Raw genomic sequence first — 144,179 nt, 5'->3', positions numbered from 1 at the left:
GCTGAGAATCAAACATCTCATCCCTCCATTAGCAAATGGGAGCAAGAGGTCTGAGCATCTCTTGGGACACTGACCTTATAGCAAATATGGGGGATTTCCTTCCACCATCTCTTTGAAGGCAAATATTGTTATCACTGTTTTTCTTTGTTCTGATTAATTGTATTGCTGTATTCAAAGCTCTGTTCTGGTAGATTTTATGATGTTCTGTATTTGGTTTGATTTTGCTATGCCTGATTGAAGGGACAACTATTGTGAAGATAATGAGATATACTATGGTACCTATTACTGTTATCCTGGTAACCTGCTGTGAAGTTCTGTACCAATTTCACAACGTGGTCTCGATTGGCTTTGTTCTGTCTTGTTCTGTTGTATTTTACTACCTTCAAAATAAATAAATAAATAGCATTCTGTACACAAACAACAAACTCACAAAGAGAGAAATCAGGGAAACCACACCTTTTAATAGCATCAAAAAAATGAAACATTTAGGAGTCAATCTAACAAACGAAGTAAAAGATCTGTATATTGAAAAGTGTAGAACTGTGAAAAAGGAGGTTGAATAAGATAACAGAAAATGGAATAACATCCCTTGCTCATGAACAAGAAGAACCAGCATGGTGAAAATGGCTCTACTCCTAAAAGTGTTACACAGGTTTAAAGTGATCAAAATACCATTATCATACCTCACAGAACTAGAGAAAACATTGCTAAAATTCATGTGGAACCAGAGAGACCCAGAATAGCAAAGACATTTCTGGGCAACAGAGGCAAGGAAGGAAGCATCACAATCCCTGACTTGTAACTATACTATAAAACTACTGTGGCAAAACCAGCATAGTACTGGCAAAAAACAAACCTAAGGATCAGTGAAACAGATTAGAATATCCAGACAAAACTACAAACACACTCAGCCACCTTATCTTTGACAAAGAGATTTAACATGTCCCTAGAAGAAAGATAACTTTTTAATAAATTGTGCCGCAAAAAATTAGCTCTCTACATCCCAAAGACTAAAATAGACCCATGTCTATTGCCATGCATTAAAGTCAAAATAGATCAAAAATCTAAATATTAAAACAGAAAGAGAAAGTACATAGAAATCTTGAAGACATAAGTATAGGCAGAGACTTCATGAAAAAACCAACAATGCATAGGAAGTACTTCAAAGAATCAACAACCAGCTTCCGGGAGAACATGGCGGACAGATAGCAGCAGCTATGGAGGCTCTCTGAAAGAACCAGCTTGGAATTCAGGAATGGTGCAGAGTAAGGAGTCGTGAGCAGGTGGAGATATGCCCTGCTGACCCAAGAACGAACTGGGCTGAGAGAAACCAACTTGGAGTGCAATCCTGGTGCTATAACAGGAACAGAAAAGCCTCAGTGTGGAAGCTGGAGCCCGCACCATTGGAAGCCGCGATTTGGGTTTCCTGCCGCACGGCGGCTGTGTCTATTTTGGCTCGGCAGGGAGAGAGACTCGCTCTGAGAACGGGAATCGGCGAACAGAGTTGCGGTGAGGTGAGTGAGAGAAACTGACACTCTTCCCACGGTTTGGGAGACTCCAACAGAGGACATTCTGGGACTGGGCAGACTTGCGGGAGCAGGGTGCTGCGGCGACTTCAGCCACGTACCCCCCTCTCAAGCGGGATTGGTGAGAAGTGCCTAGCCTACGTGACGCTGCTGGCTGAGACCCACTGGGCTAGCACAACCCAGATCCCAGAGCCTGAGAGTGGCCTGGAGGGGCAGACCCCGCATAGGTTGCCTGATCTGCAACTTCCTGGTGTGCTGCGGTGGGCGGGAACACCTAGCCAGTGCAATTCAATCAGACTGTGGCTGACAGGAAGGGAAGCTGGGCCTCCTATATACGCTTGCATATATAAGGAACAAAGAATATGGGAAGAGGGAGTAACAACAAGAAAGGCCCTTCGGCCCCCAATCCTGAGAAACAGGCAATAGTGGACACCACACCAATAGACATAAAGCACCATCTAGAGAGCTTCATAGATCAGTTCAGGAATGAAGTTATTAATGACCTGAAGCTAGAAATAAGCAGAATAGTTAGAGAAATGCTAAGCACCACCCAAGAAAAAACAGATGGTGGAATGGAAGATCAGAAAAAGAGGGGAGAATTGTTTGATGGAGAAAATAGAGAAAGCATAGAATACGTGAAGCAGGTTCAAAGAGACTACCAGGAAACTAAAAAGTCTATCAAAAACTGGCATAACAGCTTGAAAGAAACTAAGGACAGACTATCTGAACTAGAGGGCAGATTAGTAATATGGGAGAATGAAATGAAAAACTTCTTAAAAGTAACAAAGAAACAAACAGCAATAATACAAAGACTAGAAGATGACAAGAGGATCCATAACTTAAGAATTAGGAACATAAAAGAAGAAGTAGGGACACAAACAAATGAACTACAAAAGCTACTCACAGAAATAATCCAGGAGAATTTTCCTAATTTAGCAAAAGGTAAAGATACTCAGTTGTATGAAGCATACAGGACCCCAGCCACCTACAACCCAAACAGAGCAACACCCAGGCATATAATAATAAAAATTCCAGAAATTCAATACAAGAACAGAATATTAAAAGCTGTCAGAAACAAGAAACAGATCACTTACAAGGGAACACCCATCAGAATTACAGCAGATTTCTCTGCACAAACCATCAAATCACGAAGAGCGTGGGGGGAAATAATTCAAGCTTTGAAAGATAATAATCTCCAGCCAAGATTGATATATCCTGCACAACTATCCCTGGAAATTGATGGAAAAACAAGGTGCTTCCAGGATAAAGAGGAACAAGGGGAATTTGCAACCACCAATTCAACTCTACAGAGAATACTGCAGGATATTCTAAAAAAGAAAAATACAAAGAATCCAGAAATAGTGGCAGAGAGGCCACAATGAATGGAGCAGAAAACAAAATGAAGAAGACAAACTGACAACTAATGACAGAAAAAGAGCTCAACAGAAATGAGGCAGAGAAGACTGGATGATAGGAACAGCTATTTTGGAGAAAATTACATCTTAATAGGTAATACTGATTTAGTATCATCTTGTTTTAAAGTCTCATCAAGCTTTTGTTCTTCTGTCTCCATTGGTCTAAACAGGTTGTATCTTATTGGATTTTATTATGTATGATAGTATAAGCAAAAACTTTTAAATACAAGGAGATTATACAGAAACCATTGTTCATTTTCTGTTGGTTGATTCTAAATACCCTGTAATGCTGTCATTCTCTTAAATGGTTTTACATTGTTTTGATATATTTGATGCTACAGTATACGAAGTTATACTCAAAGATTTCAAGGAAAGAGACAATATGGTAACTACTTTTATGTCAGGATTATCTTGTGGTGAAACACTATTCTGCTTAAATGGTTATGTTTTGATCTGCGCTGTTTTGCTGTTATGCCCTCTTTTATCTCAATCTCTACTTCATTATTTACTTTTTTATTTTTATCCTTTTAATTAAGGAAAAATAAATAAAAAATAGCAAGATATATTATAGTAACCCACTTTGACTTTCCATTATCTTGATTTAAAACCCTATATTACTCTCACCATCTTGTTTTTGACTGATGTCCCCCTATTCTGTTTTGCTTGATGGTACCAGGTTCAAAAGTTTAAGCAACAGCTGTGAAGATAGTGAGATTCATTATAATGCCCATTCTCGTTGACTATTATCTACTTTTGAAGACCTATAATGTCTCCAATGTTTTGGTTTTGTCAGTTTTGTTCTTTACTGTTTTGTTGAATTTTATTATAACTGATGATATAGGCAATTCTATTAGAGATAGTGGGAGGCATTATGGTAACCATTGTTGATCACCTTGTATTATGCTTTTACATTATCTATTGTGTCCACCCTTTTGATTTGATTACTCTGTTCTATTATGTCACATTTGGTTCTACTCCCTTCCAAAAAAGTAATAAGAACTGTGGGAGCAACAAAACCCAAAATGTGTAATTGTCATTGTACAAAAGAGAGGAAAAGAAAGTGCTTTAAATGATATAACTGCATGTATATATAAATGTATAAGATAGATAATGATATCACTGAGTTTTTTTGGATCATTGAACAGAACTGTTTGCAGTCTCACTGTTGGAATGTCCACTTTACAAGCTTTAATTTTGTGACTTGAACAATTATTTCTAAGATGACAATATGTAATCCATTAACTAGTGATTTCCTACTATTTATTTTTTTCTGTAAATCTGTATAACTTGTACCCTTTCTATGCTTTTTTTTCCTCCTTAAATAAAATTAAAAAGAAAGAAAGAAAAAAAAGAATCAACAACCAGAATTGCATCTTATTAAAAATGTTTTTGCACCTCAAAAGAAATTACTAACAGAATGAAAAGGCAACCCATCGACTGGGAAAAAATTTTAACCAATTGTCGCTCAGATGAAGAGTTTCTATCTACAACATGTAAAGAATTGAGGAAAAAAAGTATATGCCCCCAAATTCAAAGACCTAATTCAAAATTTGGCATTTGAAATGAATATACACTTCTCAGATAAACAAATACAAATGGCTAATAAATATATGAAAAAATGCTCAGTATCACTGGTCATTCAAGAAATGTAAATTAACACAACACCAAAATTCTTTTTTTTAAGAGGAAAAAGAGAAAAACACAAAACAAAACAAAGCAGTGTAAGGTTACACATAATACAGAACTACAAAAAAAAAGCATAACAGTAAGAAATCAACTGTTAATAGATTACATATTATCATCTTGGAAATAGTTGCTCAAATCACAGTATCAAAGAATACAAAGTAGACATTCAAACAGAGAGACTGCAAACAGCTATGTTCGATGATCCAAAAACATTAATATAGTCAGCTATTTAACACCCCTAAACACACTTGCTGTTATATCCGTTAGAGCTCTTTTTTTTTTCCTCCCTCTCTTTTTTACAACAAAATTTACACATTTTGGATTTTATTACTCCTTAGTTCTTATTACTTTTTTTGGGGGGGAGAGAATAAAGTCAAATATGGCAAAACAAACCTGTAAGTCAAAACCAAGGCTAGACATAGCACATGATGTAGAACAGAGTACAAGGTTATTAACAATGGTTATCAACGTTGTCTCTTGTTTCCTTAAAAGGAATTGTCTATCTCATTAGATATTATAAAGTTGGACAAAACAGTAGAGAACAAGACCAATAAAACTTAGGCATTGTGAACATTACAGGACTTCCAAAGGAGACAATAGTCAAACCAGAATGGGCATCTTTGTGAATCTTATTGCCTTCAAATTAGTTGCCTATACCCTCAGACTTGCTACTATCGCACAGAATGGAACAGAGTCTAATCAGTCAAAACAAGATCATGGGAGTATTACAGGACTTCAAAACAAGTTAATAGGAGATTGAAAAGAGTTACTATTATATATCCTAATTTTTTTAGTTTTTCCCTTAATTAAAATAAACATAAGAAATAGCTAAATAATTTTTTTAAAGAATAGTAGTTACCATAGTGTCTGTCTTTTTCCTTAAAATATTTGGATAAAACTTCATATACTATAGCTTCAAATATTTCCATATCAAGAAGCCCAGAATAAAGCCTTTCTAATTAATAAGTAAAAATTTTATAAGGCTTCAAGGCCACACAATGGGGAATCATGATTATCACATATTTTTATATATTTGAATCATTACTTACATTAGGGAAACTATTCGGTATTCATACATGCGAGATTGATTTATTTCACTTATGAGTATGGTCTCAAGCTGCGCCCATTTATTGATAAATATCTCAATGCGATCCTTCTTTATAGCTGAATAATACTCCATTGTATAGAAATACCACAACTTTTTTATCCATTCCTCAGTTGATGGACACTTGGGTTGTTTCCAAGATCTGGCGATTACAAATTGTGCTGCTATAAACATAGGTGCACATATATCCCTGTGGTATGATGCTTTCAGTTCTTCTGGGAATATGCCTAGAAGTGGAATAGCTGGAATAAATGGGATTTCCAATCCCAACGTTTTGAGAAACCTCCAGACAGACCTCCACAAAGGCTGTACCAGTCTACACTCCCACCAACAGTGCAGGAGAGTTCCTTTTTCCCCACAGCCTCTCCAGCATTTGTTGTTGTTGGTTTTCTTGATCCTGGCCATTCTTTCAGGAGCGAGATGGTATCTCAGTGTGGTTTTAATTTGCATTTCTCTAATGACCAATGATGATGAGCATTTTTTCATGTATTTATTTGCCATTTGCATTTCTTCATCTGAGAATTGCATATTCATCTCAGATGCCCATTTTTGGATTGGATCTTTGAATTTTGGAGGTCTGAGATTTTTAATTCTTTATATGTTTTAGACAAGAGTCCCTTGTCTGAGAGAGAGTTCACTAAAATCTTTTCCCAGTTTGTGGGTTTTCTTTTCACTATGCTGGAGATTTCTTTTGACATGCAGAAACTTTTTAATAAGAAGTGGTCCCAGTTATTGATTCTGGGAAGTATTTCCCGTGCAGTTTGAGTCCTGTTCATGAATTCTCTACCTACTCCTATGTCTCCAAGGTTTCTACCCAATTTGTCTTCTAATAGATTTAGCGTTTCTGTTTTAATATTCAGATCTTTGACCCAATTAGATTTTAATTTAGTACATGGTGATAGACATGGGTCTAGCTTTAGTTTTCGGCAAATGGAGAGCCAGTTTTTCCAGCACCATTTATTAAAGAGACTGTCGTTCTTCCAGTGAACCTGCTTGGCTCCTTTATCAAAGATAAGGTGGTTGAGTGTGTTTGTAGTTGTGGTTGTATCTTCTAATCTATTCCATTGATCTTCAGCTCTGTTTTGATTCCAATACCATGTTGATTTTACTACTGTTGCTTTGTAGTATAATTTCAAGTCAGGGATTGTGATGCCTCCTGCTTTGTCTTTGCTGCTTAGAATTGCCTTTGCGATTCTAGGTCTCTTCTGGTTCCAGATGAAATTTAGGAGTGATTTCTCTAGATCTATAAGGTATGTTGGTGGTATTTCTATTGGGATTGCATTGAATCTGTATAAGAGTTTTGGGAGAATGGCCATCTTCACAAAGTTTGTTCTTCCTATCCATGAGCAAGGGATGTCTTTCCATTTTCTGAGATCATCTTCAATTTCCTTTTTCAGTGTATTATAGTTTTCACTTTATAAGTCTTTCACTTCTTTCGTAAGAGTAATTCCTAAATATTTCATTTTTTTGCTTGCTAATGTGAATAGTCCAGTTTCCCTTATTTCCCTCTCTGTGATTTTGTTGTTTGTGTATAGGAATGCTATTGATTTCTGAGTATTGATTTTGTATCCAGCCACATTACTGAATTTATTTATTGTATCTAAGAGTCTTTCAATGGAGCTTAGGGGGTCTTCTATGTAGAGTATCATGTCATCTGCAAACAATGACAACTTAACTTCTTCTTTTCCTATCTTTACCCCTTTTATTTCTCTTTCTTGCCTAATTGCTCTGGCTAGTACTTCCAGTACTATATTTAATAGGAGTGGTGATAAAGGACATCCTTGTCTTGTGCCTGATTTTAAAGTAAAGGCTTTCAATTTTTGGCCATTCAGTATGATGCTGGCTGTTGGTTTGTCATAAATGGCCTTTATTATATTGAGGTAAAGACCATCTATTCCAATTTTCTGTAGAGTTTTTATCATGAATAAATGTTGGACCTTATCGAAGGCTTTTTCTGCATCTATAGAAATGATCATGGGATTCTTATTTTTGGCTTTATTGATATGGTGGATTACATTTATTGATTTGCGTATGTTGAACCATCCTTGCATTCCTGGGATGAATCCCACTTGGTCATGGTGTATAATCTTCTTGATGATTTGCTGGATCCTATTTGCCAATATTTTATTGAGGATTTTTGCATCTGTGTTCATTAGGGAGATCGGTCTATAATTCTCTTTTTTAGTTGGGTCTTTCTCAGGTTTTGGTACTAGAGTAATATTTGCTTCCAGGAATGACTTAGGAAGGATCGCTTCCCTTTCAATTTCATTGAATAGTTTGAAGAGTGTCGGCATTAGGTCTTCTTTGTATTTCTTGTAGAATTCTGCAGTGAATCCATCTGGGCCTGGGCTCTTCTTGGTGGGTAAGGACTTAATTACATTTTCAATTTCAGTAACCGAGATTGTGTTATTCAACAATTTTACATCCTCTTGATCTAGCTTTGGCACTTCATATGCTTCTAAGAATCTGTCTATTTCTTCTGTGTTATCAAACTTTTGAGAGTAGAGGTTTTCGAAATAGGTGTTGATGATCTTCTGTATTTCTATTGGGTCTGTAGTGACTTCTCCTTTTTCATTTCTTATTGCATGAATTTGAGCTTTTTCTTCCCTTTTTTTAATAAGGTTGGCTAGGGGCTTATCGATTTTATTTATTCTTTCAAAGAACCAACTCTTTGATTTGTTGATCCTTTGGATTGTTTTCTTAGTCTCTATTGCATTGATTTCTGCTCTGATTTTTATAATTTCCTCTCTTCTTTTGGCTTTGGGCTTGACTTGCTCTTCTTTTTCTAGCTGTTTGAGGTGTAGCATCAAGTTATTTATTTGTATTCGTTCTGTTTTCCTGATGTGGGAACTCAGTGCAATAAATTTTCCTCTCAGGACGGCTTTCATTGCATCCCACAGATTCCGGTAAGTTGTATCTGCATTTTCATTTTCTTTTAGGTATTGTTTGATTTCTTCTTTAATTTCTTCTGTGACCCACTGATTACTCAAGAGTGTGTTATTCAGTTTCCATGTGTTTGTGGGATTTTTGCAGTATCTTTTATCGTTAATTTCTAATTTCAGAGCGCTGTGATCCGATAACATGCAAGGGATGATTTCAGCTCTTTTGCACTTGTTTAAATATGTTCTGTGAGCTAATATATGGTCTATTTTAGAAAATGATCCATGTACTGCTGAGAAGAATGTGTATTCTGATGTTGTTGGGTGGAACATTCTGTATATGTCTATCAAACCCATTTGTTCACAGGTATGATTTAGTTCTGTTATTTCTTTACTCATTTTCTGTCTGGTCGATCTGTCCCTTGGTGTCAATGGCGTATTAAGGTCTCCTGTTACAATTGTGTTACTGATAATTTGAGTTTTCATTTCTGTTAATAATTGTTTTATATAACTGGGCGCTCTGGAGTTTGGTGCGTATATATTTAAGATAGTTATCTCTTCCTCTTGGAGTTTTCCCCTTACGAGTATGTAGTGACCTTCTTTATCCTTTATGGTTATTGTTGGTTTAAAGTTCACATTGTCTGCAAACAGAATGGCTACTCCTGCCTTGTTTTGGATTCCTGCTGCATGAAGAATTGTTTTCCATCCTTTGACTTTCAGTCTGTGAGTATCCTTCTGGGTTAGGTGGGTTTCCTGTAAACAGCATATGGTTGGATTTTGTTTCTTGATCCATTCTGCTAGTCTGTTTCTTTTGGTTGGTGCATTGAGACCATTTACATTAATGGTTATTACTGTGAAATGTTGGTTAATTGTAGGAATCTTATCTCTCTGCTGTTGCATCTTTATCTTTCTGTTATGTTTAATTATTTGCTTTGCTTAGTGGTTTTTTCCTTTGTGTATCTAAACTGTCTTTCAATATTTTTTGCAGGGTTGGTTTGGTGTTCATGAAGTTCTTCAGCTGTTCTTTGTCATGGAAGTATCGTATTTCACCATCTATTTTAAATGATAGTTTTGCAGGATATATCAGTCTAGGTTGGAAATCATTTTGCTTTAGGATCTGGAATACTTCACTCCATGCTCTTCTTGACTTTATTGTTTGTGATGAGAAGTCTGCTGTGATTCTGATAGGTTTTCCTTTATAAGTGATCTGTCTTTTCTCTCTGACAGCTTTTAATAATCTATTCTTGTGTTGGATTTCTGGGATGGTGATTATTATATGTCTGGGTGTAGTTTTATTTTGGTTATGACTATTTGGAGTTCTATATGCTTCACTGATCTTGATGTCAGTTTCTGATCTCATGCTTGGGAAGTTTTCAGCTATTGCTTCTCTAAATATCCTCTTGATATCCTTTATGTTGTCTCCTTCTTTTTCATTAATCCCTATCATTCTTATGTTATTCTTCTTTGCATCATCTTGCAGTTGTTGAATTGTTGTTTCATGATTCCTTGTTATTTTTAAAAGATCTTTCCTTTCCTGTTCACTAGCTGCAATCCTGTCTTCAAGGTCTGAAATTCTATCTTCACTTTCATTAAGGCGGTTTTTACAACTTTCAGTGGAGTTTTTTATTTCCTGTATATCTCTGTGCATCTACATTATGTATTCTGTTTGTTTCTTATATTGCTCATCTAGGGATTCTATCTTTTTGTTTAGTTCCTCCAATTTTTTATCTGTGTTTTCTTTAGATATATTTAGAATCTCTTTCATTTCTTTTATCATTTCTTCTTTTATCTGGGATATTATTTCGAGTTTGAATTTCTTTAAAGCTTCCTGGAGTTGCTTGTCAACTTCAGTAGCTATTGTGTCTGATATGTGAGGAGGATGGGATATATTTCCTTCTGAATACATTCCTCCTAGGGTTTCCTGAGATGGCCTGGAGGTTTGAGGTTGTAATTTGGTCTTTCGTTTTGTCATTTTCCTATATTTCTGTGTTTCAAGTGTTATTTGAAAGCCTCCTCAGGATCTGTTGAAAATCCCCTTCTATGTTTGCAGCTACTGAGACTCTGGTACCACTCTACCCCAGGCCATTGGGCCTGCAGAACCGATGGCCCTCCTCTGCTTGTTCAGAACTCCGGGGTTCCAGACAAGCTGGGCCTCAGGGACACTGTGTGCCCACCTGCCCCTTGGTAGATCCACAGCTCTTGAATCGCAGCCGGGTTAGGGTACTCACCACAGGCCTCAGTGCCTCAGGAGCCTGTGATCCCTCCCTGCGTGCAGAGATATCCACAATCCTCCAGACAAAGGAAGGGCCTTCTGCGGGCACTCCGGATCCGCCCAGCTCCTCCTCTGCACGCAGATGGCTAGGCGCAGCTGGGCTGGGGGGGGATAGTGTAGGCCCGCCCACCCGGTGAGCTCCGCAGCCCTCCAGGTGTAGCTGGGATGGGGAGGTGGCTGTAGTGGCCTCTAACCCACTGCTCCACTTCACTGTACCCAGAAGCCTGGGGTGTCCGGAACAGTCTGAGATTTGGGCAGACTGTGCTGGCCACTCACCACAGGCCGGGGTGCCTCAGGAACCTGGGATCCCTCCCTGCTTGCAGAAATATTCAGTCCTCCAGACAAAGGAAGGGGCTTCCAACACAACACTAAGATTCTACCTCACACAATAAAGAATGGCTACCATTAAGAAGTTAACCAATAACAAATGCTGGAGAGGGATACGGAGGAAAAGGAACCCCTCTCCATTCTTGGTGGGAGTGCAGACTGGCAACCAGTGTGGAAATCAGTGTACAGTTTCCTCAAAAATGTATTCCCATTAAATCCAGCTATTCCCCTTCTGAATATCTTCCTGAAAGAATTAAAAACACACTGCAGTGACATATGTGCAACCATATAACAACACAATTTGGAATAGCTAAACCTTCGAACCAACCAAATGCCCATTAACTGAAAAATGGATTAAAAAAAAGATGTGCTATTTTTATACAATGGATTATTACTCAGTTAAAAAGGACAAACCTGAGACTTTTATAGGTAAGTGGATACAACTTGAGACTATACTTGTAAGTAAAATCAATCAAACTCACATGTGTGAATGTCATATTGTCTCCCTGGTGTGAGAAATTGAAAAAGTAAAATACATCTAGAACATACAATAGATGTTGTGAACTAGGTACTAATGTTTTAACATTAGTTAAACTAATGTTAACTAATGTTAGAAAAAGGAACCAGAATAGAGAAAAGGGGAAAAGAGTGAGAAGAAAAGGAAGAGCAGTGAAAAATAGCTATAGTATTACTATTATCTCTTAGTTTATTGAAAAATAAAGTCCATGTTACTATCAATTGGAGAATATTTTATGCCCAGGGAGAGATAATTTGAATTTTCTGTAGAGTTTTACATCACCGATATTGCATCAAGGTTTGTTTAGTTTCTACAAAAAAGAAGGATAAATTGTTGCTGAAAATTGACAGTAAAGCAATACATCATCTTTATAATGTATTATATAGGTTTGAGGGAATTTTTTCCTAGCAGAATCTAAAACCTGACCAACAAAATACTATCACAGGACAGGACTGCTCATCATCCCCTGTGGCAAAACTGTCCATACATATCAGTATGTAGGCTCCCCAGATTTAGTGACAGAAACAGAAAAAGCTAAACAAGTTCAGTCTGGCAGACTTAAAGAGATGGGGGGAAAAACCAATACTTAAGATCAATAACTATCAACAGATGGTATTGCCTTATTAATAATTTGAATCCACAATTCTTACAGCAGATCCTTGCCCTATAAATTAACTGGAATCCCTGCAATAAATGGCCGAAAGACTCTCTTAAGGTTATCAGGGCCTACATAAAGGGGAAGTATAGCACTCTACTTTACCTATCTGAGTGACCCAAACTCCACCAAGAAGGTGGCTGTCATTTGATTGGGCCAGACAGGTGTTTACTGAACTGACACCATCACTGAAACATCTAAATCTGTCCATGAGCCCTTGAAAATATTTTCCTTTAACCTTAAGAGCATACATGGGCCAGTGGTCTGTGATATCTTAAATAAAAAACACTCCCTCATTGAGAGGATGCTGCTAAATCCTTTAGCCTCTCAACTAATTGCTGTGGTTCCAACATCCAGTAAGAAAAATCAGCTGAGTGATATAATTTGATTCAAGGGCCCAAACATGTGACTAGACTGCAACCAAAATTTCCCCCAAATAATTTGAATCAATTTTCCCAGGGAATGCTTCACCACCCTGCATATTTAAATGACTTCTTCCTAGGACAAGACCTATAGTACCAAAGGAAAGAGGTCCCCATGGAGATTTAAACAGGTTTATTTCCAACAATCAAAGTCACCCATCTAGCAGCTGGAGAATCTAATCCTGCACTTCCTGAGATTCTGATGACAAAAGACTCGACCTCTTCCAGAGACTCACTGAGGGTTGGGGCTGCAGACTCCAACTGGAAATGTCCTTGTTATTTGTTGGACCGGGGGCCAGACCCACATCTCATTTCCTGCCAGTGGGCGACCACCTTGATAATACTTAAAATAACATTGGTTAGCCTAATAATTTCTCCTTTGACATCTTGGACAAGAGCTTAACACTTTCTCTAGGGAAGAGCAATTACACCCTTTTTCTCCTGGAGTTGAGTGCACTGTTTATGACTATGCCCTGTCTTGCCACAATTAAAATATCTCTTTTTTTGTCTTTTTGAGACAAGTTTTCACTGTGCATTTCAGGCTGGCCTTGAGCTCACTTCATCACCAAGGCTGGTCTCAAACTCACAATGATCCTCCTGCCTCAGCCTCCCCAGTCCTGGGATTACAAAAAAATCATATTTTTAAGAATCCTGATTTTGTTTAATTAAACTACCTCAGACAAACATAAGTATCCATATTTTTGCATACTTTCAAATTGTGTCAAACATTTTTGGTATCATGGGTGGCCCCTAGCACTTGTTTTCAGTCTTTATTAGCATTCTCAAAAAACCAGCTGCAACACAATAATCTCTACTGCTTACGCACATGTTATCTGTTGTTGGACAACTTCCTGCAGTGTGGCTAAGAACCAGGCATAAGAACCAGGCAAATTGATCACAGGAGCTTTGAAGAATGTGTAAAAGGACTATGTAGGGATATCATCCTCAGGAAGAGTTGCTCAAGCTTGTTTCACTATGGAAGCCATTTGCCAATAATCCTGGTCTGGAGTGGTTAGCTGTGAGATTAGATCTGAGTATTGATCTGTTCCCAATAACATTTCTTCCATAATATCTGGGTTTGCTGCTTCCCAATTCTGGTGAACTTGCTTGACTGCTAATTCATGAAAATTAATATGGAAAGTTAGGTGTTGCTTAATAGCTATAGGAGGTGAGTGCAAAGCACCTAGGACTGACTCACAGGAGCCAAATGTGAAGGGTTCTTGAACCCCATTGTTCATGACACTGAATTTTAATTTTTTGAGTAATTTATACTCAAGAGGAGTACGCTCATGAACATGTCAATGTGGATTGTTAGGGTTGGGATGAATATTAGCTGGAAATGCGTGCATCCTGAAGGGCTGTCCATTAAGCACAGTTTTTGATAACAAGACACTACTGTCTCAACCACAAATGGAGGAGAAGGAGGAAGAAATGAAGGAAGAGAAGGGGACCAGGGCTCTTCACTCTCATGCCTATCCTCTCTCAGGTGTGCCCTAGGTGTGTGACGTTCTCTCACAGTTAAAGATCAAAGAACTTCATGGACCAAGCTCCATATGGAGAAAATTTCAGAGAATACAACGTCCCTGGCTATAAGCACAATCCAGATGTCTCTCACTCAACCCCAACTCTACATCAAATGCTCCTGTCTGAGGAAACCAAGGATGATGCATAGCACCTTGCAACATGAGAAGTCAAGTGGGTATTAACTTAAGTGCCAGACTGCTGCAACAGAATTTCCAATAAAGGGATATAGCACTGTCCTTCAATCAGTGAACTCTTCCCATTTCCCTGGCTGAAATTTTCCATGTACACTTATGCTCCTTTTATCTTTTTTGGCATTTTCCATTGCCAGCAGGCACTCCTCCACTATGGAGGCCCCATCACTGACTCACTACACTTTTCCCGCAGATGGACTTCCTTGGTCAGCGTCCCCGTTTGGGTGCCACTTGTAGGAGCCAGCCTGAGGGGTGAACAAGGATGAAAAACAAAGAGACACAGAAGTAGGTTAAACTTGGGGGGAGGGGATCTTGTCTACCTTTGACAAGGAGCTCTGAGTGACTGTCTCACCCTGCAAAGTTTATTCACTCAGACACAGGTAGAAGCAATCAGAGTGATACAGGATTCTTCTGCCTCCCACCATCCATGGTACATGTTAGAATAAACAACAGGATCTCAGCTGTATTATTATCTTTTCTCTAGAACCTGCAGTGTGTCAGCAGGCTCGCATGCTGCCTTTCTCCTTAGTACTCAGAGAGAAGGCCATTTGGGCCTCAATCTTCCCATCTGGTCTCCCACACTGGAGAGTAGCTGTCCCTTCTCCCAAAGAGGAACTAGGCCAACCAAAATCTTCATCTTCCATTATGATGAAGATTAAGGGATCCAAGGGAATTTACCCTGACCCATACACAGATATTAGCATCTCCGTGAGGAACCCTGGTCAGTGTTGGACATTATTGGGGAAAATGAGACAAGAGATCAGGACGCAGCAAGGCTGGCTGGAGAAGTAGGTATGACTTATTAATTAAAAATTGGGGCAGAACAGTTCCTCCAAGTCCTGCATGTGGACACCTTGTGAGGTTTCAATAGCTTAGCCTCGACCTAATGTCAGCCAGGAGTGGGTAACACAAAAAGGACAGTCTGCATTGAGTTTTTGCTACCGAGCTCTTTCTTGCATGGCGGCCCACCTTCATGCTGTGAACTGTACTTCTTTTCCTCCTTTTAGTTGGCCCAAAATTCCCCTGCAGAGCCTGTTTCTTTTCCTACCTTTAATAAAACTTTACTGCCATTTTTTTAAAAAGGGCTCCATTTCAAAAACAAACACATTTTTAAAATCCTCAGTGTTTTAAAAAAGGCAAATGCCTGCCACACATAGTGTACATTCCTATAATCCCAGCACTCGGGAAGCTGAGGCAGGAGGATTCCCTCAAGTTTGAGGCCAACCTGGGCTACATTGTGAGTTCAAGGTCAGTTTGAACTACATGGTAAAATCCTGTTTAAAATAAATAAATACAAGCCAATGCCAAACTTGGAATAATAAAAAGGAAATGCTAAAAATAGCAGGAATAGCTCAGTGTTTTATCCAGTACTATTGATAAGTAGAATACCTTGAACAGAGGATTCTTATTAAACACACATAGAAGCAAGTCCATCTATTACGGTCTTAATGTCAGTTCTTTAAAGTTATTGTATCCTGTTCCTGCCGTGGTACTCACAAGCAACTTGATCTCTCATGCAGACCTTTCTAGAGACAGCGCAAATAAAGCAGCCAATTTCTGATGTTGGTGACTGTTTGGAGACATTATAAATCGGTCAATTGTCTCTTGGTTCCTCAGATGGTTGGATAGTTTGGGTTGGAATTTTCGGTGGGTTGACTAAGAGTCAGGTCTTCTAAGCCTGATCATTCTGAGAAGCTGCCAGAATGAATTGTATGGGATATGAATTATTTCTCAATGAAACTATTTATTTAAAAAAACATAAAGTATGAGATAAGTAGTTCATCAATGGTTCACACGGGTTCTCATCATCAGAATTTTCTTCCACTTGGTCACTATTGTGCTTCCTATAATTACACTGTAGGCACACAGTACAAAACCTAAAAGCTTGTGTTATTCACTTCTCATAGTGGTCACAAAGTCCACTTCTTTGACAACCTGCCTCTCAGGTCACAGTAGAAAGTGGAATCCTGATTCTTACTTCATACCTCTCAATAGAACCTATAATTGCAATATGGCAACATTTTAACCAGAAGAAACTCAAAAATTCCAGCAAAGCCAATAACCTAGATTTATAAAATATGCACCAAATCTACACAAAAAAATTTATAAATGCAGAATTTCAAACCTGAAAAATCTCAAGAATTTAGAAGTCTAATTTAGACCTCTTGTACAGGAATAAGATGCTTGATGAGCTCTCTCCCAAGAGCTTCAGTCAGGATGTGGAATAGAACATTTTCTCTGTACACTCACCCAAAATAAGCTGGTAGTATCTTTTGCCCACCTTCTTCCAGGGTGCTGTTCTAGGGTCTTGCTCTGTTCTCTGCTCTCTTCTCCCTACAATCTTCTCTTCCTAGTTTCAAAAGCTTGAAATTATTTTCCTGGGTGGCAAAAAAAAATTGAATCTGTTCTGTCCTACATCCTCCAATTCTTTGGTGGGAAGTAGAACACTAAGTAAATAAAGATTCTTGTTGGTCTTCCAAGCTCTGGTGTTAAATATTTAAAGAAAAACTTTGGGAATTTAAAAATTATGTTATTGTTCTCTCAAGTTCCTCCTTCTTGCAATTTAATGAGTCTGAGTGGATCTCCCAACACAACCACTGAAATGAGTGTTGAGGTTTAAGGCCTTTTAAAATCTCAGCTTTGTCTCCTTATTTGTCCTGGCATCTCAAGAATAAAAATCCTGATCCTCCCTAAGGGAATGTGCCTCTCTGGTTGAATCTTTGATATTTATGTATATAAAGCATAGCCCTATTTATGTATCTAAAAACTGGCTAGTACACTTTTTAATTCAAAATCGGTACGAATCCACCAGACCTGGGCCTTCCCATGAGAGCAGACCCCACAGCTATCAATTTTTCCTTCCCATTTCCTCCTTGGTGGCATCCCTCTATCTTTCTGCCCCTCCCCTTTTCCATTTTCTCTGTATAGCTGCATGATAGTCTTCTAAAACTGTCTCCCAATGATAAAAGAGAATGGTCACATGCCCCTAATTTGTGGCACAACCTAAAACAAGCCTACAACATTCCAGAAATTCACTTTTGTCTTGAAAATTCATTCATAGGTTGCATTCTCTTCCAAAACTGAACACTATTTCTTTCAAATATTACTAATAAGTCTTATATTACAAACGCACACTGCTTAGATTGTTCTCTAAGTCTTCACATAAAATTATGGAGCAATACTTTAATTTTGTGGCATCTAACGACCCATAACCATCAGGGAATAGACTCATTAAGGGCACAAATTTCACAAATATAGACAGATGATATGGTAATACTAAATCTGTGTTGCCAACAAGTGTTTCAAGCCACAAGAGCACATATAATATCAGGGAGTTGAGACAATACTTGTGAAAGAAATTTATTTTGAAGAGAGGAAAAAACAGCCAGTCATTTTGAGCAAGGTTGAAGACCTCTTCGGGAAATGGTAGACAGTAAAAATTGTTTTTCTGTCGTTTTTAGTCCACGTGCTTCTCAGCATTTGCTGTAATCAAATATAACGTGCATCTTTATAACAAGTGACAGGTAGCATTTGGACAGTTGTAAACTACCATAAAAATCCTTATCTGTCTTCAATTCGATATCATTCCTGGACATTCAGAGCATGAGTCCTCTTAAACCTGGAAGTCTCGTATCATTGATTTCTTTGGAATTATAAAGGAAACTTCCTTTTCTTCTTGCATAGCAGGAAGATTAGAAGTCTGATTGTGGAAGGGCAGAAAAAAACCTGCCTTTTCAGCTAGAAGGATTATGAGGAGAAGGCAGAGGGAATTGAGGAGAGGAGATGTGAGTGCTTGCTCTCCCCCATCTTTGCACCATCACCCGTGTAAGGGCACTGAATTTATTCTCTATACCATGTAACAAGTTATCACAGACTTGGTGGCTTTATGGAACACAAATTTACTAGTTCAGAGTTCCCAAGGGTCTAGAGTTCTAGAGCTGCATCCTTAGCCCAGGGATGTATGGCATAGGTCAAAGTGGTAACTCTATGTTTTTGCCTGAAGGATCAATCCAAGAAAGGTTCACTTTCAACCTCATTTCAATTGTTAGCAAAGTTCTTTCCTTGTGGTTGTAGGACTGAGGTCCCCCTATCTTACTGGCTATCACTCAGAGACAGCCCTTGGTTCCTATGACACCCTCAGCAGGTTGGCTCACATTTCAATCTCTCGATTTCTTTGACCCTAACCTTCAAGCATGGATTAAAAGGGCTCATGTAACACGGTCTGGCCCACCTAGGTAATTTCCCTCTCTTAAGGCCAACTGACTTGATAATACCTGTAAAACCTCTTAAACACAGCACCTGTGTTTGGCTGGATATTGGGAGAAGGTGTTAGCTCATTGGGACTAGATATCCCAGGAGTTCATCATCTTGCAGTCCTACAGAGGCTCCCCAGGGAGAGCAGCAGACTCAGCAGTGCCTAGGACTTGGGGATGTCCCGCAGGGCATGCAGTCTGCTCATCTGGCCTGAGGGCTAATCGAAATGGGCACAACAGTCAGAAACTGGGATTGAAGGCCCCAAAACAAAGTCACAGACTACTAGTGGGCCCAGAGTGGGAGTCTCAGCTGTCAGCCAAGCCAACCAATCCTGCCACTCTGTCAAGACAGGCAGAAATGATCCAGAGTATTCTTCCAAGATCTGAAAACTTTGCTTCCCTTCACCTCTGAGGGAAGTAAATTGCACCTGTGTCCCCCATCACACCAGAGCCTTCAGAGAAACTATGGGGAGGTATGTGTCAGAAAGCCCAGCCAGTGGTCCTAAAGAGATATGAGATGAGCCCGACTCCTGGTTTTTCAGGGACTTGGGAAGATACCTGGATCCACTATGAGTCCTAAAAGTGGGAAAGTCCTGACGGCTGGAGTTCTAACCTGAAGAGGTGGCTTAAATTATTGAATGGAACAAAGTTAGTATTTCTGTTTAACTTACTGATTTACTTTGAGATGGAGGTCTCACTAAGTTGTTCAAACTGGCCTCAAACTTGAAACTCTCCTGCCTCAGCTTCATGAGTATCTGGGTTTCCAGGCATGCACCGCTGAACCTGGCTCTAAATTGAGGCCAATTTGAGTCACACACACACACACACACACACACACACACACACACACACTGGCCAGCTCAGGAAGAGATCAGCACAGCGCATGCTTTTCCTGCTAGCCTGAGTTGTAGCACTACATTTGCCATTCCGTGACATCCTTTTTTTGAGCACTTTGCCCGTATTCTCTGACCTCGTCCTCACAACAGCATTATGATATAGACAGAAGCGGAATGCTCAGTGTGTGAGATGATGCTAAAATACTTATCTAAAAGCACGCATTCATGTAACATGTTGGACCGGCATTGCAAAAAATTATCTATTTCCAGTTTTCAGTTTAAGGTGACTGTTCAGAATCTGCCACCAAGAGTTGTCTTTGTCCATACTTCACTTAATTTCTTTATAAAAATTAAATCCTGGGTATTCATCAATGGCGATGACCACTCCTCAAATGCCCATTGGCTTCTAACCTGTGTTCAGGCCTCCCATGGGCACAGCTCACAGCTGCTGGGTGGATAAAAGACCCCTGCAGTGAGCTGTCACCTGCTTCTCCCTTGGATGACAATAGAGAAGCCAGAACAAAGAGCAGGTCGAGAAGGAAGACTAGCTCGGTGTGATGCTTCCCCCTTGTGGCTGATGTGCTGTCTTGGACAGAAGATGAATTCTCCCGAGGTCTTCCTGCCTGCGGATAACTCACCCACTCAGGTCAGTACCTGTGGCAGGGTCTGAGTGGCTCACCAGACTTCACGTGAAACATTGGATCCTTCGTGCCTCTTCCATTCCCATGCAAGAAGGCAGGTGGAGGGCGGGCATGCCCATGACAAATCTGCTGTCTAAGGATTAGGACCTACAGAAAGGAGCCCCAGCCCTCCAACTTCCATCTGGGAACTCTGACACTGTTCCTGGGCTGATGTCACATCCGGTTTGGTTGTCAGCAAGTGCTCAAGGGTTTGGAGGGTGTCAACTAGCATGAGTGACTGCAGGGGTCAAAGGATGATGGGGAGGAATGTTCATCAGAGCTGCCCTCAAGCCCTCCTTGATGTTCTTTCTGTGTGTGTGTGTGTGTGTGTGTGTGTGTGTGTGTGTGTACTGAATAAAATTGTTTTCAAAAACTGCTATTTTCATTCATCTTGACCAACAAAGAAAGCTTTAAGACTAAGCTCTGGGGGTTAGGGGTATAGCTCAGGCACAGATCTCCTGCTTAGTATGCATGAGTTAAATCCCCAGCACTAAAAGAAAAGGTTCATCTCTGAAAACCCCTTTCCAATTCCCTTGCCATGTCTGATTCCCTCTTGTTCACTTTTCTGGGAGCCATGGAAAACTGCAAGCTCATAAGACTGTGACCTCGGGGGCCAGGGATTTAGCTCAGTGGCATAAGCACCTGCCTGGCAAGCACAAGGTCATGAGTTCAGTTCCTGATACCAAAAACCAATAAGAAGAAGAAGAGGAAGAAGACTATGACCTCACTCCTCCTCAATGGCCCAAGTCAGGAGCGCAGGGGAGAATGAGCAGGGCACACCTTGGCTTAGCCTGGCATGCCGTCCTCTACTCTGCACAGGTTCCAACAAGAGAAGAGACAACTGAAGACAGCAAATGTCTGAGGGCAGAAAAATAGTGTTAGTAGTAGCTTCCAGGGCCATCCCAGGCACTTGGGGTACAGAGGAACAAGATAAAGAGGGCCTGGCTTCAAGGAACTTACCAGCAATACTCAGAGGCCTATAGTATGAAGCACTGAGTGTGGTGATACACCCTGTACTTAGGTGGCTGAAGCAAAAAGATTGTAAGTTTGAGACTAGTGTGGGCTGCCCAACAAGTTCAAGACCAGCCTAGACTACAGAGCAAGACCCTGTCTCAAAACAAACAAAAACCATGGTGATTCGCTGAACAAGGAGGTGAGAATTAGAGGAAAGAGCATTCAGCAGAGAGAACCACATGTGTCAAAGCCTGAGACCCAAAAGAGCTTAGCACATTAGCAAGAAGAAAAGAAGATTCAGTACTTTCTCTGAATGCTGTCTGGAGAATGATTCAGAGAGAGGTGACCACAAACGTAAGCACCCTGTGAAAAGCTGACACAGCTGTGCAGGTGATTGGCAGAGGGGGCTTCATCTAGGGGGTAGTTGTGGAGGTAGAAAGGACAGGAGAAGCCAGGAGTGACTTAGAAAGCAGAACCAGAAAGAGGTAAGCTGCTAAGACAGGGAAGTATCAGAACGGATCCCCAGGCCTGGTACACACATAGGACGGGGGCAAGTCTCTGGGATCATGGGTCTTCCTGAGCTGGAGGGACTTACAAGGAGCCCAGTGGTCAGTAATTGGCTTTAGGAGCCTGAAGCCTATGAGACCAGCAGTGCTAAAATGAAAAACCACCTAGATGGTGAGAGAGGCCTGAGGGATGCCAGCTAACAACATTGTGAATAGACTGGGATTCTTTGCCTGGAAGGAAACTCTCCCGCACTGTGTCTTCTAATTGTGTACTCTTACAGATATCAGAAAATTGAATTCTTACTTGTGGTGGAGGCTATTAGTTGCCTACCTTATAATAACCAACTTCTATATTGTCAAGGGTCTCCATGTGCCAGGTTAGAAAACTATACTTCCCAGAATCCTTTGCAGATAGAGATGGCTAATGGAATACAAATGGAAGTTGCTGAATGAGACTTCTAAAAATACTCTCCTCAGGGAGCAAGACACCACATACCCTTATGTGCTTCTTCATTCCTTTGTGTCACCGCTGGAAATTGGCCCTGATGACTGGGACTTTGTTGGCCATCTTTGACCATCAAGAAATCTTGAGGACAGAAGCTATAAAATAAGGGTTGGGAAGGACAAAGAGTTTCTTTCTCTGCTATCTGTGAAACTATCATACCAGGATGAGTGATTTCCAGGTTTCTTTGATGTGAAATTAAAAATAAGCCTCTGTATTGTAGTGTAAAGTACTGGTGTTTAAATTTTGAAATTTAAGCAGTAACCTAGTCTAACTGATAAATCACTCATATGATTAAGTTCAAGAAAGAGATTATGTAGAGATGCACAGGAAAAAATAAAACAGCTTATGCTGGTGCTCGAAGAACCAAAAGCTGTCTCTTACATCATCAAGGAACACTATGGTATTTCTTTCACTATCTTGGACAGGCAGTGTGACAATCAAAATAGATCATCCAAATGCTTCCTCCTGGGAGTCAATAATTAGCAATCGAGCATCCTCTAATCACAAAGGAATGTTAATTTCATGTGCTGGAAAGAAACATGAAAATAGTTCTCATTGTGATCAAGACCAAACAACTATAACTAAGTAATTGCAGAGTTTAGAATATTTCAGATGATTTAGAAAGTACAGGTCTCCTGGCTACATGGGGGGTACATACGCCACTCAGCACAAAGTCCTTTCACAAAATTTCAGGCAAATAATTTACATTTATAACAAAGAATTTATATATAATATATGATATTATTCTTATTTCTTACATATACACAAAAGTATGTGTGCATGTACCATGTAAAATGTTATTCTTAGTTTCTTTTATTCCACCAGTTCTAGAATTCCGTCTCCAGGTTCCCTGACTAAGAATGTAAGTGAAGGCTGAAATCCAGCCTGAGCTTTTCTCCCAAAGTTGCCTTGAGGCAGGCCAGCTCAGCTTGGAAGCAGCAGCACTTTGAAGAGCATCCTTTAGCAAGGGCATGACATGAAGAGATGCTGCTCAAATCAGGCAACTTACATTGGTGCTTGAAGGACTCTTGATACAAGAGCCCACCTTATTCTTCTCTGAATGCCACATTGATTTAAATGGCATTAAAAGAGCTGAAAAATAGAAGAACATACTTAGTGCCTCCAGGGAGCAGAGAAGGCTTTGACGGATTGGTGAGATAACATACAGCCAAGCTGTATCCATTAAGTAAATATCACCATGAAAAGAGGAAAACATGTGTTTCCTATGAAGACTCAGGAGCCAAAAGAGGAAATTGTTAAATTTCTTGGGGCTTCTCTTGCTCTCTAGCAACCCCTGGTGGTGCTTGGTATAATCTGCAATCCAATGCCTCCAAGCTCTATGCTTAGCTGCAAGAGGTTTCAACTCTAATAAATCTATTACTAGGAACAAGAATCTAGCAGATCTTGCAAAAATGTTCACAGTGACCAAATTAAATTATCAATGAGTATCTTTTCTGCACACCAATGAAACTCAATCATTGAGAACCATTAGAGTTAAAAATCATCTACCTGCCCATCAGTGTCTTTTCTCTTGCTGTTTTCTTGTTTTCCAAACATGCAGTGAGATCCAACTACATGTCTGCCCTATGACTGTGGACCAGACAGAGTAAGTACATGGTATTGTAGGATTCCAAGCTAGGAGACAAACAAGAGTTGGATATGAAGGATCTTTCATGTTATGCTGAGAAATCTGAAGGACTTGGGAGCCACGTAGGATATAAGCAAGGAATGATATAGTCAGGTTTATCATGCATGAAGTATCATCCTAGAAAAAAGGGTGAGAGTTGGTTGGCTATGGAGCAGAATGACAGGAGACAAAAGTTCAAGACTATGTAACAGAAAGCAAGGGGACCGGGCCCAGAGAAGAAAGGGGACACCTGGAGGAAATGTCTGGGAGTGGAATTGACGGGCTTCACCAATAGGTCAGACTTCCAACTAATGCGGCTGAGTGACTGATAATGTCAGTAACTAATGCTATGAGTTCACCTACAAGGATCAAAGCAGAATCGAGATTGGGAGATTGGAGTTGCGTGCGTGCTTGTAGTTAGTTACAGCCTTCTTAGATGAAGCAGGAAGAAGGTTCCAAGTTGATGCCCAGCCTGGGAAACTTAAAAACTTGGAAAGATCTTGTCAGAATTAAAAGTAAAGATGGAGATGTAGCGTAGTGCCAAAGCCCTGGTTCCATCCAAAGTGCACCAGGGAAAAAAATAGGAAAGGAAGGAAAACTGGAAGAGAAAGACTGGATGAGTTCAGATGGCTTCACAGAAAAGCCTTGGCGTCTGAGGTCACGGTGCTGTCTTCCTGTCACCTTGCTTCAATCTTGCTCTCATAGACTCTGTTCTTGTTTATCTGGTATCTGCCAACCACAAGCCAAACCAACGACCAGAATTGTTTGCTTTTCCTCTGTAGCCTAGCTTTCACAGGTGCATGAAATCGCACAATAAACCCAGAAACCTACTCCGAGTCTACACTCTCCAACCTAACAAACGCCTCTAACCAGCTTTTAGACACCAAGTCACTATTTCCCTTCCCTACCCACAGCCACCTGCCAGACACTAGACACAGCTCCTATGCCCCCAAGTCGGCTGGAATTACTCAAAATTTAAACTTCTTTAAATGCTTATTCTCCCCTACATTGTCTTTCCTGGAGAAATCCCCCCCACAAAATATGCTACCTATGTTTTCCGTTCTCCTCCTCCTTCCTAACCAAGTGTGGTGCCTTATCCTCTTAAGAAGTGTAAGTCATAAAAATTATCTTTTAACAGGGTTGACCTGTCTGTTTAATCACCCAGTTTCACTTCAAAAATTAAGACCTGGGCCAAAGTCATACCCTTTTTGTGTTTATAGATGTGTTACTATTATAGATGTCTCACTATGTCATTAGAATTTCTTTTACTCATTAAATAATACAGGTTTGATGCTGTAGCCCAATGGTATAGCACTTGCTTAGTATGTGCAAGGTTCTGGATTCAACCCCAGGACCACAATAAGATCATAAGAATGAAATATATGATTAATAACTACTTATTATGGTTTTATGAGGCTCGTTTTAAATATATAACAATCTTTGCACATAATAATCATGCTCATTATTATCATTAGCCCTCAGGATTGTGATCTGCTACTGTCTTTTCCCAACCAAATCAGTTTAAATACAGTCAGTGAACCCATTTTGTAGAGCACTAGTCCTGTCTAGATGTCTTATTATAGTCCAAAGGATCTGACCAAAGCAACAGATTCAGAGCTATCAGAACCTGGGTTGGCTGGTCCTGCTAATGCAATCTCTACAGACTCTACATTTAAAAACAAAGCTTAGTAAAAAAGATTTATCTGGTATTAAAAAAAATGATTGGATTTACGATCAGTCTAGTTAAAACCTGTCAGGAGTCAATGAGCCAGGCTTGCTGCTAGTAATTAAGACTAAAGGTTTAACCATTAAGCCTTTGTTTAAGCCTACTGTTAGCTCATAAAATAACTTCTCATTAGAATCTTATTATTGTTCTGATCATAAACATTTGGGAATAAAAATGGGATAAATGATGCTTAGGAAAAGAAGCCTTTCCATGCAGGAAAAATGAGAAATAGAAGGAAAACCAATATTATTCCAAAAATAAAGGGATTTCTACAGACAGGCTTCCCATAATTTCAAGATGTTAACAGAGAAGGTTTATTGGTCCAAGAAGAACCAAGGCGGTGACTAAAGGAGATCACAGGAGGAAAATTTGGATTCCTGGAACTCCACTTGCCTCCGAATGGGAGCTGATTATAGAGGGACCTCAAGGGGATGAGGCAGGGAAGATGCCTGGGTACCAAATGTAAGGACCACTCAGACTCCCACTTGGACAGTGCCCCCTGTTCCCTGTCTACAGACCACTGATGAGGATAAAGAACTTTCCATTCTCAAGTCATTAACATAGAGCAGCTCTACTGAGTGGCTCATCCTCAGCTGTAGCACAATCTAAATACATGCCATTGTGAGCTGTGCTCCACGCTGAAGTGCGCCTCTCTGAGCAGACTGGGTCCTCTGCCAAGAAGCTTCCATCAAAGCCTAACCAGAGTCCTGCATTTGAAGAGAAGCTGAAGCTAAACAGTTCACTTATTCAGACCAGAAGTGGAGTGAACTCTCCATCTCAGTGGGGGAAAAGTCAATATTTCTGAAGAATTCGCCCCAAGTTCTACAAATATGTGTGCCTTATGAAAACATCCACCACCCAAGCCCACCCACGTAATCAGTTCCAGTGCTGCTGGGAATCAGGAATTCCAACGCCTCCTCCAGCTCTTCTTCCTTCTCTTCTTCCACCCCAGGCTTGGACAAGTTATCAATAAAACTTTGAATCTTTTTGGTCAATTATAAAATCTTGTCATGAGTACAGAGGGTAGTTCTCTGTACAATTTTTTTTGATTTTTATATATGTTTGTAATTTTTCATAATAAAATCTTGAGGAAAATATTGATATTTAAAATGCTCTTAGAAAACTAGCAAGTGGAGAAACACTTATATCTTAGTTACCTTTTACTTGTCATTGAGACAAAATACCTGACACTCAAAGTTAGGGAATGAAAGGTTTATTACTTACAGTTCTCGGAGGTTTCAGTTCATACTCAGTGGGCTCCAAAGCAGAGTGGCTTGGCAGGGCAGCCCTTCATGGCCACTGCAAATAGCAGGGCACAAAGTGGCAAGAGACACACCTTCTTCCCTCTACAACATATTTTCACTCCACCCCTAATTGGGTGGAATACTCACATTGCCAATTCCAGCACTAGACAACAAACCAATCACAAACGCTAGATTTGGTTGATTCCATAATTGCATGAGGCTTGGGAGTCATTGACATAAACAATGACAACTAATACATGTGTTTTAAAGTATTTTTTAAACCTCTGAGCTTTGTTTAAAGCAAGAAATATAATTTTTCCCATAATGCTGAGGCCAAATAAATGCATTCCATAGCATGTCTAGTTTTTCTGAATTCAGAAGCTCAGTCTCAACATGAGAAGCAATTCTCAGATGGATCCCTGCTAAAATTTTTTCATGTGACCCCTAGTATGATTGTCCTCCTTTCATTCACTCAGCCAGCAGTACCTACTGCCATTTTGCAATAGATATTTTAGCTTACTGGACAGGAGTTTTGGGCTCAACACTGAACTGGCTTTAGGACTCACCAGAGACTTAAGTGTTGTTTTCTCAAATAGTCTGCAGCTCTCCCTGTCACCCCTCCCTCTGTGGATAGGTGATTCATTCAACCCTGCAACAAAGATTTACTGAACACTTATTCTGGACCAGGTATAGTACTAGACATTAGGAATATATCAGGGATCAGAGCCAGTACTAACTCTGCCATTATGTACTTTACATTCTAGCACAGGAGCCTGAAGACAACAGGGAGACTGATAAACTATACAGCACAGTATGAGGTTTTAAGTGGAGAGGAGAGAATCAGGGTTAGACAGAGCTTGAGGGAAGGGCACTGTGAGGCGAGTGGCTGCTGATGGCAGTCTTAAACAGAGCAACATGGTCAGCCTCCTGGAAAAGATGAAACTGAGCAAACACATGAAAAAAGTGAAGGAGTCAGCCAAACACAACTAGAGGAAGAGCATTCCAGGCAACGGGAACAGCCAGTTCAAAGGCCATAACGCAAATGCATTCCTGTGTTCGGGAAACAGCAATGAGGCCAAGGAGGTTGGGAGGAACTGGAAAAGGAGGACTGGGAGATAGAAAAGGGCACTGGAGACAGGGGATGGATCTTGAAGGAGACTGAAACCTAATTTCAAGATTGCGCTCCCTCTGAACAGGATGGAGAGCCACTGCAGAGTCTGAGCACGGTCAATGGGACATGGAGGACCTTCATGGTGAAAGGATAGTCCAGGCTGTGTGTTGAGACCTGTCTTCTGTGGGAGGAGAAAGAGCAAAGTAAGTGGAAATGTTTAGGAGACCATAGAGGTAGAAGGCAATGGTGGCTTGGCGTGGGGGGGTAACAACAAAGACAGTGACAGATTCTGAATGCCTATCAGGTACTGTTTGCTTTTTAGGTGGAACCAAAATCTCAACAGACTAGATGGAGAATGTGAGAAAGAGAATTGTCAAGGATGACTCCACTTTGTGTCTTTACAATTGGAAGGTGAGAGCTGTTATCTACCAAGATGAAGAGACTGCGGGTGGGTCAAGCTTGGAAGAAGGAAGAGTTAAATTTTGAAATTATGAATCAGTGGAGAGGCTTGGAGTGTAAATACACATTTAGCAGTTGCCGGGTGGTAACTGAAACCCTTACATTAAATGAAAGCAGAAAGGGATGCACAAAACCAAGCCCCAGGTCACTGAAACCAGAAGGAAAAAGATCAGCAAAAAGGCTAAGAAAAGACAAAGTGATGCAAGATGAAAACCAAAACAGGATGATGTGTCAGAAAACATATTAAAGATTGGAGAGCTCGGGATGTGGTTCAGTGGCAGAGCATTTGCCTAATATGCGCAAGGCATTGTGTTCCATCCCCAGCACTATAAAAAGAATTGGAATGGTTAAGGTTTGTATCTAAACTGTTCCATGAAGGCTGTGTTTTAAAGTCTTTTTGCCATCTGAGGTCCCTTTGGAAGTGATTGTATCATGAGGGCTGTAACCTAATCAGTGATGAGGTGATGAATCCATAGCTCAGTGGGCTTATTAGGAAGCAGGGCCTAAATGGATGGATAAACCAGGTTACTGGGGGCATAGCTTTGAAGGATATAGTTTGTCTCTGGTTCTTTGCTGGTTATCTCCCTGACAGGTCCATAGCAATGGAGCCAGCTGCCCATGGACTAAAAGCTCTGAGAGCCAAAATAAATCTTTCCCCCATAAGCTTTTTTCCCAGATGTTTTTGTCACAATGACAGACAACTGATTAACAGACCTCTCCATTCAAATTTTTGATTTGTTGCAATAAGGTTGTATCACTTATGAATGCTGCAAGCAATTGAAAACATGAAAACAGTCACTTAAATGCATATTTTTGTACCACCAAAAAAGAACTGTAGGGGCAGATAAGTCAGACTAGTGCACTTGCACAAGGATGTCATCAAATGTCCTGTCTTCTGTCTCCTCGGCTGCCATTTTCAGGATGTGGCTTTTAGCTTCATGGTCAAAAAATGGTTGTCACACTCTGGGCAGTGTCTGAGTGAGAAATGATAAGGATAAAGTCAGAAAAACAAAAGCTTTTGCTTATGAGTTTGCCTTTTTTAATCCACTGGCAAAGCTCTCCTCAGAAATTACACCTACGTCTTATTGGCTAGATTTAAATTCTTGCTGTAAGGGAATCTGAATTTTTGCCTTGCAGCAATTGCATTGGAAAAATAAAAAATCAAAATGATATTGAGAAAAGATAAATAAGCTAATCTATTCACACGCATATATACTAGCTGATGCAGAGTAAGAAATTATGAGAGGGAGAAGCCAAGGTAATGTCTTTCTGATAAATGAAGGTTGCTAGCGATTTTATGCCCATATCGGCGTTGTAACTTATATTAGTTAAGGTTTTAGAGAAACAGATATAACACAAGATACACAAATATGTAAGAAATGACAACATTGGCTTACAGTGGTAGCCAGAGTCAGATGAGGAAGCGTTCAGAGGGTGTCTGCATGCTGGAGGCTGGAGGATTCAATCCAAGGTCTGGAGCTCACTATAGTCTTCACACAGGGTTGCACCAGCAGGCCAATGGGTCTGTGACGGAAATCTGAAGGATCAGAGGCAGCAGCTAGAGTCTGCAGTGGAAGCCAGGAGACAAAGTCCAGGCCAAAGGCGAAGACTGGAGCTCCTCCAAAGAAAGGAACCTCATCTTTCCTCCTTCCCTTTTTCACCATCCAGGCAATGAGCCACCCTAGGGTGGGTCTTCTACACCCTAGCGTGTAGAGTTGCTAAACCAATTTAGCTAAGCTTCTAAATGTCTCATGTTGACACAATGAACCACTAAGTAACTGAAACATTGTCTTATTGCCTCTATTTGAACTTCATTTTGCCTTTTTTTCTGATCAATACTCAATAATTATATCAGTCTTTCTCTTGCCTATATATGGAACCAGTATCACTGAAATTGGAAATAGGATCAGTTAGTAAGTTGACTTTAAAAGCGAAACAACTTCTTAGCCCACAATCACTTTTTGATTACGGGACAACAGTTCTATATTTGGGTTATAATTGTTAAATATTCATAAACACATTTTATAATGGGAAGGTCAATTAGTGAATCCTGGTTTATTTTCGTTTTGGTTTAGAGTACTCTCACATTCTCTAGTAAGAACCTTCACACTCTTCTCTACCAGGTGAGTGGGGCTAGGGGTTCTTCAAAGCCTAACTCAAACGCTTCTTTTCAGTTTCCCCACCTGAATGAAAGACTCTTTTCTCGGTACTCTTGACAATGCTTTGAATTACTTAGTTTGATTAGTTACCGTTTAATCAAAATTCGTAGAACATAGTTAAAATAATGCATAAAAGGAAATTTATAACATTAATTCCTTGTATTAGAAAAGAAAATGTTCCGAGAATGATGGTGCATGCCTGTAATTCCAGCACTCAGGAGACTGAGGCAGGAGGATTCCTGTGAGTTCAAGGCCAGCCTGGGCTACCAAGTGAGTTCAAGGCCAGCATGAACTGCATAGTGAAACCTTGTCTCAAAAAGACAGAAAAGGTCTCAGATAAACTATCTAAATTTCTACCTTAAAAACTGAAAAGAGAGAGAGAACAAATTAGACCTAAAGCAAGTAGAAGAAAAGGAGTCATAGATTAGAAATCAATAAAATAGAAATGGAACCAATAAAATGAAATTTAAAAAAGAGTTGAAAGCTGATTCTTTGAAACTTTCAATAAGATTGATAAATCTCCAGTCAAAATTATGGAACAAGAGGCCATTCACTGACTGTGGAGGAAGAGAACAAGAAACCACCAAGAAGCAAGCCTCCCTGCGAATCGGTGCCATGTGAGGACTGTTGAGGGGAGAACCAGATGCCAGCCCCTGCTGGTGCACGGGCTGGGAAGCAAGAAGAGCCAACCGCCCCTCCCCTGCAAGGCACCAGCTGATCTGGAAAACACGGCTGCACTGATGGCTACTGAGATGAAATACAATTTAAAGCCTGTAGTGTTTAGTGTTTCACTGACTTTGCAGGTCTAAATCCAGTGCTCTGATCATCTGTTCAGAGGATGGCAATGCGCACTGTAGCATCTATGGGGCATCTCCTTCTGAGGGTGGTGGCCATTGTTGATTCCCAATTGTCTTGTTTGGAAGTCTTGTATCATTTTCATTGTTTTATTGGGTTGGGTTTTGTTCTGTCTTGTCTTGTTTGATTTTATTGTATCTGATGGCATGGGAAGCTATTTCAAAGATAACAGGATATATGATGGTAGCCATTTTGGATATATTATTGTCTTATTTTGAAGTCCTGTATGGCATTCATCATTTTCTTTTTATTGGTTCTGTTGTGTTTTATTTTTACCATGCCCAAAGGTCTCTGCAGCTATTTTGAAGACAGCAGGAGGCATTATGGTAACCATTGTTGACTTCCTATTGTTTTGAAGTCCTGTGTCACTTACACTGGTTCATTTTGATTGGTTTTGTTCTGTTTTATTTTGCTTGGTTTTTTACTTAAGGAGAAAAAGAAAAAAACAGAAAAAGGGTACAAGTAATACAAAATTTAAAAAATAAACAGTAAGAAATCACTAGTTAATAGATTACATATTCTCCTCTTAGAAATACTTGTTCAAGTTACAAAATTGAAGCATATACAGTGGGAGTGCAAACAATTCTGTTCAATGATCCAAAAAAACTCAGTAATATGGTTATCTATCTTATACACTTAAACATATATGCAGTTATAACTTTTAGAGCACTTTCTTTTCTTTTCTTTTCTTTTGTACAATGACAATTACACATTTTGGGTTTTATTACTTCCACAGTTCTTATTACTTTTTTTTTAAGAGAGTAAAACCAAATGCAACATATCAGAACAGAGTCAGTCAAATCAAAAGGATGGACATAATAGATAATGTAAAAACAAAATACAAGGTGATCAACAATGGTTACCATACTGCCTCTTGCTATTTTAAGAAGAATTGCTAGTTATAATAAATTTGAACAAAACAGTAAAGAATAAAACCAAAGCATTGGAGACATTACAGGACTTTGAAAGAAGATAATAGTCAACCAGAATGGGAGCCATAATGAATCTTACTGTCTTCACAGTTTTGCCTATACATTCGAACTTGGTACTATCAAGCAAAGCAGAATAGAGGAAAATCAGTCAAAACAAGATGGTGAGGGCAATACAGGATTTCAAATCAAGTTAATAGGAAATCAAAGTAGGTTACTATAATGTATCCTGCTATTTTTTATTTATTTTTCCCTTAATTAAAAAGATAAAAAGAAAAAAATAAATAATTTCAAAACAAGGGGGATTGAGATAAAAGAAGGCATAACAACAGAACAGTGCAGGTCAAAACATAACCATTTAAGCAAAATAGTGTTTCACCACAAGATATCCTGACATAAAAATAGTTACCATAGTGTCTCTTTCCTTGAAATCTTTGAGTATAACTTCGTATACTGTAGCACCAAACATATCAAGACACTATAAAACCATTCAAGAGAATGACATTATTACAGGGTATTTAGAACCAATTAACAGAAAATGAACAATGGTTTCTGTATAATCTCTTTGTTTATAAAAGTGTTTACTTATATTATCATATATAATAAAATCCAATAAGATACAACCTTTTAAGACCGATGGAGACAGAAGAATACAAGTTTGATGGGACTTCAAAACAAGATGACATTAAATCAGCACTAGCTATTATGATGTCTTGTTTTCTCCAAAATAGCTGTTCCTACCATCCAACCTTCTCTGCCTCATTTCTGTTGAGCTCTTTTTCTGTCGTTTGTTGTCAGTTTGTCTTCATTTTGCTTTCTGCTCCATTCATTGTGGCCTCTCTGCCACTATTTCTGGAATCTTGATATTTTCCTTTTTTAGAATATCCTGCAATATTCTCTGTAGAGTTGAATTGGTGGTTGCAAATTCCCCTAGTTCCTCTTTATCCTGGAAGCACCTTGTTTTTCCATCAATTTCTAGGGACAGTTGTGCAGGATATATCAATCTTGGCTGGAGGTTATTATCTTTCAAAGCTTGAATTATTTCCCCCCACGTTCTTCATGATTTGATGGTTTGTGCCGAGAAGTCTGCTGTAATTCTGATGGGTGTTCCCTTGCAAGTGATCTGTTTCTTGTCTCTGACGGCTTTTAATATTCTGTTCTTATATTGGATTTCTGGTATTTTGATTATTATATGCCTGGGTGTAGCTCTGTTTGGGTTGTAGGTGGCTGGGGTCCTGTATGCCTCATACATCTGAGTATCTTTACCATTTGCTAAAATTAGGGAAATTCTCTTGGATTATTTCTGTGAATAGCTTTTGTAGTCCATTTGTTTGTGTCCCTACTTCTTCTTTTATGTTCTTAATTCTTAAGTTATAGATCCTCTTATCATCTTCTAGCCTTTGTATTGTTTCTGTTTGTTTTTTTGTTATTTTTAAGAAGTTTTTCATTTCATGCTCCCATATTACAAATCTGTCCTCCAGTTCAGATAATCTATCTTTAGTTTCTTTCAAGCTGTTATGCCAGTTTTGATAGAGTTTTTAGTTTCCTGGTAATCTCTTTGAACCTGCTTTACATATTCTATGTTTTCTCTATTTTCTCCATCACACAATTCTCCCCTTTTTTTCTGTTCTTGCATTCCACCATCTGTTTTTTCTTGGGCGGTGCTTAGCATTTCTCTAACTATTCTATTTATATCTTGCTTCAGATCATTAATAACTTCATTCCTGAACTTGTCTATGAGGCTCTGGAGATAGCGCTTTATGTCTATTGGTGCTGTGTCTGATATTGCATGTTTCTCAGGATTGGTTGCTGAGGACCCTTTCTTGTTGCTCCCTCTTCCCATATTTTTTGTTCCTTTTATACAAGCATATATAGGAGGCCCAGTTTCTTTCTTTGTCAGTTACAGTTTGTTTGAATTGCGCCGGCTAGATGTTCCCACCCACTGCAGTGTACTAGGGAGACACAGACCTGGCAGCCTATGCTGGGCCCGCCCCTCCAGGTCAACCTACCAAAGGCTTCACGCTAGGGTGCACCTCCAAGTGCTGGGACCTGGTTTGGGCTAGCCTAGTAGGTCTTAGTCAGTGGCATCATGCAGGCCAGGCACTCCCCACCAATCCCGCTTGAGAGGGGAATATGTGACTGAAGTCACTGCAACAACCTATTCTGACTAGTCTGCCCGGGCCCAGTATGTCCTTTGTTGAAGCCTCCTATTCTATGGAAGGGTCCCCGATCCGCTCACTCACCGCAGGTCAATGCAGAGCTCCCAGCCAGTCCCACTCTCAACTCCATTCACCACTTCCCACTCTCAGAGCTTTTGTGCCTCTCTCCTTGCCGTGCCAATTGGGACACAGCAGCGGCTACAGGAAATTCAAATCACAGCTTCCAGTGGCGTGGGGTCCGGCTTCCACGCTAAGACCTTATCTGTTCCTGGCATATCACCGGGATTGCGTTTCCAGTTGGTTTCTCTTAGTTTAGTTCGTTCCTGGGTCAGCAAAGTATATCTCCCCTTGCTTAGGATTTCTCGCCCGGCACCATTCCTGGATTTTAAGTGCAGTTTCTCAGAGAGCCTCCGAAGCTGCTGCTATCTATCCGCCATGTTCTCCCAGAAGTCCAGTTTTATTGTCTTTAAAATAAGAAAAAAAATCATAAAGAAAGAGACAGGACATGAAGAATCAATACCATAAATGAATGAGGGGGAACTGCTAGAGTCTATAACATTAAAGAATAATAAAAGAATGTTATTAATAACATCATGCTAGTAAATTCAGTAACTTGAATAACATGGACAAATTCCTTGGAAAACAAACTATTCAATCTTACTCAAGAATGAATAAATAGCTGGGCATGGTGGCACATGTCTGTAATGCCAGCATTCAAGAGACTGAAGCAGGTGGATCATGAGTTCAAGGGTTGCACACTGAGTTCAAAAAACAAGGAATAAATTAAAATTCTGAATAGCTATATGAATACCTATTAAGAAAACTGAATTAGTAATTTATAATCTTCCAGCAAAGAAATTTCTAAGCCTGAATAAATTAAATGGTGAATTATATCAAACAGTTAAGGGATATAATTCCAATTCCACTAAAACTTGTCCATAAAAATAGAAGAGGAGGAAATATATTCTAACTTATTCTATGCCATTACCTTGATACCAAATGAAGGCAAACACAGGACAAGAACAGAAAACTATAAATTATCAACCACAAATATGGATTTTAAACTCCTTTACAAAATACTAACAAATTGAATCCACTATATTTTAAAAAAATAAATCATAATTTACAAGGATTTTAAGCCAAGAATGCAATGTTGCTTAGCATTTGGAAATCAGTCAATTTAATTCATCATACTAACAAATAATTTTTTCAAAAACCATTTAATAGTTCAGTAACACACACACGTTTTTCACAGAATACAATATCTATTCTAGATTTTTAAGAAATAAATAAATCCCATAAAACTTTCTTAACCTGATAAAGGTTACATAAGTCAGTTTTCTATTCCTGGACAAAAATACCTGATCTCTGCAATTTAAAATAAGATTTATTTTTTGCTCACAGTTTTAAATTTTAGTCCACAGTCAGCTGTCTCCAAGGCAGGGTTAGTCCACTGATGAGTTTGCAGCTAAACATGGTTTGAGAGGTGAAGCCTGGTTGGTTAGAGGATTGGGTCACCAGGGCATGGCTTGGAAGGGCTTTTTCCCTTCTTTCTCAATCTTTCTCTCATTGTTTCCCAAATGCTTCCATCCCGTGGACTGTTTCTCCTCTGCCACGATGCTCCACCCTGTCGCCTTGTCTTGGAGCCAGCTGACTCTGGACTGAAATATCTACCAACCGTGAGCCATAATATACCTCTCCTCCTTAGAGTTGTGGGGGTTGGGTATTGTGTTCCAATAACAAAGAAACTAACTGAAGAACAAAGAGTTAGGAAGCATACACAGCACAATCTCCAAGGTCAGGCCCCATGACCCAACTGGGGCTCCCCCTCCTAATAGCTTTAAGCTTAGACCTTAGCAATGGGTCACCCTGTTCATGAGTTGGGGCCTTCATAATGCAACCACCTATCCAGCTCTCTTCATCCAATCAGGGTGACGACCAAGATAAATAGTACAATATCTATGAAAAAACTATAGCTAGCATCATATTTAATGGCAAGGGACTGAATACTTTTCCTCCAACATCAAGAACCAAGCAAAAAGTGATGTGCACAGATTGCCATTCAACTTTGTACTGGAATTTTCTCAGTCAGTGTTATTAAGTAGAAAAAATAAAAAGCATCCACATTGGGAAGGAAAAGTAAAATTGTTTTTACTTACAGATAATATTAAAATCTACATAAAAATAATATTCTAAGGGTACACTATGAGGTCATCTATATTCTTAAACTAGCCACAAATAAAATAGAAATCAGAAAAATACCATTTTCAGTGGCATAAAAACATGTACTTAATTTTTCTTTATTTTTATTTTTATCAGTACATGTTTGCAGTACATAATGTTTGCATTACATGTGTGGGGTTAATATACGTACATAATACATCTTTTTTTAAAGAGCAGAATATATTTATTGAGAGAAAGAAAGCTTCTATCTGAAAGAGAGACAGAAGGGGTCCCAAGTGGGTTGCCTAAGGCTTTATCTTTTTTAGGGACTTATAGAGCAAATCCACGAGATGCGATGGGTCCAAGGTAGGGAAAATGGGAACTCAAAAGGCAGGCAGACATGAGGAGGGACAGAACTATAGTCAGCCAGTAAGACTATGAGTGAAATTGGAGGTGAGATTGATTAAATCAGGATCAGATGGGAAAGTGAGCCACATAGCAAGCAGAAATGAACACAGATCAAGGCCTTTGCCTGTAGGGGGTTAGGTTACTGGCTTTTTCTCTCTTCCTCAAGGTGATTGATACCTATTTGGAATATCAATCTCTTACACTTACGGTGTGTTTGCATTTGTTTTGTCTTTTGTCTTGAGATCTGGCCCACAGCAAGAGACATCTATCTCCCCCAATATTGCAGGATTCGTGGTCTTTTGAACTGGCTCCTTTGAGAGCCCAGCCCTGTCTGATTGTCTATAATATTTCTATCTAACTCAGCAGCCTGTACCATCCCCGGCTCTAAAGAAGTACTCTGAACTGCTGTGAGGGAGAAATGGGCATGAAGATCTGGCTTCCTCAGAATGAGGGGGTCATAGTTGCTGATCGGCATTCAGAGATACTCTACAGAGGATCTGTCTAAAGGCCCTTGATAGACACCAGGCATTTTCATCTTGGTAGGCACACAGCTTTAAGTCTACAGGACATAAAGCTAAAAAAAAAATTAAGTACGCATGGGACACGTAATTATAAGCAAGGGGCAAAGATAAAACAAAATTTGAAGCATAAAAATGTGTTACCTGAACAAGTCCAAGTCTAGAGCTACAAAACAAAAGCAAACATTTACCTCCATCTGATGAGCTAGGTGGAAGCCCTCCAAATGATATAGGGGGAAAAGTCTCCCAACCTACTAGATGTCCAGTAAGAATTTGTGTTCTCTAAAATCTAAGAATGAACTTTGAGAACAATGGAAGTTAAGAGCAGAATGCATTTATTGAGATTTTCTCTCAATAAAGCTTTTGTCTGAGAGAGAGCAAGCCAGGAGGGGTCCTGAGTGGGGTGCCCATACATAATACATCTTAATTCTTTTCCCATCCCCTTTCTCTCCCTTCTCCTCTTCCCTCCTTCTCTTGATTCCTTATCCCTTTTGTAAGATGTCTATCTCTTCATTTCCTATTATATCTTTTATTGTGCTCTTTATTTGTATTTTGGGTTTCTCATATAAGAAAAACCACATGATATTTAAGCTCGATTGCCTGACTTATTTAACTTCACAATATGGTCTCAAGATGTATCCATTTTCCCACAAATGACTCAAGTGTATCCTTCTTTATGGAACAATAGTACTCCGCTGTGTGTAAATACCACATTACCTTTATCCATTCATCTGCTGTTGGACATATAATCATCATCTAAGATTTAGCTGTTTGCATTGTGTTGCTATAAACATTGCTATGTATGTATCCTTATAATGTGATGATGTCTTTAAGTCTTCCTCAGGAAGATACCTAGAAGGAGAATAACTGGGTCAAAAGGAATTCCTAGTTTTAGTTTTTGAGTAATCTCCATACTGATTTCCATAGTGGTTGCATAAATGTGTGCTCCAACGGGAGCCTATCTAGAACAGTGAATAAAGGTTCCTTATTTCCTATAGCCTCACCTGCATTTGTTATTGATTTATTGACGATAGCAATTCTCTCTGGTGTAAAAAAGAATCTCAGTGTTGTTTGCATTTCTCTAATGCCCAGAAATATTGAACATCTTTTCATGTATTTATTTGCCATTAAAAATTAACTATTTATAAATTTTATACATATATATATGTAATATGTAACTACAAAATATAGTCAGTCCACAAAATCAATGTGTTCTGCATCCACAGATTCAACCAACTACAGATGAAAAATATTTGATAAAAATTTTCAAAATGTTCTGGAAAGTAAAATGTGTGATAGCTGACTTCTATACTGATTCCATCGCAGTACAGTGATGTGTGGACACCTCCGCCCTCTCACAGGCCTTCAGCATCTGTCCACATTCACATGGTCTTTGTGTATCTCCTGACGTGTTTGTGTCTTCACTATCTTTGACGCCTACAACAACTGCGTTTGGTTTGCGCTAAATATGCATAGATCTTTTTATTGTTATTTCTTAATACAATCTAGTCACTTTGTGTAGAATGCTCACTGTATTAAGTATTAAAATGATCTAGAGATGACTCAAAACTATACAGAAGGATGTGCATAAGTTATATGCAAATACCATGCCATCTGACATCAGAGAATTGTAAGTGGTATTTTTCCAATTGCTATTTGTTGCTATGGATTTTGATACCTGCAGGGGCATCTGGAACTGATGCCCCCTACATAGTGAAAAACTACTGTACTCAAAGACCTCAATCTTCTCTAATGAACCACAAGGAAATCTCGCGGAGCTTGTCCCTGAGGGGACAATGGTCTTTGTTATACTGTTCCTCAAACTATCTCTCCTTCGCTCTGAAGAAGCCTATTTCCTCCAGTCAAGGGCTTTTATGTTTTACTAACTGCTAGATCAGAGGGCCTAACAGTGCCTTGTTCAATAAAGCTGAAGGATGGAGGGATAAATATTTGGGAGGACAGATATGCAGGTAGCCATGGAAGTGTCTGGAGTCCCAGTAGCAGAGGGACTGTAGTCACAGGCCACCGTAGTCCTTGTTCTCTGCTCTCAAATACACTGGCCCCATTTTGTGTCCTGGGGAAGCAGAAAAGCTCCAGTATTATTAGAAGCCTTCAGGAAGCTGTGCACAGTATCCCACTTCTCTGACTTTTTGTCACCCCAAGAAAGGTCTGTGACTTCCACCTTCCACAATTTTCTGCTCTATGCTGCTGTTCTGTGATGTAATGGTCCCTTCAGGGAACTGGCTGATGGGACCAAACCCTGTCAGCTACCTCATTAATGCTGAAGCATTTTTGACATCCCCACAACAAAGAGGAACCTGTTCTATGATAAATATTTGGTGGAAGGCATTAATTGAAACTGAGTTTCTCCTGCCAGATCTTTACATCTGTTCTCATGCATTTTCTTCATTTAGGAAACCAAACTCCACCCTTTCCAGGGTGAAAGAAAGGGGATCTAATCAATGCAGGCTAATGAAAGATGCAGCCACTCTGGAAATGTCTTTGTATCCACCTGATCCTACACACCACCCTGGGGGACAGTGAGCTGAACAAAATGAGAAATATGATAGAATCCTAAAGACAGAGAAGAAAAAAGGCTTCCTTGATTTCAAGGAGTTGCTTAATTCCTAACCAAAACTTTGACCAACTCAATGATCTGCAGCTCAAGCATCACATAGAAAATACTGGCTCTGATTCTGTTTGGAGCAGTCAGCATGAAATGTAATGAAATTCAAAACAGACAGACTACACATGCTCCAGAGGGAAGTCATTAATACCCATGAATAATGATAAAGCAAAATACCATCTGCCAAGATAATGTGGCAAGTCTTTTTGAAATTCCAATTAGCCTATAAACCAGAAACAGGGGGCAAATGTGCTCCCCCTGCCATGGGAGACCATGTGTCCTCGGTGTCTCCATTGCTATATATGTAAACTAAAATGTGGGTGATAGAAACATTACTCATGTATGAATATATTTTGGAGATTACATTCATTATTCTTTAGGACACAGGTGCTATTCATGTAACCAGGTGGAACAGCGTGTTACCAGTGGCTAATGAAGGCCACATATGTATTTTTACACATATTTTAATTACGGGGGTGAAAAAGCTGAGTCTTATAAATACAGTATATAGGTTTGGCTCTAACAATGCCATTAGAGTTCATCTTTACATGTCAGAGATAATGAAGCATTTTTATTGCTGTTATCCTAGGGAAAATTACCTGGTTATGATAGATTCAAATATTCTAAGTCATTTTCCTGAGCTGCGTTTCATGAAGTAAACCACTATTAAAATCATAATACACATTATGAGAACTACTGCATTATAGCCTGAGAATAAATTGTCCTGATTACAAATGTGTAGACTAGGTCTACAGCCTGATGAATCAATCACATGTATTTGGAAATATCAAAGAAGTATACAAGCCAGCCACTGATCACTGGCATTTCCCAGCCTCTCTTGCTTTCCCCAAGGTTTCTTGTAGTATAAATGACAGTAGGATCAGTAATTTTGGAGTTTCTAATCCTGTTGTATCCTTACTTGGCTATAAAATTTTTAGAAGTCACTTGTGTCATGCAACTTGCTTTCCTCACCTATAAAATGTTTGTCATTACGAGAATAACCAATGATTAAAACCTATTGTAAGAATCTGAAAAAGTGTGAGAACTTTCCAAAAAGTTTTAAAATTCTCCAATAAGTCACTTTCATTTTATCATGACTAAATAAAGTAAGCTGAGTTATCTGCACTGTATTTAGAAGTAGAATTAAACACTTTTACAAAGAGGACAAAATGATCTCCCCAGACAGTAGGCAGCTATTGTTTCTCAGCAGGACTATTGTTCTCAGTGACCTGGCTCTTTCCCCTGGAGCCAGTGTCCACCTTACAGCTGAGTTTCTAAGACATATGCTTTGAGCCATAGACTTTTGGAATCTAAGAAATATGGAATTATATTGGAAGGGGATGCTGTCTTCCAATTAACAACATAATTTCCATTGTCTGTGGGTTGAAAATAACATGAGTTGCATCATTTTTTAAAAATATCCTAGTCACTGGCTTCAGCTCCATCAGAACACAAAGACCATATATTCTCACACTTACCCCAGCACATCTCTTCCCATCCTCTTTTGAAGATTATGGCTCCTGACAACACAAGGTACAGGACAGCAGGAAACTAGTCTGCGAAGTCAGTGATTCATGTGCAGACAGCATTTACTGTGCAGTCGCACACGATGACTTGAACTCAATATCAGTTTACTTCTGCCCACATTTGGGCCAAGCTACTTTATTTGTGGGAATCTATTGAAACAAAACACTGCTATTTGTGCACAAGGATGTATCGCAAGGATGTACACAGAGTCATTTTTATAGCACAGATTTAGAAACTATGCACTTATTTTACAGGAAGGTGACCACAAATTATGGCACATTTATATCATGGAGTACCAGAAAGCTGATTTCAAAAAATGCAGACATACCTATATATACTTTTCACAGTAATGCTCTAAATTGTAGCATTAAAGAGAAAAAGCTATGTGGACTGTGGGTGACATAGCAATACAGGTTCAGCCGTGTAACAAACATACCATTCTGATAGGAAATATTGAGGATAGAGGAGGCTCGGTGGTGTTTCGGCAGCGAGCACATGGGAAATTTCTAACTTCTTCCCTACAACGAGTAACTGAAAGATACAGTGAATGCTTACATTTTAACAATATTTATTACAGTAAAAGACACAGTGTGAAGATCCAGTGGATAAGTGTGTTTGGGAGCATTCTGAGTATTCTTAGTTGGACTAATGGCAGTGTATCTTGCACTTCAATAAATTTTTAAAATTTTAACATTCACTGTATTTTATGACAGCCCTGCAATCAAATGATTATGGCAATTTCTGTCAGGTAAAAACATTATGGTGCCTCCTCACCCATGGTGTTCACCAGATCTGGCATTGTGCAGCTTCTGGCTCTTCCCCCAAATCAAAATGACTGTGAGAAGTAAACATTGTGAATCAGTTCAGGACACTGAGCAGCCAGGACAATGCAAGCAAAGACACTCATGAAAGAGGACTTCTACGACTGCTTCGAAAGAACCATGTGGTAATTATGTGCAAGCAAGGGGGGATATTTTGAGGGAGATTCATGGCAACATGTCCTTAACTGTAAAAATTTTTTTTGCCTTTTTGAGATAGGGTCTCATTATGCAGTTCAGGCTGGCCTTGAGCTCACTTTGTAACCCAGGCTGGTCTTGAACTCACAACAATCCTCCTGCCTCAGCTTCCCGAGTGCTGGAATTACAGGTGTGTGCCATTACACCCATATAATAATTTTTTACCAACTTAAACATTTATTGTATTTTTTAAATCACATCTCATATTTTGTTGTGAACCTAAAATTGTTTTAATTCTCTATTTTAAAAATAGCACATCACAAAACATTTCATAGAGTGCAATCTTGTTTAGGCAAAATATGAATCAAAAGTACACAGATATACACAGATGCATAGAAAAGGGACTGAAAAACTAATTTAAAAATATCAAATCATGTACTTTTGTCTCTAGGAAACAAGACAGCGACAGAGGAAAAGATACATTTGAAAAAAGGCTTCACTATTATATTCTATATGCTTATACACTGTTCAAATGTTGTACAGAGTAAATGCCAGTCTGTCTTCTTTATGTAGGAGAGGAAAACACCAGAAAATAAGAACAAGCAAACAAAAAGACGGAATCAAAGATGAGCCATGTGCCGATCATGTTGACATCAAATACTGCATCTGAAAACTAACTGGTTTGAATAACACCTTGAACCTTAAATTCTTCATTGGGTCATCCAAAGCAATAATACAGAAGTTAACTGAAATTTTGCTAAGAAAGCAAGTTGAACAGGATTGCTTTAACAGTTACAGTTAAACTAAAAACAAAAACCAAAAAAATGCTGGAACCTCAGCATAACTTTAAATTACATATATCATTTATTGAAATATAAAGATCTTCATTTACACGTTTCAAAATAAAAACAGGAACGGGGCATTTGGAATACATTTCATATGGGTAGAGCCTCCCTATCAAGTTAGTTTCTCTCACACATTCACCACACCACCGTTTTGGGAACATGTAAGTATTTTTCTCTTTATTATTTCTAAAATATAAATTTTGGACATTCAAAAGTGCAACAGTTAATGTGCCTGTGGGGAATATCACAGTTAAAAAAATATAAACAAAGGCAGTGATACAGCTTGTCATAAAGGTTTGGCAGTATTCTCCAAGTCTATATAGAAATACATATATACATATTGATGTATAACATCATTTTATCTTACGTCCCTCTTCACAAAAATAGGACCATTTTGTACAGATTGGCAGACCACATTGTAAGGATATCACTGATCATTTTAAAAGCCACAAATTGTGTTTCTTGGGCTAGCTTTGATTGTCATCATAAAAATAGAAAGTGGGAAGGATTAGCAAATTTTTTTCTGGGGACTTTACAGACGGCAAAAAAAAAAAAAAAGAGAGAGAGAGAGAAAGAAACAAATCTGGGAAACACAGTTTTAACAATGTAGTCTTTCATCATTTCAGGTGGGTGCACTGATAACGACTGGAAACCACCGGCCTCAGACTTCATCCAGTCTCACAGTATCATACAAGACTTAAAGTAGCATCAGAAGGCAAAGCACCAACAAAATAAGCCTGTGCGGGAGAGTGAGTGATAAATGGAATACTTGAGCTGTGATTCTAGAAACACAAATGTATTTCAAGTCTAATTGGTTCTATGGAACCAAATCAGGTTTTCATTTTTAATTGGCCAATCTGGCTCAGTCTTCACACTTGCTATGGAGAAGGGGGACAAGAAAGTTGGGGCTTGCATTGAGATTCCACTAGTAGGTACTCAAGGACCTCATTATTGCTTCTACATCTTCTAAGGCACCACCTGCTGGAAGCACATCAGTGATTGCAGTAATCACAGCCCATGTTTCATTCATACGGTGTCAGCAATTAAACACACTGCAAAGAATGCCAATGAACTCATACCAACCAGTTCGATGGTCTGGATGGATGTGACAATCTATCCTCCCACCTACACCCAAAATACCAGGAAAACTTTTCAGCCTTTTTCATAAAATATTGACCTGGCTATTCAGAGATTTGGCATGTGGAATTTGATTGTTTTTACACACGCCTTTTCCTGGGGGAAGATGAGTCCAAATCCCCCATGCAGTGGGAAACAGCATCTTTACTTCGTCTTGAATTTTGGAAGATGTGCCAAAAAAACAAATTCTAACTTTCTCAGCCTCAGCTAAGACTGGAAAGCTAAATTAAGGGTAGCAATTGCTATATATATGGTATTAAATGTCACTGACCTGAAGCCAAGGACTTTAATAGTTGGCTTCCTGCATGGTTGACTTCTAGTCCAGATCCAAATTTCAAATTGTTTTTCTTCCCCCATGGCAACCTCCTGTAACCTAAGCCAGTGTTTCTGAAAACTGGCTGATCAGAATAGCCAGGGTGTTTATAAAAATGAGATTCCTGTTTCTGTTAGACTTAATAATGCAGAATTTCTGGATTCTGCAGAATCTAGTGGTTCCCACTGCCAGTTCCACGTGGGAACTGAAAAGCCAGGCTGATGCACACGAAAAAACACCTTTGTGACCTCAGGGCTTCAAGCTCCTTCTCTTTAGGGTAAGAGATGAAAGAAAGGAGCTGACTTGAGGGCATCCCTCTGACTTTTAAGGTTCACAGATTTTAAAATGCATGTTGGGATCCACCAAAGGTATTCTTAGTCATAAAAAAAAGCTCTGTGAGTTCAGTCTTTTGGCTGATTCCTGTGATTTCCACTGGGTCACAGCAAAAGGATTTTGCCTTTATATCAAGGACATTTAGGATTCAGGGGTTTGTTTCTAATCCCATTACTTCAGAGGTCATTAACTGTTTTTAGTAGAAGGGATTAGGGAGCCTATATAATTAAAAACTCTGACTTCCTGGACAATGTTACTTACACTTTGCTCTCTATGTTGACTAAATTTAATCCACTAAAGCTATTGTGTTTTATAAAGAAACATATGTTATTTAAGGTAAATGCCAAAAACGATCAAACTTGTCACCTACTTAGTAAAGGGTTTTTTCTTTAAGTTGTGCTTTCTCTGTAGGGAGATCATGTTACATATTACACATTTAGCATTACTGATAACAGTAGTATTATTATAAATATAGGTTACAATATGAAAATGAGTCGTTGGGCTGCTAAAGGACCCAAATCTATTAAACAAAGTTGGTTAATTGTTATTTTTTTATCTCTTTAACACTAAGAAAAAAGTAAAATGTGATAGTACCAGTACCTTTTAAGGTTCAAAAGTGGTTTTGCATGCACTTCATAAGAAAATTCAACAGCAGCTGATACCAGGTTCGAAAAAAGAAGTACATGGATGGATTGAGTGGTCTCTTCAAAAGTCCAGAGAAGACGATTAATGCAAATCTAAACACATCCTTGGTTAGAGTTATTTACATAATTACAACGCTAGTGTTTGTTGCAGTACAAATTGTGCATGTGGAAATCTCACCAAAGCCCTTGAAACACAAAACTCATTTTTCTGTGGCCTATTATTCCCTGTCCTTCTATTTCCAAACTTCACAGGCCACTGAGATGTTACTGAAGCATTGCAAGAGGCAACACCGAAAAAGTTCATTTCAAAAGTCCCACTCGCTCATATCCAGAGGGCTCCCCGGGCCCACGGCTGGAAAGTCCCCGTCACCATCATTCAAGTCTCAACCTTTGCATTGCAATAAAGTGGTTTTCTTAAAGGGACCCACAGGTAGCTCCTGGAGTAGAAGGTGCCCACTGGATCTGCCAGTTACAGGAAGCTGTCCTCCACCAGGTCCGAGGAGTCTATGCCAATGTCATCCATCATGTCAATGTCCTCGATGGTCTCGTCCTCTCTCTTGATGAAAGTGGAACTGCTGGAGCCTGTCTCAATGGCGCTTTCTTCAGAGGTCTGAGAGCTGTCCAAAGGAGAGAAGGAAAGTTAAAACCCACGTACAGGTTGGCTGTCCTGCGGTGCCCTTCCAGGTGGCCACCAGGACAGATGGGTTCTTCCCACCATGGATTGTCTGGCGTTCAGCCTTGGGCTGTACGGGGTGGCAAGGCTGTCACTGAGAGGGACAGCTGCTCACAAGACTTTCAGCACAGGCTACTGGACAACCCAGCTGCATACCTCTCAGCTTTCCTTCCTTTCTGCCAAGTCTCTCATCTACACTTCCAGCAAGCTGGATTCTGCAGAATCTAGTAACAATGTCTACTTTTCCTATTCATGGAAGAGAAAATCAGCAATGCCTGATCAAAAAGCACAGAAAAGAAAATGCAAAAAAAAAAAAAAATGAACTCAATTGCACACTGTAGCCACACCCCTTTGGTCTCCCAAGAATCTCCTGAGTAGCCAAACTGTGTTCCCAGAGGCTTAAAGGACCAAGTGAAGGCTCTTTATTCTTTATTGAGGGAGAAGGGCAGTTCTTGGGTAAGACAGGCTTAGGTCTGGAATGGATTTCACACATGTTACTTAACCCCTTGGGCTTGAGTTTATTTCCTTGCTAATGAAACAGCATGCTAAGTTAACAACTATAAGACACATAATAAATGCCCCATAACACATAATAAATGCTCAGTAAATGCTTGCAATTATTAGTCTCCAAACTTGTATCTAAATTTGAATAAATCCTGGATATTAGATTATATCAGAAAATGGGAGAGTTGCTTTTGTTATTTTGGGCTTTTTTGAGAGAAGGTCATGCTGTGCTGTCCAGGTTGATCTTGAACTCATTATATACCCCAGGCTGGCTTACATGCACAATCTTTCTGCATCAGCCTTCTGAGTGCTGGGATTACAGGCATGTGCCATCATGCCCAGCTAGTTATTGATTTTCTTATGCAAGATCGTGATATTGTGGTCACACAGGAGAGAACTGTTTTTCTTAGGAAATCTGTACTGAAATACTAGGGGTAAAGTATCTTAGTGTTTCTTACTTTCAAATGACAAAAAACAAAATATGAGTTTAGTGTGAAATACGCAACACCAATTTCATATATATATATATTATGTATATGTGTGTATGTATGTATGTATATATATATATATGGCCAGATAAAGCAAATATAAAATGCTAGAAACTGGTAATGCTAAGCGTTATGTGTATTCTCGTAATATTCCTATACATTTTATGTTTTTCTCAAGAGCTTTTTGGAAAACAGTCTTCCCTAAAATCCAGCCTGTCATGATTCCCGTCTGTCCCCCGTTCTGTGACCTCTTGCTGTCTTATCCTTATGCTGCCTTGTATCACTCTCCATGCCTTTATGTGTATATTTTTGCTCCACACTGATTATTATCTGATGGGTAGGACCCGCTTTATTCTCAGCAGGAGACTGCTGCACCATGCAATTCACACAGACCATAAAGAGCAGTTGGTCAGTCCATGGGGGTGAAGCGGGAGAGACACAGACAGGGAGAGAGACACGGAGACAGGCAAGATTCTCACCCTCCAGTTGCTTGCAATTATTAGTGTTTCTGTCTGCCTGCCTGGCTTATTCTGACTCCTTTGTGCTGTATCTAGCCCCAGGCAGGGAACGGAGCCTGGCCAACTGGAAGCCTGCAGCAAACAGTCTTCTGCCACCCACCTCCAGACTCATGCAGCTGCGTAGGGTTCCTGAGATGTGAAGATCCCATGGCTGTGATCTTCCCTACACCTAAGGCTTCCCCTCACCTCCTCGCTTGCACCCTCCCCCACTTGTACCCTGACATCTCATTTAGAATCTCAGTCCATGTGACTGGTCTTGATGACTCCCTGGCCCTGATGCCCCTCTCTTTAGGAGCTGGACACTGTCCCTGGAGCCCTGGTACTTACTGAGGACCTGAGTCAATCCTTGGGTACTAAGCCTGAGTCAATCTTGGGTACTGTATCTATGGTCCTACTAGGAGGGATTCTGTGATAGGGACTGTTAGCTTCCTCCTTGGGGACAACTAACAGGTAGGTCAGGTCCCTTGGCTCTGGCCCTCTTGGCCTGGTGTTCTCATCTTTCTGTTGGTCTGTTCACAAGGACCAGGCAGATATGTGGGGACAGAGGAAGCTAACTTCCACTGAGACTAGGCCAGATCACCTTCCCTGTTTGTCAATGTCATGGGAGATCCCAGGGTTGACAATCTGTTTTACGACTGGTTCCCAAGCCACAGGACCCATCTAGCAGCCCAGAACCTGGCTCTTCAGGGACTCAAACGTGGAACTCCTGAACCTTCTACAGCAAGACCCTGTGTCATCCTTCCATTACCAGCTGAGACCACCAGCTGAGCCTTAGGAGAAGGCTATTGACTAAGCTGACGAGCCTGTGTAAGCCCAAGGCCTTGAGCTTTGGGTCCACACGCACACACATGCACACACCCAGCCTTCCTTACACAGGCCACGGTCTCCTTGATGGAGTCATGAGGGACATACCATGCCCTGAACAAAGACAGAAGAGATGGGACTGATGATACGCAACACAGACCTTGAATAAACCTGCCCTCCTCCTTTCTCTCTTTGTCCTTTGTCGAGGAATATTCCCGATGACTTGCTTCAAAGGTTCTCTACTAGGGAAGCCTGATCCCCTGCCCCGCCACAGCCCCGGGAGCCAGAGGCATAGCAGACTCTTTCAGGAGGAGCTTTAGAAGCTGCAGAGGCTCCCAGAGTACAGTTTGCCACCCAGGAAAGCCTCCTTCTGGTAGCCAGAGCAGGGGTCCCCTCAAGCTGTGGGAGCAGGGGAGGCACAACCCAGGTGGCCGCCCATGTCTACCTGTGCCTGTTCCTCTTGCCCAGGTCTTCCTCCTCAGGCACAGGGTCGATGTCGGGCAGAGGGATGATGTAGCCACTGTCAGCGCTCAGTCTCTGCTCATCCAGGCCACCCTCCCAGTCTTTCAGCTTGTCTTCCTCATTTTTGTAGGAAACACCGATGTACGTGTTGTCTGAGTCCACGCGCATACGTGCCACAGCGGGATGGTCACTCTTCAGGAAGTCCAGGTGGATTTTCTCATAACTCTGTAAGCATTCATGTGACATATTTACTGACTGGGCTATAAAAATGAACACAGATACTCAGAAATTCACAATGAAGTCAGGTGTGGTGGCGCATGACTATAATCCAGCACCTGGGAGGCTACAAGTTCAAGGTGAGCCTGGGCTACACACAAGGAGTTCAAGGCCACTCTGAATTACATAATGAGACTCTGCCTCCAAAAACAAAAACAAAAAAACCTTCAAAAACAGAAATCATGATGACTCAACTGTATGGGTTTCCAGATGACGTCAGAGACAGGTAGGGTTTACACAACTGCAAGAGTCCAACATCAACCATCCCCAGAGGCGGGGACATGAAAGGACTGCCAGGGGCACAGATCTGCCAGTAGGTCTTCCGATCAGGAGGCCTTTCCCAAGTCAGTACATTTACCCAGGTGCCTACACCCTTCCCTCACCCCAGGATGAGAATTGAGCCCTCTGTCCTACCACTGAGAGTCTCCAGGGCCCTCACAGGTCCCCATAGGAGGAGGCACAGGCTTCAGTGGGAACATAATTCCCAACTTGTTCCTCATCCCTAAATGTCAGGCAAGTCCAACCTTCCGTATAAAAACTCCATACTCAACAACAGTTTTAATCCTTCCCATCAACACATCTCCACCAATCAGAGCATTGCAGGTTAATGTCTTTCTGCTTCTCCTGCTGCATTTATGAGCAGCACAAGGCTAGTGAGAGCGTCAACAAACAACAAACTAAAGTATTTAACTTCTAGCTCAACTTATGGCAGGCTCCAGTATAAGCTCCTGCTGCTGCTGCTGCTACTGCTCCTCTTCCTCCTCCTTCTCCTCCTCCTCCTCCTGGAGAAGGAGGAAGAGAAGCAGTGAGATGAGAAGCCCACGCAGTGACTAATCTGAATCTAAGAGGCAAAATCTGTTAGACAAGTTCCCCCCGGTTTCCTTCCCAAGGCTTCAGCAAAAAGTTGTTTTTTTCATTCCCATCTACTGCCTGGCTCCGTGAAATTACATTTGTTCCTTTGAACAATGCTTCTTATGCCACAGAAAACCAACTGAAGCCACAGATAACAGCTGAGGCTGTCCCTTCTGGACAGCAGGTAAAAGCCAATTTCACGTGGATTTAAATGCATTCAAATTAGCGATTTAATGGCCATGGATGTCCTGAGACTTCTAACTGCACAGCAGATACGTGAACATCTGGAGGATAAAGTGCTTACAGGTGTCAAACACACAAGATGAAAGGGGAGCCCCAGGGAAGGAGAGGGCTTTCATTCATCGTTGCTACCAGGGACCCATGGAGCATACTGTGAGCCCCGGCCACAGAATCACAAAATCTATACACTGCTTTGAAAATGCTCCTTTCAGACATGATGAATAGACAGCACTGCTCAGGGGCATAACTACCAGCTCTCCTCCCTTTGCCCACCGCTGTAAGACGCCCAGACAAACCTTTTTATACTGTCCAGGCAGCAGGGTCTCCACTATCTCACTCAGGTGGTAAAAAGAGGGTCTCTTCTCGGGTTCACTGTTCCAGCACTGCATCATGATGTCATAGCTAGAAAGGCACAGGCTCAGAGTGGGCACAAGGAACGTCTGTGGGCATTCCACCCCACAGACCACAGGGCGGGGACATGGCCCACGGGTGGGGAGGGAGCTCACACTTCACTGGTGGCGTGGTCAGGCTTGGCCATCCGGTACCCGCTCTTGATCTTGTTGTAGAATGTAGAATCTACCATCATGCCAGGGTAGGGCGTGCCACCTAAGAGCAAGGAAGGCAAGCATTGTGATAAAGGCACCACACACTGCGGGACACTTGGGGTGATGGCATGTTAGGGATCTCTGCAACCCTGAAGTCCTGACAGTTTGGTCTTTCAGGGAAACATACTTTCCTGGACCTCAAAGGCCTGCTCAAATCTTAAATTTAACTAGAACTCTAGGTTGGCCAAGTCCAAACACCTGATGTAAAAGTTATGCATCTTTAGAAAAAAATACTAAAGTGTTTTGAAATTTCGTTGCAGTTTTTTTCTTCTTCTTTTTTCTTCCATTGTATCCTTGCATAAAATTTCAAGGATTTGAAAAACAAGTATATAAAATAAATAAAAATAAAAACAAATACTTAGCCTTAAAAAAAAAAGAAAAAATACTAAAGTATTTTTCAGTGTTTTCTGGCTACTGCAGCTACATATACAAGCAAGCTGGAAAAACAAGGAGGAATTTTGAATCGAAGGCAGGAAAGTCATTCTCCCCAGTAACGTTCAAAGTGATTACAGTGAAAGTCAAAGTTGGGGCTTGCATTGCCTAGAAATTCTCTTTTTTTCAAGGAGTCTGAGACACAGTAAGCCCCAAACTGGAGTGATGCAGGGTGATCCTCAGGGAAAGAGGAGTAGGAGACTAGGGAGGGAAGACACACTTTACTTTCATATCAAAATAACAGATACATGGGGCTGGGGATTTAGCTCAGCAGCATAAGCGCCTGCCTTGGAAGCAGGCAGTCGTGAGTTCGATCCCCGGTACCAGTAAAAAGAAAAAATAAATAAATAAATAACAGATACATTCATGAAATGGTTCATGCTTTTACGGCTGAAAGCAGGTCCTGTAGAATTTCCTCTCTGACAATCTCCAAAGCTCATCAGGACTCCTTTCTGGTGTCCCAGGGCTTGCACTGCAGTTTTAAGCCAGCAGCACATGACTCACATCTAAGACTGAGTTTTCTCTCCCTCAAGAACCAGGGAGGTCAGGGTCTTTCCTTACCCTTCTCTTAGGGCATCCACTGGCCAGCCAAATGTCTGGAAGTTTCTCTTCTCCAGAATAATGACCACACTGCCGGTCCTCCCTGGGTGCAGAGAGGCAGCTCCACTGGGGAACCATTTAAGTCAAAGGCCAAAATGAAAAGGCAGCCAGCAGGTAGATTCCTCAGCACACTTCCAGAGAATGAGAATCACTCTGGCATGGCCCAGAAGAGATGCACAGAGGCCTGGGTGGTGGGGGTACAGCCTCCAACACCTATCTCAGTTTGCACAAGTGTGCAGCAGACATAGCAGAGGCCAATGGGTAGGTGAAGCAGTTGCAGTTTGCCTGATCACACAGCTTAACAGAGCGCATATCCTGAGCGGACAAACACATTTCCCTTCCAGGCTGTTCCAGAACTGTCCAAAGAAGAAGAGGGGTCAGGCACATACCAAGAGAGAAGATCTCCCAGAGCAGAATGCCGTAAGACCAGACGTCACTCAGGGTGGTGTAGAGGTTGTCGAAGATGCTCTCAGGAGCCATCCACTTCACAGGCAAGAAAGTCTGCAGGGAAGGAACGAGCAAATTAACCTCCAGCCTACGCAAGAATGATCTGCGGTAGCAGAAATGGGAAGGGGTCCTCCTTGGGCTAAGAATAACTGATGATCTTATTCCATAGAATGTATTTTGTGCACAATTTGTTCACAAATTGTTGCTCTCTCAGTATCTAGTGGCTCTTCTCTTCTTCCCCCCAGGACTCAGATTGAACCCAGGACCTTTGCACTAAGCTACACCTCCTTTCTATTTTTAGTCAAGGTCTCACTAAGTCACTGAATTGCACAGGATGGACTTGAACTTGTAATCCTCTTGTCTCGGCCTCCCAGAATGCAGAGATTACAGGCCCAGCTACCCAGTGGATCCTTAATACTTACAAATGGCAGTTAAGGCTGCTCTTCTACAGGAATAATAGCCCAAAACACTTAATACTGAACTGTGACCTGTGAAGTATAATTAAGCCCTAAACAGATCCGTACCCTCTTTTAAGGTATTCCCAATCACAAAATTAAGAATAGATCTAGTGACCTGTGAGGCAATTACAGCTACTGGACTTCAAGAGACAAGAAGCAATTCCTAGTACTAGCTCCTCTTTTGAGAAGCCGGTCCAAACTTTGGTGGAAAGACTAAAGAAGGTGCCACACTAGCATCCTTTCATCCCCCGGGATTGCTAGAGAAATAATGAGAGATCCAGAGCTCTATGCAGTCAGGACAGAACTCGGCTCTATCAGTCTTCAATGATGTGTGGAAGGTACTTGGAAGCAGCATGGTCATAGACCATGACCACTCAGAGCATGGACACAGGCCCAAGCCCCTCGCCAGGTAGATGCGGGAACCAAGAGCCGTCCCACAACCTGTGTAAGGGAGCGCTTTGGAACTGTGCCTTCAGGTGGCTGATGTATTCTAACCTACTTCATCTGCTTACAAGGGAGGGACAGAGGCGATGTGTCAAATAAACAATGCAAAGACTGTCTTTGAGCAAACTGGACCCCTAAGATACATTAATGCAAATAGTTTTAACATTCTACTGGTCACATTTACTTTATGCTAGAAGCTTAAAAATTAGTGGCACCGCTTAGAAATGTGTGCTTATACATGTGTACATACAACTTACCTGCTAAGAGGTAACAATTACGGTTTTTCTAGGGTCTACTCTATGCACTTTACATGAATTCCCTTATTAACTTCCTCACGGCAGCTTGGGAGTTGGGTACCACTCCTGCCTCTCTCCTATCAACAAGGACACTAAGGAATGCCATGGACAAGGAACTCACTCCCAAAACCTAGCCCCATGGGATGAAGCAGATATGCGTGCTCCAGCCATCTGTGCAGAGCCTGAGACCCCGGGAAGCCCACTCACAAATCTCATGGGCTCTACTGCAAACACAAGGGCAGCAAATTCAAAAAGCAACAACTTGAGAAATTAAAGGGCAGAGAAGGGTGAGTGCATCAGATAAGAATAAAGGTACATACGCTGCCTTTTGACACGTAGTTCGAATCATGCATGATGTCTCTGGCCAGGCCAAAGTCACAGATCTTCACGATTTTCCCTTGTGCCAGGAGGACGTTGCGAGCAGCCAGGTCACGGTGGACACACTGCATGGAAAAGCAAGAAACAATTTCAAAACGAATCCATCTGTGATAAGACAGCAGTGTGGCTGCAAGACTGGCCACTCTCTGGTGGTACTTGGAGCTGCCTAGCATGCCGTCCGCAAGGCCACAAGAGCTCGGCCTTCAGCCCATACCCTAACAAACAGACGGCTCTGGAGCCATGGGACACCTGAGAATGACAGGCCCCAGCCCTGCTCAGGGAAAAGGCGGAAAGGTCAGGGAAGGAGAAGCAGTGATACTGCTCTGAGATCTCCTTCCCAGTGTCTCCTCCCCGCTTGGAAATCTGTGGCCCTGTCTCAAGAGGTCTCTGTTCCTTGAACTTACATTTTTTGAAGCCAAAAACTCCATTCCTCGGGCAACTTGATAGGTGAAGCTCAACAAATCCAACAAAGTAAGGCCTTCAGAGTTATCATCTGAGAGGAGGTTTTTGACTTCTGAATCTGCAGCAGAGGAAGGAAATGTGTTGGGCTGGTAGACAGCATGACAGCTCATCCACTCCAAACTCAGCTTGCTGAGCACTGGCCAAAGAACATAGCTAGAGGCACTTTTTACAATCTGTGGACCTTCTGGGTGAACAACTATGTCAAGGGGCCCGGGAGGTGGAGCTCAAGGTGGAGCATGCTTGAGAACCCTGGTTCAATCCCCAGCACTGTGAATAAATAAATACTGAGATATTCTATTTAAAAAAGCAATATATAAGCTGGGCATGGTGGACGCATGCCTGTAACTCCAGCACTTGGGAAGCTGAGGAAGGACTGCTGAGAGTTCTTGGCCTGGCCTACATGGGAAGATCCTGATAGAAAGAAAGAAAGAAAGAAAGAAAGAAAGAAAGAAAGAAAGAAAGAAAGAAAGAAAGACGCAATATGTACAAATTGAGCATTACTAACCAAACCAAGAAACCCAAAACCTAAAGTACTTTAAAATCCAAAATTTACTATTGACTGACATGCCATCACACATGGAGAATTCCACCCCTGACCTTAGGTTACAAATCAGTCAATATATAGTGGTACCTCAGGTCACAAATGCTTTTGTTTACAAACTGCATGGAGTAACAAACATGACCATGGTCATCTGTCCCACACAAATACAAATGCAGCCATCTTTTCCAAAATCATAGAATAAATTAAGTTCACAAACCAAGGTATTATTGTATACGTGCCCTAAAAAATATTGTATAAATAAACTACAGACAGCCTGCATGTATGAAGTCCATGCAGTAATTGTAATATTAGTGAATTTTGTGTTTAGAGTTGGAATCCTGCCCTAAGACTGTTCATTACTTACTTGTGAAAATTCCAGAATCTGAAAAGAATCCAAAGCATTTTTGGTCCCAAACATTCTGGATAAGAAGTATCAGCTAGCATGTGGAAACACACACCTGGCTTGTATGCATGTGTATACACATATAGCTCTAAGGACCAACCTAAAGAGATCTCCCTAATGGGTTCATTCATGTGTGTGTGTGTGTGTGTGTGTGTGTGTGTGTGTTTCATTTGTTTGTTTGCTCCCAGTTTTTTAGTAATCAATTGCCATTGGCATCTTTAAAATTCACACACACGTACATACTCAGATCTTTCATAATATGAGGACTCTGAAAAGTATTTTCTGTATTCATTCATTTGAGATACGATCTCACTATGTAGCTCAGGTTGGCCTCGAACTCCCTATGTAGCCCAGACTTGCCTCAAACTCATGGCAATGTTCCTGCTTCAGTCTTCCAAGCAACTGGATTACAGGTGGGTGCCACCACACCTGGCCTTATTTTCTTTTTATTGCTAACTTCATAGTACCTGATTTATAATTCATCAATTGAATCAACTGCCAACCAGGTGAGGGAGCAATCTTTAAGATCAGGGCCACTGACTTCCTGTGTTTGTAACTTGCCCATTTTCCCCAGTTCACCCCGTCTGGAAGGGTCCCAGAGTTTTCGAGGAAGAAGGCAATCTAAGCCAGCAGTTCTCGGTCCTTTCTGAGAATGTTCAGGCCAGTGAAAAGTGATTCCAGCCATTCATATTTTTCAGCCAGCTACAGGAAGGCCAGAAAACAGTGGTCTGCCTGCCAACAGGGCCTGGGCCTGAGCATGACTCAGGTTCCCCTGACGTCTGGTGCCAAGTCCACCAGCTCAGCCTGGGAAGCAACATAAACTATTTTTAACAATGTGGGAGGGCAGAGGAAGCACTGGTTCCGATAACTCATTGGCTCGCCTTTTAAAAAGCACTTGGAAGTTCACCCATTTGGCAATGAGAAATGAATGGAACTTGGAGCTGGAGAAAATAGAAAATATTGTGTACTGAGCTTTGCAAAACAAGCACATTCTTTTCTTTTATATGGATTGCATCTTTTACCTAAGAACCCTGCAAGTACTCAGAGTACATCTGTGATTTTCAAAACAAATTCCATGGCAGCTCAACACTTTTGCATCAACCAACAGGAACACAAGAAAAGCTAAGATGAGATCCATCCAACAGCGACCCTACTCCAAGTCTGTGGTTAACCCAGGGCTGGGGGCCACCCTGGAGCAGATGGGAGGTGGTCCATCTGGTGTGGTATCAGCCAGGCACCCAGGAATTACAAATCACTTCAACCTACCACATACACTTCTGCTTTGAAAACAGATGGATCTGCCTTCTAACAAGAGTCAACAGAAACACCTGTCAGGAGATATAACCTCAAATTACCTATTCTCCAGTTTCTGCCACAGATTGGAAGTTAGAAAAGCTAAAACCAAGGGTTAATGAAACTCACAGATATCAAAATCTTGTAACTTAAGAAAAAAACAAACCACGATGAGGAAATAATGTAAGACTACCAACTTTTAATTTTTTTCCACGCAAAGGCATTAAAAATCTTTCTATCACCATGCTTTCATTTAAAGAAAGAGGGTGGAGAACTGGATACAATTTAATGGTATTTAACGGAGCATTATATTATATGCAAGTACCAGGGTTCAGTCCCCAACAATGAAAAAGAAATGTTAAAAGACAGTTTTCAGAAACAAGCTAACCAAAAATGAAGGCCATTATATCAGAATAAATTATTTCTTAAAGTGACTACGTGTAAAGCTTGAGGAGTTCACCACATTAAGTCTGTCTTTATTCTTTTTAATTCACAGGGTACAGACTTGTAACATGTCACAGACCAGGCTGAGCAGCCCTGCATTTGGGGACCATGGCAGGTCTACTTATATCCCTGTTCACTTTCCTCTGAGTATTTTCAGTGTCAAATTAAACCACCGGAAGATCACAATGAGCAGAGTGAGCACAGACACCTTTACCTAGCATAGATTTCTTCTTATACGAGGCAGGACGATCGTACAGCGATCTCTGGATATCCGAGTATTTAGAAACCTCTTTCCTTTCCAGCATGGGGACGTACTGCGTGGCATCAGCTTGCTTCATGTCCATGTAGTCGCCATTGTTTTCGAAAGATAAAATCACATAGCTGTAAAAACAGACAAGGAGATTTCACCCAGGGTGACCGCTGGAGTCGTCACTGAGCAGGTGGCACAGCAGATGATGATCTGGAGATTCACAATGTACCAGGTACTGAGGCAGGCACAGCGGCTCCAGGGTGGACAAAAGTAAAACCACCGTGCATCCCTCACATGGGGCGGCCGAGGCAGGGCGCGTTCATCACACAACCACACAAATAAGCAGATCATCTCAAAGTCAGCATCTAAGAAGGAAGCTGTGGAATGAACCCCATCCACGTAAATGGGGTTCATCCCACAGCTTGAGCGTTGAGAATACTTGGTCTCCACAAACGACAGTTGCATTCATTTTTCTCCCATGTTTTTAGCACGCCTCTGTGCATCTTGCATCTTTATCAAGGGTGCAGACGTCCTGAAAGCCACATGTAAGGTGGGGGAATATGTTGCCATCAACTAAGAAAATGTTAGGTTTACTACCTTTAAAATTCAAAAACTTCTTGACATTGTCATTATGTTCTTTCTCTGTTTCTCAAGCCATAAGCCATGAACCTGATCCACTGTGGCCATGTGGCCTGAGGAGATGATTTCTGCTGCTCAATCAATGTAGTACCCTTTTGGTGTCCATTAAGGGATTTACACCAACTCATTATATTTTCTGATCTTATAGATCTTCACATCCACAGAGATTTCTACCCATAGGCTTCTGTGAGGGGACCACTACCACTGGCTTGATTTACCAGCCCATGTTCATCAAGGACAAGTAGCTCAAACTTGGAGATCCTCAGACAGTTTCTTAGAAGTGGATCCACAATCAGCTGGACGTGGTGGTGCACACCTTTAAACCCAGAACTCAGGAGGCTGAGGCAGGAGAACAGCCATGAGTTCGAGGCCATCCTGGGCTACATAAATGAGTTTAAAGTCAGCCTGTATGACACAGTGAGACCTTGTCTCAAACAGAACAGAACAGAAGGGAATACACAAACAGAAAACAAGTGACCTGCATCTTACACTTCCTAAGTGGGTTACATATAAAAAGCAGAATGGTGCCCAGAATGACCAAATCCAACAGCAAGCCTTCCCACATGATATTCTAGAATGAGCCACCTGCAGCCACCATGATCCACTGGCACCATCATGAAGACCAGGCCACGTAAATTCTGTCTGCTACCTCAAGTACTGAATCTGCAGGTGTGGAATGGATCAGGACATGAGTCTGTTTGTGAAGCTCATAAAGTAACAACACAGCCATGCCTCTTCATACTCACCTCCTTGTGCTCTCATCCGCGGGGTTCAGTCCAAAGATGTCCAGCTCTTTCTTGGGCTTCTCTGGGTGTCGGCTCAGGAAGCTATCTCTATTCTTATGCAAATAGTTGACCAAATCTCCATAGAAGCAGTATTCGGTGATGATGTAAATGGGGCCTGTGGGAGCCAAAATCAGTTAGAAGATGCATATATAAATGAAGAACACAAAGTCATGAATTTTCTTTTTAATTGGATTTTTGAAACAGGGTGTCACTGTCCATACTGGGGTAGAACTTGTGATCCTTCTGCCTCAGCCTCCCAGAGTGCTGAGATTCCAGATACGTGCCACCATGCTCGGCTCTACGAATTACACTCAGATCAACAAGAGATAGTGCTCAAAAACAATTCTCTCCCATTGTTCTGTGGGACCAGCGGACTTTGCTGGAGATGCACGTTCACTGGTGTGTTTGGGCGTGGAGAATTTGGGCTGGGTTGAGCCTCACCCAGCCCTTTTTGTAGCCCTAGGTGTGGCATTCACAGCCTCCCTCCCAGGTCAGGGAGCCTACCTGACTTGGTACAAGCTCCCAACAGGTTCACAATGTTTAAGTGTGGCCCCAGGTGAGTCATTATCTTCAGTTCAGACATGAGAGCTTGTTTTTCACTGGATCTGGCTGTGGCTGTGGGAGAAATACACTGTGCGTCAGAGCAGCCAAACTGTCTACTCCTCATTCTCCGTGAAAGCTGGCACCAAGGCTAATCCTGCGATTTGATATCATTTATTTACCAAGAGTCTAAAAGAGGAGCAGATGGTCCATTCAGTCTACATAGACCCTAATGACTAGTTTCCAGTCGTCAGAGTAAGAAGAGGTCGCTAGAGATAACTCCTGGTTTTTCAGAGTAACTAGAGGATTCAAAATAAACCTGACCAAAAGGTTAAAACACACACGTAACCTACAATCAAAAGAACCAGGATCTAATCTTAAATTTGCTATTTTTAGGCATTGTACTTCATGATTAGCATCTCCATTCAAGGCACCCTCACAGGCAGTGCTTACGTTTGAGCATCTTCACAGCCACCTTCATAACAGGCTGGGAGCGACTGAGCCCATATGCTGTTCCCTCCACCACTTTCCCAAAGGCACCGGATCCCAGGATGCGACCTGTGGGCAAGCACAACCATCAACACACACGCCAGCTCCCAGCCCCACTGCCACCGTGGCTTCCAGGCCAGCACACCCAGCATATGGCTGGGTGTGTGATTTTCCTGCATCGAGTAAGCTAATTATTCCTCCAAGCCATCCCGTCAGAAAAAGAACTGATCCCACAGGGAAGGAAATTAGTGTAATTGCTTTTGTCAAATAACATTTGTGAGAGAAAGGAAAACATCAACCCAATGGGAGAGATGAGGGTGCAGGCCTGGTGTGAACACCCTGGCTACCAGCTTGGTGCTGGCCAGGATCCAGGATCCCCTCCACTTACCACCTATGGCTCCCTGGTTCTCTACCCTTCTATTGGCCACCATGCAAACAGAGGCACTGTTTGCATCAATAAATCTTTGACCACTGGAAATACTTCAGCATTCCGAAGTTCATTGGTCTCCAGGGTCACGTAAGGAAAAACCTGGGGCCGAGCTCACTGCTGCCCATGGCTAGGAAGGCCACGACAGCAGAGGCAGAACACGCCTGGAGCGCAGGCTGCTACTGCCCACCAAGAGAGACAAAGAAAGTCATTTTCACCACCCTTAAAGAATGATGAGGAACGTTTCTAGGGCACCATGGACAGCTTGGCCTTGGAAGGACTGTGCTCATGAAAGACACGAGAAGCAAGCTCTGTCCTACCCACCTGTCTGCACTGTTAGAAACCACACCTGGAAAGGTACTGGTTTGCCAGCTACCTGGAATGGCTCAGGAGCAGAGAGACAAGGCAAGGCCCTCAGAGAGGAGGGGTTGTCTTCCTTACTCTCCACATCACTGGGATACCATACCCAACACACACAGCTAAATGGAGGAGCGGTGTTTAGCTTGCAGTTTGTGCAGGTTGTCCAAGGCAGGACAGCATGGCAGAGAGGCACAATGGAGAAGTGGCTCATGGCATAGAAGCAAAAAGCAGAAATCAAGCTCAAGAGAGGAGAGAGGGAGGCAGAGCCCTTCAGGCTATGCCCTCAGCAACACCTGACACCCCCAAGTCACCCCCAGTGATCCATCCTCCGAATGAGCATCACTTCCCAACATCACATTCATCGAGGGTAAGTCTGATGATCTAACCAGCATTACATCCTCATGAGTATCACACCCTCACTGTCCACTTATCTCCCAAAAGCCTCAGCTATGATTATATGAGGCTCTGAGGGACAAATGGACAAAAACCACAGCATTCTCCACCTGGCCCCTAAAAGACTCATGCACATCTCTTTATGCAAAATGCTTTTAGTCCATCTCTCAGAGTTGCCAAAGTCCTAACAGTTCTAGCATTACTGAAAAGACCAAGTCCAAAGTGTCCTTTGAGATTTAAGGCAAACTCTTAACTGTAAGACCCTGTAAAAATAAAGAAAAATTTTTAGGAGCTGGGCATAGTGCCTGCCTGGCAAGCACAAGGTCCTGAGTTTGATTCCCGGTACCAACAACAACAAAAAAAGTTTTTAAAAAGTTAAACACTGCCAACACACAAAGGCGGAAACAGGAAGATAAAAAGGAATAGGGCCAAAGCAAGAACAAAACCCAGCAGAGCAAACATTCTAAGAGCATAATTTTATGAGAAAATTTGCTTTTGCACTACTGTGTGTTACAGCAACTGACCAGGCAAATATAGGGAGGGATTGGTTTTTTTGTTTGTTTGTTTTTGTCTTTTTGAAACAGAGTCTACTATGCAGTTCAGGCTGACCTTGAGCTCACTTTGTAGCCGAGGCTGGTTTCGAACTCACAGTGGTCCTCCTGCCTCAGTCTTCCAAACGCTGGGATTACACGCATGAGCAACCACACCTGACTTTAGGAAGCGATCTTTATGTTTGCCCACTTGTGTGACATATTATCAATGGGTAAGTTTTACCCATCTTATGTTCCATGTTACATTTTTGTGCATTTATAATTTGTTTTATTGAATGTTTTGTTTTTATTTTTCTGGTAGAATTAGCCCAACTCAGTATAATGCCACATGAAAACCCACTTTCACAACTTTTGGAGGAGTTGAAAGCCTTTCATCAGGTAATGTGACAACCTGGCAATTCCATACCTAGATAAAAATTAGAGAGAAACAGATGCATACACACCCACAAAGACAGCTCAGCTGGTAGAGCAGAGGACTTCAGACCTGACAAAGACTTGTTCTAGAATACTCTCGGCAGCTGTATGAGAGGCAAGAGCTGGGAGGCCTGAATACACCGTGATGTGCTGACATAATGGGCTTTACCCACTACTGATACATCTAAGACGCAAATTTCAAAATATTTTGCTGAGTGAAAGAAGCCTTATGAAGAAGAGGACACACTGTAATTCAATGTTGGAAATTGTAATGGGCGACCTGGGACTGGAATTCTCTAAACAGACAGCTAAAACATCTCAAGAACTTCCTAACAAAATAGCAAGACCAGGGGGATGTCCAGTATGTTCTACCAAAAAAGACAGGAAAACAAAACTTGTGCTATTGCTATCAGCAATACTTGTATATGGAACACGCTGTTTTTAAGTGTGAAGACTGCCTTAGGTGCCATAACTGAAGTAAAGATGACCCCTGTAGCCAGGCTGACCTGAACTCATAGCAATCCTCCTGCCTCAGCCTCCCAAATGCTGGGATTACAGTCATCTGCCACTATGCCTGAATAGAAGGGTCTTCTTTTTCACTTTTGGCAGCCTGAAATATCATGTAAGAAATCTAGAGGCCCAAGAAAAAAGGCCAAAGAGGAGGTAGTCCTGAGACAGAGACAAAGACAGAGAAAATTGAGTCATTTCAGCATCCCAGCTGAGCCTGGCTCCCAAGGGGGACCCAAGAGGCATCAGACACATGAGTGGTCATTTTGGATGCTCCAACCCAGTTGAACCTTCAGATAAGCTCCTAGTCAACATCCTACAGTGTGGAAGAATTATTTAGCTGGGTGCAGTCACATAGAATTATAAGTGATAAATTGCTCACTGTCTTAAGTCATTAAATTTTGAGGACACTGCGATGTAGCAGTACATAAGACAGTGGAGGAAGGGATCCTGGGCTGCATGACACGACGGAAACTGAAGTTTCACTGAATTCCCTGATTTTGAAATGATCTCTCACTGTCCTGCTTTTTCTCTTTCCCTGTATGTTAGAGACCAAATCCGGGGCCTCGTGCATGTGACACAAGTGCCCTGCTACTGAGCTATGCTCCTAACCCATCGCTGCTCCCTCTGTACTTACATTCAAGAGATTCTGTAGTTCAGAAATGTATTAGCTTGCAGTTATCGATTGACATTGACCTTAACTGTAACATTCAAGATCTTTACTCTGATAGAATACAAGCACAAAATTTGACAGTGTGATGATCCATAATCCCTCAGTCCAATGTCTTGACTCCAGCTAGAAAACTTTTCCAGTATGCCTCTGTCTTATCAAGGAAATTTTCTTTCTTATATTTTTCTTCAAATTCTTTTCGTAGTTTTTGAGAAGTGGAATCACAATTCCTTTTATGCAGTGCTTCCAGAGAATATAATAGCACTATTTAAGGCATTCTTGTCCGCTAATGATTTTAACAAGATTTTAATATTCCCATCTTGTGCTCCTTCTCAGGGAATCTAACCTTACTCACAAAGGGCCACATCCCACAGCCTGTGTCCAGCACCCAGGGTGAGATGTGGCAGCAATAAGCTTCAAACTTCCAGGGCAGCCCCGACTCTATGGCCTTTGGCCCTGTGGCCGCCCCCATGGCTTCTCCCCTCAATATGCTCGCTCCAGATGTTCCTCATTCCTTCTTCTCCAACTTTCTGGGTCATTCACTGCACTTTCAGCTCCATTATCAAGCGTCATACACTGCTGTGTCACAGGCACACTGTCTGGCCTACCAGGCCTTCTGAAGTCTGGGTGGAAGCTTCCTTGACTCCACTTTCTTGCATTCTGAATGCCCATAAATCCAGCACCAGGTGGAAAATGCTAAAGTTTGCCATCAGCAGCTTGAGCAGCAGCTGAGTTCTTTTGTGTCTTGCAGGTGATGATACAGACCTCATGCACCTGGATGGTTGAGTGGTGAACTGAATCCAGAGGAATCAATTCCCTAGGTTCCTTCTCCTTCTTTAGCTCAGTGGCCTGGGGCTCTCTTCTTTAAAGTCTTTCATTTTTGCAACTTTGAACCCTCAAAGAGTGGGGTCCTGTTGGTTCCTGTGATGTCACCAGGCCACCTTCTCGATGGTCCTGTTGTAAAGTACTTGACTTATTTTTAATGCATTCATCAACCAAGTTCTCTTCTACTCTGCCTTACAGGTCCTGACTTTACTGGCCCTTTCTTTTAGGCCAAACTGCACTTTTTCAAACATTCAGCTGGGTCATTTACTCTTGATTTGCAAAGTAAAGCTGACTAAGAGCTCCAGACAGTACCTAAGCCACAGCCTGAATGTTAGGCTGCCATGAAATTTCCTGTGCCATGAAATTAGTCTGGTGCCCTCAATCTCAGCCTCCTGTAATAACTCCAGACATGAGTAAAATGCAGACAAATTTTCTGGCAGAGCATAACACACGTGGCCTGGAATCTAACTGTCAATGGAGTTCTTCTTCCCAACTCAAATTTCTTGAGCCTTGTCTTTACCAGCTGCGTTTCTGTCAACATTCTGGTCTTCACAGCTTGAGTATAGTCTCCCACTGAGTGTGGCTTACAGCATTCTATAGTTGCTTTTCTCCAGCCCATGACTCCTAAGAATCTGTTCCAAAGGGTTCTGAACCACATAGTCAGGTAGTCACAGCAACGACCCCACTTACCTGGCACCAAACTCTGTCTTACATGCTTTCCTCATCATTGGAACACAATACCCGACATCCACTACCAAAAGGAGGACAGGTTTATTTTGGGTTACAGTTTGCACAAGTTTTATTGCATAGTCAGCTGGCAGCAAGGAAAGGTAGCATGGCATAGAGGCATGGCAAGGGAGCATGCTCACGACATGGTGGGCAGGAAGCAGAGAGCAATCACGGAAGGGGAAAGGAAGTCAGGTGCTCCTAGGCCACATCCTCACTCACCCTCCTCCACCCAGGCTTCACCTAACTCACCGGTAGATTAGGCCACTGATGAGTATTGAGATCCAGTCAACCCCCAGAAGCCCCACCTATAATCACATGAAGCTTTGGGGGGACATCTAGATAGAAACCATAACAGGGATTTTACTCTTCCTCTCTGTCCCAAATTTTTATTACTTTTTAACTTCCTAAACTTCCTAAAGCTCCTCATCATTCTTTGGGAAACAGTGGTGAAAATATAATAAAGGAAGCTTAGGTATAAGCCTGTAAAATTGGCAGCAGTGAAGGGTACCTTATTTGATGTTAATGTAACTGTCTAAATCCCAAACTATGCTGTATTTTGAAACAAGACTCATAAGATGATTAAAAACTGCATTTGTCTAGATTGTTCACAATCTCTACCTCTCACTTTCATTCATTCATTCAAAATGCAATTCAAAGCAAAACAAAACACAACAACATCAGAACTCCTTTGGACTTCATATACTTAGTCTCGGCCCAGGTTTAAAATATCTGAAATCTGTGACAAGTGGCTTCTTATATTTAAGTGGTTTGCTTTATATTGTATACATTGTCTTATGTCTTTTATCACATACACATAAAGAAGCACCCCATGAACCCTCAGAATGAACAAGATCAAAGTACACCTTGAAAATCATCCTCTTTTACTTCTTATCTTATCTAGCTCATTTTAGTAAGAAAAATTCATTTCACTTTCCAATTGGCATCATTTCCAAAGCAAAATCATTTTGGTATTTTTGCCAGGCCTCTCCCTGACATTTTAAAAACCAGTGCAGAGATACAATTGACTCTTTTTTTTTCCAGTGCCAAGGACCAAACTCAGGGCCTTATATATGTGAGGTAAGCACTCTACCACAAGACTATACCCCCAGTCCCATTAATAATTTTCAAGATAGAAGTACATTTCTACAAGCAAATTTCTATTGTTTGGTTCTTACTAGGCAAAGCTCAGAACCCTATCTCTGTCCCAGGCCTATAAGTAGCAAGTAGTGTACAGGTGAGAAAAATGTCTGGGGAAGTCACTGTCATGAGAGCTTACCAAGCACCAATCCATCTCTTGGAAATTCCCATCTCGAGTCATAAGGCAGTTGCATCGGGTCCACGTAAATATATTCATGTCCATCAGGGCTGATTGATTCAATGACCCTCCAGCGAATTTCATACCTCGGTTTCTATAAATGAGCAGGACAGGTAACTGGTGAGTTGTCTAAGTCCTGAGGCATCAGAACTTCACCATAGCAACAAAGTGATTAGAGACAGGGGTTAGATACACAAGTCATCCCACTTGTCATACTGACCCCCTTCTCTGTGCTGAATGCTGCCCTAAGCTGCTGCTCTTATTCTTATTGGGTTCAAATACTTCAGTGTTTTAGAAGATACCTACCTGCTTCCAAATTACAACCAGGACAATAAGTGAGATGATCACAATCACCAGCAACACCAGCACCGCAGCGGCCACTGTGAGCTCAGAATGCAGGGCTAGAAAACAGAGAGATGAACACGGTGAGGAATTTCCTCCAGGTACTGGGGAGACAGGAAGTTGTTGGCTGTGCCTGGTCAGAATCTCTCATGGTCTCTCTGGACAATTTTAGGGGTGAGCAATGTCACCTCCCAGATATCTGTACTCAGGAAACTACACCAACTCTTCCTTTGAGAGAGCAATGGGCAAAATTCCATCTCTATAGTTTGTCCAAAGATACTTCAAGAATAAGCTTTCAGAAAGAATCTGATCAGGAGTAACATAGACAGATGAGATAGACAGCTACTATGTGTGTAGAAACCTCTGCTTTCTAAGGTTTACTATTATAAAGCGTAGGTTGAAAAGTTGCATTTTGCTCAGATTGCTTTTGTCCTCATGCAACCTTCGTTTTTAAAGAATTCAACCTGAGATAGGTAGGAAATCTTCTTCTTTCTTCACTCCACATACAGATGCTCAGACTAAAGCTCACCCCACAAACAGCTGCACTACTAGATAATCACATGGTCAAGGTGCTCTGCAAGACTCAGCTTTGAATAAGAATCTGAAAGAAAGGCCCAGATGCCCAGGAAAGCCCTTTTAATACTTTCATAGCCAAATTTCTGCCTTCATTCCTGCACTGCCTGCTCTGGGTTCCACACCCCACCAAGGATAACAGGGCTCAGCTGATGACCTACTGCTGTCCTGACTACTAAGAAACCTACTGGGAACCACCAGCTTCAGCTCCCGGCTGCTGGACCCAAGGAGATTCTTGGCCAAGCATCGAACAGCAATGGTCTCCTCCACTTTGGCAAACGTCACTCGGCCCTCCACAATACTCTTGCCCTGGGAATGTGTCTCTGTGATGATATTTGAGACATTGTTGGCCAAAACTGTCCAGGAAGTCTCATTATTACATCTAGAGAGAAAAAGGACACAAAGAGAGATGGATGCAGTTATTAGGAGTCATGGTATGAACAGAACAGTGATCTTGTCTGCACTTCTGATCTTGACAATACCTGGGGATGTGCTATGGGCTTGTGTATTAACATTAAAACATAACTACACACACTCGAGTGGAAATAATCGGGCTGTAGATAACTGGAAGTTAACTGTTTGGGAAGGAGGCAGAAATAAACATGTTCAATATAATATTCTATGCATCCCAATATTGAACCTATGAGCAAATTAAGCGGTTTAACATCAAGCTCATAAAGGTCCCAATTTCCCACCCTTTCAGAAAGGCCTGGCTGTCCCTTCTCACCACACACATCAGAAGAGCGTGAAGATGTCACTAAGGTTGAGTAATTCTCAGCACTGAGCAGTAAGACCTAGATTTGAGCTACAGCCAGCATCCAAATTACCCCTTAGCCCTCATAGAAAAGTCTCAGCTTTGGGGGAAAGCAGTTGAGGCACTGAACACAGAAGCCATGGGTAAAAAGGTGAGCACTAGATTACATCTACTGAAGATGGAGGAGGCGGGCACAGTGCTCAAACCTGTGCTCACACCTGTAATCCCAGGTTCAAGCCCAGCCTGCACAACTCATCAGACCTAGTCTCAAAATAAAATAGGGCTGAGGACATGGCTCAGTGCAAACGACGTGGGTGCAATCTGCAGTACTCCCCCACCAAACAAAGGCTAAGGATTGGGGAGGAAGTGGTAGATAACCACTGTCAAACAGTGATGAGGGGTGAGGGAGAAAGCAGTCACGTGGGTGCTACTTTTGTTTTTGTGTACAGGCCAGCCTAGCCAGCAAACAAGAAATGTGCGGTAAAATAAGAGGGTAGTGCAAATCGTCATAGGATTGTAGTTTTCAAGACTCATCCTTTTTTCATAGTAGAGACCCTCTGAGGAGCTGGTGGAAGCCTTCTCCTTATATAGCCCTATGACAAAGAAGAATCACAAATACAAAACGAGCCAGTCAAACCAATAGAATGCATTTGGTTCCTTCCTGTCAAGGAAAAGACATTCTGAGCACAGGGCAATGGGGGCTATTAGTTTCCATACCGCTTAATGTCCCTGCAGACCATCCACTCGATGTCAGGCAGAGGGAGGCCTTCCGCCGTGCACCTCACAGTCTGTTCCCCGCCGGAGCCATGATGGTCATCAACCAGGTCCAGGATGGAGGAGGGAACTGTAGGAGTGGAGAAGTCAGCACTGAAAAGGTCATGTCACAGAGCTGTGGGGGCTTCCACATGGCCCGTGAGCTCGTAAGCTGTCCACGTGCCAGAACCCCATGGGAGGGGGCGGAACCTGGCTGTCTGAGTCACCCTCCTCCTTAGACACAGCCACTGGTTAAGAGCATGTGCAGTTTCAGCGTTTGGGGATTTGTGCCTGTGGTGCTCTAAATCTGGTACAAGAAATGTAAAAAGTGTCCATGGTCATTTGGTTTGAAAGGAGAGGAGTCTCTTCATTACTAAGGTCTAAGGATTTTTAAAAGTCTTGGTCAGCATGGCTAATGCTTGCATCACAAATCCATGGTGAGGATCCAAAGACCTAAGACTGCACCAAGATACAGAGGTGCTCCATGAACGGGGCTGACCTAGACATCGGCTTTGACAGGGGCCACAGTGGAGCTGGGCAAAATTCCTCAGCAAAAGGAAAGTAAGCTTTTAAGTGCGACAAAGCTGTCCCTACGTGTGGCATCTCTGGTCCCTGCTTCCCCTCTACGGCCTGACTTTCCCACCCTACCCTCAGAGAGCAGCACCACACTCCTTGGGAGACAGCCACCCTCGGAGCTCGCTCTGCCTTTCTACTGCCTTTGCATACCTTGAGTTAACAGCTCAAATGTGTAGCTCTTCACGTCATCTTCATTTTGAACTATAATAGTGTAATGGCCACTGTCTTCTTCCTTAGCACGGATCAGCTTCAGTTTGCTTCGATACCTTAAAAGAAGCAAGCTTTGTTTCAGTTCTGGTTGTTTAAGCAACTACCATCTTCAAATTAAATTTCACTTTTGTAATTTCTTGTCTCTATCATCTCTTTTGTAGAATTCTCAAGTTTCCACATGACAAATGTCTGAACCAGAGACGTGATTCTTAGGATGATTGCTGAGTTCAAGGTCAGCCTGGAATACACAGTGAGTTCAAGCCAGGCTGGACTACATAGTGAGGCCTTGTCTCAAAAACAGCAGAAATCATGATTTCTACCTTCTAAACACACATGCGCACACACAGACACACAACCAAATATCCATCATTTGGATGATTTGGTGAACTGGTGGAACACAGAACAGAACAGAGATGCTGTCTACCTGCTGACACAGACAGCAGCCTGGGATACAGGGCTGTGCTCATCTACCTCGGCTTACAGAGATGCGTGGAGTGGAGGGGTAACTGGACAGATGGGGAGGGCAGGAGAACTTCGCTTATTATAACACCGCCTCTTCGTGTTTGCTTTTGAAGCTTGGGATTCTGTCATTAACACCAAAAGACAGAATGAATAACTTCTTCACACTATCATAAAAGAGTTTCTCCCAAAAGATTTATATGTATTATACATGATTTGGGGTATTGTATGTGTATGTAACATTTTCCCATTTCACTCGTCTATAAAACATTAACAGTTAACAGGCATAGAATTATATGCCTGCAATCCCAGCACTCAGGAGGCTGAGGCAGCAGGATTGCTCGTTCAAGGCCATCCCAGGCTACACAGCAGATTCAAGGCGGGCCTGGTTTATCCAGCACCACCAAAAACACAAAATGCAAAAGCAACTAGAATGGTAAAGATAAGCACTGGTCATAAAGTATGAAAAACTTGGACATTACTGAAATTCTCCATGCCTTGGTTTCCTTCTGTATAAAAAGGTATAACTGCATACGGCACAGTCATTCTGGGAATCTGTTAAATGAGTTTACACACAGGAAAGCACAGCGTAGGCCCAAGAGCACTGCTCAGATGCTGTAGCAGCCAGGCCTGAGGAAGAACAGGCTGGGCTGGTTTTCCCTGTTACACTCAGGGTTTTGCTTCAGCATTGAAACCCTCAGAGCCCCTGAGACACAGCTGAGATGCCCAAAGGAGCTTCTGTTGCTCACCACTATACTTGTTTGGCCAAGAAAGCAGTGGGTCCCCTGGTTTCAAGCTCCACAAAACTGGATACCCCATGTACCACGGTCATCCTCGTGTTTCCTGGTGCACAATTATTAAAAGCTAAAAAAAAAATTTTTATATGTGCTGAAGGATTCTTGAATCACGGTAACAGGCAGCTTTCCAGAACCACCTGCTGGCAAGTGTGGCTCATCGCCTGCTATCGGTGATAGCCTGGGGATTGTGTTCAGCCTCGTCTGGAGCGTTAGCTGAGCCAGGATCACCCTGTTCCACTTTGCCTTCATAGAGTCGGCAAATCTCCTGGTTGGCAAACTGCCCACCCTGTGTGCACCTTCATTTTGTGTCAGCAGAAAGCCTGGGGATCAGTCAGGGTCCCATGCCCCTCGTTCCAGTCCCATAAGCGTTCTGTTGGTGTCTTAAGATCTCATGTTCTGCACTGAGGGTGTAATTTAGTGATGCATCAATGCACACTCAGCCTGGACAACAAGGTCCTGGGATCAATTCACAGCACCACAAAAAAGAAAAAGAAAAGGATCTAATTCATTTTCTCAAATGCTGCTTCTCAACTGCACATGGAATATAGTTCAGCAAAAAGAATGCAAAACCTGGAGGTCAGTGAAGGGATGCGAAGGTTCTGTTCTTCTCCTGACTACAGGTTAAAACACAGGACTGAGTTATGTTCTCCCAGAATAACTGCCGATGAGGGCAACTGGCTGAAGCTGGGCTGGACTCCTGGAGTCAGTCACAGCTTGAAACTTCGACAGAGGATGGGATTGAACCCCGTGCTGGGGTCGATTCTCAGCAACACACACACACAAACTGCAAGAGACATCAAGATATCATCTCGCCCAGTTCCTTGCCTTGAAAACATGAGGTAATATTAATCTTGTACTACAGGTGAGGAACTCAAGGCTGAGTTGGCTCACCCAAAGCTCTACAACTAAGACAAGAGAGCAGCTACCATTCTCCTGAAAGCACAGGAAACCAAGTCAGGTGTGGAGGTGCATGCTTGTAACCCCAGCACTCTGATGCTGAGGAAGAAAGACAGCAAGTGTCAGACTAAAAAACTTAGAGATTTTTTCTCAAAATTTAAGGAAAAAAAAAGGACAGGTGCAAACGTGTCCCAAATTTAACCAGTGATGTTTTGATTCATTTGAGTTGTAATAACTGTCTTAACAATCAGTGGAATCATCAGAAATGTCCACTTTCCAATATTCAATCTAAGTGAGTTCAACTTCATCTTTCCTCCATCCTTGGATGGATTTCTAAAGCTGACTTTCATGGGGGACAGGGAGTTTTCTGTCTTTCTCCTTATCATTAAATATTTACCAGCACCCCATTATCACACTGCAGTGTTACAACAGAGGTATTTGATTTTTAGGCATCTCTCGACTCAGACTACATGTGCTAGATGGACTTTCAGTTTGGATTGTGAGGCAGCCACTGACCTCCATCTTGCTAAGGACATTAACAAGGCATATATGGACCAGGCACAATCACACACACTTGTAATCCCAGCACTCAGGAGGCTGAAGCAGGAGAATTGTTAGTTCGAGGCCAGCCTGGGCTGCACAGCAAGCTCAAGGCTGGCCTGGACTATATAGCGAGACCCTGCCTCAAAAAAACAAAAACAAAAACAGGGGGTTGAGGAGAGGGAAACAGGAAGAGACATACTTGGAAGGGGCATGTTCTCTACCTTATTTCCCGAATCTTTTCCACATCAGTGGTGATCTCAGTGAGATTTTCGATCAGAGTCAGGTTGTCCTTCAGCCAGGAGATCCTGGGAGGCGGGTAGGCCTGTATGTCCACCACGAAATGTCTGACCTCGTGCAGGTTGACAGCTTCCACGTGGCCAAAGGTGGGCTTGATTTCCACGAACCCTTTCTCTGCACAGGGAAGAGTTATGTCACACAGTGACTGTCACCTCTAGACGCCGGGCAGCCTGGGAGACTGCTTGCTGCTCCGGAAGCAGAACCTACCGTGCACAGCGATGCTGACTCTCTTCATTTCCTTGACATCCTCGGTGGCGTGGCGAGCAGTGCATTCATAGTCCCCACTGTCTTTCACCGTGGCCTCCGGGACTGTCAAAGTGTACACCAACTTGATGGTCGGAAATCTGATTTCCTGCAGCTTCAGGAGGCCTTTGCCTTTCTGCAGCAAGGGGAAGGAAACTGGTTTTTAAAAAGATGGCTCCTGAGGTTGAGGTCTGGAGAATCTCAAGGATGTGCTGTCACTGACAGATGGCCTCCAACACAGTGCTCTGGGCACACGCCACCCCGGGTCTTGAGGGTACCTACCATGGCTCCAGGGTAGGTCCACTGAAGGTCAACCACTTCATTGTTAAAGACGGCACAGGTGACCACGATCGTCTCCCCTGACTTATACACAGTTTTCAGGGCTTCCATCTCTAGATCCAGCTGTGATGCAGCTATAAAAATATTGATACAGATACACGATATAGATACAGATGAAGATACAGATACATGCATGTATATATGTAAGAATTTATGTAAGATTTGAGTTATAGAAAACCCTGGAAAACTCTGATAAACTACATAGTGAGTGTCCTTGTCTCAGGAAAAATAAATAAATAAAAGCAATAAAGAAGTAAAAAAAAAAGTGCCTGAGACCTAGTGTGGTGTGTATTCTTATAATCCTATCACTCTGAAAGCTGAGTCAGGAGGCTCCCAAGTGCAAGCCTGTGTGGGCTATACAGCAAGGCGCTGTCACAAAAAACAATCAAATAAACAACCCTTAGTAGTTTGCACACCAGTCTCATCAAGACAAAATTTGGAAGATCGGAGAGGTCTTCACCACCAGTTGCTACACACAATTTGGCAGGTAATTGTAGCACAGGACTACAAATAACGATAATCAGAACAAATCCCAGGAAACAGAATGCAGGCTCCCGAGCACGTGGGTCTGCACCCAGTCTCTCACAATCACGTGGTCACCCAGTCTTTACCGAGTGACACCTGCTCCTGTCCCTTCAGGTCCCTTCTGCCCACTTTGCTGCTCAGTTTTGTGCAGGGCCTTCCTGAATCCCACAGTGCCGGGCACAGAAGTCCTTGAGCAGGCCAGGTGCCAACTCTCAATGCTGTGCATGTTCACACAGTGCTCCGTAAACCCAGCCCAGTGGGCTCCCAGTCATTCTATCTGGTTCGGCTAACCCGTACATCAAAGGGATGGGATTTACAGTCCACCCTGCCAGCCCCTCCTCATAATGAAATCACTTAATTCTTACTGTATTAAAATTAACCTAGGTAACCAGCACCTGGGGTGTGTGTTTGTCTTTCGGGTCTCTGTCGTCAAGAATACAAATCATACAGTAAGAGGCTTACGTGAGAAAAAATTCCCTGCAGTATTTTAAGTCAACCAATGACATGAACCTCACAAGTGTAAGCAAGTGTTAGCTTTTAGTGACTCTAAGCTTTGTATCATTACAGCCGCAGTGGTCGGCTACATTGTATGGTAAAGGCGGGGTCCTCAACCCCCAAACTAGAATGCCAGCTTCCACCACCAGTGATGAGAAGTAAACTAAAACCCCACCTGCATCTGATGACTTCGTTATTTTTTACTTAAAGGAGAGAGGAGGGCCAAGTACCTTTCAAAGTAACGATATTAAATAGCATGGTCTGGAAGGTCTTCCCTTGGACGGTGGCCTCACAGAAGTAGGGCCCCATGTTGAAGGTCCCATTGAAGCCCTGTTTGCTGTCGTACGAGGCTGGCACCAACCCCTGGCTGTTGTGTAAGGTCACGGGAGTCCTGGGGTCTGTCGTGCGGCAGGGTATGATGGTGGAGTCATCGTTGTTTGCAACAACTATGTAGTCTGTCATTTCTAGAGGCAAAAAGGCCACATCCGGGTCTGTGGTTTAAATGAGAAAGAAGAATCTATTAGGCGTTAATTTCATCTTTACACACATATGCAGAAAAGTTACCCCACCAAGATTGCTCTTTATTTGTGTGTGTGTGTGCGTGTGTGTGTGTGTGCATGTGTGCCCATACCATGTGCACAAGGGATAATACCCAGGTCCTTGCACAGGCTGCATAAGCACTCCATCACAGGGCTACACCCACCGCCCAGCTGTATCTGTATTACAGCTGCCCTCTGTGGCTGTAATAACACAACTCCCATTAGCTATGAATTTTACTTTTGTTCCTGTATCCACCCCATCGACATCAGTCATCGTGACAGCTCCAAGGCAACTTGAAACTCTGAATCATGCCCAAATGTCTGTCCCTCATAAAAAAAAAAAAAAAAAAAAATGCTGGTGATAAATAAAAATGCTAACCAGGTGTCAAAATTCAAATTTAAACAACAAACATGGAAAATAAGTCATCATTTTTATGTTATAAATGCTGTTAGAGACTCCTAGTGCTGATAGGCAGTATTACTGACAGCACAGGCATCTGTTGAAACTGGTATCTTAGCAGTAAATAAGATGCAGAGTCAGAGGTTTACTGCAGTGGCAGAACACACGCGTGGCTTGAGTGAGGCCCTGGCTTTCATACCCAGCACCACCACCACCACCAAAAACAAAAAGTATAATTCCATAACCTGAAAGCTTCCTTTCCAAAGAATCACCCAGGTAAGCTGCGCGGTAAGAAGCACTCAGAGTTCTGACTGCAGAGAAGGGACCTGACTCCCCACCCCGCAGTGAACAGACACCTGCTGGCCACTCCAGGCGGGGCTGCCTGGCTGGTGTCCTGCTGGGAAGAGGAACAGAACAGAAAACACCTTTGGACGATTCTAGGCAGATGAAAGCTTCAAGACCCCCATTCATTAACAAATCTGTGTTTTTACTGTTCTCTTCACAGCAGGGAAAAATCCTTCCACATTTAGAAGGAAGCAAAGTGATGTATTTACGTGTGAAATTGGGTGACATTCTAAATACCTGCCATTTGTTTTTTCTGTTTTGGTTTTTTGAGACTAGGTCTTGCTATGGAGTTCAGGCTGGCCTCAAACTCAAAGTGATCCTCCTGCCTCAGTCTCCCCAGTGCTGGAAATTTTTTTTTCTTTAAACCAAGTCTCCAGCTTTAATTTGTTCAACAATACGCTGAGACTGCCTCATTCAAATCTGTGTTCAGATTTCAAAATCCTTGAACTCTGTTAACAAAGATTTCTATAAATGAAGCTCCAATTAATTTCAAGTTAAACATACAGAATGATGTCCTTCACGGATCAGCCAGCATTCCTTCAAAATGTTCCTTAGGGGGAGGAGCTCTAGGAAGCCAAGCAGGATGGTTGCAGGTTTGAGCCCAGCCTGGGCAACTTGGGGATTTAGTGAGACCCAGTCTGCAAGGATCAGGGGTGGCAGTGCAGCACCATGCAGTGGCCCTGGGTTAGACTTCCAGGACTGAAGGAAGGAGGCGGGGATGGAGGGGGCTTTGTGGGCTTGCTCTCTCCGAAGTATTTAGGGGTCGTCTGCTATTTCTAGCAGACCCCGGGGGATCTGCTGAGCAGTGAGCTGCTCTGGACACAAGTGGAGGGGTCCAGGAAGCAGGCTTTGGATAAGCTGGAGAGGGCCTGACATCAGCCTGAGGCATGGGGACACAAAAAGAAGACACTGTTTCCCTCCATGTGCACCGTCTTTCATAGCTGCTGCTCTCACCCTGAAGAGGCTGCTTCTGTTACCTTTTGTCTCATACTCTGCTGAGCATCCCAAGCTTGCTCTGCAGAGCCAGTTTCTCCTCGCTTTACTCTGTTTCAAAACAAACTTGGCTACCGCTTTTTGCTCATTTCATTGAAGAACCTGGAATCTAACTCCAGAAGGAGAGGCGAGTAACCCAGAACCCAGGAACATTTGGTGAGCCACTTTCAGAAGAAGCTACCTGATATATAAGGAACAGAGAATATGGGAAGAGGCAGCAACAAGAAAGGCTTCTTGGCCCCCAATCCTGAGAAACAGTCAATAGCGGACACCGCACCAATAGACATAAAGCGCCATATAGAGAGCCTCATAGACCAATTCAGGAATGAAGTTATCAACGACCTGAAGCTAGAAGTATGCAGAATAGTTAGAGAAATGCTAAGCACCACCCAAGAAAAAACAGATAGTGGAATGGAAGAACAGAAAAAGAGGGGAGAATTGTTTGATGGAGAAAACAGAGAAAGCATAGAATACGTGAAGCAGGTTCAAAGGGACTACCAAGAAACTAAGAAGTCTATCGAAGACTGGCATAACAGCTTGAAAGAAACTAAGGACAGACTATCTGAACTGGAGGGCAGACTTGTAATATGGGAGAATGAAATGAAAAACTTCTTAAAAATAACAAAGAAACAAACAGCAATAATACAAAGACAGGAAGATGATAAGAGGATCCATAACTTAAGGATTAAGAACATAAAAGAAGAAGTAGGGACACAAACAAGTGAACTACAAAAGCTACTCACAGAAATAATCCAGGAGAATTTTCCTAATTTAGCAAAAGGTAAAGATACTCAGATGTATGAGGCATACAGGACCCCAGCTATCTACAACCCAAACAGAGCAACACCCAGGCATATAATAATCAAAATTCCAGAAATTCAATACAAGAACAGAATATTAAAAGCTGTCAGAGACAAGAAACAGACCACTTACAAGGGAACACCCATCAGAATTACAGCAGATTTCTCTGCACAAACCATCAAATCACGAAGAGCGTGGGGGGAAATAATTCAAGCTTTGAAAGATAATAATCTCCAGCCAAGATTGAGATATCCTGCACAACTGTCCCTGGAAATTGATGGAAAAACGAGGTGCTTCCAGGATAAAGAGGAACTGGGGGAGTTTGCGGCCACCAATTCAACTCTACACAGAGTATTGCAGGATATTCTAAAAAAAAAGAAAAATACAAAGAACCCAGAAATAGTGGCGGGGAGGCCACAACGAATGCAGCAGAGAACAAAATGAAGAAGACAAACTGACAGCTACTGACAGAAAAAGAGCTCAACAGAAATGAGGCAGAGAAGATTGGATGATAGGAACAGCTATTTTGGAGAAAATGACATCTTAATAGGTAATACTGATTTAGTATCATCTTGTTTTGAAGTCTCATCTAGCTTTTGTTCTTCTGTTTCCAATGGTCTAAATAGGTTGTATCTTATTGGATTTTGTTATGTACGATAGTATAAGCAAAAACCTTTTAAAGACAAGGAGATTATACAGAAACCATTGTTCATTTTCTGTTAGTCGATTCTAAATACTCTGTAATGCTGTCATTCTCTTAAATGGTTTTACATTGTTTTGATATACTTAATGCTACAGTATATGAAGTTGTACTCAAGGATTTCAAGGAAAGAGACAATATGGTAACTACTTTTGGGTCGGGATTATCTGGTGGTGAAACACTATTCTGCTTAAATGGTTATATTTTGATCTGCGCTGTTTCGTTGTTATGCCCTCTTTTATCTCAATCTCCACTCCATTGTTTACTTTTTTATCTTTATCCTTTTAATTAAAGGAAAAAAAATAGCAGGATATATTATAGTAACCCACTTTGACTTTCCATTACCTCAATTTAAAGCCCTGTATTACTCTCACCATCTGGTTTTTAACTGATGTTCCCCTATTCTGTTTTGCTGGATAGTATCAGGTTCGAAAGTTTAGGCATCAGCTGTGAAGATAATGAGATTCATTATAACACCCATTCTCATTGACTTTTATCTACTTTTGAAGACCTACAATGTCTCCAATGTTTTGGTTTTGTTGGTTTTATTCTTTACTGTTTTGTTCAATTGTATTATAACTAACGATATAGGCAATTCTATTAGAGATAGCGGGAGGCATTATGGTAACCATTGTTGATCACCTTGTATCATGTTTTTACACTATCTATTATGTCCACCCTTTTGACTTGACCGATTCTGTTCTGTTATGTCACATTTGGTTTTACTCTCTTCCAAAAAAGTAATAAGAACCGTGGGAGCAGTGAAACCCAAAATGTGTAATAGTCATGGTACAAAAGAGAGGAAAAGAAAGTGCTCTAAACTATATAACTGCATGTATATTTAAGTGTATAAGATAGAAAATGATATCACAGAGTTTTATTGGATCATTGAACAGAACTGTTTGCAGTATCATTGATGGAATGTCCACTTTACAAGCTTTAATTTTGTGACTTGAACAATTATTTCTAGGATGACAATATGTAATCCATTAACTAGTGATTTCCTACTGTTCATTTTTTTTTCTGTAAATCTGTATAACTTGTACCCTTTCTCTGCTTTTTTTTTCTTTTCTCCTTAAATAAAAAAAAAAAAAGAAAAAAAAATTAAAAAAAAAAAAATGTTCCTTAGCGCCCTGTAAGCTCATGGCCAAGCCTAGGACCTGTTGGGCTGCTGGGAGAAGGCACCCCACAGTCTTCCAACCACAGGGCTGTGATGTCCGTTGCAACCAAGGCTGCCCTCCCCAGGGAGGCTTCCTGCCATGACTGTGTGAAAGTGAGGTTCCAGCAGGGTCCCAGTGCCCCACAGAACGGGCTGGCCATGCAGGCAGATCTCTTCCTTCCCTACGGGGTCCTCCCCACTCCCTCCCATAGACCCTACCCCCAATAAAACCCTTACATGCTTAGTCCCATTTTCGTTTCTGTCTTTTAGAGACGGGGTCTCACTATGCAGGGCAGGCTGGCCTTGAACTCACAGCAATCCTCCTGTGTCAGCTTCCCAAGTGCTAGAACTACAGGTGGGCACCAACATGCCCAGCCGGCCCCACCTTGCTCCTTCCTGTCTTGGCATCCGGTTGACACATGGCACAGAGCAACACTAACACGAATTTCCCCCTACATTTTGATTTAAAAGATGCAAAGAAATCCCTTGCAATTCATCAAGAGTAAGTGCGTGTTTGGATTGAGTCTGACAACTGGGTGGCTACGTCAAAGCTATTGTGATGAACTGTAAATAAGTCTCCTATATACTCTCCTGCCTCCAGCGGTGAGCACGTAAATATTTGCCATGCTTGACTGAAATGAATAGAAATGAATTCACACACTTTGCACCACACAAAGGACATTCCATAACAAAGACGACTCTAAAAACCTGGTACAGTTCTGACATGTTAACAGTGGATTTCTTAATAATGACTGATGAACTTCACTTAATTTCCCATGTTCTGCCCAGGCCAGGACCGTGGCATATGCCTGGAGTCCAGTTACCTGGAAGGCTAAGGCAGGAGGATCCTTTGAATCTAACAGTTTAAGAGGGCAGCCTAAAGAGCACAGCAAGACCTTGTCCAAAAACGTAGATGCAGTGGCCCAGGCCTCTAATCCCAGTACTAAGTAGGCTGAGGCAGGAGGATCTCCTCAAGTTCAAGGCCAGTGTGGGCTACACAGTGAATTCAAGGCCAGCCTCGACTGCATAGTGAGACACTGTCTTTTGAAAAAAAAAAAAAATTGTGTTTTCCTTTTTAATTTTACCCAGTAAATACTAAATTTTTCATTTAAAAAGATACCTTTCTACAATTTGCAGGAGAAGCAGGCTGAGAAGCCATGTGGTCCAGCACCCACCCAACTCACCCGGCACGTAGATGTAGATATGCCGGCCCTCGACCTCGCCCTCCTCCGGCTCGGTGTGGTTGTAGCAGCAAGTGTACCAGCCGGTGTGGGCCGCCGAGGCGTTGGCCACTTCCAGCACGGCCACAAAAAGGCCGCTGTTGTTTTCTTCGTTTCTGATGTCCACGTCGGGGAACTCTCCCAGAGTCACGGGGTGCTTCCAGATCACTTCGCTCTCCCCGAAGCATCGCAGAGAAAAGGATGAATTGAGCTGCACAACCTTTTCATTCTCATTGGGCAGGATGGAGGGCAGCGAAAGCTGGCAGCAGATTAGGCTCAGTTCTGTCAAAGGAAACGCGCTCTGAATGGGACGCAGCCAGAAAGGACAGTCTCACCCAGAGAACTGAGAGTCACAGCAGCCGCTCCACAAACAAAGGCCATTTCTACCCCCAAATCCGTTAGTCTGGATGCCCATGAAAAGGCCCCCATTATAGCAGCGGCGGCATCTGCTGAGGCAGCAAGTGTTCCAAAGCCTGCAAAAGCCCTGCGGCCCCTCCCTCTGCCCTCGTGCCACTCAGATAGAGAACGGACCTCTGATTCCAGTTCCATATTTCAGGCTCTTATGGGTGACCATAAAATACCCCAAGATGTCCTGGGCTCGAGCACATATGGGCTCTTCATCGTGCACTTCCCCTTACTTAAAGATGGGGACGGAATGCAGGGGAAAGACAGGCCAGCCACCGCACAGAGCAGGTCTGTGCTCCCGCTCCACGCCCTGCAGGCGCTGTGTATTTCTAAGGACTTCCATAAGCCTGGGCAGGACGATGCGGACTTTAATCCACACATAATAAAGAAAATGCAAGAACTAAAATTCTTACGTTCATCAATCTCAGTCTAGCTTCCCTTAGCCACAAAACAGATAGAAGAGACACTGTGACTTAATGATTAACTAGTGGTCTTAGATCTCTCTTGAAACCTAGCATGGGAATCTCACCCTCTTTCAGTAAATGAACACTGTGTTGCTACAGTTTGCTAGGACAATGGCTCTCTGCATCTGGGCCCCCTGTCACCTTGTATAGGTAGGGACACTCAATGGAGGTTCTTGAGACAAGATCTCATTACGTAGTTCAGGCCGGCCTTAAACTCGCTGTGTAACCCAGGCTGGCCTGAACTCACAGCGATCCTCCGGCCTCAGCCTCCCAGTGCTGAGATTACAGGCGTGTGTCACACTGTTTGGCTCTACTCAGTGGAGTTTAGAACCGAAGCTCTAACTCTATGGTCTTGCTTAATTCCACCACACCCATAAGAGCAAGGCCTAAACACTGAGTCAACTCTCCCGACAAGAAAAGCGCTGGTTTTAGTACTGAAATATCTGGTTGATAACTCAGCAAGTCTGACAAACAAGTGTCCCCAAGAGACAAGAGGAGGTAACAGAGTTCCCCAGGGGCCAAACACTCCTCTATGGATTCTACTCCAAGCATGAGACATGGAATTTTTAAGCAAAGCAAGCCTCTTTCATTATGGCACACACAACCTAGCCGGATAGGACCTCCTGGACAAGCATTGTCCACTCTCTGTCTCCTTGAAACGTATCTGAATCGATCAGATCCATGTACCCTAGAGGCCAGGGAGAAAGTTGAGTTATAACTGCGGGTCAAGGCCAGGATTACAGCCGCCCTCAAACTGCCACTGGACTCCTTTTGCAAAGCCGTTACGATGGTACAATAGAGATTAGTACGCAAGTTGGGTGACGCAGTTCAGGAAATGCAGGTCTGTGGTCTCTCTAGGAAATCAGTCTGTTTCCAGGGCCTTCAGGACTACGTGTACAGAGCAGAGGTAAAGCACCCACGGAGCACGGGTCCCCGGGACAAGGAGCACATACCTGTGAGGAGACAGCCAAGGACCAAGACGGCCTGGTGGGATGTCCCCATGGCGCTGGAAAGCTGCAGAAGTCAAAAGACAGAGACAGCGTTAGACAACCAAAAACAACCCTGAAGAAAGAGACACAGAAAAGCCCCAGTTTATGGTTCACAGTTGGTACGGAGAGACATCCAGAGAGAAATGACCAGCTGGCGGAGGGGACTTCCAGGTCAGGACAGGCCTGCAGCTCTCCAGCTCTGGAAAGTCCCGGTTTATAGCGATCTTGGAACAGAGGAGAGCGGTTCCTTCAAACCACTTAAATAAGGGCACAAAAAGTGAGGTAGGGCCTGTGTATTCTCAGAACTGCTAGCCCCTCGTGTTGTCTATCAGTGTGGCCGTCACCAGCATGGTCTTTGACTCACATCCTCTATGACTTTGCTTAGACTGAAACAGATTTTTTTAAGTGTCATCCCATCTAGAGGTTCTGAAACTCCCGCTAAGTAGGTCACTTAGAGCTAGCCTGTGTGACTCCGAGGTCTCTAGGACAGCTGGGCCACACGGGGATGGAAAGTCCAGGAACAGGCCAGAGTGGAGAAATAGGAACAGAAAGACAGCCAAAGGCCACCACGCTCACCAAGACAGGGGATCCCTGTGAGTTTCAGGAACCGACAGATGACCGACTTCCTACAAAATCTGGGGAACAGAAGTAGAGAGAGGGTTCAAATGTCCAGAAGACACAACAGACAAGAAAGGGGAGCAGGAAGAGAAAGAATTGAGGGGCGCAGGGGGTCTTGTTACTAGGGGCCCCTCAAAGGGCCTCTTCCGGACAACTTCCCTTTTCTTTAGCTTGATCTCTTCTCATCTCCCCACATCTCCACGCACTCCATCTTCACTTCCCCAGGAAGTCGGGGACCCACTGAGGCGTCAGAAGGAAGATGCTCGTCTCCCTGGCTGGTGGGGCTCCAAGCCCCGGCCAGCTGCACTCCACACTCTGGCGGGCCCAGCAGGAAGGGCGTGGTGGAAACCCAGAAAACACTGGCACCTGGGCCTTGGCTGGGGAGGCACTGATCCCCCTGCACCGCAACTCACCAAGGAAGTGGCCGAAGGGACTGGACCAGTCACCTCAGACACGGGACGCCCGGATGCATGCACACACTCAAGGATACTGTCTAGGGGAGGTTGGTTTCTGCCTTGTTTATTCCCAGCTGCTTTGTTTATCTCTCTGTTGGTTTGGGCAGGGAGAGGATCACCCAAGTGTAGATTTTGGTGATGTCCAATCAAGTGTTTTTGTTTTACACTGGCCTGGTCCCAGAGATGAGATTTCTGCTTCACTGAATTCTATCAGGAAAATGGAGGAGGAGAAAGGACAAGTGACAGATGGAATTCTTGTGGGGAGGAGCAGGGAAGGACAGAAAAAATAAACTCTCACACACTAAGCCAAAGTCTTATGTGTATGACATTTGTGTTAGGAATAATCCTGTGACATGGTTGTTTTTTAAGAGTAGCAGTTGAAGCCCAGAGAGGTTTAGCAAATAATCCAAAGACACACAGCTAGTAGCATGCCAGGATGCTTACACGGTCTGTGAGAGGCGAAAGCTATACTCCCGCCACCCCACCACATTGTCTCTCAAAGGAAGGTTGGCATTTCAGCCCTGGCCCATCCTCCTGCCCCCACCCAAACACAAATTGGAGTCACCCCCCCTTTTTTTTTCTGCTCCCTACACTGGGAGAACAACATAATTACAGGACGGTGAACCCAAATGCAATTCATACAGTACTGGCTGGCTGCTGGCTTCTGGGGATCTTGGCAGATGCCCTGGGACTCAGGGTGGCAGGCATAGGGGGCCTCCAGAGCCAAGCTGGCTGCCTGATTTACCACAATTAGCAGTAACGGCAGTGTGTTTGTGTATACAAATATCTGCCTCCCACTGATAATCCACTTAGCAGACTTCAAAGCCGCTTCCAGCACCAGCTTGCCGTCTTGAATTTTATCACATTTATATCCTGTGTTTCTGCAGTGAGGCTGGGGGGCGGTGGGTTGGGTAGTGGAGTTGAGGAGACAGGCTTCCCATGTTTGAGTTCCTTCTTTGTGGCACACTGCCCTGGCCAGGCCCCTCCAGGTGTCCTGTGTATCCAGCTTCAGGGACCCCCTTGCTGGCCACACCGGGCTATTTACTGACGGATGATGCAAACTCAGAGCCTCAAGTGTTTTGGCCTAAGATCTCAAACTCCTTCCTGATAAGAGCCATTCCCTGGCTTGAAATCCAGGTGTATTTGTGGAACTTCATACCATTGCTCCTCTGTAACCCAGGCAACTTGGGACAAGGGAAACAGGGGAGGAGGAGGCTGCCCTCACCAACTGCCCTCAGTGGGACCCTCTCTCTGGAAAGCCACTCCTGGTCCTTAACTAGGGACTCTAACCCCAGAGTTCACCCCAAAGAGAGATGCAATTATAAACCAGTGACTGGGGTTACAAACACTGAGGCACTCCTCACTGTAAAGGTTGGCAAAGACAAATCCCTTCGGAGGAAGGACAGGTTTCACCTGGATCTTTGGTTTCTCCCTGTCCCCCTTGTGCTTTACACACCTCCTCAGAGAGACACAGTGCTGCAGCTGCGCCCAAGGAGGACACTTTGCCCATGTCGCTGAATAGTGCTATCTATGGCTTTTCTCAGGTTCCTAAGAAGTGTGCAGGAGAGCCAGAGCAGTGTGGCTTCCACTTCTCCTTGCTAAGCTCACAAACCCTGGAGGTGTGAGGGGAACTTGCCCATGTCTCCTGCCCACCTTTTGAAGACTGTGAAGACTGTGGAGACGGATAGACACAGCCCCACAGACAGAACCGAATCTGACTGCAGCTACCCTTTCCCTGAAGCGTGTCTCTAATCTCATTCCCTGTACACACAAGGGAAGAGCCGCTGAGCCTGGCCGCATTAGCAGGGACAACACGCTAAGCTGGAGAATGCAGGAAGAGCGTGGACAGGACAGGCCCACTTTTAGGAGAGGGGCAGCTGGCCACCCCCGGCGGCACAACACGTCCCACCACAGGACCACTGAGCACTGAGTGCCACCCCACCCTGGCATGATTAAAGACCACTGGAGATTCTCTCACAGTCCCAAAGCCATGGATGACCTCAAGGTTCAGATTTCTGAGGTTCCGGTAATTTCAACTCTCCTAAGTTAATTCTAACTGTGAAAATTACACATCTTGCAGGGCGGGATGGTGCGTGCTTGTAATCCCAGCACTCGGGAGACTGAGGCAGGAAGACTGTTGTGAGGTCAGGGCTAGCCTGAGTTATATAGAGACCCTGTCTCAAAAAAACAACGAATCAAAACAAATAAACATCTTTTTTTTTTTCCTCCGCAACAGTCAACTCCATCTTCAGCCCAGGCAGCCCAGAAGTAGGCCTCCTGCAGTGGTAATTTCCATTCTCTAGCAGAGTGTGCTTCTCAGGAGCTGCACCCACCAGAGCCCGGGCTGTTGTCTGGGTCCCCGGAGGTCCATCAGACATTCCAGTGGTGGGTGGGTGCTGGGGCGTTTCCACACAGGAGCGTTTTATGGGACACTTCAAACTTATAAACCTTCCTGCTCATTCTGCACCAAATGTTCATCCACGGGAGAACAAAACGACCCTTGCTTTTTCTTTTTTTCTTTATTTATGTTTGATTGTCACTAAACTGATGTCCCAAACTGGGCCAGCCCTAGGAGTGTCACCTATGCAATTAAGCACGGGGTTGAAAACATGAAGCTAGAGATACCAGGTCCTCTTACTTATAAACAGGTACACAAATAGCTACCTCCCTCACTCACGGGTCCGCTCGGAATGCAAACGCTTTGTTCATTATCTAAATGTAAAAGATTAAGTTAGGTGGTGGGGTTGGAATGCCCTTCAGAGGCAGGGCAGCTGCCTAGTATGCTCAGGAGTCTGAATTCAATTCCCAAAGCAAAATAAATATGTAGGGCGGAAAACTACACAAACGTCTACAAAACGAATGTCTTCTGTCCAATGAGTCTTGCAGCTTCATAGGAAAGCAAAACAAGCCTTGGCCCCAGTACGTATCTGTTTGGAATCTCCGCGAACCCCAGAGGATCATGAAGTTCTTCAAACTGGCCAGCAGGTGGCAGTGTTGATCCAAGGACTGCGTCCTCGAGCTCACGCAGCCGCCACCGCAGTGAATATTGAGCTAAAATGTCCCAACTCTTACAACTTCTTTCTTTCTTAAACTGTATTTGACGGGTCTGGGTAGATCTCAGTCAGAAGTCGCAGAGTGGAAGCAGAAACAGCAAAACCGCTATCAAGGCGCTTGAACCCCTTGCAGACCCCAGGAGTGACAGGCAGGGTCACCGTCCTCGCCACCGCTGAGAGCCGCCCGCTCCCACCGGGCTGCGGGGCCTCGAAGCCCGGACGACGACGCTGCAAAGGCTCAGCGGGACTCGCCACTCGGGTCCCGCGCGGCCGGCGATCACTCCCCCTCTGCGTGTCCGGCAGCCGGTCCATCCGTCCGTCCGCACACCCTTGCCTCGCGCCCCGGGAGCCCCGCGCAGCCGGGTAAATTGGAAACTACTGTTCCCGCAGCATAATAACGCAGAGTCGTACAACAAACACGTCAGCCACAGGCCGCCCTGCGCGGCGGGGAGCTCTTGCGGGCCCAGAGCGCAGCAGCTGGCGACGGTGCCCTGGAGCGCGGGGAACCGAGCCCTCCTCGGTCGGCGCTCCCTCCCCATGGTTATAAGGACGCCCCAGTTCTCTAGCCCAAACCTGGACTCATCCCCCGGTCGCCCGTCCAGCGCCCCCGGAGTTCCCACATTGCCATCGCAGCGTCCACTCCACCCTCCCGGGGGCGCATCGGGGACCGGGCTGAGCCTCAGCTTGGGACCCCAGGCTTCTAGCCCGACCACTCGGGGCTGGCGGAGCCCGCAGCGCGTCCCGGGAGCCCACTAGAGGGCGCGGCAGCCCCACGGACCTTACCCGGCCGGCTCGTCGCCGCGCGCAGCTCTGGCGCGGGGTCCCCGACAGCGCAGTGGAGACCGCACTCGCAGACCTTCTCCCGGAGGTTCTGAGCTGGCACCGTCCGGCTCCCGGCTCCGCCCCACCCACACAAATACTGCGTGAGCTGCTCCCCCTCCAACCTCCTCCACCGGCTCGGTGGCCGGGTCACCGCGAGATTGGGGGTCCCACGGCCGCACGGACTGCGCTCCAAGCCTCAGAGCTCAAGGAGCCTCCGCGCCCCGGGCACGACGCGCGGCGTTCGCATTGTTTTGCACTGAGACCTGAGAGGGGCCGGGCTGGGTGGAGGGAGGGGGCCGAGCGGGTGGAGGGAGTGGGGCCGGGGGTTTAGGGTTACAGGCGCGCACCAGCGCCTCCTATGGGCCAGAAAGTCGCGCGGCTAAACAAGAAGGCCCGAGCAAGCCGAGCCTGTGCCTCTTTAGCTTGCGAGACTGTGAGCGTCCCCAGTGCCCACCTTGCCCAACGCTCGCCTTTGCCTCGGCTGCCCCGGCGCAACCCAAGTCAGGCCACACGGATCGCTCCCCTTTCGCGGGAGAGGGAGGGAAGGAAACTGTAGCAGGGGATAGCGAAAGAGGCACCCCCAAACAGCGGTCCTCTTTTGTCCCCTCCTGACCATCCACTCTCCCCACCCATCCCTGGTTCACCGTTCAGTTTAAAACAAAAGAAGTGTTGCTTGGCTGGGGTTGCAGTGAGGTCCGGAAGAGCAGTTTGTCCCCGACCCTGCATCCCGAGCTGGGCGCAACGTCGCAAGATCCCTCCGCCCCTCCACCCCGAGGCCGATGCAGGGGGTGGACCCCTCCCCAAGGCTGGGGACGCTCAGAGCCGCACCTTTTCGTGATCGTCCCAGCTCTTAGTTCTTTCCCCAAAACTGCCACTTTTCTACCAGCAACGAGTAACCTGGTCGCAGCTCCCCAAAGGCCAGAGGGAGCCCCACCCACGGGGTCTGCAGGAAGGCGCTGGCCACCACGTCCCCAGGACGCGCACCGCCCACGGCCCGTCCCCAGGAGGCACAAAACGGGCCCGCCTCGGCGCCAGACGCGTTTGCAGCTGGAAAGCCCAGCCCAAGGCCCCTCCCACTGCGTCCCTCCCCAGCCCGCGTCCAGGGCAGAAAGCAGCTTCGGGGTCCAGAGCTACGGCCCGGACTCTGTGTCCAGCTCTGATCTCAGGACGGGGCAAGAGCCGGGCACTGAACACCAGCGACCAGCTCACTCCCGATGCCTCCTCCCCTCCTGTCCCGTCCCCCCTCGCTCTTGTGAACATGGACCAGCTGTACTTGCGTGAATCCAAAACAGGACTGGCCAGAGTGTCAAAGCAGGACTGGACAGGCCCCCGATATTGGGCGTCTGGGAAGGGCTCCTCAAAAAGATTATGGCAAAGAGGCTGCTAAAGGGAAAGAACTGCGACGCCAGAGTTCGGACAGTCAAGATGTGCAGAGGGGCTACGTAAATTCAGTGCCTGCCAGGCCTGGCCGCCCCTTTTTCTCTTCCTGCGGCCCAGTGGGCTTACAGAGCTTTGGGACATTAGTCTGGTGGGATGTGCAATTAGGGACTGCGGTGCCCCGTTTGCCCTCTTACTCCAAAAAGCAACCTAGCTGTGATAGCGACCGTGGCTAAGTGAGTCGGTCCAAAACATTGAGCAATTCCGCCACGGAGCCAAAAAGCCATTTCCCACACCGCCCAGTCCGGGGCTTTTCCAGGCTGCGCGGCCTGGCGCGCGACGGCCGAGACGTGATAGGGACCCTGCACACTCCTTTCTCGGCCTGGGCTCGGCCCTTCCTCGGAGATGGATCGAGTGGCAAGTTCTTTGGGCATCCGCACACCCCGAGGTCTTAGCGGGACTTGAAAACCTATTGCGAGACAGGCGCTCAGGCTGCAGGAGAGATCGACAGCAGACAGATAGCTCAGCAATTCCTTTCTGGCCAAGGCGCAACTGCTGGGCAACTGGCAGCTATGGCACACCTGGCTGCGAGGCCCAGGAGCCCTCCCACTGCATACTCGAGTCGGGCCACACTCCCCATCCCTGCAAGCTGGTCAACACCCTTTCCAAACATAACGGCTGAGGCCAGTTGTTTCAAAGCCAAGTGGACGCCGCCCGCTCCCTTGATGCTGCCGGGAGGAGTTAATCTCATGCAAAAACCCCGATTTCTACGGGGATAGCGATGTAGGAAGGAGGGGCGCATTTAGAGCGTGTGGACGTGGTCAGGGAGAGCAGCATGGAATGGTAGAGAAGAGGGGCGACCAAGGAGGCAGGAGTAGCGTCGGGTGAGCGCGGGCGGCCAGTACCACGCACCTCCCCAAGGCCAGGAGCAAGGGTCCGGAGCTCCTCCACTCCCCGGACGCGGGGTGAGCGCCTTTGGACTCTCACCTTTCTATCTTACCTGAGAGTTCTAACTTCAGGAGAAGGCCAGAGCGTCTCGGGAGACCTTGCCTCTCCCCCGCTGGTGGCCAGGAGAGAGCAGCCAAGGCACAGCTCTCCCCCTCTGGTACGCCTCCCAAAGGAGGAGGCCAGATGAGAGGGCTGGGGGTGGGGACCACCGCACAGCTCGGGCCCCTCGGAGTGCAGCTCGAAATTCCTTAAATCCCACTTGCTGGAATGCGAAGCCACGAAGACTTCATCACTCGGGGCCAAATGTGTTTGTCATTACTGCAGACCATTCGCCTGCGCCGCCGCCGGCGCCCCCGGGAGCGGAGCGCAATCCCAGCGCACTGCAGGGCCGGCGCCCGCTGCTGCTTCTCGCGACTCGCTGACCCGGCAAAAGGCTCCGGAGCTCCCCAAAGCCTCGCCCACGCCTGCGCTCCTCCGCGGGTCCCGCCGCCGCCACCGCGGTGCCGCCTCTGGCCCTGGCTCGCACCAGGCGCAGCGCCGTCCAGTAATTACGCGCGCTTGGTTGGCGCCATGTGCACACGCCTGCACCCGAGGTCCGGTCCACTCCAGCCGAGCCCTTCACACCTCCGCCGCGCCAACCCCTGCTTGCGCCCCACTCGGCGTCCTGCTTGGCCCACCTCTCTGGGTCCCCCAGCCGCGCCCCACACCGCCCGCAGCGGCTCTATCCCGTCAGACCGCCGGCGAGGAATGAAAATACTCATTAAAAACCTGTCGCCTTCCAGGACCCACTGCCAACAAGAAGGCAAACACCTCTGCTCCACCCGCAGCGTTGCTTGGTATTGGCCCAGTCCCCACGGACACCACCCCCACCCCCAAAAAGAAACCTCAAAAATGTACGCCTAAACAATTTCTTTGGAAGGCCATAAGATTGCTAGAAAAACACTACTTTTAAAAATAGTTCTGGAAAAAATTTTTTTTACATTCTCAGCCTTACCAATTCTGTGGTTATCTCCCCACGACATACAAAGGCACCCGGTGAAGTGTATTGCGAATAAATTACTCTCTGGACACACGAGAATTCAGCTCTTTTTCGCTCCTCTGAGGGCCAAAGTTTGAAATTACTTCACTTTATCTAACAGTGGGTTCTGATCAGAGACTTCCTTAGAAACAAAAATCATTTCCCGCTCCCTTACCTTCTCCTCCTATGTCAGTCTGCAATGAAAATCCTATACATGGAGTAAAAAGTCCATCCGAGGCCTCCGGTCCTCTCCTGCAGTGCCCTCCTGTTTCTCTCCCTCTAGCTCCAACTGTAATGGGCTCAAAAACCGCGTTTTGTAATTGATTCAATGTTATAGTCCATCCTTCTAAAACTAATCATTTGCTCTAAGTAAATAGCTGTCAGGAAATGAAGCCCCCCCTCCCTCGCTTGGCCTCTTCAAAATAAAAGTTTTCCTTGAATTCTCAGCGTTCTAAATGTCCAGGCTCCAGATTGCGCCTTCGTATTTCGCTCTTACGCAATCAGGGGGTCCAGTCCCAACCCCCAGACTTCGACAACAACTCGGAGGCGGGGAGAAGCAGACCAGATGGGGCAGGGGTGATGGAAGGGGGAGGTGATGCTCTGCCGGGAAAAAGGTTTGGTGAAACTGCAAACAGCCCATGACTTCCAGAATGAGTTTGCCTCTCAATTTGAGAAATTTTCCCCCTTACATTGCTGTAGTTTTGTATTCTTTATGTAAAAAAGAAAAGGGGCGTGTAAAATTGCAATCGGAATATACATCTGGAATCAGAAAATGTCCTTTCTGTAGAAACCTGGAGCCACCAGAAAGAGCTCTGGGGAGAAATCTCCGAGGGGTTGCGAGGTTTCGAACTAGGAGTCTTGTGGGGAGAGTGCCTGGTGAGGTCGCTAATCCTTTAATGGGATGAGGCAAACTGTTGAGTCCAGGACGAGGATGTTGGGTTTTTGAAAGACAAGATGGAGTCCGAGATGGGACACAGTAAGCGAGGGTCTTTATAGGTGGGGAATTTGGGGACAGAACGACCTTTACTCCTTAGGAAATTCTTATTTTTGTCGTGCCTTTGTTTTCGGGGTTATCTGAGACGAGTCGCCCTGGCTTCTATCTTGCACGACAAAAACCCCAGCTTGGGCATTTGGAAAACTGTCTGCAAGTCTGCACCTCCGCGTGGTGCGGAGGGTGCATCTGGACCCTGTCTGAGTCCCCTCCCGCGGTGGGTCGGACAGTCTGGAGGTCCGCAAAGCCAGCGTTGGGACAGGCCGATTCCGCTGGAGAGCGATAGGGGGCGCTAACGCTCCAGGAACCAGCTCGGGGCGCAGCGGGGCGTCCCAGGGCGGCCGGGGGAGGGGAGCTCGCTGGCTTTCCGCGCTCTAATTTTGAATCCTCTCGTCTCGGGGAGTTTCGGGTGGTGTTTTATAATCCTCCGTCCCCACCTCGCTCTCCCACACACATCCCCCCTCGAATGGCTGGGGTGTCCCTGTTGAGACTGGCACGTCGAGAGCCACCAGCCACCAGCTCTAGGTGCACGGGCACAGGCCGTGGGCAGGCGAGGGTCACAGAACAGCACCCGAGAGGGGAGCCGGGCTGCGGGGTGCCGGGCTGGGCTGGGGGCTCCGTCTCGCCGGCCCGGTGCAGCCGCCTCCCGTGCATCCCCGGCTCGGGTGACGGCACCGCGAGCTATTACTTCCACATGTGCCCGCAGGAAATCATTGGAGGCCAATCTATGAACGGCCCCCTGTCCGGAATGCGAGCAGGATACCGTAATGTTTGTAGATAATGAACAGGCGCTAACACTCCCCTCCTCCCCGGGCTGAGCACTAAAAGGAACACTGGCTTGCGCGCTGTCCTTAAAGATAACCCGAGTCTCAGGGCCATGCCAGCTTCCCAAGGGCAGGAGGCGAGGCAGGAGGGCGGCGGTGGCGACAGCACCAGCTGGGTCTCACCTCCAGGTCTCTAGCTAGCAGGGTCCCGGCGATCCCCGGCCACAAAAGGCAACTTCACAGATCCTTTGGGAGCCCTTTAAAGGGGTCGGGGAAGCTGGCCAGGAGGGGGTGTCCTGGGCAGTAACTCTCAGGAGTTTAAAGCGGGGAGGGATGGACGAGGCCGCCTGCACCCCGGTGTCCTTCTGGTAGTAATTACCTGGCTAATTTGAATGATGCCTTTGTTATGATCATTAACAAACATTTGCTAAAGGTTTCCATGTGTGACATTCTCCAAGGTTTAAAGGCCCGAGGAGCTGACCGCGGGGACAGCGCCCCGTGGGGGGTGGCGCAGGGAAGCAAATGGTTGGTGGACGGTTTCACCGCGCCTGGACCGAGCAAGATGAAGGAAGGTCCACATCTGCCTCCTTCGCCAAAGCAAAATAAACCCAGTGGTCAGGAGCAGCCCAGGGGCAGGAGGCCCTCGAGGGGAGGCAGCCCCGCAGCCCCCGCCCCTCCCAGTCTCCGGTGCAGGTCTGAGCCGAGCTTTCCTCCCTCCCCGGTGCAGAGCTCCTGCAGGGCTCGGGTCTGCGCCCGCAGTCCGCCTGGGCGTCGTGGGGAGGTGGGGCTGGCGAGCTGCGCTCCGGGCTTGTTCTAAGATCCTTCCAGATCGCTCCCTCGACGCCCGGGGTCTTGGGTGGTCCCGGAGCCACGGCGGGAAGAATTGCTGCCTGGCCGAGGCGGGCGGCGGGGCCCGCGCTCCCCTTCCTGGGCTTTGGCCAGGGCGCCTTGCGAGGACCGAGTCGCCCCGGGCCGTGGGCGAAGGTCCCAGTCCGCACCGCTCTGATTGTCAACTTTTGGTTTTCTTTTCTTTTTTTTTTTTTTTCCTTAGTGGCAATGAACTAGACTTTTCTTTCCAAACCGAGAGTCCAGGCAGCTGCAACTGGAGGGAACGAGGCCCAGCTCTGGATCTCAAAAGGAGCTGGGACATTTGGGGACAGATGTGGGGAGGGCGCGGTCCTGGCCGTGGCCTTGCACCTCTAGGCCCACGGGTGACAAGAAAATTGGGTGCAGTATGCGAGCTAACCTGCAAAAAGAGGGTCCCCTCAATGTTTCACAACCAGCAGTCACTGAAACAAAAACAAATTCTCTCCTGTCCTGGGTCCCCCTGGCTCCTTGGCCCACTCCGGGGTGACAGCCAGTCGAGTCACACCTCGCCTTTGAGGGCGTCTCTCGCTGCTCTGGCTTTTTTGTCTTCCCCAGCTGCACCCTCCTAACGCTGCTGTCCTCGGATAATTCGAAGGACCTTTTGCTTCAGACTTAAGGTCGCAATCAAAGCAGTTAGTTGTGAAAATCACATTTAAATAAACTAGCGAATTTCTTTTCAAATGAAGTTGCTGGGCGGGGCGAAAGTGGGGTTGCTTCTGGCTTCTTGAATTGGAAATGAAAGGCCATTTGGTCGTCAGCAGAGGACTGTGCTACAGTCTTTACTCAGCCCCTCTAATTCCGTCTGAGTTTGCAAGCGCTGGCTTCCTGGGGACCGGTGAAGGGACTGCTCTCCGGCCTGGCCTCCGCAGGGTTGCAAGCTACCCCTGGAGTCTCCACGCATTCCGATTTTCCGCAGCCCAAATCTTGGACGAAAAGGAAGGGTTAGCCAGAAGAGCCCTTGAAACTTGGGGTGGCAGTCACCCTCTGACCTGGACTCTTGCCCACAGCTCTTCTCCGAGGCCACTAGCTGGACCCAAAGGTTCAGCAGCATCTCTCTGGGTTGTCCAAGCACTTTTTGCAGAAAGCAGCTCCCTGGCAAGACTGCTCAGGCACAGCCGGTTCTCAGCCCTAACAGACACCAGAGTTTGTGGAGCGGTCTGGCCTAGCAAAATGGGGCCACATAGTCTTGGAGCCTGGGACAGATGTGGCAGGTCAGGTTTCCCTGGGGGCTGGCTTTTTGCTACCCTTTTCCTTGGAGGGAGCCTGAGGTCCTCCACATAGAGCTGTCCTCGGCCCCCTATTTCTTTCTCTGTTAGGGCTTAGGTTTTAGTTACTTTTAATTTGAAGACCCGAGTGCAGGGTGGGGGAGGGAGGCAGGAGGTTGGGAAGTCTGCTCTTTATTAGGGGCCCCAGTCATCCCGCCTTCCAGTGCACAGCTGTGGGCTAGAAGGGGCAGGAGGGCCGGCTCTGCTGAGACAAGACCGACTGAAGAAAGGCCTTGTCCTCCGCGGTCCCAGGAGGACAGCAGAGTCCTGTGGGTTGTTTTATTTTAAAACCTTCAGCAGAAATTCTGTGAAGTGGATGGAAAACTAAGGGAATCTGGGCTCTTTGCTGCTCATCCATTAAATAGGGACAATCGTGCACAACCCATGAAACAATCTCCCAAATAAACGATGCAGTTTATATTCAAATTTAAATACTGTCACTCAGTGCAGTAGATGTTTACTGAGCCTAAAATGTCCCAGGTTCTGCGCCAAGCACCAAGCGGCGGTAAGTTGCAACCGATGAGCAGTGGTGGAGGTAGAAAGCTCTGTCAGAGCACAGAGGAGGAGCTGAACCCCACTGGGGACCAAAAGCCAAGAACCCCATTGCGAGGAACCGCATACATGGGAGCTGGGAGGTGGCAGAGGCAAATCAGATGGGAAGGACTGGAAAGTCCAGGTGGGGGTCTGGTGGTGGCAGCTTCCTGGCCACGGGGAGTCTGGCTGCGAAAGGGCCAGGACTTCAGGGAGGTGCAGGACAGAGGCAAAGTTGAATTTCCACAAGATGAGCCTGAAGATCTCAGGAGGTAGGAAGCTATTGTCACAGCGTACTTGAGGAAGCTCCCCTGGCTGCGGGGTGGTGGAGAAGGGAGTGGAGGGACACAGGTAAACTTAGACCGATCAAATGTGAGCCGGGAGGGCGGGAAGGAGCAGCAGCCTTGGCTGAGGCCCTAGCTGGAACCTTTACTTTAAGTTGGGGGACAACCAGGAACAGATTTGGAAAGGGAAGTGAGATGGCCACCTTTAAACATGATACATTTGAAAAACTCAAGGAAAGGATTAGACTCAGGAGAAAAGCCAGAATAGAATGTTGGGTGGCTCTAGCATCTTCCGGTAGGCAGAGATGATACCGAGAAAGAATGGCCAGGAGCCTTTATCTGCTGACACTGAGCTGCCTTTCCTGAATCTAAACAATTGGGCTATTTGAATGTAAAGAGCAGTCTGCAGTTATCATCTAAATTCAGTGTGATAAACTGCAGGCACACTTATCTGGAGGGCTTTTGTTTTGATTTGGTTTTGGTTTTTGTGGTGCAAAGGAACTGAACCCAGAACCTTCATACTGAGTGACAATCCTAGACATTTTTTTTTAAAATTTTGATACCAGGTCTCACTACATTGCCCACGCTGAGCTTCCATGTACAGTCAATCCTCCTGCCTCAGCCTCCCTGAGTGCTGGGATTATAGGCATATACAACCATGCCTGGTTTATCTGGTCGTTCTCCTACGTCTAACTTATAGTAAGGAAAATTCTACAAAACCATGAAAGCTTTTGAAAACCTATTGTATAGCTTGCCAAACTACATTATCTTTCCCCTCATTTAGACCCACATTTTAATTTCAGAAAACCCAAACACACAAAGCAGGGTCACTGTCCTTACATTGTGAGATAAGAAAGCAACCCTACTGCTTAACCACCCCACAGAACTCAGCCCGTTTGCACAGGCCTTGACCAAGATACACAGCTCCACAGGCCAGGCGGAAGTGGTCCCTGCAGGCTCAGAAGTTGGGTGGGAGAGCTGGTTTCGCTCAGCTCACTGTACTAATGGGGCCTCTTTGGTCTCTCTTCTGAAGTATTTACCCCCGCTGGACTGTAGAAATGGACAAATGTTTATTCACAATGTCCTTTGCCTGGATCTGTGCTAGACTCTGGGATATCATCACAGACAAACAACTTCTGTTTGAGGCTTAGCTTCTGGTGAGAGACACAACCAGAAAACAAACTAGGTCCTGACAGTGCAAATCAGGAAATCAGGAATGTAACTAAGAAACTCCCTACTGGTGCCATCTCAGGTCTAATGCCTTTCTGTCATCCTGGGGCCGAGTTATCTTCGGGAGATAAGAAGATGTCATCTAAAAATGTTTTACAGGCTGACAATGACAGAGCAATTGCTTTGATTAATGTGTATCTTCAGTTATCCACTAGGTGCTTACAGCCTGTTAGGGCTTACAAAATAAGGGACCAGTGCCTCTTTAAGGATGCCACAAGATGTTCCAAGTACCTTATTGTGCACGTTTATGTTTAACTGTTGCATTACTGCAATGATTGTGTACTTATGAACTGGCCTCACTGCTGAGTAGATGTCTGAAAGATCGACTTCTTCCCTGCAAAAATCCCGCACCTTCTGTTCCATCTAGCACTGGCAGCCTGTAATTTCAAACCACTAGAGGGCGCAAGAGTCCAGATCAGAATTGAAAGGCTCCCTGGGCTAATCCAGAATTGTGCCTGAAACCAAGTGTTCCAAAGTCTTCTAGAAAGAAGTAGGCCAGGGCCTTTTTCAGCCCCATAAACCTTTTAGACATCTCTAAGTTGGTACAGCCAACTTAGACAGGACAACTCTCCACAAACCCAAGAGTGTGACCCTGTTTGGAGTCATCTTCAGAGCACTAAGGTTTGCAGGTAGGTACTGGGAGACTGGAGTCCATCCCTTCTGGACTCCAAAACCCTCCATCTGTCTGGCTACCTCACAGAGCTGAGACCTTGATAGGTACAAATGCAGAGCCATGGGGGTATTACAGGCAGCTAAGTTAGGTCGAGACTGGGTAGGCAGTCAGACAGGGCTGGCCCTCGAGGGAGTCAGTGCAGGACAAGAAAACACATTATGGCTGTGCCTGGAGGTGTATCTGAGGAAGATTAGAGCCACAGTGGCCAGATTTACATATTCCTTAAGGGATAAAGGGGATGTGAGATTAGAACTACCACCCTTCTGGTGAAATCACAACAGACCCTGCAGAAATCCAGAAAACCATCTACATTGAGAATTGAATTCTAATAAGATGGAAAATGCAGAAGAAATGGACAGATTCCTAGATACCTATCAATTAACAAAGCTGAATCAAGAATATGTAAATATCCTAAATAAGCCAATATCAATCAATGAAATTGAAGATGTAATTAAAAAACCTATCGACAAAGGAAAGCCCAGGACCTGACGGATTCACTGCTGAATTCTGTAAGAAATTTAGACTTCACACTACTATGTCTCAAACTGTTTAATGAAACTGAAAGGGAAGCAGTGCTTCCAAACTCATTCCTGGAGCAAGCATTACCTTGGTACCCAAATTAGAGAAGGACCCAACTAAGAAAGAATTATAGACCAATTTCCCTAATGAACATTGATGCAAAAATCCTGACTAAGATACTGGCAAATAGACTGCAGCAAATTGTCAAGAAGATTATACACCATGATCAAGTGGGATTCGTTCCAGGTATGCAGGGATGGTTCAACATACATAAATGCATGATGTAATACGCCATGTTAACAGAGCCAAGGACTAAAATAATATGATCATCTCAATAGATGCAGCAAAAGCTTTTGACAAAGTCCAGCACCCAGGCATGATTTTTAAAAACCCTACAGAAAATTGGAATAGATGGTCTGTATCTCAATGTGATAAAAACCATCCATGACAAACCAACAGCCAACATCATACTAAATGGACAAAAGCTGAAAACTTTCTAAAATCAAGAACAAGACAAGGATGTTCACTGCCTCTACTCTTATTCAATATAGTCCTGGAAACTTCAGCTGGAACAATTAGACAGAAGAAAGAAATAAAAGGAATAAAGACAGGAAAGGATGAAGTCAAATTATCATTATTTGCAGATGACATGATGCTCTACATAAGACCCCAAAAACTCCATCAAAGACCATTAGATTTAATAGGCAAATTTGATAAAGTAGCTGGATACAAATTCAACACTCAAACGTCAGTAATCTTCCTTTACACAAATAACAAACTCACTGTAAGAGAAATCAGGAAAACAAGACCTTTCACAATAGCATCCAAAAAAATATGAAATACCTAGGAGGAAGTAAAAGACCTCTGCATTGAAAACTACAGAACTTTGGAAAGGAGGTTGAAGAGGATATTAGAAAATGGAGCAAGTGTGGTGGTACATACCTGTAATCCCAGCACTCGGGAGGCTGAGGCAGGCAGATCATTGCAAATTTGAGGCCAACCTGTGTTACAAAGGGAGCTCAAGGCCAGACTGCATTGCATAGCAAAATCCTGTCTCAAAAAAGGCAAAACCAAACAAAACCTGTGTCCTTGGGTAGTAAAAACTAACATAGTGAAAATGGCCATATTTCCAAAACTGTTATACAGAGTCAATGCAATCCCAATTAAAATTCCAATGGCGTAACTCACAGAGTTAGAGAAAACAATCCTAAAATTCATCTGGAACCAGAAGAGATCTAGAATAGCAAAGGGGACATAAAAATCCCTGACTTGAAATTATATTGTAAAGCTATTGTAATAAAAAACAATGTGATACTGGCAAAAACCAAAACAACAACAAAGACCCGAAGATCAATGGAACAGATTAGAAGATGCAGACCCAACTGCAGACATACTCAGCCACCCTATCTTTGATAAAGTTGTCAAACACATTCACTGAAAGAAAGATAGCCTCTTTAATAAATGGTGCTGAAAAATTGGCTCTACACATGCTGAAGATTAAAACTGGACCCACATCTTTCACCATGCACTCAGCTAAAATCAGAATGGATCAAAGATCTTAATATTAAAACAGAAACATCAGATCTGCTGGAAGATAAGAGTAGGTAAAACTCTTGAGACATTGGTGTAGACAGATTTTACGAACAGAACCCCTCTGGCACAGGAACTATCACAAAGAATCAACAACTGGGATCTCATCCTTTTGCATAGCAAGAGAAACCACCAACAGAGTGAAAAGACAACCTGCAACTTGGGAGAAAATGTTTGCCAAATGCACCTCAGACAAGGGATTACTACTGAGAACACACAAAGTACTCAAAAAAATCGTCCTCCCAGAGATACAAAGACCCAATCCAGAAATGGGCATCTGAGATGAAAACATACTTCTCAGATGAAGAAATACCAACAGCAAATAAATGTGTGAAAAATGATCATCGTTGGTCATTTGAGTAATGCAAATTAAACAACACTGAGATGCCACCTCACCCTAGAAAGAATCAACCAGTAACAAATGCTGGAGAGGCCATGGGGAAAAAGGGACTCTTCTCCACTGTTGGTGAGAGTGTAGACTGGTGCAACCACTGTGGAAATCAGTGTGGAGATTACTAAAAAAAAAAAAAAATAGGATTAATGTGGTAGTGCATTCCTGTAATCTCAGCACTCGGGAGAATGAGGCAGGAGGATCATTGCAAATTTGAAACCAGCCTGGGCTACAAAGTGAGCTCAAGGCTAGCCTGAACTACATAGCAAGACCTATCTCAAAAAGACATAACACCAAACCGAAACAAGACAAAAAACCTGAGACTAGAGGTCCCATTCAACGCAGCTATTTCCCTTCTGGGGATCTTCCCGAAAGAATTTAAAACATCATACCACAGTGATATATGTGCCCCCATGTTTAAAACAGCACAATTTGTAATAGCTAGATTTTGGAAATAACCTAAATGTCCATTGACTGGGGAATGGACCAAAAAATGTGTATTTTTATGCAATCGAGTACTACTCAGCCATAAAGAAGGATAAACTGGAGACTTTCATAGGTAAATGGATGCAACTTGAGACCATACTCATAAATGAAATAAATCAGACCCACATGTGCAAATATCATATTGTATCACTAGTGTGAGAAGCTGAAAGAAACAATGTGTGTGTGTGTGTGTGTGTGTGTATGAGTGTTGGTCAGGAGTTACAATATTTCCCTTATATCATTTGGAAGTCCTGTCCATACTACAGAACCAGGGAACTTCGATCAACTTGAGAGTCTGGGAAAGGCTGCTCGTGGTGGCCTGGAACCAGGGCTGTGTTTCAGGAAGAGAAGTGGGAGTGTGGAGAGGGAGGCCACCACTCAGAGCCTGGGACTGGCCACCAATGCCCTACGTGCATTTCTACCAGACCTGAAACCCAACAACCCCCAGGACCGCAGAGATGACTCAGGACCTGGACTTCAGTTCAACTCAGGACACCCCGACTGGGTCATGCAACATGTCTTGGTGCCTCATAATGCCAATTATGCCTCAATGAATGGAAATCCCAAATATTACACGGGTCCCAAATATTACAGCTGTTGGGGAGAAATGCACATTATTACTTTTTGCCAGATTTTCCCATATTAGGAAACTAAAAGATGTGACTTTCAGAACCAGACATGGAGGTGCCAGACTGTAATCCTAGTACTCAGGAGGCTGATTTAGAAGATAGAGAATTTGAGGCCACCCTGGGCTATACAGTAAGTTCAGGGCTCGCCCAGATAACATCATGAGACCCTTCTGAAAGATTCCACTTTTGGAAGTTCTTCCAGAGAAACAGCATTCCAAATCCAGGACATATTGGGAGGGTGTTTTTTGTTTTTTTTTGTTTTGGTTTTTTTTTTTTTTTGTCTGTGCTAGAGATTAGACCTAGGGCCTTTGCACTGAGCTACATCCCCAAGCCTAGACAGATAATTTTGTTTTACAGGGGGTCTCACTAAGTCACTAAATTTCCTAAGCTAGGTTGTGACCCTCCTGCCTCAGCCTCCCAGAGTGTTGGGATTACAGGCTTCTTCCACCATCGGGCTGGGAAATAGTCCTTATCAAATAATTTTCCCCTAGTGCTTCAGAGGCTGAGATAAGAGGATCTCAAATTGGAGTCCAACCTGGCCTACAAATCACATCCCAGGCCAGCCTGGGCTACAGAATGAGGCTGTGTCTCAGAAAAAAAAAAAAAGAAAGACAAGAAAAAGAACAAATAATAATAATAACAATATTCCATGACAATATTAGTGTGGGTCGGCCCCTAACATTCACTCGGGAACTGTCTTGATTACTTTTCTAGTCATCAAGGCACAATACCTGACACCCACAGTTTAAAGGAGAAAAAGGTTATTTTGGCTCACAGTTGGTAGAGATTTCGGTCCTCAGCCGCTGGCTCCAGGGCACGGTCGCATGACAGAGGGGAGTGATGGAGGAGAAGCTGCTCCTGATGAGGTGGCTGGACGCGCTAAGAAATCAGGCAGGAGGAAGGGAGTGGACCCTTCCAGGCCACGCCCCCAGCGATCTATCTCCTCCAACCAGGTCTCGCCTCCCAAATCACAGTTAGCTGTAAACGCCTCACTCCCACATCCAGTCTCCTCCCAAAGCCCTGTTAGCCTATGGGGCTTTGGGGGCATATGGAGATATATACCATAAACAAGAGCATAAAGGTCACCTGGGCCAAACCGCTTTGTCCACCTAAAGGATCGGTGGATTCCTTTCTTTGTGGTTGAGTCATGTTGCTGCAGGCCTCCGACAGACACGTACGTACTTAAAGAATGCTGAGGCCAGGTATGGTGGTACAGGTCTGTAATCCCAGCACTCTGGGAGGCTAAGGCAAGAGGACTAAAAATTTTTTTTTTTTTTTTTTTTTTTTTGGTATTGCTTGTTTCTTTTTTGGAGACAGGGTCTCACTATGTAGTGTAGGCTGGACTTGAATTTGCTTATGTAGTCCAGGCTGGCCTCAAACTCACGATGACCCTCCTGCCTTAGCGTCCCTGATGACGAGATTGCAGGGATGCACCACCCTGCCCAGGTAGGATGGTAAATTTGAGCTCAGCCTGGGCAATCCAGACATTTAGAGAGGATCTGACTCAAAATAAAAAATATAGGTTCAGGAGATAGCTCTATATTAAGATGAGGGGTTCAATCCCCAGCTCCACACCACACACACATACACAAGAATGTAGGTAATTGGGGTTTTTTTTTTTTTTTTTTTTTTTGGTACTGGATGGAACTCACAACTCACACTTGTCAGGCAGGCACTTATGCTGCTGGGCTAAATCCCCAGCCTGGTAATTGAGATTCTATGTCTTCTATGTCATTTTGTTTTGTTCTGTTCTGTTTTGTTTTGTTTTGCTTTGTTTTAAAACAGGGTCTCACCACGTAGTTCAGGCTGGTCTTAAACTCAGTGTATCCCAGGTTGGCCTCAGATACATGAGGATTGGCCTCCCTTGGCCTTCTTGGTGCTGGGATTGAGGGCGTGCACCACTGTGCTTATTTTTATTCTGATCAAAACTCAGCCATGACTACACTTTACTTAATTCCCTGAGATCTCTGACACTGACCTCTCTTCAGGGACATAAATGTACACTGGCATTGATGTCACTGCACATGGGTAAACTTGATTTACTTTAATGCCCCCTCACATCAAGACACACCAGTTTGTTAAACATACAAAAAGTAGAGAATGACTAACATAAGCCTGTCAGAAATTCCTGTAGATTACCTGAATTTTCCCATGGCAGAATCTGAAATAGATCTCACAGTTCTGTCATCTATTCCTGCTGTTTCTCTAGGTATATAAAAAAAAAAAAAAACTGTGCAACATTAAATTAGCAGTTAATGTGATTTAATTTAATGGTAGCCTACTAATCTGATTGATTGCCAGAAGAGCTGTGTACTACAATTTCATTCTGAATACTGGAAAAGTTCTGTAGCTGCATGCTTAAATTTTGCCCTCCAGCACATGAATGAGATTTTAATATACTTTTTTTTTTTTGTCTTTTTTGAGACGAGGTCTCGCTATGCAGTTCAGGCTGGCCTTGAGCTCACTTTGTAGCCCAGGCTGGTCTCCAACTGGCAACAATCCTCCCACCTCAGCCTCCCGAGTACTGGGATTACAGGCATGAGCCATGCCCAGCAAATTAACTAATTGTTGTTTTGGGGTTGTTTTGTTCTGTTTTGTTTTTGCAGTAGTGGGGATTGAACTCACAATCTTGCCCTTGCTAGGCGGGCACTTATGCCACTGAGCTAAATCCCCAGCCCAAGATTTTAATGTACTTTAAATAAAAGGGAATACAGAGCCAGGTATGTGATACCAACACTGGGGTGGGGTGGGGGGGCAGGCGTTGAGACAGGAGGATCACTGCAATTTCGAGACCAGTCTGGGCTACAAAGCAAGCCCAAGGCCAGCCTGAATGCATAGTGAGACCTGTCTCAAAAAGACAAAAAATAAAAAACTAAAATTTTGTTTTTTAAAAAAGGGGATTAAAACTGCAGGCTCACACTGCAAACAGTGGTTATCTTATCTGCCTGAGGGCTGTTTACCTTCCCCCAAACCACTCATAAAACAAGAGAAAGTGGAACTGGAGAGTCAAATTGCCTGCCCCCGCCCCAAGACACAGGGATACTGTCAGAGGGGCACTGCTGGTACTGAGTACTAATCCACTCTAAGATGATTGGTTCAGATGTACAGGGCGGGGTCCCAGCAGCAGAACCAGCATGCTGGAGGCCCTGAGCTCAATCCCTAGCACTCTAAAGGTAGCATCAAATAAGATGCACAGCCTTTTCCCTGACCTTAACAAAGCTTGTTGCAAAGCTGTGTGGCAAATAGTCCATTCTCCTGTCCCTCTCGCAGCCCCACATGCCATGCAGAGGCCAAGCCTCAGCCAGTTCCATGCATGACCCAAAGGTTGGATAAAAAAGTATTTCAGTGATCTCCATGCTTTAAAATCCTTGCAGGCCAATAGAAGCCCAGAGTGGCTTCCTTTAGTTCAGTTCTTCTAGATCACTTTGTGTAGCCCCATTCCCCAAAGCCATGTTACTCCTCCAATGCATTTCCTGAAAAAATGGCTTGGCTGATGCTCCCCACAGCCATGGACCAAAAGGGCAAACATTTGTCACCACTGACAACACAGAAATGGACTGGCTCACGCAGCAATGGTCCCAGCAGCGATCTCCCCACAGATATCAAGATGCTTTTTGCTGGTGGAAATCACTGATGTGGACAAACAGGATAGAACTGTTAATCAGAGAACACCAGTGTGAAATAGTCTTGTCTCCCCTAGGCTGAGCAAGGGTAGGTTTTCATGTGCCCTCCCCCGCAGTGTTACGGTTCACACTATTATGGCTGCCATTAACTTCAAAGGTGGGTTGAAGACAACTGGAGATGTGGTTCACAATGGAGTTCTTGCCTGACCAATGAGAGGCCCTGATTTCAATCCCCAGCATCGCAAAAAATTAAAAAGACAAAAACTTTCGGAAGGGATATGGAAACGGACAGGAGGAACTTCGGGAGACTGAGGCAGGAGAATCAAAAGTTCCAGCCCAGCTTGACAACTTAGCAACTTGGCAAGTCCCTGTCACATAATTAAATGTAAAGGTGGGGGGTTGGGGATATAGCTCAGTGTGATACTCCTGAGCTCAAGTCCTAGTACAAACACACACACACACACGCACACACACACACACACACACACACACACACACACACATTGAATATCTCTGATGTCAAGTTTGGGTGTTAGGGTACTAGAAAAGCCCCAAGGAGATAGTAAGAAATAGAAAGTTATTTCCCTGAGGTATAAAATTCAGTGTAAGAAACAAACCGTTGGCTGTGGACAAATGGGGGCAGTCAATGACTCAGGGACCAGATGGGTCACACTGGTTTGAATGAGAAAGATCTTTGCTGGTGTGGGATTCATGCCCTCTCCAGATCAGCACAGTCAACTAATCCCAGTCAAATTCATCCTCTAAACCTGCTTCTTGCAGTTCTTTGATTACCAGTCACACAAACTGGAGGGCGCCTCCAGCCCAGGAGCTTTTGACAAGCTCCTTCCCCACCACGATCTGTTCCCTTACCCTGGTTCCCTAAGTTACCTTGACACCACCTGTTCCTTTTCTTTCATCCTGCTTCTAGGCCCTCGTTCTCATCCTCTCCATATCTGGCGCAGGGTCTGCTGAGGCTCTACCACCTGCTCTGTCCCTCTCCAGGTCCTGCCAGAATCCAGTGCAAACGAGGCTGTGCTGCTCTCATCATTCAGCGGCGCCCCTTCTGATCACAGCTCCAGCCAGTGCCGGAATCCCTGGCATAGGCTCTATGGCGACAGTCTAGGTCCCCAACACCTTGCAGGGCTCACGTTGGCTCACCTCCACCTGCAACATTCTGCTGTTAGGATTAGAACCTACACAACTCACAACACACATGGCAAAAGGAAAAATGACAGTAGTCTAACCATCCGAATCAACTTTGTTTTCAGCTGTAGAAGTAGGTAACACTTCAGCCCATAAAGCAAAGTATGTATTATGATGATCCACATACGAGAAGCTGTTTTCATAGACAAAAAAGGCTGGAAAAAAGCAGAAACCAAAACAAAGAGCAGATTGGTCGTTTCAAGGTTACTTTCCTGGTAAGATGGGGAACAGACAGAACAATAAGAAAATAACTGATTAGTTCACTTCAGGCTATTTCAGGTACCTCTTCTGTGTGAAGTTAAAGCAGAGAGATGCTAATTAGAACCAGCCTATTTGGGAACCAAGGATGTTATCTCTAATCCTGATTTCTTGGAAGAACAAATTGACAAGTCCATTCAGCTGGGTGATTTGAGACTGTATGTCAGTGACTCCATCTTGACTTTTACCCTGATTCTGCTAGAGCTCAGTCCAAAACAATGGCCTCCTGTAACTTGTATTTCATACTTTTGCTTTTCTGTACTCTGCATTCTGTGGTTGGTATGTTTGGTTTTTTTTAAATCTCTTCCCTTGTTATAAAAATATTTTGTTCCATTGTAACATTCTGTGACCTAAGAAAAAGAGATGCAAATTCTTTGGGGCCAAAAAGGAGGAATTCAAGGATGTCTGTGCTGCCTTTTTTAGGTATTGAAGATTGAATTTAGGGCCTTTGCACTGAGCTAAACCCGCAGTCTTTTTTATTATATATCTTGGGACAGGGTCTTGCTAAATTGCCCACATGGAATTTGAACTTTTGGCCTTCCTGTCACAGCCTCCCTTAGTGCTGGGATTATGAGTGTGCACCAGGACCAGCTGCTTGGTTTGTGCTTTACAATAGGGTCTCACTATGTCGCCTTGGCTGCTCTTGAACTTGCCACGTAGCCTGGCTTCAGGAATCAGATCAGCACTAACAAGGGAGTGGCTGGGTTGCCGGAAAGACTGAGTCCTGAGAAGTATCTTATCAGTAAGTTCCTTTATGCCTTCTTTGCCCAGGGCATTCATCTAGGGACAGGGAAGCTATGGCACCCTGAGTAGCTCTGACTCTCCCCGTTTCCCTTGAAATCACCCTTTCAGCCAGAGAGGAGGTGGAAAGCGCAGGGTCACAAGTCATGCATTTTGTCCAATCTAGAGGATACCACCATCCATTCAGCCACCTAAGCCCCCTCTAGCTAGGAGTTTACTTTGTTCTTCCTTCTCCCTCCAGGCCATGAACAAGTATTACTGATTCTACCTTGAGGGCATTGTGAGCCCCAGACTCCTCTCCAGATCCAGGTCCGCGGAGTTCTGAGAGATGCTTGCCAGCAGAACCTGCCTCCAGGTGCTCTGGAAGCTTCCCTACACCTGCTCCTGTGTGCTGCCCACCATCCTCACAGCGGCCTGTGTGTGCTTTAAGACATAAACCCTGAGGCCGGGCTAAGATACACACACACACACACACACTCCAGACTTGCTTTGAACTGGCTGGGTAGCCTGAACAAAAGTACGTATAACATAATATACATATAATTTCTGAGCTACATGGGAGGCTAAGGCAGGAGGACTGCAAATTTTGTGAAATTTTGTTTAAAAAAATTTTTTTTGTTTTTGATTTTATTTTGCAGTACCAGGGATCAAATTCAGGTCCTTTGCACTGAGCTATCTCTCCAGCCCTTTAATTTGTTTGTTTCTTTGTTTGAGACAGGGTCTTGCTAAGTCACTAATGTGCCCAAACTGGTCTCAAACTTGTGATCCCCCTGCCTGCCTCTGTCTCTTAAATGCTGATCTTATAGGTGTGCACTACCACAGCTGGTTTAATATCATCTCTAGTGGGTTTGATACCCACTAAGGAAAGGAGTGTGCCTGGATTCAAGGAAACAAAAAGTCCAGAGAGATATCAGGACCTGGCCAAGATCCCCACCTGCCTGTATGAGGGGTACAGCAAAGGATAGAATGAAAAACAGAGACAAAGCTAGTAATGATGACCGGTGGGTGGAAGGTCAGTGCCTCAGGACAGGCAAAGACCCAGATCCTCCCAACCAGCCACGGTTAATTGAGTGTGTACAATGCAATGAGGGTATTCAGTGATAAGAGGGGCCAGCAGAACATTCAGAGGTCGATGGCACTGCAGGCAACAGATACTCCTGGGATGACTCAAGAGCATAGAGATGATTTTATGCTAAGAAGAATCTTACCCTGCAGTGTTCTTTTTCATTTTAGTAGCTTAGTTTTAGGGGGTGGGAAAGGATGGCCCATCCCAAAGGTTAATGGGAGGTCTCAAAAGGGTGATGTCTTAATCCCAAGCCTCCATTTATCACTTAGGAAACTATGCAAAATTAGCCATTGTGAATTTGTGGTCCCCAGTGGAAGGGGGCAGGAAGAATGCCTGGGGAAAGCCAAGCAACACATAGACACAGTCTACCATGTCTGTGAGTGGGAAGTCTTGTTGGGGGGGAACAAAATATAGTCAAGGTCATGGAGAATATGACTTAATTCTGGAGGTTGGTTTGGAAGTTGCAGTAAAGAAAATCAGATAGGATTGGACAGCACTCAGGAGGCTGAGGCAAGAGGAGTTAAAGATAGCCTTAGAACTACATAATGAGGACATGTCTTAAAAACAAACAATAACAGCAACAAAAAAACAAAACCCTCAAATAGCCTCACATGTTCCCATTTCGCACCTTAATGCCCTCTAAGGAGAATGCTCTTTTCTAAAGCTGTTCTCTGGGGTTTAGCCTATTTCTCAGGGGCTATTTAGGTCTTAGGGAGCTACTGTCCCCTATCCTAAAGCCACAACCGATGGCCAGAAGGAACTGGCCTCAGGCTAGATGTGGGTCACACACCTGTAATCCCAGCACTAGAGAGGCTGAGGCAGGAGAATCACTGTGAGTTTGAGACCAGCCTGGGCTCTGTAGTGAGGCTGAGGCCACCCTGGACTATATAGCGAGACCCTGTCTTAAAAAAATAAAAAACAAACAAGCAATCAAAGAACTAGCTTCAAAGAATTTGCTAAAATTTCAGTAACAGTGGGGACAGAATTTGATAATATGAGAAATAAAGTTCTCAGAAGATTTTTCCTAGCACACATTGATCATCATAAATTAGTAAATTTGTACCTGGTTAAGGAATGTTCACCTCTTTTGTGCTACTTGATTTCTCACGACAGCACTGCCTGGCATGCTCTGCTAGGTGTCCCCTTCTGGACTAGAGGCCAAGCGTCCTCTTACGTGAGAGCAGGGATGTGTGGGATTTATCATCATTTTCATTTAAGGTGCCAGATTAACTTTCCAGATCATTGGAAAGCGTTTGTCCTCCGTGGTGTGCATGTGTTTAAAAGGCTTACTTTGGCTCCAAACATCCTACTGATTTAGCCACAGAAGTATGTTTCAAATCATGGGCTGCATGTTCAGCATATCTTAGCACTTTATAAATGTGCTTTTCTGCAGGGCATCTGGTCTTTTAAATTAAAAGTTTTTCTTTCTTTATAATTAAAGATGGAGCACAGGGCCTTGTGCATGCTGGGAAAGTGGTCTACGACCAAACTCCAGTCCCAGCTCCACCCCCAGCCCTAACATAATGCACTGCATCTAATTTTGCAGAAAAGGCAATGGGGTGGCAGCCGGAGCATGAAACCTAAGGAACGAGTGGATGCTTAGCTTAGGAAGATGTCTGGGCTGGTCTCTGTCCTCAGAGCCTTGTATTTGGAGAAAGAGATGGGTGAGCGGGCAGTTAGGTCTTGCTAAGGCCTGCAAATGAGGTTACCTGTAGTTGATGTGGAGGCCCCAGTAGGGGCTCACCCCACACTTGATGGCAAAGCCAGAAAAAACTGTCCATCCCCACTTGCCATTATTTGTCCAATCTCACAGTTCAGCTCCACACGGCTCCTCAGCCAGCTCCTAGCACCTGGCTTGGAAACCGCCCCACGGTGCTGTGGGTTCTATTCCTGTCACTGCATTCACATGCGCACCTGTAAGTGGGGGTGGCTGTAACCTGTAGCATTTCGGGGCTGTGGCAGCCTCCTGAATCCTCCTTAACCTCCCTGTGCCTGTTTCCTCCCCTGGGTGGGGGTTACAGGAGTCCGGATGAGTTAAACATTGAGACAGGTACTTTGCATACAAGTGCTTATTGAGAGTTGGTTACTGCTGGTTGGTGATTTCCTTCAATTTGTTAGATATAAAGCATAGGAGGCCATTGTTTTGGATTAGGCTTGTGCACCAGACCCCAAAAGATAAGGCTGATGGTCAAAATGCAGTCACCTGTGTGCTAAAGGTCCAAGATAACAGGAAGCTGTAGTTGTGACCTTAGGAGAACCAAAGGCTGGAGAGATAAGGGCCACACTACCCCACCCTGCCAGCACGATAATGCATGATAATGAATGAAGTTCCCGCTCTGCTTTAATCTTTATACAAAAAAAGATGACCTAAAGCAACCTGAAATTAGCAAATCAGTTATTTTTCTATTGTCTGGCTTACAGACTCTGTTTCCTAATAAAAGTAACTTTTTTTTTTAAAGCAAGGTCTTGCTATGCAGCTCAGGCTGGCTTTGAACTCACTATATAGCTCAGGCTGGCTTTAAACTCAAGCTATTTATTCTTCCACCTCAGCCTCCTAAATGCTGTGATTATAGGTATGCACCACCATGCCTGGCTAAGAAAAGTAACTTCAAAAGGACTCACCCATTTTTGTTCCTTTCTACTTCTTTTTTTTTTTTTTTCCTATCTATTAACTGTAAATCTTCAGCTCAAATCTTAGGATATTTATTCTATTTTACAGAATACTTTTGTTCTGTTGTAGAATTGAAAATAAAGCCAGTTAAGATCTTTAAGCTAAATTATTGTAATTTTGTCCTTTGATAACTTACTTTAAGATTCATAGGAAATTGGGCATGATGAGAGACTGAGGCAGAAGCAGGCTCTCCACAGGTTCGAGGCCAGCCCAGGTTACAGAGCGAGTTCAAGGTCAGCCTGCATGAACTACAGAGTGAGACCCTGTCTCAAAAAACAAGCAAACAAAATCCATGAAAGCGGGCACTATTACATTCATCTTTGTGTTCTGTGGGCCCCAGCTGTCCTCGGCCCCTTCCTCTGTCCAATGTGGTCCGCTGAACTCAAGTGCAAAACTCATGTGATGAGTTGAAAGGGTCTACAAGGTGCTGTGATGTCCAGATTTAGATTCTTCATGGAGTTCATTTAAAAACTTCATAGAGCTGGACACGGTGGCACACAGCTGTAATCCCAGCACGCAGGAGTTAGAAACAGGATTGTGAGTTTGAGGCCAGCCTAGACTACATAGCAAGTTCAAGGCCAATCCAGGGGGTTTAGTGAGAGCCTGTTTCAAAATTTTAAAAAAGTTTAAAGAGCTGGTAACACAGCTCAGTGTGAGATCCTAAGTTCACTCCCCAGTACTGCAAAATATAGAAACAAGTACAATTGCATAGAAAATTTGGTATTGGGGTTTTTGTTTGTTTATTTGTTTTTAGTACTGGGAATCAAACTCATGACCTTGCACTTGCCAGGCAGGCACTTATGCCACTGAGCTAAATCCCTGGCCCTTTGCTTCTTTTTTTTGAGACAGTCTCACTATGCTGTTCAGTCTGAAGTTGAACTCTGTATGTAGAACAGGCTGGACTCAAACTAGTGGCACTCTTCCTCCCTCAGCTCCTAAATGCTGAGATTACAGGTATGTCACTATGCCCAGTTGCATAGAGAAGATTTATTTATTCTTTGTGGCATCGGAGGTCGAACTCAGGTTGCACTGAGCTGTAACCCTAACCCTTTTTCTATTTTCTTTTTCTTTTTGAGACAAATTCTCATCAAATTGCTAAAATGACCGGGCTCCAGTTTACGACCTTCCTGCCTCAGCCAAGAGTACTAGGATTATAAGTATACACCATCAACCCTGGCTGCACAGAGTATTATGTACATCAAATCCTTATTTAGATCTGTGTTACTGCCAGTTGACATATCTAATATTTATCCAGTACCTACTGAATGTCAGGAGCTTAGCTCTAAGCAAGTATGTTTTGCAAATTATTTTGTATGAGTCTACAAATTATTTTCAAACTCTAAAGGAGACCTGAAAAATTGTCATATATCCATTTTTCTGTTGTTTTCCTTTTATTTTTTATTTGTTTTTGAGACAGAATCTTGTCTCAGAAGAACTAGAGACAATGTAGTTCAAGCTGACCTTGAATCCACTATGTAACCCAGACTGGCCTTAAACTTGCTTCAATCTTCCTGCCTCAGCCTTCCAAATTCTGGTGTCGTATACTCATTTTTCCTAGCACTAAAAATAAAACATGGTCAATAAAATTAAATTTTACATCATCTAAATACAACACAGTTGGATTATATACTATTTCAAAGCCATCTCTTTCTGCAAACTTGCCATAATTACTGAGGTATTGTAATTCTCCATGTTAGAATTCGAAAATTACCATGTGCATGGAGGGCAGATTCCTCTGTACCCTCACAATGGGAAAACTTCTCCACCACTCCCACCACTTCCAAGAGCATATATACACAAACACACTGTCAGCTATGCTGTTAGGATATACCTTACTGGTCAAAATCATAATTAAAATGATTATTATTTATATAGCACTCTGAGCAATCCACTACTTGAGTCATAATCACAGTAGTTAGAGACAGAAACAGCAATTAAATAATCCAGTCAAATCCAGCAAATGCACGTCAGCCAAAATCCCAGAAGAAGATCTGAGAACAAATTTCAACAGAAAATAGCTCTTGGATTCCCATTCTCTGCGTCTCCATATGGTTTTTATCCGATCGTTGGTTCAGGGGTTCAGTCACTTCTTAGGGTTTCCACATGTTTTAGCTTGTGCCTGCCCTTTGCAGGAGGAGAAAGCTGAAAAGAAAAGCAGTCCCTCCCTTAAAGGGACTCTCAGTTTTTAAAGACAAGCTTGGCACGGTGGCACAAGCCTGTTATCCCAGCACTGGGAGGCTGAGGCAGAAAGAGTGCAAATTCCAGCTCTATGTGGATGGACAACTAAGTGAGACCCTGACTTAAGATACAGAAGAAAACAGTGCTGCAAATGTAGCTCAGTGTAAAGGCCCTGGTTCATTAGAATCTGGTTCCGTTCTCAGCTCTACAACAACAACAACGAAAGAAAGAAAGAAAGAAAGGAAGAAAGGAAGGAAGGAAGAAAAGAAAACACTTAGAACCTCCTACAGAGACGTATCAAATAGGACTGACTTAAATGTAGACAAATGGCTTTAATACCAGGACCCTGTGGAACAATAATAATGGTCTTGAACTCATGGCAGGACTCCTACCTCAGCCTCCTGAGTGCTGAGATTGCAGGAATATGCCACCACACCTGGCAAAGATTAATTTTTAAAAATCTACCAACTAAGAAAATCCCAGGTCTCAACTGATTCACTGCTGAATTCTATAAGAACTTTAGAAAACATCTAATGCCAATACTCCTAAAACTCTTTCATGAAATCAAAAGGAAGGCATACTCCCAAAGTCCTTCTTGGAAACAAGCATTACCCTAACTACAAAACCAGAAAAAAGACCCAAAGAAAAAAGAGAACTTCAGGTCAATCTCCTTAATGAACATGGACACGAAAATTCTCTGTGAGATACTGGCAAACAGAATGCAGAAATTATCAGAAAGATACGCAGAATAAACCAAGTAGGCTTTATTCCAGGGATACAGGGATGGTTCAACATATGAAATCAATAAGCATAATACATTACAAAAACAAAAGTAAGGGAAAAAATCACATAATTATCTCAACAGATACAGAAAACATTTGACAAGATCCAAAATCCATTCTTGACAAAAACCCTGAAAAAAAATAAGGATAGAAGGTCTTTATCTTGATGGGATAAAAGCCACCTATGACAAAGATTAATAAAGCTTTATGGCTATATTATTAAATATGGACAGTTGGGAGTTAGGGAATGCAAGAAGAAAAATCTGAAATCTCAAACTATATGATATGAGGAGAAAGAAATAGGACAAAAGATTCTATTGGGGAGTGGAAGGCTGTTTATAGAATTAGAGAATGGTATCAGAAAAAAGCTGATGAAAAATAAAAGGTAAAGGGGCTGGGGATTTAGCTCAGCGGCATAAGCACCTCCTTTGCAAGCAGGCAGTCGTGAGTTTGATCCCTGGTACCGACAAAAAGGAAAAAGACAAAAAAAAAAAAAAAAAAAAAAAGGTAAAATAAAAAATGGAGAAAAAAATTATATGAGGATACAAATAAAAGAGAAGCCAAGCTGGGTCTGGAAAGAGCACATCAAGAAATCAGGTCACCCTTCTGGTAAACCAGACAAACCATGCGGGGCCCAGGAAGAGAGAGAGAAGCCAGTTCACCCTTCCCATGAGCCAACTGGTGCTCGGGCTGAAAATCAAGAACCCACCTGCCCACCCCACTTCCATAACCAATTGGCTGGCTCAGAGAACAGGCTGAGTTGGTAGCAACTGAGTTACAAAAACAGCTAAATACTTGTATTGTTTGATGGATTTTGTAGGCATAAGGCCAATAGTCTGAGCATCTATTAGGAGAATACAGTATGCAATAGAGTAAATATGGGGGATTTCCTTCTGTCTTGTTTTTGAAATCCAATATTATTCTCACTGTTTTGTTTGGCTTCGTTCTGATTTGTTGTTTTGTTTTATTCAATGTTCTTTTTGATTGATTTTATTGTTTTGTTTTATATGATTTTACTGTGTCTGATGGAATGGACAACTATTGTGATGATAACAAGATATATTATGGTAGCCACTGATGACTTCTTTTATCCTGCTTCAAAGTTTTGTACCACTTTCACTGCTTTGTTTTAATTGGCTTTACTCTGCTTTGTTTTGTTGAATTTTATTCTCTTTAAAATAAAAATGAAAAATAAGAGAGAAGAAAGTAAAAGGAGAAGAATGAAGAGGAAGACCACAAATAAAGAAAAAGTAAGTTTTAAAAATACAGAAAAAAAAAGAAGTGAAGGGCTGGGGATTTAGCTCAGCGGCATAAGCGCCTGCCTTGCAAGCAGGCAGTCGTGAGTTTGATCCCTGGTATGGATAAAAAAAACAAGAAAAAAGAAGTGAAGATAAGAACAAAGAAAAATTTGCCAGTAAAGTAGTAAAAAAGAAAGAAGAAGTGGGGGGGGGGGACCACATGCACACACACACTAAAAATAAAGAAAAAAAAATTTCTCTGATTTTGTATGTGAGGTTTTCTTCAAGATCTGCAGTTTTAGAGTAGTGTTCACATCAAGACATGGCCCTGCTCAGGCTGATACATAAAGAAGGCAGGTTGACTCGAGATCCCTACCGGATGCAGGCACCATCAGGCAGTAGGATTAGGGCGAGGGGTCCCATGCTATGACTTTCAATGGTATGACTTTCAAATCCAGAGCAATCTGGGCTGGGCCTGGCTTCTGTCCTAGGGCTGAGGCCGGTATCCCTTAGCTCAAACTTCTCTAGGGTCTCTTTCCAGCCCATTGCCTAACCACAGCTGTCTCCCATGACTGTGTTACTCCCAGTCACTGCGGGAAAGTAACACTGTGAAACCTGGAGTGAAGCTATCCTAGGGCTGCTCTGGGTCTTGGAGTCCAACAACCAAGCACTCTCCCCAGAGATATGGAGGCAGGGGCGGTAGACTCGTCTCCTGAAGAACTCTTCTGGTAACAGAATGCCATGGTGCCCCAGCAGATGACAGCAAGTGCCCACTGCCCCGTTTCTCCTTGAGGTGCCCTAGTTTCCCCAGGACTTCCCTGTCTCTGTGATTCAGTCTCCTTTTCCCACAAGATAGAAGCTAAGAGTCAGGGAGCAAATGCAGGCCTGGCTTCCCTTCTCCGCATTTTGTTCTCTCTTTTCAGTTTCTCTGTAGCTTTTAATTTTCTTCCCAGATCCTTCTTGGTTTCTGGGATCAACTTCTCTCTTCTTTTCTTCCCAAAGTTATCACTTTCCAGTATCTGGATTCCAGATCTCAGAGAGGCTGAGTTATTGTTGCTCATTTTCTCTGTCTCTCTTCTCCCTCATTCTGGTCATTTGCTCATTTTTTAATGGAGTATTTTTATTTTTTAAACAGTTCTTTGTATATCTTGGATACAAAGTCTCTTTTGAAATAAATGTTTTGCAAATCATTGTTCCTAATGCTTATGCCTGTAATCCCAGCATTTAAAAGGCTGAATCAGGAGGGTTATAAGATGAAGACCAACCTGGGTCACATAGTGACACCCTGTTTCCACAAAGCAAGACAGAAATGGGAGAATATGCCTATAATTCCAGAATTTGGGAGGCTGAGACAAGAGAATTGTGAGTTCAAGGCAGTCTGGACTAAATAGCAAGTTCAAAGCCGGGCTACACTGCAAAGTAAGACTCTCTCAAAAAAATAGATGATAGATAGATAGATAGGTAGATAGATAGATAGATAGATAGATAGATAGACATAGATTTACTCTCTTATCTTTTTATTCTCCTAAAAGTTATTGTGTTAACATTCTATCACTGTGACAAAATAAAAAAGACAATCAACTTAAAAATAGAAAAGGTTTATTTTGGCTCCCAGTTTCAGGGCTTTTGGTCCATGGTTGCTGGATCCCATTGCCTATGATAAGATGGAACATCATGGTAGAAGCACATAACAGAGGAAGCTGCTCTCCTCATGGTCAATGGGAGGAACAAAAAAAGGAAGCATTGAGGGGTCCCAGTGTCCTCGTTTACGCTTCCATCTGGTGATCTCACTTCCTGTCCCTGACTCCAGCTCCCGAAGGGTCCACCACTTCCCAAGCTCTCACCACTCACCTGAATCCTAGCAGTTGATTCTTTTGGGTTCTAGCTAACACTAGGTGTGCTGACCCACACCTATAATCCCAATGCTCAGAGAATGAGGCAGGAGAATTTTGAGTATGAGATTGGCCTGGGTAAATAGAGAGATAAAGCCTAGCCTGTACTACATAGTAAGACATTGCCTCAAAACAATTAAAAATAAATGAACCAAGGCTAGCATTGCTTGACTCCATGGGCTTGGTATTGCATTATGGCCACAGCTTCATTTATTTATTTTAAAATTTATTCAGGTTTTTTGAGACAGGATTTCACTTTGTAGTTTAGGCTGATTTTGAAATCACTATGGAGCCCAGGTTGTTCTTGAAACTCATGGATATCTTCAGGCTCCTAAGTACTAGGATCATAGGGTGCACCATCACATGCATTTTGTACATAGCTTTAGTATTTTTGCAAAATAAATGTAAAAGAAAGAGGAAAAAACAGAGAAAAATATTCTGAGGACATTAGAATAGTATAAAATGTTTACTTGGGCATGTTCTTAGCTACACATGTAGAAGGATCTCAGTAAAAACTAGGGTAGTCTAATTAAAAATTAGAATAAATCATGTGAGATAATGTATGTGTTATTCAGCTCAACTTAATCATTCTAATAGAGTTTTGCTATGTATCCCAAGGTGGCCTTGAACACATGGCAATCCTCCTGCCTTCCAAATGCTAAGGTAACAGGTATGTGCCCCCATGTCTGGCTAACCATTTCAAATTTTTCTAACCATTCCAAAGTTTAAACATCATGTTGTACACCATAAATATAAATAATTTTTGTCAATAAAAAAGAAAGTGAGTTCAGCCATGGTTACAAAGTGAACTCAAGGCCAGCCTGAACTGTGCAGTGAGACCCTATCTCAAAAAGACCAAAAAATAAAAAAATAAGAGAGAGAAAGCTTGAGAGAGAGAGAGGGAACTCCAGCCAGTGGTGTGCATGGGGCTGGGCTGGACCCTGACCCTTCCTGTGACCCCCACCGTCCCAGCAGACCATATCGGAGGACCGGGAACTCCAGCCAGTGGCGCCAGTGGGCCAGGCCAGAACTGGGCCCTTCCTGTGTCCTCCACAATCCTGGCCACTCACCTCAGGACCTAAGAACTCCAGCCCATGATGCATGCCCCCATAGTCCCACCACTGCCATCAGGGACCCCCCTACCTCCTGGACCTAGTATTGCTGTTGATCTTCAGCTCCCACACCTTACCCCAGAACTTTGGACTGCAGTGGATTAACCATGCAGTATCGAGGGGAAACTCAGTAACTCCTCATCCAAACAGAAGACCTCAGCAGGCTTCCATCCATGAGGTGAGTTTGCCCCGAAAATAGGAATAGTTTGCCACCTTCGGTGAGTAAATAGGAGCAATAGTGAAACCCCTTCCAGAAGTAGGCCATGGGTGGGCTTGGCAAGTGGGTGGGTGAATCCTTCCTCCACACAGATAGTATCAGGTAGGTTGAAAAGGGTGCCAAACCCCCAACCTAGAGAAAATTAAGGGGGCCTGTGGGACATCCAGAGACACAGTAGAGTCCCAGACGAGACAAACACTATAAACAGGGAGGTCTGGTGACTCTGAACAACCTGAAGACATAATAACAGCAGGAAATAGGTGTTGATTTCCATCAGAACTCCTAGGCTTATCAGCCTAACAAGAATATAGGACTCACCCAACAGGTCCAACGGGGGAATCCAGGTGACTGGCCTACCTTTTCATTGTGGAACCCAGCAACTGGACCAACATCAAGCTTACAGTAGGACCCCAAGATACACACTACCAACAGTTGACACCAGTGGAACTGAAGGATCAAATATTAACCCAAAAGGGGAAAATGGCAAAATGAAAAAGCAAAATGCAATCTCAAACATCTAGTCCATCAGGAGCAAGTATAGGAGACACTGAAATAGAGGACTTCAAAAGTAACACACCGGAAATCTCTGAGAAGATAGCGAGTGAAATAAAAAACAACTACATGAGGCTATAGAGGAAATTAAATTAGAAGTAATCTCTCATGTAAAGACAGAAATAACAACCTTAGTAAAGGAATTGCTCAATGCAGCTAGAAAAGAAATAGAGAGAAAGAGAGAAAGCAAGAGAACAAGAGAGTTGTAGACATGGTGATGCATGCCTGTAATTCCAGCTCTCATAGGCTGAGGCCAGAGGATTTCTACAGATGGAAGCCAGACTGAACTATATGGTGAGCTGAAGGCCAGTCTGCACTATGTAGTGGGACTCTGTCTCAAAAAAGAAAAGAAAAAGAAAACTAAACTAAACTAAAAATTAGCATGAGGTTTCATTAGGAAAAACTCCATCCAGATAAATTTTTAGAAATAAATCTAGAATTTTTTTTCCTCTTCTACTTTTATATCCATTGAGTTTTTTGGCTTAAAAATAGCTTGTGTATTTAATAAGGTCCTCTGGGAGTCTGTCTGCAAAAGAATATTACATTTTTTAAAATTGTTATAAATCTTATTTCTTGGCCATGCTAGCATAAATCCAGGCTTGGAGCACCTTATCCAACCTTAAAGAACTTTACAATGTTAGTTAGTCATCCAGTCAGGGATGTCACTCTGCCCTCATCCTGGAAGAGGAGGAACGGAAATTGCAGGAAAGACCTAGGCATGGATGCAAACCAGCTGGAAGCTTTCCAGGAACATTTGAAACACCATTTCTGCACTTGTGACAAGTGACAGGAGTTTTCTTAATGAGCACATGAAGCCAGAATCTCTGTTCATACATTGGGAGGAAAACAGTCCCTCCCAGAATGCTCCAGGATGGATGGAGAAAGGTTGCCAGACCTGAATGTGAGTGGTCTAAGAAATGCCCCATGCTTAGGCCACCCAGAGAAGTGGTCCAGGCCTTATCCCAGCCTCTAGAGAGTTCTGAGCCACCTGTAAGGTGACATGTCAGTCATGGATTAAACACCGTTAGGGGGAAGAAGAATGCAATTTAAAGCCTTCCTGTGGAAGAAATATGAAGAATAATAAATTCCACATGACTGTACTAAAGACTTCGTAAAAAAAATTTGTGACTATTATGGAAAATTCCAAGTTAATATTAGGGTTTTTTTTAATCTACTAAATATTTGGCTGGGAAATTCACCCTTAAATAAATGCTCTTCTAAGAGAGAACATGGCAGATAGATAACAACAGCTACAGAGGCTCTCTGAGATAGCCAGCTTAGATTCCAGGAATGGTGCAGTGTGGGGAGTCCTAAGCAGGTGGAAATATACCCCACAGACCCAGGAATGAACTAAACTGAAAGAAACCAACTGGAAATGCAATCCTGGTGCTATGACTAAGAACAGCTAAAGTCTCAGTGCTGAAGCTGGAACCTGCACCTCTGGAAACCACAGTTTGAATTTCTGCCGCCGCTGCTGCATCTGAATTGGCACAGCAAGGATAGAGACACGAAAGCTCTGAGAGCAGGAATTGACAAACTGAATTGAGAGCAGAGCTGGTGGGGAACCCTGCAATGACCTGTGGTGAGTAAGAATGGGGACCCTTCCATAGACTAGGAGGCTCCAACAGAGGACATTCTGGAACCAGGCAGACTAGCCAGAACAGGACGCTGCAGTGACTTCAGTCATATATTCCCTTCTCAAGCGGGATTGGTGGGGAGCACTCGACCTGGGTGACGCCACAAACTAAGACTCAGTAGGCTAGCCCAAACCAGGTCCCTGTGCCTGGCAGTGCACCCTAATGCAGTGAAGCCTTCAGCAGGTTGATTGACCTGGAGGAGCGGGCCTAGCATAGACTTCCCAGGTCTGTGTCTCCCTAGGACACTGCAGTGGGTGGGAACACCTAGCCAGCACAATTCAAACAAACTGTAACCCACAAAGGAAGAAACTGGGCTTCCTATATATGCTTGTATGGAAGGAACAAAAAGTATGGGCAGAGGCAGCAACAAGAAAGGGTCCTCAATCCCCAATCTTGAGAACACTGATCCAGGAAAGGTAAATGCACAGGAGAATGAGAACAGAAAACATGCAATATCAGACACGGCACCAATAGACATAAAGCGATATCTCCAGGACCTCATAGATGAGTTCAAAAGTGAAGTTTACTTCAAGATATAAGTAATATAGTTATAAGTAAAGATATAAGCAAGATATAAGTAAAATAGTTAAAGAAATGCTAAGCACCTCCCAAGAAAAAACAGATGGTGGAATAGAAGAACAGAAAAAAAGGGGATAATTATTTGATGGAGAAAATAGAGAAAATGTAGAATACATGAAGCAGGTTCAAAGAGATTACCAGGAAACTAAAAACTCTGCTGAAAGCTGGCATAAGAGCTTGAAAGAAACTAAGGATAGATTATTTGAACTGGAGGGCAGATTTGTAATGTGGAGCATGAAAGGAAAAAAATTCTTAAAAATAACAAGGAAACAAGCAGTAACAATACAAAGGCTAGAAGATGATAAGAGGATCTATAACTTAAGAATTAAGAATGTAAAGGAAAAAGCAGGGACACAAACAACTGAATTCCAAAGGCTATTCACAGAAATAATCAAGGAGAACTTCCCTAATACGGGAAAAGCTAAAGATACTCAGATCTATGAGGCATACAGGACCTCAGCCACCTAAAACCCAAACAGAACTACACCCAGGCATATAATAATCAAAATTCCAGAAATTCAATATAAGAACAGAATATTAAAAGTTGTCAGAGACAAGAAACAGATCACTTACAAGGGAACACCCATCAGAATTACAGCAGACTTCTTGGCACAAACCATCAAATCATGAAGAGCATGGGGTGAAATAATTCAAGCTTTGGAAGACAATAATCTCCATCCAAGATTGATATATCCTGTGCAATTGTTCTTAGAAATTAATGGAGAAACAAGGTACTTCCAGGATAAAGAGGAACTAGGGGAATTTGCAACCACCAATTCAACTCCACAGAGAATACTGCAGGACATTCTAAAAAAGAAAAATACCAAGATTCCAAAAACAGTGGCAGAGAGGCCACAATGAATGGAGCAGAAAGTGAAATGAAGAAGACACACTGACAACTAATGACAGAAAAAGAGCTCAACAGAAATGAGGCAGAGAAGGTTGGATGGTAGGAACAGCTATTTTGGAAAAACAAGACATCATAATAGCTAGTGCTGATTTATTATCATCTTGTTTTGAAGTTCCATAAAGCTTTTGTTCTTCTGTCTCCATCGGTCTTAACAGGTTGTATCTTATTGGATTTTATTATATGTGATAATATAAACAAAAACTTTTATAGACAAAGAGATAATACAGAAACCATTGTTCATTTTCTGTTAGTTGGTTCTAAATATCCTGTAATACTGTCATTCTCTTGAATTGTTTTACATTGTCTTGATATGTTTGATGCTACAGTATGCGAAGTTATACTCAAAGATTTCAAGAAGTTATATTCAAAGATTTCAAGGAGGGAGACACTATGGTAACTACTTTTATGTTGGGATGTCTTGTGGTGAAAAACTGTTTTGCTTAAATGGTCATGTTTTGACCTGTGATGTTTTGTTGTTGTGTCCTCTTTTATCTCCGTCTCCTTTTTTCATTATTTATTTTTTATTTTTATCTTTTTAATGAAGGGAGAAATAAATAAAAAATAGCAGCATATATTATAGTAACCCACTTTGATTTCCTATTAACTTGATTTGAAACCCTGTATTGTTCTCACTATCTTGTTTTGACTGATTTTACTGTATTCTGTTTTGCTTGATAGTACAAAGTTTGAGAGTACAGGCAACAACTGTGAAGACAATAAGATTCACTATGATGCCCATTCTGGTTTGACTATTATCTTCTTTTGAAATCCTGTAATGTCTCCAATGTTTTGGTTTTATTGCTTTTGTTCTTTTGTTCTTTTATTGTTTTTGTTGATAATATAGGCAATTCTTTTTAAGATAGCAAGAGGCATTATGGTAACCAGTATTGATCACCTTGTATTCTATTTTTACATTTTGTACTATGTCCATCCTTTTGACTTGACTGACTCTGTTTTGTTATGTTACATTTGGTCTTATTCTCTTCAAAAAAAGTAATAAGAACTGTGGGAGTAATAAAACCCAAAATGTGTAATTGTCATTGTAAAAAAGAGAAGAAAATAAAGTGCTCTAAAGGATATAACTGCATGTATATGTAAGCGAATAAGATAGATAAGCATATTACTGAGTTTTTGTTGGATCATTGAACAGAACTGTTTGCAGCCTCAAAAAAAAAAAAAAAAAGAAATGCTCTTCTAGCCAGCATGGTCATACAACTTGGTTTTTTGTTTTTGTTTTTGGTTCTTTTGTTTTGTTTTTGGTACCAGAGATCAAACTCATGACCTAGCACTTGCCAGGCAAAATGCTTACACCACTGAGCTAAATCCCCAGCCCTTGGTCATACAACTTGCAACTCCAGCACTCAATGAGGCAGAGCCAGAAGGATCTCAAGTTTGAGCTGGTCTGGCAGCTTAGCAACTCACCAAGACCCTGCCCTTTAACAAATGAGGAGGAAATGAGGATGTAACAGTGCAAAGATCCTGATTTTGGTCCCTAGTACAGAGAAAAAAGGAAGGATGAGGGAAGAGAGAAAGAAAAGAAGAAAAGAAAGGAGGTTTTCCAGGCCAAGGGGCATTAATTTGACAAATTGCCTGCCAATCAGAATGACCATAAAAACATGCACTTTTAGGAGGAAAGCAAAGCCTGATTCTTATGGACATGACTGGGGAGAAAACTGAAACACCCTTATTTGTTTGTTTTGCTTTTTCTCCTATTTTGTCTTTCATATTGTGGTTGGCACAGCTCCTCCTTATCTTTCTTCATTCACAATGATTTTGTTTACAGGGACCCAGAACAACAAAGACTCCATGCAAATGACACAAGACAAGCTTTGCTGTGTAGTCTTCAAAATGTGACACTGAAGGCCTGGTTCTCAGAGCAACTGCTGCTACTCATACAAGTAACTCAGGCTCCTGGACTGGGAATAGACTTGGAAAGACAGCCCTGCCTGGGGACTTTGCAGGAGCACAGAAGAGGACAGAGACAACTTTGCCAACAGAACCCTTACCAATGCCTGCCACTTCCCTCCCAGACTGCAGCCTCCAGTGTTGTAAAGGGCTGTGTTTGCCTGGAATACTGACCATTTTGTTCCCTTTGTCTGGTCTTCCTTCCCTCCTTTCATCCTTACTATCCTAGAAGTTAAGGTCAGAGCAGCCTGCCAGCACCCCAAACACAATTATTTTGGCAAGATGTTTTGACAGTCTACTGAACGTCTACAAAAGGTAATCTTAAGGTGGCACCTAGGAACCCACAAATTCAAGAGCACAGTCATGACTTCTCAATATGTAAGTGGAGCTCTTACTATTTATTCATTGATTTTTAGAGGCACTAGGAAGGTGAACTCCAAAGAGCTTGGGCAGCTCCACCCCTACAGCACTTCTGGTGACTGTAGCTCCCATGGCTTCTCTCTTGGGCCAGCTCTGCTCCCTCCTTGCAGTTTTCCTCAAATGATCCATGTTTTTGGCTTCTCCAAACTTCTGAAGCCTCCACTGCACCCTTGGCTTCACACTCACAGCTTCACACGCTGACCTCTCAGGGGCACACTGCCTGTGCTCCCAGATTTTCTTCTGAAACCTGAGTGGAATCCTTCTGGGCCCCACCATTTTTGCATTCTGCATGTATCTAAAACCAGCAATACATGAATCATACCCGAGTCTGCCACCATTTGGAGTAGTAGCCAGACATCCTTCTTTGTTGCATGTAAGGATTGAGTCCCTATGAACACAAGGAACAACTTTCTTAGACCACCACCATTCTGGAATATGGTGCCATGAGGCTGATTTCTCAAAGCAAAGTCTGTTACTTTTGCAATTTTGAAGCCACAAAGGCTGGAGTCTTGCTGGTTCTTGTGATGTCCTTAGGCCATTTTTCCATTGTCCTGTTCCTTCTCAGAAATCAAGATCTCCTCTACACTGTTTTTTTAATAATATTGCTAGATTTTATATCATAATGCTACAGAATTAGCACTGAGTATCTTAGTGTCTCTTCTTCAGAGTATCTGTTCATTACATCATGCATTATATAATCTATTCTCATAAACTGATTAGAAGTTCTACACATGCATGAATCTCCACGTGTATACCTATCCTTTCTGTATTATAGGGAAAAACAGATCAAAACAAGACAACAAAACAAATTCCTAGAAAAACATGAAATGAAAAAGACATATAAGACCACAATATTGGGTGATCTACAGTAGTTACTATGATGTCTCTTGTTATTTTCAGTATAATTGTCTATATCATCAGGCATAATATAATTGAACTTAGCACTACATAGCAATATTAATAAAAACACAATATTGGAGACATTATAGGACTTCAAAAGCAGTTAATAATCAAACCAGAATGGGTATCCTATTGCATCTTGTCATATTCAGAGTAGTTGCCTCTACTCTTAGACTTGATACTATCAAGCATACCAAGTTTGAATAAAATCAGTCAAGGAAAAACAGTGATCTAAAAACCAGATTCAAATAAGATCAGTCATAGACAATGTAAGTAATACAAGGCTTCAGTTTAAGTTAATAGGAAATTAAGGATAGTTACCATAGTATATCCAGCTATTTTGGGGATAGCTGTCTGTGTTCTCAAATCTAGTATGAGTAGACAGACTGGAACAGAATAAAATCAAATTAAACAGAGCAAAAAGACTAATGTGGCTTTTAAATCCTGATACACTATTAACAATGTCCTCTGCCTTCTTTTTTTAGACAGTTCCTCCCCTTTCCCTTTCTCAGGGTGCTTTGTACATTTTGAATCCCATTAACTCCTTTAGTTTTTAGATTAGGGGGGCAACCCACTATCTACTAAGTGGTGCTGAACCTTTTTACCCCTGAGCTTGATCTTGAGCTGTATTCCTTTACCTACTAAAGCCTCAAGGTTTTCCTTCTTATAGATGAGTAGTTCTCCACTGCACAAAGGATCATGACTTTCCAACCTATCTGCAGCTGCTGCAGAAGAGCTGTTCCTATTTCTCTCTGTTTCCCTGTCACATAGAGCATCATTTTCTCATCTTTGACTTTCAGTTTATTAACCCTCTTTCAGGTTGATTATATTTCCTATTCAGAGTATCTTGATGGACCCTATCTCCTGATCTCCTCTGCCTGTGTTTCTTTTTGTTAGTGTATCAAGGGCATCTATGTTAGAGATTATAGCCAACTTTCTCTGCCTCGTCTCTGCTATGCTATTTTTCTGCTGTTATCGTCTACTTTTCTCCTCCATTCTACTGTCTGCCCCATTCATTGAGGCCTCTCCGCCATTGCTGCTAAAATCCTGGTATTTTTTTCTCTCTCTCTAGAATGTCCTTCAGTATTTTTTGTAGGGTTGGATTGGTGGTCACGAACTCCCATAGTTCCTCTTTGTCATGGAAACATCTTGTTTCTCCATTAATTTTGAAAGACAGTTTTTCAGGGTACATCATTCTGGGTTGGAGGTTATCTTCTTTCAAGGCTTGGAATACTTCGCTCCGAGCTCTTCTTGATTAGATAGTTTGTGTCAAGAAGTCCATTGTGATTTTGATGAGTTTCCCTTTATAAGTGATCTGTTTCTTTTCTCTGATCACTTTTAATATTCCATTCTTGTGATGAATTTCTGAGATCTTGCTTATTATATGTCTAGGTGTAGATCTGTTTTGGTTGTAGCTGGCTGGAGATCTAAATGCCTCATTTATCTGAATATCACTTCCTTTTCCTATACTTGGGAAGTTATCCTTAATTATGTCTGTGAATAGCCTTTGTAATTCATTTGTGTTTACTCCTGCTTCTTCACTCATGTTTTTTATTCTTAAGTTATAAATCCTCTTGTCATCTTCTAGCGTTTGAGTTGTTACTTCCTGGTTCTTTGTTATTTTTAAGAGATCTTTTCTTTCACAATCACACATTGCAAATCTATCTTCAAGTTTTGAAAGTCTAACTTTAGTTTCTATCAAGGAATTTTGCCAGCTTTCAATGGAGTTTTTAATTTCCTGGTAATCTCTGGATCTGTTTCATGTATTCTAGATTCTGTTTATATTTCTCATCAAAGGTTTCTCTCCTTTTTCTGGGTTCCTCCATTCTTCTGTCTGTGTCTTCTTGAGAGGGGCTTAGCATTTCTTTTATTAATCATTTTATATCTTGCCTCACTTGAATTAGAATTTCAGTTTTAAGTTCATCTATGAGGTCATGGAAGCATCTCTTTATTTCCACTGATGCTGTGGCTGATATTGCATGATTGCTGCCCTCGATCTCTTCTGTATTTATGTCTCCTGGACTTATTTTCCCTGGGTCAGTGGCTGGAAGTCTTAGGCCATTTCCATATTGCCTATGGTTTTTCTGAAGCATGCTGGCTGGGGGCTTGCTCCCTTCTCCCATTTACTGTTATCTGAGGTGTACTTAGGAATGATGTGGTCTGGCCCCTGTCCTCTGAGCCAGTCAACTGGCAAGTGTCTTCAGCACATTAGTCTGTGCTGTGCGGACATCACAGGTTCGGGACAGTTTCATCCCTGACTATTGGGTCTCGACTGGGGCATGATCCAGCCCAAGCAGATCCCAGCAGTCCACTTTGGCCAGGGGTGGCTGACTGACACCACTGCAGTTCCAGATTCAGGCCTGTCCTGCCCAACTCCAGTGTGTCGTCCAGCCAGTCACCCCCTCCTTGGGATCCAATTCCTAGCACTCACCACGGATTAATGCAGCTCTCCATGTTGGTTCCACTCTCCCTTGTGCCGCTTCCTCCCACCAAGGGCCCTGGGCTCACCAACTCCCGATTTCATGAGCAGTGACTTCAGCGCAACCATGAATTGTCTGACTCCAAGGCACACCCAGCACAGTGCAGGACTGGCCCCAGTGAGAGCATCTGGTTCCAGCCTTTCATCTACATTTTTTCTTACTTCCTTTCTTTCTTTTTTTTTTTTATTTCCTTTTTCTTTTTCTTCAGTTCCTTCCTGGGTCATGAGAATCCCTCTCCTTTCATCTGGTCTACTCCATAGTGTTAAATTCTAGCATCTGACTTGTTTTTTTCAGAAAGGCTCTCTACCCTGCTACCTATCAAGCTGCCATCTGTGTTAACCCTCTACACTGTTTTTTGATCCACAGCTTTACTGGTGCTTCCTTTCTGCCCAAACTCAAAATGTTTTAAGTCATTCTTCTGGGGTGTTTATTCTTGACTCTCAATATAGATCTAGCTAAAAGACCCTAATAGTAGCCCTGTCCCTGCCTCAATATTAGATTGTCTTGAAATTTCTTCTGAAACATTAGTCTGCTATCTATAATCTCAGTCTCAGGCAAAGTCTCTGGATACAAACAAAATACACACAAACTTTCTGCCAAGCCATAATATGTCATCTGACGTCCAGAAGCCAATGTAGTGCTTTTTCTTAGTGGAAATCTCCTGAAGCTGGTCTTTAACAGGAACGTTTCCATTGCCAGTCAGTCTTCTGAGCTCTGACCACAGTTTCCCATCCAGTTTAAGGTGTGCCAGCTGTACTTTTACAGCCAGCATCTTTGAATCTTTCCCAGCTCTTCCACAAGCCATTCCCAAAGGCTCCAAATCACATGGTCAGGTACAGTCCCAGCAACAACCCTACTTCTTTGGCACTAAATTGTCTTAGTTATTTTTCTGTCATTTCCTAAACAAAATACCCAACACCCAAAGTTAAAGGGGGAAATGTGTATTTAGCTCACAGTTCTAGAGATTTCAGTCCATATTGAGGTGGCTCCAAGGCTGAATGGAGTGTCAGACAGACATCACAGAGGGGACACAGTTTATGGAAGGCAGAATGTAACAAAGCAAGCAAGATATGTTAGTAGGTTTTTTTCCTGCCCCTTTTATGTCCTATGTAGGCAATCAGAATTAGGGTGATGCCAAACCAATCAGTGAATTGATTTGGTAATCACCCACCTTAATCCTAGCACCCTTAATATCATCATTGCACCCTGAATCAATCACACATTGTTTTCCTTTTTCTTGAAACTTCTCACTATGTAGTCAAGGATGGTCTCAAACTCACAGCAATCCTCCTACTTCAGTCTCCCGAGGCTGGTATTACAGGTGTGTGCCACCATGCCCAACAATCATACACTCTAATTCAGCCACCTCTGAAAAAGCCCGATCTATGACTGCATGAGGCTTTAGGGGGACATCTAGACAAAAGTCATATCAAAAAGTGAGTGAGAGAAAAATCAACTTGAGTTCTAGACCTTCCCAATTTCTCTATCAACACAGCTTGTATTCATTTATTTTCTTGTTTGCTTGTTTTTCAGACAAAATATTACTATGTAGTTCAGGCTCTCTGCATAGCCTAAACTGACTTCAAAACCAAGGCAATCATCCCAGGTGCAGGGATTACAGGTATATGTTGCCACACTCCACTAGCTCAGTGCTGTTTTTTAGACAATATGCTGTGAATCAAAAGAGTTAATAAAGATTTCCAAGAATTTTCATTTACCTCTTGAGAAAAGCTTAGGTGCTTGAAGGTTCTGACTCATTTATCCTGATACAAAAGGTGAACTAGCAATCAGCCCACATTTTCTTTTGATAAATGGCATAAATTTTATTTTTAAGTGCATTAAACTAAATTTTAGACACAGCTAAAAGGATCTTATCAAAAGAACCCACATATAATAAAAATTAACTCGACATTTATAATTCAAATTTGGAACTTGTAACATTGTAGTTAGCAACTGTCTCTCTGTTTACATCACCTACCTAGCTTTCCTGTCTACGATTCCCTCTGCTGTAACAAACCGGCACAAAATTAGAAATGTGTCTGGGCGGTTTCAGAGTTTTTACTTATTTAATTTCCCAAATTTACTGCTTTATAAGAGACTTATTTAAATAATGGGTTTTAAATAATGTTTTAAAAAGACAATCCATGTACACTTCTTTATTTTACAAACTGGAAATATATTTTAAGAAGTTTATTTCATAAGAAACACTGATCTTTTTAAATTTATTTCTGGTTCTTCATGTTTCGTAAACATACAATTTTCTGGAAGGAAAGTTAGAGACTTAGCTTGGTGGCAGAACACTTACCTACTCAGTGCTGAGGTCCTCAGTTCAATATCCACACCACAAAAAAATTAGACCAGGCTCGCATGGTGGCACATGCCTACAACCCCAGTGCTTGGGAGGCTGAGTCAAGAAGACAGAAAGTTTAGAGGTAGCTTGAGCTACATGGTAAGTCAAGAGCAGCCTGAATTATGTCACGAGAATTTTCCTCAAAAGAACCAAAAAACATTATTTTTAAGGAGAAAGATAGGTTTGCATTTACTTTCAGTTAAGCATTCCCTAAAAGAGGCCTTTTGGACATCATAATTCCTCAGTACAGTATTTTTTAAAAGGGAAAACAAAGCTTAGGCCAAGGTTATAAAACGACACCTGCCCTCATGGAGCTGAAGGTCCAGCCGTATAGACAGACACTGAACAAGCTGTCACAGCAGGTCTGTCATAAGCAGTGCAGTTGCAGTGTTCTCGGTGAGGGAGTTTGCTGAAACCTGGGAAGAGGACCGGAGCTTGCTTCTGGGCTTGAGACCTGGGCAGGGCTGGAGCTACAGCTCCTGCCTAGCATGTGCAAAGCCCAGGACTTGAATTATAGTCCTGGGGGAGATGTCAAAGTTTGGAGCATCTGGATGGATGGTTCTATCTATTATGGCATCAGGATCTCAGAGGAGGGACAGGCTCAAGGCTAAGTATGAGACAAAGATGCCCAGGGCATCAATGGGGCTCAGTCTGAAATCTGCAGAAGACTTAGGTACTGAGATTTAGGAATCATTGGCATTTACAAAAATACATGTTAGTGTATGAATGCCAAAGAAGTTATCACCAAAAGGAAATGTTAAATCATAGGAATAGATGAGGCGCTCAGCAAATGCGTATGAACCAAAAAGAATAGCCTTGGAACACAAACATGAAATATTCTGATATTTAACATAAACCAGGGATACTCTAACGTTTAAAGATTGTATAGAAGGGAAGATAAAGGGTTTTGTCATGCAAAACAGTAGAGAGAATATTCTGGGAGACAGTAATCGGTAATGTCAAACACTCTCAAGCTGTCAAATAGTGTGCATTGTGCATGCCTGTAATCCCAGCTACTTGAAACAGTGAGGTAGGAGGAGGACAACTTCAAGCCCAGCCCAGAAAGCTTGGCAAGAGCCAATCTCAAAACGAAATAAAAAGTGTTGGGAAAGTAGCTCAGTGGGAAGGACCTGGGTTCACTCTTTAATGCTATACACACACACACACACACACACACGCATACACACACGCATGGACACACACACACACACACACACACACACACACACAATGAAGAATGTCTTCCATACTCATCAACAGAAGATGATATTCACAGTCCTAAGGGGAATGACTGGGACACAGGTGGACCTGAAGTGTCCAAAGGAGGCCCATGCTCTTGATGCCATCTGCAGTGGGGGACTACTGAAGGTTTCTGAGCCAAGGGCTACTATTATAATTTTCTTTTCAAATTCATTTGATTTCAAAGAGGAAAAAACTAGAAAAGAAAAAAAGAAAAATTTCAAAACATGTCAATCAGGGAGCAACAATGGTATATACATTGTGCATTGTCATTCCCAAATCCTTCACCCAGTGGCAAGACATCTGCATTCAGCTCTCCGAACAATACCAGCACAAATCTTTCTCTTCAGTGAACTCAGAGAACTCAATAGTGTAAATATCTTAACTATCATGCATACTATACACACACATACGCACACACACACAGAGATGTTTCTTTTCAGGCTATGATTATAATTATGCTTAAGAGACATTAAGGGGGGCTGGGGATTTAGCTCAACGGCATAAGCACCTGCCTTGCAAGCAGGCGGTGGTGAGTTCCATCCCCGGTACCAATAAAAATGAAAAAGACAAAAATTAAACAAACCTGCTTCTCTACAAATAAAAGGCTTTCAAAACTATTGTAAAAAAAAAAGAGAGAGAGAGAGAGAGAGAGACATTAAGGAGCTGGGCAAGGTAGTGCATGTCTGTGATCTCAGTGTGGGGGAAGCTGAGGCAGGAGGATCACAAGTTTGAGGCCAACCTAGGCAACTTAGAAAGAACATTTTCTAAATGGTGAGCTATGGTTCAGTGGTAGAGCATTTCTGGGTTTGATCCCTAGTACCAAAAAAGGGAAAAAAGAAAAAGACATACACACAAACAGACACAGAGAGACAGAGACAAAGATATATAGAGAGACAGACAGATGCACTATACATCAGGGCATACAGCCTTGACATAGTCAAGGTGGTTGAGTCCAATAGTCCAAACCAGCCACTGTGGTGCACACCTGTATCCCACTAGTGAGGAGGACTGTGAGTTCCAGCCCATATAACTTAGAGAGACCCTTGTCTCAAAATAAGATAAAAAGGTCAGGGATGTAGCTCTGTGGTACAGCGCTTGCCTAGCAAGAGTAAGTTCCTGGGGCCGGGGATTTAGCTCAGCAGCATAAGCGCCTGCCTTGCAAGCAGGCAGTCATGAGTTTGATCCCCGGTACCGGTAAAAAGGAAAAAGACAAAAAAAAAAAAACAAAAAAAACAAAAAAAAAACAGTAAGTTCCTAGGTTTAGTCTCTACTACTCCAACAATAAGAACAGTGACAGAGTGCCACAGTCCAGGCCAGAGGAAAGAGGTTATGAAGTAGGTACAAGTCTCACAGCTTTGAAATCTTTCATTTGCTGGTGAAGAAATGAACTCAGTTTTACTTAAATAATAACAGTGACTTGCTCGGCCTGGTGGCACACATCTATAAACCCAGGACTTGGGAGGCTGAGGCAAGAGGATCATTGCTAGTTTGAGGCTAGCCTGAGCTACAGAGTAAGACCTTGTCTCAAAAAAATAAAAGCAGGGATTTATTGTTTGCATCAGTGAAAATTCCAAGGACAATGCTACCTTCCAGCAAGGCTATATCCAGCATCTAAAACAATGTTACCAGTGATCTTTTTCTTCCATTTGCTGTATCTCTTTTCTCTGTTATCTATGGTCTGTTTCTACTCTTAGGCTCTATTTGTGGCTCTCTGGTAACTCTAGTATCTGCTTATAGAAAAGTAACTTCCATAACTCCTGATCTTACAACATGCAGAGAAACGGCCAAGCTTTTCCAGAATAGAAGCACCCAGCCCCATCCTCATAGATTCTTCACTTCTGATTGCACGCTACATATCCTCAAAACCCACCTGTTGCAGTTAGGGGTTGTGCAGAGAACAATTAGAATCAGGACATGGATTTTATAATATTATTTTTATAATGGTCACCAGGAGTTAACACAAGAAAATGCAGGAAATCTATCCACAACACCAAAAACAGAATATTTAGTAAAGGGCCTAAATCCCACAGCAATGTCTCACATGAGTACAGGTGAAAACCCAGCGCTCATGACAATGCCTCCCATTAGTCCAACTGGAAGTCCAGAGCCCACAAAAAGAACTCATACCAGTCTCTTTTACAGATCCATGCTGGGAAGGCCCAAAGGTCAGCGGTGGAAGCCAGAAAGTCCATGTCAGCGGGGTGGAGGAGCTGTGCTGGTGGGATGAGGGTTCTATGCTGGAGCCAAGAAGTCACACTCACAACAAAGACCAGGGATGTTCTGAAAGTCACCACAGCCATCCTCAGCAACACAGAGGCCCCGAGTTCCCCCGACAAGCACAGTTGGGTACATGCCAGGAAGCCAGCGTGACAAGTTCATCCTGGAGACCAAGCAGCACATGTCTTCCCCTCTGGAGCCAGGAAGCAATACTTGATGTGAGGACCAAAGCCTCTCCAGGAGAACCAACGGCTCAAACAGCAACTCGTAGGAGAACCGACAAGGCCTCAATGCAAGAGCTTCTCCTTCTCCAAGTCTCTATTTATGCTGACAACTTTCCTCAAGTGGGACATCTACGCTCAGCACCATGCTCATGTAATCCAGCTGGCGTTAAGTTGACTACCAGTTCTTAATCCATGACACCACCCAAGCGGCCACAGGACAGAAGCCAAGCAGAGTCCACTTGCATGGTCTGCAAGAAGCTTATTCTCAGCAAAGTCACACGCATAGGAGTAAAGGAAACAATTTTCAGAATAAAGATAGAGAGAAACATGGGAGATGAATGCAAGGAAGTACAGCAACCAAGAAATGATCAGTGCAAATGTGAAAATAAGCTTCCATGTCTTTCTTTTTGATATTCAGCTTTAGTAGCCAAAAGTCAGCCTACTACCAGAGTTAACATAACCCAATTAATTCAGTGGCAGTAAAACTAGTTAGGATTAATTGTAAAATAGACACAATATCAATTTTGTTGTTTGCACTATTCTAAATATATAACCCAGTGGCATCAAGTACATTCACACAGCTTGCAAGCATCACCAACATCCACCTTCAGAGTGTTTTTTTTTCACCCCAAACTATAACTCTGTACCCCCTTAGTGCATACCTCTCTTCTGCTTCTTCCCAGGCCCCGGCAACCACTATCCTACTTTCTTTTCTTTTCTTTCCCAGGAATCAAATTCACAACCTCATGCTTGCCAGGCAGGTGCTGTAGCACTGAGCCATGTCCCGGGCTCTATTTTCCTGCTTCTTCACACCTCTTTTTGTTTGACTATTTCTCATCTGTTTCCCTTAGTACACACTGGCCATATAGATGGATGAGTTTCATTCTAGCAGGTCCTACGCTTGCACAACACGCTTGGGTGTTTTCACCTCCAGCTGTCTCTTGGCTTATGCTTCCCCTTCCCTTCACACTCAGGGCTTTCAGCATGCATGTTTCATCCTATCCAACCCCCCTAAGAAGGATGAGTTTTACCCAAGAGATTAGTCTTATTTAATTATTGTAAAAAAAAATCCTGAAAATAGCTTTAAAAAAAATAGAGATGTAGGGATGTAGCTCAGTGGTGAGAACTTGCCTGGCAGCAAGACAGGCCTGAGTTCAATTCCCAGCGTGCACACACACACACACACACCACAAATTCAAAGAAAAGAAAGGAATAGCCTCTTCAGTAAGTTAACTGTGTTCTTAGTGTATATGAAGCCTTAGGTTCCGTCAGCACTTATATTTGGAACTAGCTCATTGCCCCTTCTGGAATTCAACGGCTCAGGGAATTCTCCAGTCTTAGTCTCCTGAGTAGCTCTGATTAGCCATGTGCCCCCATGCCCAGCCCTTCTACATTTTGTGGGTCAAAGCAGTTCACAAGTTCAGCCCAGATACAAGTGAAAGGGAAAATGACCCCAGCTTTTAGTGGGAAGCACTGCCCTGCCATACTGTAAAGAGGCCATGGATTCACTAAATGGAATCATGAGTTCAGTTCATCTTTCAAGGATAGAACTGTAGAGATCCATTTATCTTGGGGGTTACCTAAAATGTGGCAAATAGATACCTGGGTAACAGTGACAGTGGCAGTGTCCATTCAAGTCTTGTGCATGTTTTTAAAAATGGAGAATGCACACCCACTTTGAAGAACTTTGTTTTTAAAAAATTATGCATAAGCAAAGAAATCTGAAATCAGACTAAACCTCTTAGAAACACATTTTTCTAAACCATTTGCATGCTTATCAATATTTTTCTAAACAGTTTGGCAAATTGAATATTGCATTTTTATGGAAACTGTCGTACTTGTTTATAATTTGTTACAAAGATTACATCTTTTTAGAGAAAGGAACAGGTGTGTGCTTACCTTCTTCTCATTGTAAATGGTTCCAGATGGTGACTATTCATTTCAGAAGCTTCTTAAGAAACATCTGTTCACAATATTTATATTTGACTTTATTATATTTTCCAAAATTGCATTTTAAATACAGTTTCCTTTAAATTTAAAAACATTCATTTTTTCCTATTCATGAGAAAAGTCTTCCTGTTAGTTTTGTCTCAGTCTGTGCATTATTATATTATAAACAAAGCTAGATTTAATTGTAACTTTGTGAGAGAAAAAGGGAGAGGAATAATCTGTCCAGTCTTTTTTTTACACTATTATAATATTGTCATATACAAGTTAATTATTTCTTGTCTAAGAGAATCCAACTTGTTTCCATTTTGTTTTTCAATTTCTATACATACCAGTTTTGCAACTTATTTTAAATATTCAGGGTAGAAAAAACCAGGTTGTGCTGGGTTATTGATAGTGAATCTGATCATTTCTTTTCTTGTGTGAAGCGCTTTTATGAAAAAAATGCATTCTTTCAAAACAAAGTACATAATGATTATAAATACAGCAAAATTACACACCATGAAAAGCTAAAATGGGATGAGGGATGGAAGAAAAAACTCTTTTCAACATTTAAACAATAATCTACCAAAATCCTCTGCACACATTGCTTTCCAAAGAATTTATATGAATTCTAACTTGTAATATGAAGACTTGCAGCGATGTGGATGGCAGCCTAGGTGCTTGGTCCCGTTCATCCTCAGTATGAGACAATCTTGAGTTTGTCCAGTATTGTTTAAATCTTAGTTGATCTCATGCTTCCTACTGCCTGCCTACTCAAACTTACTGCCCTGAATGAAATTATTCACCTTGTAGGGTAATGGGGATATTGGTTAGCCTGGCCAGCATTCACACACTCTTCTTAGGATAATAGCGTCCCTCCTCTCCCTTGGAAGACACCGCTACCTCCACTTCTCAATTCTTGCAGCTAAAATGAATGAGCTCACCACATCTCAGAGCTTGGGTGGACTTTCCCAAGACCTGGCCAATCAGAGCATTGCTTCCTCCAGCCACGGACTGGTTCAGGAAAAGGATCCATCAACCAAACCCACTGAACCAATCCCACAGTTTTTGCTGAGGGGCCCAGAAGATAGTTACTCTCTACAAGCTGTGACGAGTAAGCTGGTTGGTCTACTGGCCTTCATCTCTCCAGGAAGGCTGGTCTAAAAGCCGGGTCACATCAGGGAATGTCTAGCCATGGGATGGGGAATTGGCTTCCTCCATGATATCCTCTGAGTCCTAAAACCTGCTCAGACCTCAACTGTTCAGTGTTAACAGCTGCAGAGTTTCCCATTTTGCCAAGAGTTTGTTGACCTTTGCAACTAAAGGGTCCAAATGTAGGGAAGGAAAGAGGAGGACAAGCTGTCTACCTAGAGACAAAGAGCATGTTTCTCTACACCCATCCAGATGGCTTAGGATGGAAACAGTGTCTTGGACCTCACTCTGTCTCCCACGCTGTGCACATACTTCCCCCCTCGAATTGCATACACATATATTGATACGATTTAACAGCATCACAAGCAAAGGGTAGCCATCCGCAGTCCACAGGATGCACAGCAACAGCGCAGATGCTTTGCAATGTGAGCAGATCACAAGGAGTAGCAGCATACAGTGTCCCTGCAGCTCCTGCTGGCTTCTTTAACTCATTAACCTCTTTTTCTTCTTTTTCTGACTTAAATTTATGCTCCCAGGCTACTCACTCATGTTGGGCTCAGAATAAAGCATTTTCTTATACCCTTCAAGGCAGAGTTGTTAATGTACAATAATTTATTACAGTTTCATCCCTTTTTCATTCCTTCCTTTCTTCCTTCCTTCTTGATGGTTGAGGAGCCCAGACCAGAGCACAGATGGGGTCCCAAAAGATACACTTCCGAGCAGCTGGCGGGATTAGTCAGCATGGTTACATGCTGCTACGTGGCTTCCTCTACCATAACAGAAAAGCTGCTACATGTGTGCATCAAATAATCTGTTGGTTTATATTATTACCAGATTTGGGGTGTTAGAGTCTCCTCTGAGGGAGAATTGCTCAAGACAAGCACAAATGCTACCAAGGCTTTATATTTATTAAAGGTAGGAAAAGAAATATGCTCTGATGAGCCAGTTTAGGTCAAGAAAAGGCAGGAAAGGAGATTCACTCTCCAGCATGAGTGTGGGCTGCTGTGAGAGAATGTAGTAGCCCAGCACTCCATGGAGACTGTCCTTTTCCTATCAGCCCCGTCCTCAGGCTGACATCGGATCCAGGCTGGCCTACCAGAGTCCTGTAGGAGTTCTCATGAGAAGTCCATGTGCAGGGCTTTGGGACCTGGCAAGGTGTTCTGGGGTCTTGTAATTAATAGGTCATGCCTACTTCCCCAGCCAGCTTTGCTGTGCTTAGTCTCCAGGTTCAATGTCCAAGTGCTATAAAAGAGTAGAGAGTAAACTGGGCATGTTGTGTATACTTGTAATCCCGGCATTCAAGGAGCCTGAGGCAAAAGGCACACAAGTGAAAGGCAAACCCATGTGTCTTAGCAATTTAGCAAAATCTTGTTTCAAAATAAAAAAAAAATTTTTAAAGGAGTAAAGGTCCTGGTTTTAATCCCCAATATCACAAAAGGAGGAGAAAGAGGAAGAGAAAAGAGAAAGAGACAAAACCAGGGAATAGTCTATTATTATATGAGTGATAAAGATTAACAAATTTTCGACATAGGACAAACCTTTCCTTTGATTCCTCAGAGCTGGTGATGCCCAGAAGGAAAACCTGGTCTTCCTCAGGATTCTCATAGTTCCATTTGCTTATCTATGGAAGACCATCGGGACCCCCAGCCTCCTAGCATTCAGCTCCTCCCTTGAGAAGTGGAGAGTCTCCTGGCTGAGGCCTGCATGTGCTGCCTTCTCTGCCTTGATGGCCTGGTGTGAGTGGATCCACTGTCCACAGCGCCAGAGCTGACACACTGCATGCATCTGCCTGGAGGCACTGCCTGGACGAGCTGGAGGTGGAAGGCTCAGACAGGAAGCGTATCAGGAATTGACAACACTTACAGTAAGAGAGTCTTACTTTAACACAAGTGGGTTGTTACCATGGCCAACTCTGTCCCAACAGGTTGAATACGCTAAATAACAAAGTGTTTTAAAGGCATTTCCATAGAGAATTGTATTTGTCAACTATTAAGAGATTTGGACATTTGGAAAATATTATACACTACCTTAGCCTACTTTTCTTTCTCCTGTGATTATGCTTTTTAATATTATTATATTTGAAAGTACATAAATTCACCTTGTGAATCCATTTGCTTAAATATAGATAGATAGATAGATAGATAGATAGATAGATAGATAGAGATAGATAAATACTCACACATAACAGTCTGAAAAAAAATGTACACACTTCAGGAAAAGAAAAACTTGCACAAATATTTTAATATACACCAGACATTGTCTTCTAGTAAATTGACTGCTTTGCCCACATGCATTTAGGATTTTCATGGTGTCTCCAGGATCAAACAGACACACACACAGACACACATACACATACTATAGTAACAAGGAAGGGGGAATACTTCCTGTCATATAAATAAAATTTGAGGAAGTTAAGAAGAGGGTCCATGTGGTAGTACACACCTGTAATCTCAGCACTCAGGAGGCTGAGGAAGGAGGATCACTGTGAGTTCGAGGCCAATTTGTGCTTTATAGTAAGTGCAAGGCTGACCTGCATTACGTAGTGACACCCTGCCTCATAAAAATTTTTTAATTTTTAAATTTTGAAAAAAGAAGAAGAACTGGAATAAGAGAAAAGGGAGGACAGAAGTGTGAAAGAGCAGGAAGTGCAAATAGAATAAGAACTTAGGGTCACCCACTCATCCAGGAAGCTATGCTAAGCACCTTCGAGGAGCCTGGCACCACATTGGACCCTGGGGTGTTGTGCTGTTCAAATCAGTTTTGGACCCCATCCTTGCAAAACTGGTGGGTAAGGAAAAAGACTGAATTTGATCCACAAGCAAGTGCAAAGAACACTTAGTACCCACTGGGCCCTTCGGATCCTATGTGGGGAGGGCAGAGAAGCCAACTTGGGTGCCACCACAGCCCCCAGTTTTTAGGGTACCAGGGAGGCTGGGACCCAGAGCTACCTGATGAGGTGCACCCAGCAGGCACAGGGTCCAAGCATTTGAGGATTCAGCTCCCAGGCCTTTGTTTGGAAATGGCCAAGCTGAGATCTCCAATCTGGGGGAACTCAGCAAGGACAGGACTCAGAGGGCAGGTGGCAGGTCAGGCCATGTGGAATGACTTTGCAGGATGGACCCCTGCACAGCAGGGCACAACTCCAGCCCCTTGCTGCAGGACATGCAAGAGGATAACCAGGCTGGGGAGCCCAGGGCTTATAACAGGTTTAGCCAGGGGGGGCCGAGGATCCAAGGTACAGGCAGGAACCAGAGGTAGAGGACGAACTGGGAACACTGGGACTAGGGGACAAAGGGTCAGCCCACTCCTCAGGCTGGGGTCAGGCCCAAGTGTCCACAAAAGTAATTTCAAATCAGTAAAAATGACATTTTAATCAGCAAAACCAAAACTAATGAAAAATTAATTACATTTACAAGCATTGCGTTGTGTCACTGTTATTTAGTATTTATAGACTATAGAATGAAAAAAGGTTGTAGATTAGATTTTATCATTTGTAAGATTTTCTTTTATTTCTCTTTTTAAAGTTTTTAATTTTTTTGAGTCAAATTCTTGTTGTATCCTCAAACTCATAATCCTCCTGCCTCAACCTCCCAAGTATGCTAGATTTTCAGGTACATACCTGAAAATCTACTGTGCCTGGCCCTCTCTTGTAAGATTTTCCTAATGAGCCATGGACTTAGCTCAGTGGCACGAGCACCTGCCTTGCAAGTGCACAGTCATTAGTTTGAGTCCCTGTACAAAAAAATAAAAAATAAAAATTTCCTAATGAGCATGGTAATTGTAGAAAACTCATAGCCTCTCATACTTTTTAGAGTAAGTTACAGAGATGCATATTTCAAGAGCAAAATTATAGCAATTTCCTTTTTCCAATGAATTAAGTGCATTTTATACTTCAAGTAGAATATTAACCCTAATCAGACTGTGCAGATTAAAACTCTTCCTCATTCTACTGTCTAGTAAGTGTGAGGTTGAGTCTAATTCCTGATGTTAAAAAAACCCTTTTCCTCATTGTAGAAGTGTGACCTTGGACACATTTGGAAGCTCTGAGAATAAACAGCAAGTGCTTAGAACAGTGCCTAGTGACTAAGTATCTGTGCAATGCATACCTGGGAGGACAAATAAACAATGTTAGTTAGGCTTCTAGAATAAGCGGAGCAAAGTCTCCCCTGGCTCTGGTCTTGCAAAAGTTTTGGTGGGATGTAAAAGAAACTAACTGAACAATAAGGCTGGATCACTAATGTTTTCTGAGGTGTTTTGAGAAACCAGGAGTCCTTCCAGGTCATCCATTCTAAACTCATCACCTCTAAAACAGTTCAGACCATGTCAGTGTAATGAATTTCTTCAACATTTGGGGGCAAAGTCCAAACTATGGAGCATGGCATAAGAAGGCACCAACAAAAGACCCCAAACTGGCGACCCCAAGTCTCAAGGAGTTCTCAGCTGGGCTTAACTTGCTCAGTTATTTTGTCTTTAAGTCCTTTCAAGAAGAACAGGTACATGCCTGTGATCTCAGCTATTCAAGAAGCTGAGGCAGGAGAATGACAAGCTGAAGGCTAGCCTCAGTAATTTAGTGAGATTCCGTCTCAAAATACAATACACTTTAAAAGGGTTGGAACATAGCTCGGCACTTCCTGAGTTCAACACCCAGCACCTCAAAAGTTAATAAAAATCTTTAAAAACTAAAACCAAAATAAAATCCAGATGTAGAGGTACACAGCTGTAATCCCAGCGTTGAGTGACTGAGGCAGGAAGATCATGAGTTCGAGGCCAACCTGAGTTTTATAACGACATAGCAAAGTCAAGGCCTTACATAGCAAGGCCCTTTTCAAAAACATGAAAAACAAGTAAATTAAATGAAGACAAACTTTTTAAAATTGGAAATTGGATGTATAAATCGGGATTTATGGCCTATAATCCCAACACTCTGGAGGCTGAGGCAGAAGGATCGCCATGAGTTCAAATCCAGCCCAGGCTTCATAGAGTCCTAGGCTACATAGAGTCCAAGGATGCATACAGAGATCCTGTCTCAAAAAAAACCTGTGTTTATGGCCCCTGTTGAAATTCTGTGAGATAAAATACAACCTTGATCTGATAGATAGGGAAACTAAGGCATGGAATTTGCAACTTACATGAGATCACAGTGTGAGAGGTGGACTTGGGCCTTGAACCCAGGTAATTTTGTTGCTGGATCTAGAGTCTTTAGCCCCCACCTTAAAACACGTTCTGTTTCTATTTGTCTGTGTTTGCAGCATATAATGACTACAATCATTGCCGGGCTGGGGAACATGCACCTAACACATCTCAGTTCATTCACTTCCCTTTTCCTATCCTCCCTCCTCTTTCCATCTCTGCATCCCTTTCTCATTTGTAAATAAAAGTTTGTTTTCTGTTTCCTAGTATCTTCTATTTTGCTCTTTAAATTAGTTACTCTTTGGACATCTCATATATGAGAAACCATGTGACACTGAAGCTTCTGTGTCTGAGTCATTTCATTAACATTGTGTCTCCAGGTACCTCATTTTCCCAAGGATGACTCGAGTTTGTCCTTCGTTGCGATGCTGCCTCCTTACCTGGGTCTGTGCCCTGCAGCTGGCCCTCTGCCTGCACTCAGCCTGGCTCATCCCACACAGTTGCCTCTGCCCGGAAAGCTCCTCCTGTGCTGCTGGTGCTGGCTCCTTCTCAGGCTTCCACTGACTTAAACACCATCCCTTAGAGAACCCTTCTCAGAGCAAATGTGGAGCATCTCTCCATTTTGCTTCATCCCTGGCATCTTCACTTCCTTCATGGAACATATAGTTTCCAGTTCACCCCATCTGGGATGTTTTGTTTGTCTCCCCCAACCTGCCCCCGCTAGGTTATTTGCGTGATTTATCTAACCCCCCCAGCAGGCAACAGGCCTTCAACAAGTGATTGCTGAATGAAGGAGGAATGAACAGCCCCTCCTTGAATTGAACTCACAGAAGAGAAATGTCACATGTGCGACACCAGGGAGCTGACAGGGTGTTCAACAGGGGCAGATTGCGGTTTTGGTTTGGTTGGGTTTGGTTTTGCAGTTCTAGGAATTAAACCCAGGCCTTCATACAGGCTAGGCAAGTGTTCTACAGCTGAACTACATCTCCAATCTTTTTTTTCTTTTTTTCTTCTTATTGTTGAGACAAGGTCTCCGTAAGTTGCCTAGATTGGTCTTACACTTGTAATACTTCAGCCTCAGCCTCCCAGAGGGCTGAGATGACAGGTATATACCACCACCTTCAGCCTCCGGGAGAAAATTTTCAAACCCAGTTTTTCCCCTTTTCTCATTAACTGATCTGTAGACAAAGGTCCTCTGAGGCAGGGAAGGATTTTTCTTCCGTCACCTCCCAAGGGGTTTGTGGGTATGGACCTCACAAGAAGGGGACTGAAGAGAGCTTTCTGGTGCACAGCTGGACCGTTCATGTGTTCCCAAAACCTGGGGTGGTCAAATGAAGAGATGGGCCTGTTGGGAAGTGCCGTGCATGGGATTAGTTGGGGTTTTTAATTAATTTACCAGTTGAGACAGTCTTAGCATGGAAAGTTGAGACAGTCTTAGCACTCTTGATCTTCCCACCTCAGGTTCCTCAAGCTGGGATTATGAGTCTGTACCACTTCACCCAGAGGGATTATATTCTCCTAAAAGAGGTGGAAGGGCACCTTTTGCCTGACACCTCTTCTGTCCCACAGGGACACAGCCCTCACTCTATAGGGGCAGCAACAGGGCACCATCTTGAATACAGAGCAGGAGGCTTGCCAGCTGCTGAGTCTGCCTTTGCTTGATACTGGACTTGCCCACCTCCCAAACTGTGAGAAACACGTTTCCATCATTTATAAATGGACTACTGTAGAGAGCTGTTGATCACATGTGTGAGGCTAACACAAGACCAGCCCTGAAAACACAGAGAGCTCAAAACAAACTCCATAAACAAGTTTGCTTCTTAGTGCTCCAGCAACCAAGAAGGCAAGAGGCCCAGGTCAGCCAGGCAAACAAGTTGCTAGGCAGCGGTTGTCAAATTGACATTCTTCTTCTGAGGGTATAAATAGACACGCTAGTGGTTGAGCAGTTCCATTTGCTCCCATCAGGAGACTAAGGGCTCCACCTGATCCTGGATTTTGTCTTTTCTTTATTTTCTCATCCTCTTGCCATCCTTCCACCTGGATACCTAGAGCTGCAGCCGGTCGCTACAGACTGCTCTGCAGTGTTTTGCTGTAAGAACAGGAGCACATAAGTCCTGCCCCCATCAAAATGCTCCCACTCATCACACCTTGCCTTCAACAAGCACAGACAACTGTGTGGTTGGATGTGCCACCCACATTGCTCTCCAACCTCCTTGGCTGCTCATCCGCTGGACTACCAGAGAGTACATCAGGTCCCCTGACCTGTCCCAGCCTCCTAAGACACTATCTCCAAGATGGGGTTCTCCACATACCCACTGTACATCTGACGGTAACAATTATCAATCTAATTCATTTAGGGTCCAACTGTTTTTCCCAATAGCTGGTAGTTTAAAGACTTATACAACTGGACACTACACTAAAATGCATGAAAAAGAATCCCAGTGACTTCTCTGGGGAGACAGAAAACTCAGTTGTGAAAATCATGAATTATCACCTACAAGAAATGTCAGGGAGTCTCTGGGGGCCCCGGGGAAATGTAAAGATGTGCACATCCTCTTCCCCTTAAAGAGCTCGACAGCTCTCAGTGCTTCCACTAGGGACCACACTGGCAGCACAGAAACTTCCAGGGACAAACAGTGTCCAAACCTCCCAAGTCTTCACATCCCTGCACTCAAAAACTTTCAGCCTAGGGAGGAGAAAAATCTGTATCCTGTTGACTTTTCCTGAGATGGGAAG

The 144,179-nt window shown here is 43.3% G+C and overlaps 1 protein-coding gene across 5 annotated transcripts; it reads right to left on the bottom strand.

Annotated features, from left to right (window-relative positions):
* Positions 1–43,561: 43,561 nt before the first annotated feature.
* Pdgfra (platelet derived growth factor receptor alpha) lies at positions 43,562–91,014 on the bottom strand. 5 transcript variants are annotated; one of them, XM_003471663.5, is made up of 23 exons: positions 90,791–91,014; positions 82,289–82,349; positions 80,431–80,748; positions 74,540–74,800; positions 73,233–73,363; positions 72,915–73,086; positions 72,632–72,821; positions 69,655–69,770; positions 68,893–69,019; positions 67,610–67,803; positions 66,813–66,907; positions 66,468–66,600; positions 60,280–60,384; positions 59,791–59,901; positions 59,248–59,401; positions 57,827–57,993; positions 54,874–54,989; positions 54,412–54,534; positions 52,836–52,947; positions 51,316–51,415; positions 51,106–51,211; positions 49,425–49,666; positions 43,562–46,609 (listed from the first exon to the last, which is right to left on the bottom strand). In XM_003471663.5, exons 2-23 carry the CDS (start codon positions 82,335–82,337, stop codon positions 46,462–46,464), a joined length of 3,270 nt encoding a protein of 1,089 aa, XP_003471711.1. In that variant the 5' UTR covers positions 82,338–82,349; positions 90,791–91,014; the 3' UTR covers positions 43,562–46,461. The 5 variants fall into 5 exon arrangements, with proteins under 5 accessions (XP_003471711.1, XP_023421627.1, XP_013009882.1 ...); XM_023565859.2 differs by lacking the exon at positions 90,791–91,014 and adding an exon at positions 89,650–89,788; XM_013154428.3 differs by lacking the exon at positions 90,791–91,014 and adding an exon at positions 88,101–88,247.
* Positions 91,015–144,179: the final 53,165 nt, after the last annotated feature.

Source organism: Cavia porcellus, unplaced genomic scaffold, assembly GCF_034190915.1.
Source record: "Cavia porcellus strain 051 isolate PalLab524CR breed Dunkin Hartley unplaced genomic scaffold, mCavPor4.1 scaffold_30, whole genome shotgun sequence".
Taxonomy (NCBI): domain Eukaryota; kingdom Metazoa; phylum Chordata; class Mammalia; order Rodentia; family Caviidae; genus Cavia; species Cavia porcellus.
The sequence above is the reverse complement of the archived record's forward strand: the minus strand, read 5'-3'. Positions and strand labels throughout refer to the sequence as shown.

Excerpts from the sequence above, each read along its gene's own strand:
- Pdgfra (XM_003471663.5), bottom strand. The coding sequence starts at position 82,337 with ATGGGGACATCCCACCAGGCCGTCTTGGTCCTTGGCTGTCTCCTCACA. Across the intron at positions 73,087-73,232 it reads GGACCTACCCTGGAGCCATG|AAAGGCAAAGGCCTCCTGAA; the intron begins GTAGGTACCCTC and ends CCCTTGCTGCAG. Across the intron at positions 54,535-54,873 it reads AGTTTTTGGCTTCAAAAAAT|TGTGTCCACCGTGACCTGGC; the intron begins GTAAGTTCAAGG and ends TTTTCCATGCAG.